We start from the raw sequence: 135,560 nt of genomic DNA, 5'->3' as shown, positions 1-135,560 counted from the left end.
CAATCGAAATCTTTATTTCAGGGGGGGGGAGTATTTGACTTCATTTTTTAATATTTTACGAGGGTTGTCCCGTAAAATCGTGGACAAGTTGTCTAGTTTGAAAAATAACCATCACTGCGTTCTGAAACTTTCACTACTCTTTAGTACATATGTTATGAATAAACAGAGCAAATTTCAGATAGATACATGCATTAATAAACAAATTATTAGATTTTATGTTATGTATTGTATCGCCCTACTGCGCACGGATGATAACGTCAAAGTGTCCAAAACAAGCGTTACGTTTCATCTTTGCTTAAAATAAAGTTGGATAAGTCCCACTTAAATTTAGAAATGCCATTGATTCACATACGTGAGTGTCTATAACTAGTTAAGGTACTAATCTGGCACATACATGCAATCTTCTAATGATTTATTATGAAGTTACGGACAGTATTCTCACCCCTCAGTCAACCAACAGACAATCTCATATCCACGGTCGACAGTGACAGCGTCTTTTGCTATTACAATAGCAGTTTGTCCGTATATTTTGTACTACCTGGGGACTCAATCAAAAAGACTTTGCTAAGAAAACTTATATACTAAAGATCTGGTGATATTTGTCATATTTCCTTTCTTCTGTATTCATTTAAAGTCTCTTAAAGTGTCATTACAACATCCTAATCTAACGGAACAGTACTGCTCTCCGGTGCGCCGTAATGTCATCAATAATCGCTATTTTCCGTGTGTTGTGTTTACTTCTTTCCCATTTCGAATGCTCGGGAAACTGCCAAAAATTAACCAAATGCCTTGAAATTTTAATAGAGACGACAAAATTGATTAAGGAATCGAATTATGATAATTTTCATTTCAATCTTATGTATTGAAAACTTTAATTACGAATTAATTCTTGTGTATTCTATAATATAACCTTGCTATTTTTACCGTGCGCCGTAGGACCGTACCCTGTGCACATTTAAGCATAATAAAATCTTTATTTTTGTCTATATATTATCAAAAACATAATGATGCACTTAAATATGATGAATAAACATTTACTGAAAATTTCAGCTTTGTGCGCCCATTACCTTTCAAGAAAAACGCTTTGGACAACCCTCGTATGTTTATAAGGAAAATGACATTAAGTTTTTATATAAGTTTACTCCGCTTTATTTTTTCAATAGTTAAATTGCCAGTCTTGCTGACATTGGGAAAGTCTTCCCCATTTATATCCCAACAGAAATTGATCATTACTATTTACTGTTTGCGAATATATTCTAGCCCCCTTTTATTAAATTTTTATATTGTATAGCTTAAAATAAAAAAGAAAAAAACTTGAAATTTTATGAATATACTATTTATTTCCGTGAAGTTCTTCAGTCAGCTTTGTAAGAGATTATTTATTGCACAAGGAACAAAACTTTGTTCTAAACAAGATACTAGCAGATATAAAAAAAAAATTCACTCAAACACCTCTGTTTCACAAACAACATGCCTACCATATATCACTCACAAAATATTTACTACAAATCTCCAGACATGTAAAAGAAAGTACAAAAGTCAAACTCAATGAACTTGTACATGTATATCGAAAAAAAGAATCAAATATACCGTATAAGTGGAAATTTTAGCGAGACACAAATTTAGGGATTTGTCCTTAAAAACTGGTAATTTATTTTTAGCGAGATGTTATTTTAGCGATTTTAAAATGCACATTAAAGAAGCTATTACAAATAAAACGCAATTAATTTTTAGCGATATTCAATTTTAGCGATCTCAGCACCATTGCTAATAATGCCAAAATTAAATCCTCGCTAAAAATTCTACTTATAAGGTATCTGAAACTTGTAAAAATGTTCATAGTGGCTAACTATTTTTTAAAAATGCACATGTATAATAATGATCTGTTCATATTATTTTTTCTGAATATTTAAAAAAACTATCTTTGAAGAAGATATGACCAGAAAGCAAAGTATAATGATTCAGTAACCTGGAACGAAAAATTGATATCACATCCTCAACAAAGAATAAGGTACTGTGAAATCACTAATTTTCGTGAGGGTTTAATTTCAGTGGTTTTTGAGGTATGAAGAGACCCATGAATTTATGTCCACCATGAAATGCAAAATATTATCACTCAACAATTTTTCATCCACCAAAAAAAAATTCCCATGAACCCCTAATTCTTTCTCAAACCCTGAAAATTTGAACCCACAAAAATATGTGATTTTACAGTATTCAATCCAAAAATGTCAAGGTCAAGACCAAGGTCAACATTAGAATTATTTATAACATCTCTGGTTTACGTACTAGTGAACTTGCAAGATTATACTTTGAAAAAAAAAGACAATGACATCAGAATCATGAAGTTAATGATGTGGAAAGATGGTCAAACAAACATGATCAATCTTTTTATCAGATACATATATTGCTTGCAAACTGACTAACAATTACGTAATAACACAAAATCATGACAATATTCTTTGTCACAAAAAATTATAAACATATGTAAAAACAGCACTCTCTTCTTCCATTTTTACAATAAGAAAACTATTCAAAGCACTCTTACTAAGAAAATATTTTGCATCCGACTTTCAAAGAAGTCCATAAACATCTTTATACACATGTAACTGTCTTGGACAAAAACTACAACTACACATGACTTTACTTTCCTCATACACAATTAATTATCTTCATTATCAAGGTGGGAATGTACAAACACACAATTTCAAAAAAAAAAAATAGCAAATTGAGATCACCTTTTTTCTTAGTCTAGACTACAGTGTACTATACACCAGAACATCAGCCAGTTAGGTAACATAAGGAAAGAAAATAAACCAAACATCCAGCTGCCGAAGAAATATTTGTCGATGATTGTGAGAAATATGTTGGTCTTCATGAAACTCCAGGAATTGCCCAGGAAGTCTAGGAAGTCTTTGTGTTTTTCTCCATAACTTGTTATCACTGAGGCTATAAATAGTAACACAGCTGGGAACACTAAGAAAAGCAAAGCTTTCTGCAGCCAACGCAGTAGACTGTAAATACATTAAAAAATGAACAAACGTAAAAATCTTCATATTTTCGGAATATCCCCAAAAAAAAAAAAAGAATTAAGACTCGTTTGAAATGTACTTTGTCAAAGTATTTTTTCCTATGAAACTACACTAAAACATGGAACATGCATATTCATATATTAAATTTTATCAAAATAGAATTTTCTTTAGTAATTTCCATAATTAATAAGACCTAGCCAAAAAGAGAAGCACGTTTTTCAGTATGACATGTACTCCTACAAGCATGAGTCTCATTTAAAGTCCTTATATATATAAATATATGGCGTTAAGTCAAAATTATCTCGCATGAACCTCTCGTCTAGCATGCTGGATTATATGAATATTTTACCTGCTTTTTGTTGGCTGAGCTATAACTGTGATGGGAACAAGGACAACAGCTAGAAAGAAGGCCAGGGAAATGTTCATCAAAGAAATAGAGAACAGAACCAGTGATTGGAAGAGCAGAGTGACACACTTCAGTAACCTCCAATCAAAAATCAGCTTCTTACTGGCTCCTGGCTGCTTCCTGTAAAAAAAAACAATGCTTAAAATGAAATTATTTCAAGAATATCGTATATTAACAAAGATACTTTCCAAGTTTAAGATTTTGAAATACACATCATGTGGCTAGAAATCTTGATGCACAAACCTGCTTATAAGTCTAGGGACCATCAGAGAAGCTGTGTACAGAGCCATAAGTCCAAAGCTGATGTTGTCCTCCATTTTGATTCTGAAGGGTGGGGCTGACATGGTGATAAGGTCGGGTCCAGTGTAAGAGAACACCCCCATCATCACACTGATCAATATTACAGGCATGATAGAGATCAACCCCTCAGATGAGGCCTCCTGAAATGATAAAAAATATTCTTTTAATTTCAGCTATTAAAGCTACAGTTTATCAAAGATAAACAAAATCCAATTTTATATCCCTTTTGAATGAATAATTCTTCGTTAAAATTGCCTTTAGAAAACCTAATGTCAAGGAAATCCAGTTTGGAGCATTCTCTATCCAGAGTTATCGTTCCCGCTTCGCTCCCACATTCACCTCTGTCAACGCTTGTTAATACAATGTACAAGATTCTTGGAAAAATTGTATTTGTAAATGATTAAAAGTTGCATTAATATTAAATCTTTGTTAATTAAATTTCTTATCGGAAAAAATTGTTTATTTTAATAAAAAATAACACCTTATAGGGACTTTTTAATTATGATTTTAATTTTTACTCCACAAAATAGTTCCTTAAAAACTTTGAAAATAAGTCGTTTTGAGGGGTTATAGATTTAAAATGAATAATAAGTTATCATCTTTATCGATAATTACAATAACTAATTATTATTAAAATTTTGAATCTTCAACATTTAAAATTTGTACAAGAATCTTGTACAACGAGCGTTGACAGAGGTGTTGTGAGCGTAGCGGAAGATAACTCTGGATAGAGAATGCAATTTGGAGTTGTATTCTACTTTTTTAAGGGAAGGTAACTTCTTCAAACACTGTTCGTCATCACATATGGAGACTAAAAATTGCCTTTTGGCTAATTTGGTTAAAATTTGTTCTGGAGTTCTGGAGTAGAGGAATTGCCAAGGAAGCACAAAAGACAAGGGACATAACTCTCTGTTTTGATCATGTGACTTCCTACCTCCTCTACAGCCTCATCCATCACTGTCTTCCTCAGTTCCTCCACCTCCTTCTCCAGGGCCTTCGCCTCTCTCTCTGCCTGGTCACTCTCTTCTTCCTCTTCCTCCTTCTTCTCTTCCTCAGACTTCTTTTCTTCTTCTTCAGATTCCTTATCCTTCTTTAGTGTCACCCAAATAGCAATGGCTTGAATGCGTTAAGAATCATAATTTTTTTTTCCAGTCAAAAAACTTAGTACTTCATATTCTTGTTTATTGCAAAAATATTTTAAGCCTAAATCTTAAAGCTAAATTAGACAAATGTTATATTACATGAATGGAGAATATACCACAAAAATAAAACCCATGAGTAAGGATATTTTGATGAGACCTGCTGCACATATCAAACCAAATAGTGGCATGTACATTCCAATAGAGACATAGTTTCTGGTGCCAGGGAGAATGTAGAAGAAGAATGATTGGTGAAATCTTTCTAAAAGATTGTTTAAACTTCTAAATATTCCCTCCAGAATTCTGAAAGAAACATGAAATACATTTAATTATAATATCAAGTGGGTATATTATACAATTATGGACTTCACAGGGTTCGACACTAACGGTGGACCGGCGGCCCGAGTCCACCAAAAAATTGGAAGGTCCACCAAACGTTCAGGGCTAGGTGGACCATCGGTCCACTTAAAATTCGAACACCGTATTTAAAAAAAATTGAAATTCCAGGGTTATTTTTTCCTTTAAATCTAAATTTAGTCCTAACTCAAATTATTAATTCCTCCGTACCTGTATTTTACAAGGAATAAATATACATGTAATAATGTATTAGGTAATCAGGGGGACCTAGCAACTCGATATATTTTACATGAAAAACTGATAATTCCAATAGTAAAAATAATATTGAGACGCAAGAACATTCAACACGGACCTTGAATAAGAAGCATGAAAAATCCGTGCTAAATTACCACTGTTTACGTAATACACAGAAAGGTGTGAAAATTATGCTGGGTAACAGGAAATCGCTTCACGCCTGAACGCACAAAGTCGAGATAATTAGAATTGATTGACAGCTGCATTTATGCATCTTTTTTTTGTTGGTGTTTTTTAGATGTTCAAACAGGCGTAATTTACATTTAATGAACTATTATCTGCAGTTTCATTTTTTCTCTTGATATACATTATATCACTTCTTATTTGAATAAATAATAAATTCAGAAAATAATTAATCAATACACATACATGTACCTATGTCAGTTTTGCATCTTAGTAAAAAATGATCTAGCCATAGAATAGATACATGAAAAACTCACTTATTTGATATTTGAACAAATTGATTAATAATAAAATTGGAAATTAGCAATTTTAAATTTAATCTACCTTTGGAAGCGAAATAAATGCAGGTTTTCAACATTGTAACTTAATGATAATTAAAATATTTGTTTGGTTTGTAGGTTAATACGTTTTTTAATAAGTTTTACAATATTTCTGAAAAAAAATCTGACTAGTCCCTAATAGATTTGATTCTGTTGACTGGGTTATATTTGTGCTTTATTAACCTGACTGGGATCGGTATATATAAAAGTTAGTTTTAATTAATGCCTTGTGTAATGATTCATTCATTAATTCAAACATTTATTAAGGTCCACCAGATATTGAGAAGGTCCACCAATAATTTTTGACAAGTGGACCCGCGGTCCACCAAGGTAAAAAAGTTAGTGTCGAACCCTGCTTCAGTGTAGGTCAATATGTGGTTATAAGGACTCATGGCAATTGATACTGACCGAAGACACAGGAAGTGATAGTGATCGAGCCTGCGAGGTCCCTATCATTTTCTGTGTCTGAGGCCAATATCAATATTGCCATGAGTCCTTATAACCACATATCGACTGTTTGCTGAAGTCCATAATAGTTATATTATATAATCATTCAGACTGAATGACTGACACAGTCCTAACTGAACAGACTCAGCTGTCATTACGTCACAATGGTTAAAACACGCTTCTTATATTATGACCTTACGTTCTACGTAACTTTGGTGCAACCGAACGGTGTGTCATGTGATATTATTTTCAGCGGATGTACTTTCGCGTCAACATCACAAAAGGAGGAATATCACGAGACGTTCTTTCAGCCAATGAAAATTACGAAAATAATCTTCTTATATAATATAATGTATTAAAGTGTACATTCATGCAAATATTGAGAAATTACGGCAAGATTTTGAATATACTGTTATTGTAGACATTTCTCAAAAGTAGGTTTCCACAAACAGAATTTAATATCTGTCAATAAAGAATGTTTTACAGAACTCTGTTAATCCATGTTATAAATCTCATTTATAATGTACTAGTATTCAAAAGCATCTATTGACAGTCATTATAAAACTCAGAATGCTATTTTTTTCTTCAGAAAATTTCACTACAAACCTTCCTGTTCTCTCCAGGGGATAAGCAAAGTTACTGTTCTTCCTCCTGATTCCTTGCAAGGTCACAGCCTCTATGTGGTATTTATGGAAGAGTCCATGATTGCCTGAGGGGGTGCCAGCTGCCTGGGACCACATCATCTCCAGCATGGTCTTCACACTCTGCATGTAACCTTCTAGAGTCTGTGGATCCATTGGGTCATTCTATTAATAAAGAAAAATTGATTCATGTTTTATTATTTTTATGATGCACAATAACAGATCCTTTTTAATAATTTTCGGGTATGGTTCTAAAACTGACTGAATATAATCAAATGATGTCATTGATGTCAAATATTTTCCCTGTACTTTAAATCCCCCTTTGAACTCTTCATTTTCTAAAAGCTTTTCTTGGAAATACTACATTGTATATGTATTGATAATGTCCTACATGAACTTACATTTCTGTGAAATGTAACATCTACTCCTTCCTGGTTGCAGATTCTTACAACAAGATTAAACAGATCAAGATTTGGTAGCTGACCATTCATGCCCTCAATCTTGACATCAAAATAGCGGATATTCCCATCTGGAATTTCCAGGTTAATGGCAGCTTGGATAGCTCCACTCCTCCCCATCACATCACTTGGTACTATATCTGTAAAGACACAGGAATAAAAGGCTAGTCATACTACATCAGCATATGGGAAATCATAGGACATCAGAATGAGACTTTGTTTTTAATGTGTTTTTAAAGATTTTTTTCATACATACAATCAGCCTTAATGTCATGATAGCCATCCAGCCAAGCCTGCAATCCTATCTGCTCATGGTCAGATACCAGGAAAATGATGTCCTTGGACCAGTATGTTTGTCCTAACATAAATATACAATATTTGCTATGTAGTGCACATGTTTTTATCTGCAATGTTTAACCTTCAGTTGAAATTACATTGTCCTTTTTTTTAATGTTTATAAAAAACAAGAGGCCCATGGGCCTTATAGGTCACCTGAGCATTATGCAAAAGCTTTCCAGTGACTGAATTTGATTCATGTTTTAAGCCAGATTCTATAGCATTCACAATTTTGAAAGAGGAACCATTGATCATTATAACAATACATTTAGCAGTTGCTTAGTTTGGTTACTTAATACCCAAAGGCAGGGTAGGGGAGCAAAAAATGCATGTCAACTAATCAGTGTATAAGTGCCCCTTTCACACATGAACCCCTGACCCTTAGGCCTAAATCCACACATTGCACAATTTTTAAAAAGGCATCCTTGCTTTTCAAAAATATTTGTTTAATACAAAGGAGCAGATTTCAAACAATTCATTCATTTTCACTATATAAGTAACACCCCCCCCCCCCCCGTCTATGGTACCCCTGACCCAGGGGCCTTGAAATTCACAATTCTGGAAGATTAGAACCCTTGTTCATCATAACTATATAGGTATGTTCACCTGCATAATACCTAGGAGCAGAAAGGAAAATTTTCAAAGAATTCATGTATTTTCACTATAATATCAATAGAGCCCCGCCCAAACACCAGAAACCCGACCCTGGGGCCATAAAATTCACAATTTTGGAAGAGGCATTCTTGTTCATCATTACTATATACTTAGTTAGTTTATTTAATACCTAGGAGCAGAGAAAAAAATTAAAGAATCCATGTATTTTCACTATATAATCAATAGAGCCCCAGCCTAACACCAGAACCCCTGACCCTGGGGCCATAAAATTCACAAATTTTGTAAAGGCACTCTTGCTCATCATAACTATGCACTTACTTAGTTTATTTAATTAATACGTAGGAGCAGAGAAGAATATTTTCAAAGAATTCATGTATTTTCACTATATAATCTATAGAGCCCCGCCCTAACACCAGAACCCCTGACTCTGGGGCCATAAAATTCACAATTTTGGTAGAGGCACCCTTGCTCATAATAACTATGCACTTAGTTTATTTATTTAATACCTAGGAACAGAGAAGAAGATTTTCAAAGAATTTATGTATTTTCACTATATAATCTATAGAGCCCCGCCCTAACACCAGAACCCCTGACTCTGGGGCCATAAAATTCACAATTTTGGTAGAGGCACCCTTGCTCATAATAACTATGCACTTAGTTTATTTATTTAATACCTAGGAACAGAGAAGAAGATTTTCAAAGAATTTATGTATTTTCAGTATTTTCACTATATAATCTATAGAGCCCCACCCTAACACCAGAACCCCTGACCCTGGGGCCATAAAATTCACAATTTTTGTAGAGGCACTCTTGCTCATTATAACTATGCACTTACTTAGTTTATTAAATACCTAGGAACAGAGAAGAAGATTTTTAAAGAAATAATGCATTTTCACTATATAATCAATAGAGCCCCACCCTAACACCAGAACCCCTGACCCTGGGACCATAAAATTCACAATTTTTGTAGAGGCACTCTTGCTCATCATAACTATGCACTTACTTAGTTTATTAAATACCTAGGAACAGAGAAGAAGATTTTCAAAGAATTCATGTATTTTCACTATATAATCTATAGAGCCCCGCCCTAACACCAGAACCCCTGACCCTGGGGCCATAAAATTCACAATTTTGGTAGAGGCACCCTTGCTCATAATAACTATACACTTAGTTTATTTATTTAATACCTAGGAACAGAGAAGAAGATTTTCAAAGAATTCATGTATTTTCACTATATAATCTATAGAGCCCCACCCTAACACCAGAACCCCTGACCCTGGGGCCATAAAATTCACAATTTTTGTAGAGGCACTCTTGCTCATCATAACTATGCACTTACTTAGTTTATTTAATACCTAGGAACAGAGGAGAAGATTTTCAAAGAATTCATGTATTTTCACTATATAATCTATAGAGCCCCACCCTAACACCAGAACCCCTGACACTGGGGCCATTAAATTCCCAATTTTGGTAGAGGCACTCTTGCTCATTATAACTATGCACTTAGTTGGGTTATTTAATACCCAGGAGCAGAGAAGAAGATTTTCAAAGAAATAATGCATTTTTACTATATACTTATTTAGCACCGCCCTAGCACTAGAACCCTTGACCCCAGGGCCATGAATTTCACAATTTTGGTAGAGGACTCAATGCTGATTACAATTATGCTAACAGTTTGACTGCTTGATGTCCAGGGAGTAAAGAAGAAGATTTTCAAAGATTGCACTAATTTTAGTGGTTTTGGCCCCACCCCTCAGGCCCCAGGGGGGCAGGGATCATGAAATTCACAATTTTTGTCCCCCTTCACCCATAGATACTTTGTGCCAAATTTGGTTGAAATTGGTTCACTGGTTGCAGAGAAGAAGCTGAAAATGTTCAAATGTTAACGGACGATGCACGACGCACAGACGCACGACGACGGACGAAAACAGATAGCAATAGGTCACCTGAGTTTACTCAGGTGACCTAAAAAAAAACCCAACCATACAACATATCAATCCTCAGATTTTACCAGGATAATAATAAACACTTACTTCTGAAGTACTGAGCCATGGCCATCATCAGTACAATCCCTCCCGTGGTGGAGGAGAGGTCGGAATCTTTGGGACGCATTGGGGTAGACATGACAATGGCTTCTGTGCTGGCCGCTCGCTTAGCTCGCAAGATTCCATATACATTCTGTCCTGGAATGTTCTAAAGTTAAAGGGTATAGAAATATATTTCAATGCAATATTCAGATACCATTAACTTTTTTTCTGTATTGTGAGTTCATCTGAAATGTTTCAAATGTTTCTGATCAGCTTCTCTCCATACTTCTTTATGGGAAAAGTAAACCAGAGACACTTGACTAGCAAAGATATATTTTCATTAATGCATGTATTTGAGTCTTGACAAATTTGAAACTAGAAATATGTCCATAGGACATGAATGTCCCGCCGAGGGTTTATTAGTAATGCAACATGAAAATTTGTATTAGTGTATGAAATTTGATCAGAATATCTTGAATAGCGATGCAGTTGAATTGCTTACATCAGTGTGTATCAGCATATGAAGTTTGACCCTATATTCATTAAAATGAGGTCAAGGTCAAAGGAAATGCCAAAGTCAAAAACTGTTGATGCAGTTGAAAAGCTCTCATCAGTATTTTTTAGCATATGAAGTTGAAAAAAAATTAAAACATTTTGATAAAAGTGAGGTCAAGGTCAAATGAAAGGTCAAGTTCAAAATTGTTGATGCAGTTGAATTGCTTACATCAGTATGTATCAGCATATGAAGTTTGACACTGATTTAGGAAAAGTGAGATCAAGGTCAAATGAAAAGTCAAGGTCAAAATTGTTGATGCAGTTGAATTGCTTACATCAGTATGTATCCGCACACAGGAGTTCGCGTACCTATCAATTTTGCCGAAATTTTCGGTATAAAATAAAGAAGATACGTAATACCTATAATAAAAACACAAGGAGTGCAACCGTTGTCCGCGACGCCATGACGTGACGTCACGGGCGGTCCATTTACCAAAAAGGAACAAAAAAACCAATCATACACAATTAACTAGAGATAACGATATTACGTTTAGATACGAGTACAAGTACTTGTACCTCCCCGTTTTAAATTTTCTTGAATGTCTACTAACTTGTCTCTGGTTTCTTTTCGCACATGACCTCAATCATCTAGATTAGCATTTCAGGCAGTTTTGTTCCTTTTTGGGTATATGGACGCGCCCGTGACGTCATGTCATGGCGTCGCAGACAACGGATATTTGAGCAAAGTTGTGGAGAAATGTCATCGCTGCTGCTGTAAAACATGCGTTTGAAATCATGTGCATTAAGAGCCATAAAGAATGGTCCCTTCCAAAATGATTGGTTTGTGTTTTATAATTTTCGATTGAAGATTAATTGTGTGACAGCCTTGATATTAAGCGAGGGGTTCCCAGGTGACCTAAAATGCGTTGCACTCCTTGTGTTATTATTATACGTATTACGTATTTGTTTATTTAATGAAAATTTCGGTATAATTGATAGGTACGCGAACTCTTGTGATCAGCATATGAAGTTTGACACTGATTTAGGAAAAGTGAGGTCAAGGTCAAAGGAAAGGTCAAGGTCAAAAATGTTGATGCAGTTGCATATCTCTCATCAATATGTATCAACATATGAAGTTCAATAAAAATATCTAGAAATGATGTCTTTAATTAAAATTGGCTTAACCTTCAATTTGATAGTGAGGTTGAGATCAAATAAAAGGTCAAGGTCAAAATTGTTGATGCAGTTGAATTGCTTACATCAGTATGTATCAGCATATGAAGTTTGACACTGATTTAGGAAAAGTGAGGTCAAGGTCAAAGGAAAGGTCAAGGTCAAAAATGTTGATGCAGTTGCATATCTCTCATCAATATGTATCAACTAGGGATGTCAAATCGGTCAATTTTTAATACTCGGTTACTCGGACGTTTTTCCGATCGAGTACCCGGGTACTCCGTAAAAATATAAATAAATAAGAACAAGTACTGTAACATTGATAAAACATTGTAAACTCTTGTAGAAATAAAACCACATGCTCCGAGGTTTACCCGTAAATCTGATGAAATAATTATGAACACTTCATGCCGGATGAAATTTAATATAACATTTTATTTTAAGTTCAATTTATCATCAGATAAGCATAAGGAATAAAAGTATAAATGGTTCACAGTTTATTTTTTTTTAAATAATCTGATCAGTCGTCAGAACTACAGTATCAACTTGATCAAGTTCTCCTATAATAGAGCGGATTAACGATCTTCGTACATTTTTCGATCCTATATTTTACAGTATTACGGGACAGTATGTTGTAGTTTGATGCAACGATGGACATCAGTTTTTTAAAGCCTTTGCCTCCAACCATTTGAAGTAATTGGCATGTAATCAAACACAACCATATCAACAATCACATGTAATATCATCTGTCTCTTTTCTCGAAAATTTATGGCTTCTTGGAGAATTGACAAAATTGTCTAATTTATTTAAACATGATAGACCTTAAACGATATTCAGTGAAAACAAATCATTAAAGCAAACAAAAAATAAGGGTAGAAGACAGTCGAAGGTGAGAAAAGCCGGGTACCAGGCGCTTGGTCACGATAATTACTGTATAAACACTGCCACGGGCGACAACGGTCATCATTTAGAGGAAAACCATAATTACTGTATGTACACATGCAATGAACATTTTACGTTTTAAAACCGATGTTTTAATGCATTAATAAATGAGTTTAGAAACATTCAAAAATATACGTCCGAGTAACTGAGTACCGATTTTAGTATTCGATACTCGGACGTTCGATCGAGTACCCGGTTAACTTGATACTCACTGACATCTTTAGTATCAACATATGAAGTTCGATAAAAATATCTAGAATTGAAGTCACACTGATTTAGGAAAAGTGCGGTCAAGGTCAAAGAAAAGGTCAAGGTCTAAACTGTTGATGCAGTTGAATTGCTCTCATCAATGTGTAGCAGCATATGAAGTTTGATAAAAATATCTTGAATGGTATCTTTAAAACTGGGCAAAACACTAATTAAAGATAAGTGAGGTCATGGTCAAAGGAAAGGTCAAGGTCAAAAATGTTGATGCAGTTGAATAGCTCTCATCAGTATGTATCAACATGTGAAGTTTGATAACACCATCTTGAATGGTATGTTTAAAACTGAGCTAAACACTAATTTAAGAAAAGTGATGTCAAGGACAAAGGAAAGGTGAAGGTCAAAAAATGTTGATGCAGTTGCATAGCTCTCATCAATATCTATCAGCATATGAAGTTTGATGAAAATATCTTGGATAGTTTCTTTGAAACTTAGCTTTGAACAGAGCTAAACACAAAGTGTGACGGAAGGACAGACGGAAGGACAGAAGGACGGAAGACGGACATAACAAACACTATATGCCCCGGCCATATTCATGGCGAGGCATAAAAATAATTCTTTTAAAATTTGTTCATTCATGAAATGTTCTATAGACTGCAGGGCTTAGTAATCAAACGTTAAAAATAGAGACTAATGTTTACCTGTCCTTTTGCAATGTCCAGTGGATATTTTATAGAGTAATTCTGTATATAAGTGTCTAATCCTATTTCTCTGAAGTGATTGTAAATCCATTCTCTGGGAACTTTCCTATAATGAAGCAATTGTTATTTTCTTTTGAATTTCTAAATATTAAAGAACTATTTATCTTAATAATTGCACAAAGAAATCTAACAAAATGCTAATTGAAACTCATTATTTAAACACTATATTTTTTTGAATTCCTATTAATCTTAAGGTAGGATTCTTCTCTGGTTTCTGACTAGATGGAATATTCAAAGTACATTTGTTGATATGTCTTATATATTTAGATGTAAGAGATTTAAAAGACCATATTTTTCTTTCCTCATCACAATTATACAACTTTGAATAGAAGTGGTAAACTGCCTATGAAAATTAGCAGGGACTATATTTTTGGCGTAATGGTGGCGTATGAAAATATCTTCTTTTCTGCCTCTCAAAATTATTATAGAACATTGAATTTACTTATAATTTTTACGCAATCAAAGACTAGAGGAAATTTTCAAATGTAAGTTAAATTAATAATAAGGGACTAAAGTTTCCAAACATATCAAATAAATAAGATTTTTCACACATGCTAGAACTATGTTGGCTTTTAAATGCTTCAAATCTAAGCACAGATTTGAGCCAAAAATCCGTAAAAAGTGTTATTTCTCTCTTAGTAAACGATCAAAACTTTTAGTTTTTGTATCATTTTGTACCTTTATGTGACAACTTTACTATATGTGAAAATTGGAAAAAGTTAAATATAGGAAGCATATAAAAATAACTAATAAATCCAAGAAATTTTAGAAAAGTAGAGGAAATTCGGATTAGCAAATATCCATTTTATTTAAATTATCCATGTCAATTTGGTAATATCATCTTATAGGCCCTATATGGTAGTATCTTTTTATGCAAAAAAGGAAAACATTCAATCTTTTGAATTACAAGTAGGGATCGCGTAATTGGAAACAACAATTTTTTATTCTTAATGTCCAGGAAAAAGGTAATGACCTTGACCTGACCTTGCCTCTAATATTAAACAGTCAAATTTTATTTCACTGATACCATCACTTAGTGATATTGTCCTCTTGATTCTGTGAAAATTTCATTAATTTTTAAATACAAGAAAATGTGAGAAGAATCCTACCTTCAAGGTGAAATAAATCAAATCATACAAGATAGTGTGATGAGTATTACCATCTCCTAAATCAGACTTACCTCTTGTCCTTGTTAAACTCTTCTTTAAGCTCAGATGCTAGAGCATTCAAGTTCATCTCTGCATAGAATTCAGTTGTAACCAATCCTAAATTATAGAATAAAGTTTTATTGGTATTCTGAATTCAGTAGTAAACATGTCCTCAAGAATTCCTATTCTGATTTTCATCATATTTGTTACTTAATAATAAGTAGAAAAAAATATAAGATAAGTACCATCTTGCAATATTTGTTTTATTGTATTCAATTTTACACTTATTATGAGTAAACAAAATAAAAATAAATCGTTGGATTGGGTAAAATGCATGTAATAAAGCCTACACATAATAGAATTCACATGTAAATTGTAGCATCTATATAGAAATGTATTCTACAGTATTTCAGTGACTTACCAGGTAACAAAGCATTTTCAGAGAAGTATGTGGCTCCATTGAATGGCTGGTAAGCCAATGCCAGAAAGCCAGTAACTCCAGCAACATAGCACAGCACACACAGTATGTTGTTGTACTTGGAAATAACATCCACAATCTTCTTCTGACGTTTAGGGTCAGTCAGCAAACCCATGATGTTCTTCTGAGAAAAAAATATAAATTAGTGTTTTATGCAATTTATGTGAGTGATCAGTATATGTTTATGTGAGTGATCAATACTGGTATGTTTATTTTACAGTCCATTCCATTCCTCACACTTAACTCTTTACAACTTACTAAAATGTGACGCAACATACACTTAATGTTCATGTCATACAAATATGACTTACCTTTTCCCCGCAAGCACCTTATAGCCCGGTACAAGTTTCTCTAAAATTTAGCATAAATAATTGAGATGTAATATTTTCATAAGATTATAATTTTTTTATTTTATGAGATTTTAGCAAGTATAAAATGAAAAGGCATTAAATTGAAAATTAAATTTATTTTTTAAAGTGCGTGAAAAATGTGTGATTGAGGGGAAATGGTATATGTGTGATTTTGCGTTAGAAATGGGAAAATGGTATATGCGTTAAAGTGCGTGACTGCAGGGAAGGGGGGTTAACAAACTTCGTTACCCCCCCCTCCCATAATTAGTGACACAACTGTAGCTCTCTGAAATAAAAATTCTGACATCCATAGCTGAAATCTGAATGATCACAATAAAGCTGGGCTAATTAAAAAAAAACATCTGACTTATACATACTCCCCCCCCCAAAAAAAAAAGATTTGTTAAATTTAAAGAGGCACATGGCCCATAACACTCTTGTCATAATTATTATCCAGCATAAATGCATCCCATTTGGCATGCTACAAACTTGAAAATCATAAGCAAAAGTAACCCTCAGAATTCTACATAGAAAATAGAATGATCTACCGTGAAACACTATTTTCTTATTGTAGAAACTTTTTGTGGGTAAATCAAACACCATGTCTGATAAGAATGATTATTCAAAAGATCTGAGATGGTAAGTGGACAAAAGAAATGGAAATAGTTAAATTAAAAGTTGAAGCAAAGGAAGAGTACAATTGCATCCTCCCCTGTGTCCTATTGGGGGTTTACACATATGTATTTTTTAATAGCGGGTGCAGCGAGCAGCACGAAGCGCTGCTCACCCTGCAAGCTCTAAATCTAATGAAAAGGCCTGGGTGAATAACAAAAAAAGTTCAGCAAATCAACAAGAGGCCCATGGGCCACATCGCTCACCTGAGCACTAAGGGTAGGAAAAAGTAGAAAATGGCTTTTTATCGTAAAGTTTAAATCCAAAAGTAGTCCCATGACCAATCATGGATTTGCTATTTTTTAGAAAATGATTTTTAAAGAATTTTCCTATATATATCTTTAAAAACTTTGGTCGGCCATTTTGGCCCCGCCCTACACCTGGGGGTCATGATTTGAACAAATTTGAATCTACACTACTTGAGCATGCTTCCATATAAATATGATGAATTATGGCTTTGTCATTCTTGAGAAGATGTTTAAAGAATTTTCCTATATATTTCTATGTACCGGGTAAAACTTTGGTCGGCCATTTTGGCCCCGCCCTATCCCCGGGGGTCATGGTTTGAACAAACTTGAATCTACACTACCTGAGCATGCTTCCATATAAATATGATTAATTATGGCTTTGTCATTCTTGAGCAGAAGATTTTTAAAGAATTTTCCTATATATTTCTATGTAAAACTTTGGTCGGCCATTTTGACCCCGCCCTATCCCCGGGGGTCATGATTTGAACAAACTTGAATCTACACTACCTGAGCATGCTTCCATATAAATATGATGAATTATGGCTTTGTCATTCTTGAGAAGAAGATTTTTAAAGAATTTTCCTATATATTTCTATGTAAAACTTTGGTCGGCCATTTTGGCCCCGCCCTACCCCCGGGGGTAATGATTTGAACAAATTTAAATCTACACTACCTGACGATGTTTCCTCATCAGTTTCATCTTTCCTGGGACTGTGGTCCTTGAGAAGAAGATTTTTAAAATCTGCCACCAAATTTTCATTAATTCCCAATTATCTCCCCTTGAGTAAGGGTGTGGCCCTTCATTTGAACAAACTTGAATCCCCTTCACCCAAGGATACTTTGTGGCAAGTTTGGTTGAAATTGGCCCAGCGGTTCTTGAGAAGAAGTCGAAAATGTGAAAAGTTTACAGACAGACGGACAGCTAGACAGACAGACGGACGCCGGACAAAATGTGATCAGAAAAGCTCACTTGAGCTTTCAGCTCAGGTGAGCTAAAAAGTCGCTTTGATTTAATGGATACATTGCAGATGAATATTAAACAAGAGGCCCAGGGGCCACATCACTCACCTGAGCAACTGGCTAGGTAAAAGCAAATGTAAAAACTTGATCACCCATTGTGGCCACACCCTTGCCCAAGGGTTTATGATTTGAACAAAATTGCATTTTCCCTTTCAGAAAATGCTTCTGCATGAGTTTCATCTTTCATGGCCAGGGAATCTTGAGAAGATTTTTCCCATTATTCCTATGTTAAACTTTGATACCCCACTGTGGCCCCACCCTACCCCCCGGGTCATGATTTGAACAAACTTGAATCTTTGAAACCTGAGGATGATTCCACATGAGTTTCATCTTTTCTGGCCCAGTGGTCCTGGAGAAGAAGATTTTTAAAGATTTCCCCCATGTATTCCTATGTTAAACTTTGATACCCCATTGTGGCCCCACCCTACCTCAGGGGTCATGATTTGAACAAACTTGAATCTTCGCAACCTGAGGATGATTCCACATGAGTTTCATCTTTCCTGGCCCAGTGGTTCTGGAGAAGAAGATTTTAAAAGATTTTCCCCATGTATTCCTATGTTGAATTTTGACACCCCATTGTGGCCCCACCCTACCCTAGGGGTCATGATTTGAACAAACTTGAATCTACACTACCTGAGGATGATTCCACATGAGTTTCATCTTTCCTGGCCCAGTGGTTCTGGAGTGGAGAAGAAGATTTTTAAAGATTTTTCCTATATATTCCTATGTAACCCTTTGATCAGCCATTGTGGCCCCACCCTACCCCTGTGAGTCATGATTTGAAATTTTGAACAAACTTGAATCTGCACTACCTGAGGATGCTTCCAAATGAGTTTCATCTTTCCTAGCCCAATGGTTCTGGAGAAGAAGATTTTTAAGAAATACCATAAATTTTTCATAAATTCATAATTATCTCCCCTTGGAAGAGGGCTTGGCCCTTCATTTGAACAAACTTGAATCCCCTTCACCCAAGGATACTTTGTGGCAAGTTTGGTTGAAATTGGCCCAGTGGTTCCCGAGAAGAAGATGAAAATGTGAAAAGTTTACGACGACGACATCGGCAGATAACGAAATCATTTAATTTCTATAAAATACTTAATTCTGATTGGATAAAAAATTCTTTTGATAACTGCATCAATAAAATCTAGAGTTCGCTTGCACTAAGCAGCCGGAACTACTTTGGCAGTCTTTACATGTACATTCCCGCTTCCAGATTACTTTTGGAAGGAATAATTTAAATACTTTTACTTTAATAAATATTTTCCTGAATTTCGGAACCTGTCCGTTACGTTCCTGACTTATTTTCTACTTTCGTTTCATTTTGAATTATCCCCCTTTGCTAAACAAATCAAATCGTCTGCATGACGACAATACAGTTATGGGAAAGAAGGGAAGAAATCGTTTAATCGGCATATTCTTCTTAAATGTTTGACTTTGAAATATCTGGTATGAAACAATAGAACTCTGAAAAAATGTTTTATTATGCTACCAAAGCGGGGGAAACCGTAAATCTGTTAAATCGTGGGAAACGAATGATCGAGAAAAACGACACTGAATTCTTTTAATCTTGAACGGTCGGCAGCAGAATCTTTCAGGTTTTACAGCATTGACAGGTTGTGATTCTTACTTACAATTTTACATATTCGGTTTGAAATTCAGATGGAAAGATGCGCAAATGAAATCCAAAATTTCTGTGACCGAGAACTGTTAGGATATTTGAGTAGCTTCCTGTTATATTTACGAACTAAGATAACTTACCGGGAAAAATATACCCAGAGGGATAACACAACAGGTAAGTTTCTGTGTTTAAGAACTGTAAATTATTTCGGAGAATGTTGGTTATCACACGACAATATTTGAGAACGTTTTTTTTGTTAGCATGGTTAGAGCCATTTTGAATTTTAAGCAACGTTAACGTTATGGTGATGTATTCGTGCGCATTGTTTTTGATGCGTAAATTTAATAGAAAAGTGAAAGAAACTTTCATTTTATTAATTTAAAATCATAATTAAATGATAAGAAATGAATGTAATATTTTTTTCTTTGATCGATGTATCAAAGAAAAAATTTGGACGGAAAACTTTTTTCCGTCCAAATTTTTTCTTTGATACATCGATCAAAGAAAAAAATATTACATTCATTTCTTAACAAATTTTGATCAGAAAAGCTCACTTGAGCCTTAGGCTCAGGTGAGCTAATAAAATCATTCCTCATTTATAAGTAAACATTGTTCAGGCTACGATTTGGTAATGCAACTAACACACGACATCATATGTGAACAGGTTGGGAACACATCCCCTTTAACGAGATCATCTCGCTAAAGCGCGATTATCCCTCTCTAGCGGGAGAAAATACATCTCGGAAAATCGAGATTTGTACTCCGATTCAAACTGTAATCGTGTTAACTTCTGAAAAAGGAAAATCCGAAAGCAAGTCAACCCATTCGATAAATATTTATTGTCTCATCTCAATAAATTTGCTTCAAAATATTGCCTCTACTGCTGCAAATCATGGAAATCAGAATAACTTTGTGAACAATAGCGTAGCCTTCCTACGGAGGCCCACATGTGATAATTATCAGTACAAATAAACTTACTCCGGTTATATGGTTATTGTAATTGTACGTTTACCTTATTATTTTTTTTAGTACGCCTGCTTGAAAAGCGGGATTGTATACAGAATGATATAGTGATGGGGTCCGTCACTTTGGACTTTCCGTAGGGCATGGCGATCTCGACACGAAGTCTGTTTGGTGAACATAGATTCTCAAATCGCCTGATTGACTGATATTAAGCCCCACCTTATTACTATAAGAAGCGCCCTCATTGGTTCTTCGCTACATTCGTCAGTTTCCAGGATCTTCTAACAGATTATATTAATGCTTCTGTATAGTTTACCCGTGAAATAAAAAAAAAGATAAAAAGTTCAATGTCTGTTTTGAATTCTTGTCCTACATAAATTAATCAACTCTAAAAATTATTTTACCCTATACTATTGCACTGTCTCAGACTTTGCAAGTTATATTAGAAACGTGATATTTTAGACGGCTAGAAATGGTACATGTAGATGGACGGTCAGGTGGGGGGGGGGGGGGGGGGGGGTACTAGGAAAAAATACTGTAGCTAGATTTCTTTAAATGTATAATATACCAAGATTTTAATCAGGCGTGGTAAAAGCTATCGACGTTTAACCATTTTCAAATAACAACCATTTTAACTGAAAGAGTCTTATCGGTGATCAATTAAAGAAGCTTCTAAATATAATAAGGAAGCTATTCATAAATCGCTTGTATAAAAAGGTGACAATAGCATCTCTTATTAACTCAAAAAAACAATTACAAGGCATAATAAAATGTAAAATTCGAAGTATTCCATGCAGTGTTCGTAGATATTCTTTCAAAATAAAGCATACCTATAGCAGTATGCATCCCCGCCAAAATACGGCTGAAATTTTGCCGACTCCGCATTTAACAATAAACAATCTACACTTTTAGCTTTTTTTTATTTTATTGAAATTTTTGGGGCAAATTTTTCAGAAGCCCCCCCCCCTTTAAAATAAAAAATGCCACCTGGTCTGTGTTCTTTCATGTAGCCTTTGTTTTGGAAAGTATCTGATTCCCTATTAAAATTTACACATCAACATATGCAGGATCCCAACATATGTTTCCAACGCAATTAAAGGGTCCTCAAATGAGAAACTGTTCATCGTCACCGGTAAATTAAACATAAGAATTTATTTCATTAAAGTACGAATACCTAAGGCATACTTCTTTAAATTATAACAACATGTTAAAAGCAGTAATTTCAACAATGCAATTTCGCATTTTTGTGTTCTCTAATTTCGTATAGTTATGAAAAGTAATTCAAGGTAACATGTTTTTCACTTTCCACAGGTACATTTCAGTATTAATGAAAAGAAGGGTAAGTGGTAAATGAAAAACAGTCAATGGTCAAATTATCCTCTTTTTTGTCAAGTTTTTTTTTCAAGTTGATTTTTTTATCTTTGAATTAGCCCCCCCCCCTTTTACCAATTTGCTTCCGACGCTGTTGAATCGATTTCCTGAATTTACGTTTACCATGTATCAACATTTAAACTATACGTCAATATCGGTTATAAAGACTCAATATATTTATATTGAGTCTATATAACCGATATTGACGTAGTATATTTGAAATATTTGATCTTTACCTTTTTTTTTTATTAATTTGCTTTTCAATATTCTATTAAATTAATGGTTTTTCACTATTCTGTACATATCTCAATTTATACTTTTTTTAAAAAAAAAAAATCATTACTTTTCCACAAACTTTACAACTCTCTTCTGCTACCGTACTTCTTAGCATCAACCAAAGATCAAATATTTAAGCAAATATCATGGGTTTCCGAAGAGCGTTATTTTTAATTTTTTTACGAGAATGGAAAACTAAGACCCTAACGAATATAATTTAGATATCTATACATATTTCAAATGTTTTAAAAACATATATGGCTGTAAATCTTGAAACCTTTGCTAAAAAAGGCACGATTTTCACGTGAATTTCAGCCTCTTATAATCACACGCAGCAGTGATTGTCTTAAATTTCTAGCCAATAATGTCAGTTTTTTGTAGTAAAATCTCGCTTCAATGCAGCTTTCTCCCGGATTTTCAATACGCACGAGATTTTTGATTATTTTATAACGAAAACAACAAAATTACCATATAAGGTAATGTTTTTTCTTCCGCTAAAGAGGAATAATCGCGCTTTAGCGAGATAATCTCGCTAAAGGGGATGTGTTCCCAACCTGGTGAAGTCAGATTCCACACGTACCAAATGTCACGTGCTGTTGGGACATGCATCCAATCTAAATTAAAACTGAATAAGTGTCTGCGCTCGACTCAACGGTCGTATCGTCAACATATTAGATAATTTTCTATACTTTAGGGCAAGCCCCAAGTGCCGGGTGTAAGCACTTTCGAAATTGAAAAAAAGTAAGCTACACACTTAAAAATACTTGTGTAAAGATTCTAAAAATATCCCAATTAAAAAAAAAATGTTTGTTATACTACCCAAATCCAAAGAAGCGGCTTACTTTTGAAGCTTTTGATGGATAAGAGACAAAAACTGTTTCTCGATCGATAGTGAAGTGTAATATAATCAATGTCAAACAGGCGCTTGAGTTTCGAAGATGGCTAGTCTAAATAACGAAATAGTTGGAGGAACATGTATTTAACCAAAATTCAACTTTTAAAATTATTTATTTCAATGGAGAAGGTTTTCAAAATATTCTCTTAAGAATATTCCATTTAAATACATACTATACATGAGCACCTTTAATGCAGTTCCACTAGCGTAGATTTAAAAATGGTGTTTTTTGACTGTTCAAAACCAACGAAATGGGGTGTAGATTATGAACAGTGATCGTGATAAAAATATGTACACAATGTTTTGTGAAGATGGCATAAACACGGACTCCTGATAAATTCCAGAGATTGAATCGGGTAATACAAAATGCTCTAATATAAACGAGAGAGTTAAAATCCTTGAAACCTCAACTTATCTGTCAGTAGCATGTCTCAGTTTAAAAACTGGTCGTTCTTGGAGCATGGTCTTAAGTATGGAATGTATGTTGGAAGACTTAAACACCTTATGCAGGTGATAGCGGGATATTACTACAAATGTAATTTAAAATCATTTCTACACACAGTGCAAGTAAAATTAGTGAAAAATATAAACAGTAGTAATGATCATTGTTGGTTTTATCACAGGGGCTTGTCACGAAATCTTCTTTAAATATAGTTACCCCTACTATAAAATATTTTTATGGTAGGGGTAAGGGGACGACCATTTGATTCTGAGGTGGGGGCCTGGCAGATTTTGGAAATAAATAATCTGTCCCTGAAAATGTTGAAAATAAATAATCTGTCCTCCACTACAGAGAAAATAAATAATCTGACCTTGACTTCTGATATTTAAATATTGTAAAAATACCTTTTTTATTTACATGTAATTTAATCTCAAAAGTCTTCAATTCAAAATTTTTTTTGGCTTGCTTCGCTCGCCATTTTAGAACCATATAATATTTAAAATCAGATTACCAGACTGGATACTTTATCAACATGACAATGTGCACTTAGTAGGTGTGATGAATAACTTTAAATACAAACCAATTCTTATACACCACAAAAGATAAATTTTCTTGTCGAATAATTATACTTTCCAGATTAATTAATACAAAATATACACTGGTGGATTTATGGGGCGTACATGTGTACGACCCCAGGCCCTCCCTTAAAATTTCAAAGTATGATACGAATAATAATAATAATGCCATACTTTGGGACAATACCAATATTTTAGTGCCTAGTTTTACTCTTAAAATACACAAAAACCCAAGAGCTTCAGGGGGCTTCGCCCCCTGGGCCCTTTTCATTCAAAGTACATGTATGATATGACTTAATAACGTCATACTTTGGTACATATATAACCAATTCCTACAAAAGTTTTACTCTTATGCATATTGAAAAACCCAAGAGCTTTATAGTTGATTTTGCTCCCTGAACTTACTTCATTCAAAGTACGGTATGACCAGTATTAATTATGTCATACTTTGGTTCATAATAACCAATACCACTACAAAATGCCTGGTTTTACTCTTAAAATACACGAAACCCCAAGAGCTTCGGGGGTGGGGGTGGGGGGTGTACTCCCTTGGCCTCCACCAGGGCTTCGCCCAGGACCCACTGGGGCCCTTACGGCGGCCCCAGACCTCTTGCCTAAACAAAGTTATACCTGTCCCCTCCCCAAATCCTGTATCCGAATATGGTATATAAATGATTAGTCTTTAGAATCAATTGATCAAGGTACTGTAAGACATAGAAGAAAATAAATAATCTGTCCTTGATAATCTTGAAAATAAATAATCTGTCCTCGACAGGCATGAAAATAAATAATCCGTCTCAAAAAAATTTGCCAGCCCCCCCCCCCTTCAGGATCAAATGGTCGTCCCCTAACTATATTTGATTAAGTTTGATTAAATAAATCTGAAAAATATATTATCAATTTTTTTTCAAGGGGCGGGGAGGGGGGGGGGGGGGATTTGCAAATCATTACATGAATTTGTTCAGGGACCTACATACTATTAGTACATGTATATTGGTTTATGATTAGTTTTGAAGATTTTTTGCTATTTATTTATTTATTTTTTTTTTTTTTGCTCTTTTAAAGATGAGAATGATCATAATGATATTTTTATGGTCATAACAATATAATTTAAATGAATCCATAATGAAAATAGACTAGAATAAAATAAAATACCCCCCCTCCCCCCGCCCGCTTTTAATTTTGGTTCAGTCTGAATTTAGGCAAACCTTTATTCAAACGTAGAAGAGATTAAGAATTTTTCACCAATTATACAAATATACGAAAAAAAATCTTTATTTAATTTTTCTCAAAAATTCATTTTATTTATTTTATCAAAGACAAAATGGATAAAACCTACACCATAATTTGAAATACAGTAAATATGAGTTGTATAACATAATTGTGTAACCATTAGTGGAAAGTGCCCTTCGGGTAACAGGTGCCACAGAAATGGCAACAGTGGCGAACCGTGTGGCACGTCAAGCCTTTTTAAAGGCTAAAACTGTGCAAAATTCAACTCAGGTAATATATTTATGAGAGGCAGACATCGTATTGATTGTAAACATGCATATTTTAATCGATTATTTACGTCGGATGTTGCTATTTATTGTAGTGGCAGTGCTGAATTTCAAGGACAAACTCCTTTTATTTTTCTTTACAGTTGAATTACATAACATTTATTTGTTATGGTTTTGTAAGATGTATTTAAAGAAATAATTTTGTCTGAAAACTAAATTATTCAAGATTTTTAGAAATCTTTCCCATCCCCTAATGGCAAGTAACTGTAAATGTGTATGGGAGAAAATCCTTTAGAGGAAATTCGAAATAAATCTCTTATTCTTCTAGATAGCCATGAGTAAATGACACGAATTTTTTGTTTGTAGTGTTTTGTATTTCATTGAAATTGCAATGAGGGGACAGTTTATATTTCTGCTTTAAAGTACTTATGTGGTGTTGTGAAAACACTGAAATGAGGTCTCCTTGTACATTGCAGAACAGTAGCATAACAGTTTTTTCTATTCTTTGATCATGATGCTACAGATCCTCATTTCTGTATTGTAAATATCGGCCTGCCTAATTGAAGACCTACAGGTAATTGAAGACCTACAGAAGACCTACGGAAGACCTACAAAAATGGGGGAAATATACAGCAAAACTGATATTTTATTCTGATTTAGCATGTCCTAAATATGTAAAATACACAAAAAAATTTTATAAAAAGAAGTTTTAAAGTGTATTCTTTAAGCTCGGTAAGGGGAACTATTTCTTCTCTTAGACGACCTACGGCAAGAACGATAACTCTGGATGACTTGTCTTGTAAACAACAACACGCTCATTTATATTGTGAAGTTTATAGGAAGAATATGTATATAACAAAATAAAAAAAAATTGCAAATGATTTTGTTGAGTTTTTTAATTATGAATTATGATAAAGAAATCAGCTGATCTCCATGATGAATTTTGATGAAGTTAAAAATATAAATAATTATCATGATTATTTCATTTATCAAATTAATATTCTACTTGAAATCTATAGTTAATATTTAATAAATATTGTAATTCTTTTAATATGTCTTATGGGATAAATATTAAATATTCAAGTTCAAATTATGGATATGTATGCTGTGGATTTGTCTCAATTAACCAATATTACTCTGTACTAAGGGCTTCGATCTTCACTAATTTGTTGTATATACAGTCACCCTGAGGATAATTAATATTCTACTTGAAATCTATAGTTAATATTTAATAAATATTGTAATTCTTTTAATATGTCTTATGGGATAAATATTAAATATTCAAGTTCAAATTATGGATATGTATGCTGTGGATTTGTCTCAATTAACCAATATTACTCTGTACTAAGGGCTTCGATCTTCACTAATTTGTTGTATATACAGTCACCCTGAGGATATATCCGTGTTTTGAATGCAATTATCAACACACCCCACTTGCTCTGATGAATGTTAATTTGCAGTCAACAGAGAAAAGATATAAAAAAAAAATTATTCTATATCTTAAAAATGCTAGCAAGAATAAACAAATAAAATTATTGTGCATTTATTCAGAATATAACTTAATAAAATGAATTACGTTTTGATTTATTTTTTTTAATATTCAAAATGGTCATCTTTTTTCAATATAACACATTTATATGACATTCACGAGGAATATTTAATAACTTAATTAAATGTATATTTCCAGATAACATGCTGTAAGCCAAGAAATAGGCACTATAATATGAAACATAAGGTTTTATTTCTTTTACATTTTGAGCTAAAATATACATGTACATTATATCAATCTTGAAGATACCAGGTATATCATTCAATAATTAAATTAAAAGAAAATACACACTTTTAAAAATTGAATCAAATAATAAACATGCATGTTATCACACAAATGCATGCATATTTTTAAAAAAAAATATGATGCTTCGACTCAGGGGAAATAAGATTTTGAAAGTGATTATGTCTGTATTCTTCTTGAAAAATTACTTCAAATTCTTTTAACTGCAATTTTAAAAATTTCATTCTCTACATAAATGCAAATCTTATAAACACATATAAAATACTAAATATAACGTATATACAAGTGTATGTATTTATAATGATTTTATGATTGACATATGATGGTATTATAATTTATGTACAGTGCATGGTTACAATTTTAATGATTTTAATAACTAATTATTTTTTTTAACAAAATAGAATTGTATCTGATGAATATTGCATTTTATTTTTTTTTATCTTTGATTTATGTATATAAAGTATCTCAAATGATTTTTTTTCGTCCTTTAATATTATTTTTTAATTACATTTTTCTGATAATCACATTTTCTTGATATGTTTTGGTGAACAGCTGATTTGTTATTTAGGCGAGTTATCGTTCTTGCTGTAGGTCTTCTGAGAGAAGAAATAGTTCCCCTTACCGAGCTTAAAAAATACACTTTAAAACTTCTTTTTATAAAACTTTTTTGTGTATTTTATATATTTAGGACATGCTTAATCAGAATATAATATCAGTTTTGCTGTATATATCCCCCATTTTTGTAGGTCTTCCGTAGGTCTTCTGTAGGTCTTCAATTACCTGTAGGTCTTCAATTAGGCATTCCCGTAAATATGGTGCAATTTAAGGGACAACATTTTCTGCACACTGATGGGGATGAATTTCTCCACGTTCCAGCATTGGACAATCAACTACTTCTGATTCCCTACACAGGTACAGTCCAAAGACTATTTCTACCTATACGTAGGTATTAATAGCTACGTGGGTATTTAAACCTACCCAAAGTAGCTATTTTTACCTACTTTTTGTATTATGTACATTTTGTGGCCCAAAGACTGAAACGGCGCAACATGGAGAATACCATATGTTTTTTATATAGTCTCAATAATGATGAATACCACCAAACTTTGGCCAAAAAATGATTACTTCCTGAATTGGCAATTTTACATTAGTTTCTTTGCAAAATTTATAATATACGAAGTAATCATTTCTCAGTGTTTTCCTTAAGAACCGGCTACCGGCCAAATCGACCGTTTCATTTGACAAAAATGGCGCTTTGAAAGAAGAATTTGTTGTTAGGTCCACAGAGATTTTGTTTATAAACCTCAGCCCCTAGCTGTTACAACTTATCTCTAACCCTTTACTTTGAAATAAAGGGAAAACACTGATTTCTTGGTCAAATTTTTGTCATATCCATCATCAGTGTGATTGTATCAAGAAATTCAGTGCTCAACATGTTGCGCTGTTCCTGCGTTTGGCCACAAAAGTCAGAAAAAGCAGAAAGTAGGTAAAAATAGCTACTTTGTGTAGGTTTAAATATAGGGCTGCCACGAATCAGAAAATTTTCGAATCGATTCGGTTCAAACAAAAACCTCGATTTTCGAATAATTTCGATTCGATTATAAGAAATAGAACTTTTTCTCTTTTTTGTTTAAAATCTGTAATGTTTTATCATCATGATCTTAAGACATTCTAATAAATAATAAATAGTTATAAATAATTCATACTTTTATAGGATTTATTAAGATAAATTGGAATGTAAAGCCAAGAAAACAAAGAAAATACTTAATGTTCTAATTACAAAGTATGACCCAAGAATCAAATGTCCGAAATACAAATTATTAAAAATACTGGTCATTGGTTTTAAAAGATGAAACATGCAAACAAATCTTTCAAACAAAACCAATGATTGCATATTATGCTCAACATAAAAGTATTGGTGTTTTGCATACAAGGGCTATTTGCCACAATAGGAACGGTTAGATCTCTGCTGTGATTTATTTTTTTTTTATTCACCAATACGATACCAAACCATTTAAACACATTACTGTCATAACAAGAATGTCAATAATTAATTTCACTTTCAAAACGATGTCAATATTAAAAAGAAATAAGGACATTCGCAGCACGGTGTCGGTTCCTCTAAATTCAGAATTATGTGGCAGATGGGTGTTGCCTTTTAGTGAATCCACTTATCCTCTGTGCTGTCTTTCTGTCGAAAATGCAACTTGGGAGTACTATGAGTAGTCCTCCGCCGACTTCTTCGCCGCCATTTTCGTGTTTTTGTTTACTTTATAATGATTTGCCATCATTTCTTCAGATTAACCAATCAGAATGCGCTTAACAACAGCAGATGTTAGTATGAAAAAATCAAACCTGAATCGAATCGAAATCCTGGAAAAACGAACCGAATCGAAAGATTGTGAATCGCGGTTAACCGATATTTCGGTTAATCGTGGCAGCCCTATTTAAATACCTACTTAGCTATTAATACCTACATAGGTAGAAATAGTCTTTGGACTGGACCTGCTACATATTCTTTAACCAACTTGTATATTTTGTCCATTCCTTACCCTTTATCGTAGTCTCTACAGACCAATAATTGTTTTGAAAATTCTGTGATCAGAAAAAAAAAACAAATTAAGAGTTCATTGTTCTCTAGTGATAACTATAAAGGGTTATACGATAGGTAGTGGATAAAACAAACAGGGCTGGCAAAAGAATTTATCCTGCAACTACACCTTGCATATTCTTAAATAAAGGTAACCTAATAAACCAAAGCCTTATTTGGTCTATGCCCTAATAAAGTCTCTTGCGTGTATTCTGACGTTTTAAAAGCATTGTGACGTTATAATACAGGGGCAGGTCTGTCACTAAAAAAAACTCTTAAAACATGAATTGATTGCTCTAAACAGCTGATAAAGTTATGTTAAAAACAACAGATTAAGTTCACTTAGGTTTTAAACTAACACAATTTTATTCTTCTTTATACTTACAATGTACAGTTTGTGATATTGGGAATTTCTAGATAAGTAAAATGGGAATTATGGGTGTTTTTACCAATTGAAAAGTGTCTGTTTATCTGACCCAAATTAGAGAGATTGACGGCCCTGTAATATATTGCAGTTTCAGCCACTTAAATTGGATTGAAAATAGCTTATTTTTGAAGTAGCAGGAAAAATATGTTAAACAAAAAAAAAAAAACAAAAAAAAAACATAGATACTGCTGAACAAACCTTGTCCAAGGCAATCTCATTCAAAATTATAGCTCTTTTGTCCCAAAGAAAATACTGTATACAGGGTTATTTTCGCCCCGTTTAATTTTCGCCCTTTCACACTTGCAAACAATTTTGCCCCGTTTTAAATTCGCCCAATCATAGTTTTATTAAAGAAATTATATTGTATTATTTCATTTCGCCCCGTTTTAAATTCGCCCAAATGAGGGAAGGGCGAAAGGGGCGAAAATAAAACGGGGGCGAAAATTTCCCTGTATACAGTAATTAAAATCATGTAACATGAAGTTATGATTATGAATGTATTATGTATTAACAGTTCATTTACAGCTATTTTTCTGTTCATCATGTTCATTGAATTGCTTTTCACTCTGTAATTTCAGGCTAATTTTGGCAGTTTTAATAATCCTACACCAAAAGGAGCTAAGATTGTAAGTTGAAAATAAAAATATATCAGACTTTCAAATGAGTCATTGTGCCAGAGACTTCCTTTCTTTATAAACCATTGTTGTTGACAAGAGAAATAAATTCTTACATTGTGTTTGATAGGTTGGTTTAATAGCTGGTGCCACAGCAGCAGTAGGGGCTGTAGGATTGTATGTAAGCATCAAAGGAGCTGTCCATGCCTCAACAGAACTTCACCTGCACCCTCCCAAATATCCCTGGTATCACTCAGGATTTTTCACAGAGCTTGACAAGAAAAGGTATGGACCCCCTTCTTTCCTTTAAAGACATCATGTAGAGATTTCCTGCTTTAGCAAATGGCTATGTGCATCAAAACTTGCTTGTTCCTTTATTTTTTAATGAGAACAAAGAACCAAGGATAGTCTGCACTAATGTTTAATAATTTCTCAAATTCTGTGTAATAAGGTATATGGAAAGGGTTTCCTCTTAAACATAGTTTGTCATTCTGACGTTTTATTTTCACAGGAATTATAAAACTAGCTTCTTTGGAAGCCTAGCATGCCAATCATTTTATAATAACAAGGTCAATGAGCAAAGACAGTCAAGGATCAAATTAGAATTTGCCATTGTTAAAGACATTTTGTCCACTTGATATAATGAATATAGGCCTATAATACATCAGTCAGTGTAGGTACTGTGTAATGAAATGATAATTTTCTTTTATTATATATTAACCTGGATTAACCTTGGATTTTTTTTTTATTTCAGTGTAAGGAGGGGCTACCAGGTGTACAAACAGGTGTGCTCAGCATGCCACAGTGTGGAACAGGTACGATTCAGGGAGATGGTGGGGGTCATCTTCAGTGAAGAGGAGGCCAAGGCAGAAGCTGCTGATGTAAGGAAAACCTTGAATTATATTTAGATTTAGTTATATATAAAGAAAGAGCAGATTTAAATGCCATCATTTATCAATTTTGTTCACATTTGAGGCACAGGGTTAGAAAAAGTGTTTTTGTATGACTCTTATATACCTGAGTTGAGATTTTCAACTTCTCATCTTCATTTTCCATTATAAAGGGGAATAACTGTTAGGAGGAAATACACTTTATTTATAGTTTATGAGATCAGTCAAAGGTTAAGGTTAAAATGTTTTGCCTTGTTTACACTTTGAATGATTTAAAAAATGGTCGTATATTGACTTACATAGCAGATTTATACTTAGTATTCAGTTAGTAGATACATGTGTACTTACAGGGTTCTCATTAAGTTAAAGAGTAGGTCAGTATATGTATTGAGGTCAGGGTCAAAAGATTATTAAAACATTCATATTTAACTGATTCATTCATTTTATATCTACAGTTCCAAGTCATTGATGGGTATGACGAGAACTGCATGCCAATTAAACGTCCAGGGAAACTGTACGACTCAATCCCAAGTCCATACGACAACCAGCTTCAGGCTGAGAATGCTAACAATGGAGTGGCCCCACCAGATCTATCTTATGTTGTCTTGGGACGAGAGGGTGGAGAGGTATGGAGGCCTAGTCAGGCCATTGTTATTCTGATGAAACTTTATATGTATGTCATATTCTGAATTATGTATTATGCAGTTGTCATTGAAAAATTGGAAAATTTAACCCAAGAAGAACATATTCGAAATTATGTATTTTGAAATGGACATTTTTGATCAATGTGGCTTTGGTATACACATTTCTAAGTTTGATTTTATAATACATGATATATATTAATGTGATAGGTTTACATCTCAGTTATAAATTATTGTTGTAGGACTATATTTTCTCACTATTGGTTATATATTGATGTTGTAGGACTATATTTTCTCACTTTTGGTTATAAATTAATATTGTAGGACTATATTTTCTCCCTCCTGACTGGCTACTGTGATCCTCCGGCAGGAGTTAATGTTCCTGAAGGCGTCCACTACAATCCATATTTCCCAGGAGGATTAATCGCCATGGCACAAGCTCTCTATAATGAAATTATTGAATATGATGATGGTAAGACACAAGTTCCAGAGTTCATGACTCTGATTTTTTCAGTACCTCATAGTGACAAGCTCAAGTCTTTGCATTGTTACTTATATATAGTAGTGTATAGTTCAATCAATCAGTTGTAGTGAAAAAAAATCAAATTTGGCAAAAAATCTCTTGAAGAATTTTATGTTTTTATATCCATAAGCTGTAAAATATATTTTTAAAACAAAACCATCATTTTCCATCTTTGTCTCAGTTATCTCACTAGGAAAAAAAAAGTGAAGTTGATCACTGACATCATTTTTCAGGTACCCCTGCCACACAGAGCCAGCTGGCTAAGGATGTAGTCACTTTCCTCACATGGGCTGGAGAGCCATTCTGGGATGCTAGGAAAAGTCTAGAACTTAAGGTGAGATAGTGAATTTAAAGAAATTTTCATTCAAAAAAAAATTTTATGTTATTTTTATTCACTGTTCAGTGTTGGGTTGATTATTCTCAACCAAAATATGTAGAGAGAGAGAGCATGAGAGAGGAGAGAGAGAAGGGGTGGTCTTATTATGTTGATAACCACATGTGCTTGTAGGATTTCCTGTCTAGTATGTACATGTAGTTAAAAAATGATCCATGCTGCAATCACAAATTTAACTATTCTAACAAAAAAAAAAAACATCTCCAATGGGATATACTGTGAAACAGCAGTTGTGTTCCTTTGGTTCATGAAAGCTGCATGTAATACATGTTCTTGAGAATACACCAGTGAAAGGTGCTTAAAGCCAAATACCAGAGATACATGTATATAATTTTGATTCATTAACAATACTTCTTTTTATCCTTTAAGTGGGATGACAAGTCTAAAAACTAAAAGGAATTAAAATTGCTTTACTGTAACGCTTGTAAGCATGAATTCAGATTCTCTATAAGTATATTCATTATAATGTTTTACTGTACTTAACTTCTGATATACTGTATACAGGGAAAATTTTGCCCCCGTTTTATTTTTGCCCCTTTTGCCCTAACCTCAGTTGGGCGAATTTAAAAAGGGGCGAATTCAGAGAATACAGTATGTTTTGAATTTAAAATGTGGCAAAATTGTTTGCAAGTGTGAAAGGGTGAAGAGAAATCAGGGCGAAAATAACCCTTATACAGTAATAGGCATGAAAAAAGAATCACTAAACCTATTGTGTTTATTTTCAGTTCTATACATTAATGGTAATTCTGGGAATAGGATCATACTACTACAAGAGAAGGATCTGGTCATCACTGAAACATAAAATCGTCGTCCCCAATTACAGTAAACCCAGCAAAACTGTACTCAGGGCCCTCAAACCTGGTGGTCCAAAGGGCAGTCCAAAACCCTAAAGAGGCGCAGTTAGGAATATTTATTAGTGACCAAATGAGAGTGACACTGGATTACCAAGAGAGAAAAAACAGACTTGAAGGAAAATTTTATTTCATGGATAGAAAATATAAGTACTACTGTGAAGACTTTTCTGTTACAACTGATTTATTTCCAAGTATGTTTTGTGAGGAAGAAATAAATTTTTAAATGTTGATCCAGTTTCTGTTTATTCATATTTTTATATAGATGTGTACAAAATTATGGAATATCAAAATTAAGTTTAAGCAGAAGACTCTGAGCCAATTTTATTGTCACTCAAGCAGTGTGCATCGACTTTCTGGAATGTGTCTCATAGCTGCCAAATTTAATCAAAATTTTCTCAGGGTAACCATAGGTCAAGGTCTTTATTATACCTCTGAAAGAAGAGGAAATAGAAGATAGTGATGAGTGACCATCTTTACATCCATCCGTTATATGTCCATCTGTTCATTAAACTGCCATTATACTTGTAATGGGAGTGGGTATGGGTACTGTTTTGTGAGCTAACTGTTCACAGAACCTCTTTATTTATGCTGTATGGCCCTTAACAAGAGGAATTATTGGGGAAAAAAGAGCTAAAAAATACTGGGCACATTATCAACTAACATGTACAAGGATGATGGTTCACTTCAGCAGGTCACAGTGGAAGAGTTGTACAACTTATCAGAATATTGATCCTTGAACTGCCTCATTTCATTATACAGTCTGGCCATTTTATTAAGTCCAGCAGTTGGCTGGTTTGGAGGAGTTTTACTGTACGTCTACATATAATATGTAAAGTACATCAAGAGATAATGTGCTGATTAATCTGACAGAAAATTAATACTTCATTACCAACACAGCCTGTTTGTTTGGCATCTTACATCTTCACTAGCCAAGGATTTTTGGTCCATTCGAGTGAAAGTTGACTGAAAATGCATAGATAGTGAAGATGGACATCTTGTGAAATCATAATTTTAGTACTCAAGTAGAAAGAAAAATAGCATTTTTTTTTTTCAACAGCTTTAAATTGATTTTAGTATAAATAATAAATACATATACAATGTATATAGATATTGAAATGGAATAATCGGTAAAATGAAAAAGTACATGCATTGCAGTCAATCCTTCAAATCAATATCAGTAACCATTTAAAAATGATAACAATCCAACAATAGATAAATCATTAATTTTAAATAGACACTAAAACTTAATTTATTCTTCAACTCATTACTTTCTGTGTCTCTATGCTAAGCACCAAATGACAGCCCACTGTATATTTGTGTCACCTTCTGTCATATGGCAGTAACCTTCAGATCAAATTGTACATAAAACTGTTAATTGAAGAACTATATTATGTCTTTGTTTCCATGTTTTAAAATCTGAAGGTCACATGTGAGCCTTGATGAAGTTGATAAGTCCATTTGTAGAACCATCATGACTTGAAACCTTATCTTTTCCTCTCAGTTCTGGCTGAATTACTTTTGCTAGCTGTTTTCCTAATTCAACACTACAGTGACAGAAAAAGTATCTCAATTTTATACAAAATTTTGCAATACGTACACAAATCTATAATGGGTATTTATATTTCAAGATTTCATGCTTTTTATAATTTAAATTGTTTTCAGGAAAGTGTTTAGAATATGAAAATAAAGTTAACTTACCCCCACTGATCATAAGAGTTGATATCCCAGATGGTTCCCTGGACAAAGATCTTGTGTTCATACATTGCTAAAGGAAAGAAAAAAGTATGAAACCTTTTTAAAAATATACATAGAACTAGGTTAGATAAAGGACTACAGTAACTATTCTGTCCATCCTACATATTGGTTCATGATAAAAAAAAAATAATTTCCACAATGTGTTGAAGCTTTCACATAAGTTTCAACACTTCTGAACATTGGTCCTGAGGAAAGATTTGTACTGTATTTATCATTTGATACATGTATATGCAAAATTTTGAGCACTTATTGAGGCTTGACCCTAACCCAAGGGATATAATTTGAACAAACTTGAAACAATACCTAAGGATGCTTTGACTTAAGGTCAGATGAGACGTTCCTCAAAATCTGTTTTGTATATCTTCGTAATGTATGAAAAATATTAAAAATTTTAATTACATTCTGATTTCTAAACCAGTTTCTAAATGCCTTTAAAGAATCCAAACACTTAAACATTTGAAATTGGAAAATTATTTTTCCTCCCAAAAGGATTATGTAAGAAAAACTACCCCTGGTATCTTGCAGAAATGCCTGGTAAGATACATGTACCTCAAATTTTGGTGAGTAAACATGTTAAAGTAGCAATACTTCAATGACAAAATCTTGGAAAATTTTATCTATTATTAAGGAACATCTCGTCTGTCCTTAAGTTTCATTTTTTCATGACTTACCTATGAGAAGACCTAGTGTGAATGGTGTAAGCTTTTGGAACAGAATGGAGTTACTTGGTCTGTTACCCTCAAATACCTGGAAAGATTATATTTTGTTTTACTTTTTCAAATTGACCATACATATATGCATTTAGAAAAGTTTTAATAAATATGATCTGATATCATATCTAATAGAGGTATCTCAGATTTAATAAAGAGATTATCATAATTTTTTTTAAAATTTTCACTTGACCTATTTATTTGCAGACCTTTTAAACTTGACCTATTTATTTGATAACCTAGTTTTACATGACCTATTTATTTACTGACCTTGTGAGGAAGAATATGATCAATGTCAGCCTGTGACATTCCTGACTTCACGAGTTCATCTCTGGCTTCATCCACTGTCTTCCCCTTCATCAGAGCCTCTGTCTGGGCCAGGAAGTTTGCTGTCAGAATCTGAAAACAAAACATTAAGATCCAGGTGAGTTTGATCGTTAAAGTTCACAGTTTTTAAATCTGCCTCTTATTCCTAAGATTCTTTATACCTATATCAGGAACATATTGAAAAGGAAAACAAAAAGGAAGATATTTACCTCATGATGTAGTCCATTTTGAATTGGATTTTGGGTTTTCACAGGCATTAAAAAGTCACATGGAATTAACCTTGTTCCTGCAAGAGAAAACAGTATAACAAACAAAAATAAAGAATTTTGATTCAATGTTGGAAAAACAAGCATGACCATTCGAATCATGATTAACCTCTGACCTTGATGGATAAGCTGGTAGAATGCATGCTGTCCATTGGTTCCTGGCTCTCCCCAGATGATGGGTCCTGTTTTATAATTACATTTCTGTCCACTCCTTGTGATGTACTTCCCATTACTCTCCATATCCCCCTGCTGGAAGTAGGCTGCAAATCGGTGCATATACTGTAAGAGATGTTGTAAGGTATCAGGAATGTCCTATGACATACATTTACAGTGTATAAAGCATTTAAAAATTTTCAGCCAAATATTTTTGTTTAAAGAGGCGCCATTTAATAGATTTTTAAAATCTTTTTTAACTTCCAGACATTGATACATAATCAAATAATTCAAAGCTTACTCTAACAAATATTACCAACAAGTAATGTAATGCTTTATACCAAATAACATTACAGTAAGATCCAGCAGTTTACATGAAAGTTCAATATTCCTCATAACAGACCTTGACTTTATATTGGCGAGCTTAAAAAGTATTCCTCTTGTCAAATTTATATACATGTACATGTATTTGGCTTACTTGATCATATGGTAGCAATGTTTGAGTTTCTGCTCCAAAGAAATTGTTGTACCAAACCCCAAGCAGAGCTAGAATCACAGGTATCTAAGAAATAATAAATGTAAATGTAACACATTACAAATATCACACAGATCCTGAAATTACACATTACATAACTTAATTAGGAGCTTACATTTGATTCTAAAGGAGCATTGACAAAGTGGTTGTCCATGAAATGTCCTCCTGCCTGCAAATCCTCAAAGTTGTCCATTCCTAAGTGTAGTGAGAAAAAAAAATTGTATTCAAATTCAGGATTAAAAAGTTACACAAGAGGAAACCAAAATTTATTACTGTATATCGAGTTATTTTTGCCCCATGTTATTTTTGTGCTTTTACACTTGAAACCTATTTTGCCCAATTCAATTCACTTACTTGGAAATTGTATTTCAGAAAATTTTTTAAATTCACCCAATTCCAATTTCAAATTTGCTCACATTCAAGTGACAAGAACAAGAGGGTCAAAAATAAAATAGGGGTGAAATTTTCCCTGTATACAATAAAAATCCTAATAAAAATCATTTCAACATGACATGTGACTTACCAACGTAGAGCGCAATGGACAATCCAATAGCTGACCAGAGGGAATATCGGCCTCCTACCCACTGTTAAATAGTTGCAACATTTTAGTTTTTACATGTAATTTTTCTTTTTGTCATTTTTATCACACAGATTAAATCTTATATTCATAAATTCAGAAAGAAAGAACAATTTAAGTAAACAGTTGGTACTTACATCCCAAAATCCAAACATATTTTTCTCATCGATACCAAATTCTTTAACTTTTGTCTGCAAAATAATGGTACATAAAACACATATGTACAAATCCATCTAATAATAAATACTAGCATCCAATTTTTATCCTTATTATGCATATTTAATATTTTCTATTATTTTGGTAAATATGTACTTTATTCAAATTATAAGCAATTACATATTATGTAACACCAAGAAAAGTCAAAGAGCAACCACTTACTGCATTTGTAGAAAGAGCAACAAAATGCTTGGCAATGGCACTGTCCTGTAAATATATAAAACATACTTGACTACCTGCTTCACAATTTTATATGTACTCAAAGTAAAACAACATCTCACAAGAATGCTCCCAAATCAGACTATGTGGAATAACTATTTTAACCACAATCAGACTATGCGGAATAACCAATTAAACCACTATCAGTTTCCAGGGCCATAAACCTTAGACTATCTCACTTTTGATCTCAGTCTCACTTTTTTTAAAAAGAATAAATAAGAGAAAAGTGAGACTGAGATCAAAAGTGAGTGAGACTTGATCAAAAGTGAGAGTGAGACTGGATCAAAAGTGAGCCCATCTAAGTTTTACGGCCTCGGAGCCAGATTATGTGGAATGACTAGAATTCACTATGTGTGTACCCTAAATTTACCTGTTTTGCTGCCTCCAATAACCAGGCTTTGGCAGACTGGGCATTAGTTATGGTTTCTTGTGTCGTGAATGTCTGTAAACAAAATACAATATAAAGTACAAAGTCATGTTTGTTGAGACACAAATTTTGTAAATATCTGTGTAGACACAAGCATAAAAATAACCATGCAGTTAATAATGGATAAACATTTGTAGTACCGTCATGTAATGTAGAGAATATCATATCTTAATTGCAAATCAATACATTATCCTGAACTAAATAAGACCTCATGTGAACACTGGAACTGTTTTTTTTTTACCTTGGAAGCAATGATGAATAATGTAGTTTCGGGATTCAGCTTTTTCAGGGTTTCGGCCATGTGTGTGCCATCTATATTGGAGACAAAATGGACATTTGGGCCTGTCTTGTATGGCTTTAATGCTTCTGTCACCATGAGGGGTCCCTGTCATTCAAAATAATATACATAAAGTTATATTCTGTATGAGACATATTGAAATTTCTTTCTATACTACAGTGTTATTACAGATTTATCTCCCTTTCTGACACAATTTTCTTTTGTAACAGGGAGGTTTCCAAACAGACAAAAATTTGAACTATGACCCCTTGAACTCTAGACAGGCCAGTGCTCTACAAACTGACCAATCTGCTCTAAGCAATCAAAGTAGCTTAACCATCACACTTTAATAAAATTACTGACATTGTAAAATGTACTTACCAGGTCTGATCCTCCTATACCGATATTGACCACATCAGTAATGGCCTTCCCTGTGTATCCTTTCCAATTACCACTCTGTACAGAATCAGTGAATTCCCTCATGTGTTTTAGTACTGCATTTACATCAGGCATGACCTGCAAACAAACAATCCATAGGTTATTGTAAGTCGTTTTAATTCCACGGTGGTAAAATTTCATGATTTCTTAAAAAGTACCAATCACAATGGTTTTATTTTCACGCTGCAAGAACTTGATTTAAATTTCATATACGCATTTAAACATTTTTTAAAAACAAATGAGAGCATTCACGATTTTTGCGGAAAAATGACAAATCGCGAACATAGTGAAATTAAAACCATCGTGAATATTTGCCAATCTACATTATTCAATATTTCAAGATTCCTTGAATCTTATGCAATTTCCAAATTTTATACAATTGAACTTCGGTATCTGAAACACTGATATCTCAAATACCATGGATATATCAAAATGATCTAGAAGTCCAAACCACTAATTCTTTAAGAATTTTACCTCAAATCCTTGGATATCTCATTGTTTTCTTAGCCCCACTGGGTTCATGATCAAGAGATTTGAATGTAGGTAGTTTTATTGCATAAATAAAATCTTTTACTTTTCCTTTCCATTTTGTAAAATGATGGGTAGTATATATACTTACATCCTTTCCATCCACCATTGTAGGGGTGTTGGATTTATTTCTAAGAGCCACATGTAAAACAGCTCTGTTTTCTGTGAAGTTGATCTTTTCACCTGCAAACATTGCTGCCCTCATTTCTTCCACTTTCCTCTCTTTAGCCTGCAAACCATCATAAAACAGAAAATTCTCAATGTCTTTTTTCCCCTTTTATAACGAAAGTAAATTAGGGAATAACTATCTTCTAATTTGGTATTTGCGACCGTTAATGCTGATTTAACGGTCGCAAACGGAGTTTTACCAGCGACGCGTAAGCGGAGCCGGTAAAACGGATGTTTGCGACTGTTAAATCAGCATTAACGGTCGCAAATACCAAATTAGAAGATCAGTTATTCCCATTCTAATGCAATTCATGCATTTTGTTTGTTGTTTACGTCTTATTTTGATGAATTTTGGTACATGAAATACGTCACGGAGCATTGTGTTTTTGCGTTGCACTATTATGACGTCACAATGAAAAGCTTTCACGCTCGTTAATGCTCGTTTTACTGCTTCAAACATCAGTGTTTTAGCCAATCAAACTGTATTTAACAAAAACAATTGCATTAGAATACATGTATTACAGGTCTTTAAGTCATTTACATTAACTTGTAAAATCACCAGTTTATTAGGAAATCTTACTCCCCTTGACTCAAGAACATTTATTTAAGGATGCTGACAAGTATTGACCTCCAAAAATAAAAATATTCCGCAGTATTACAATTCAAAGTAAAAAAAAAAAAACCTATGAATAGGCAAAGAATTCCACTTGTCCAAAAAAATCCATTTGTCCACTTACCAGCTTAAACAAAAGCCCCATAGTTGTGCTGTCCACCAAGTTCTTGGAATAGTCCAGAAGGAAATCTCCATCTTTTGTCTCTAACTTTTGGCTATTTCATGTAAATAGAGAGGGATTAAAGTCAAACATTTTCTTATTTGGATGTAACCCTTAGTACCTGGTATATATTACATCACGAATTCTCAGAGTAGATGTGATATTGAGAAAATAGGGTAAAAAACAGGCACAGAAAAACACCCCTGCATCTGACATTAAGTGTCTTTATGAAATTTCTCAGACACTAGTGGACATTTCAAACTTACTGAATAATTTACATGCTTTGACAAACATGGATTACGGGGTGTAGGTTTCAATGGTGATTTCCATAAGACAAGATTTATCTGATAAGTCAAACACAAATCCCAGAAAACTTTAATGGACAGCAGAATATAATTTGGTCGATTGGAGATTTTTATTTGTCATGTAGACACTCATAGGGGTAATACAGGAATATTTAGGGTTCTTGACAAAATGCATATTGAGTAAAGCATATTTGCATCTACTAAAAAAAATTATCATGTTGGAGATTTTTAACAACGTTCACTTTCTCTAAGCAAAACATCCTGTGACCATTTGTTCACACTGTGATGTCGTTTGATGCTTATGTGAAATTAAGCTATTAGGCTCCTTAATGTGTTCAAATTAAAACAACACACCGAGCATGGCATGTGCATATTAATGCTATGTGGGTAATTAAGGCACTGCATAACATGGTAAAATAAAGTATTCTCATCAACCAATAAATTTTCAAGATTTTATCAGAGGCACAGGATAAGAAGGAACCTATGATGTCTACATCATCTTTTATAATTTATCATCATCCTGTATTTATATTCAAATACATGTAAACAATGAAGTACAAGCGTATCATCTACAAGCACTGTTGTCATTTTCAAGTACTCTGACATGACTATTGCTTATTACTCATACCTGAACGTGTCAAATCTAGATGCATCCTCTTTAAACATTTGCAGCATGTTTAACTTGGATCCCTTTGAATCGTAATAACTCTGCAGCTCTTTCCAGGCTGCCTCCGAAGTTAATGGCGCTCGTTTGATGTCTGCCATCTTCTTCAATAAATGCTAATGATCAAAGTGAAAGTTGACACTGTATTCTGCTGTTTTCTTCCTTCTTGCTACTTGAAGTACTTGTCCTGCTTCAGCTGTTTCTTTCCTGTCACCGGCTTCCTCTCAAATCACCTTGAGTCATTCGGAAGTTAACTCGGGAGGTTTTGGATGTTTACCTAAGGCCGCGTACTACAATCGAAGGAGGATCTAAAGGGGTGCAGTTAATTTGGATCCGTTTGTCAGTTCCTTTATTAAAACCGAAAGACAATATAACATAACTCCAAACGACTCAAAGAAAACCAATACTGGCAATAGGCCTATTAATTCTGAGATCTAAAGGTGAAAGGTCAAGGGGAGGAGGGGGGGGGGGGGTTCTACCGTCTTTTTTAAATGAAAGATGAAAGACACTGAGATAACGAACAGTATGTATTATTCAAACTCTGGGAAAGCTAGCCCATTAAATTAAATTATAAAAATCAGGAGCAGAGCAAACACGTACCTCCAAAATATCAGAGATTGGATCGGGTGCCATGGACACGTGATCATCCCCTCCAGTGGTCATAAGTACCCAATGTGTACTCCTTTATAGAGGCTTGTCATGACTGGGAAAATGGGAAAACCCGTAGGCATTTCAGTGTGTAAAATTAATAATGGACTAACAATGAGCATGAAAAACGTCATTTATCATAAATTTAGACTCAGTGATAGGTTGTATTTGTTGACCACAATTACTGGGGGGGGGGGGGGGGTAGGTCTTAAGGACTTAGGTCATTGTATCCGCTGCCGTTCAAAAATCCTGCGAAATGATTAGGCCATAGGACCCACCTCAATTGAGACTGGTGATATCCTTGTTTCATCAATTTGTTTGTCAATACCTTACCTCTTTTTAAGAAGTGTTCATATGTAGATCGAGCATGCTCTTACGAATCATATCAATTGATAGGCTGATAGATCCAGTTTACAGGTGATAAGGGTATATTGCTACATAAGTAAGGGAAGCTGACTTTTGAAAAGTTGAAGTCATCAGTTCACGTTTATCATAAAGCTCGTCGGTTTGTTAGGTTACCATTAACGTCTTTTTCTTGTAAAATATCCAAAATTTGAAACAGCTGTGCCAGAATCTATCTAATATTCTATTTCAAGCTCACTTGGATAATTCAAGTCGACTATAAATTCCTTGAATTTATATGTGTTTTAGGGGGATGGGGTTTACCATGTCTTAATTATTTCCTTCTTCATCGAAAGCTCTCAATATTACTTTCCAAGATTCATGGATCGTGTACGACTCTTAATTTCTATCAGCTTAAAGACGTATGCATTTTCTATGGAATCCTAGCAACTTTATTTTTTTTTCAATTTACTCCACTGCGTAGACCTACATTAAACAATTCCACAAATTCCAAGGATGTTAATACAATGAAGCGCATTGAAGTGGTAAAATTTTCCGTTCGAATGGAACGTTTTGAGCTATATTTAGAGTGTTTATTGTCATCTTTTGACACGCCCATTTCTTTAGAAATTGATAAAACGGTCAAGTTGTTTCTTCAAATACCTGTAGAACAGGTTTTCCATAAATATAATAGCCAATGAAATTGAGGATCTAATAAACACCGAGTAAACACGTGTTCGACCAAAACATGTGTTGTGGTAACTTCAATAGACATGGATAAGTTAAAAAATATGCATATATTCGTTGCAATTTGTGTTTAACAGAAGCGGGGAGTATCTAACTCCCTCTTCTATTTTTTTAAAGCTCCATTTCAGTGTAACTCATGATGCTTGTGGCGAAGAATGGGATGTCCTAAAACTACGCCGAATATTACTTTCTCGTTTCTAAAAATATGGGCGTGTCATTATGTTATAATTGACCTTCAAAACATGACTCAGAACTTTTCATCCAAACGGAGAATTTTACCACTTCAATGCGCTTCATTGTAACAGGATTCCCTATAGACCCATTAGATCCAAACATGTATGATCCACTATCTCGGCTACACGCGAAACCAAGGAAAAAATCATATACGTTGTACATGTATCTGTAAAGGAAAGCGGAATGTTCACCCCTCATAAAAATTCTTTCTAGCTGACTTTTTAGCTCACCTGAGCCAAAGGCTCAAGTGAGCTTTTCTGATCAAAATTTGTCCGTTGTCTGTCGTTGTCGTCGTCGTCGTTGTCGTTGTTGTAAACTTTTCACATTTTCATCTTCTTCTCAAGAACCACTGGGCCAATTTCAACCAAACTTGCTACAAAGTATCCTTGGGTAAAGGGGATTCAAGTTTGTTCAAATGAAGGGCCACACACTTTTCCAAGGGGAGATAATTATGAATTAGAGAAAAATTAATAGCATTTAAAAAAAATCTTCTTCTCAAGAACCACTGGGCCAGGAAGGAAGAAACTCATGTGGAATCATCCTCAGGTAGTGTAGATTCAAGTTTGTTCAAATCATGACCCCCAGGGGTAGGGTGGGGCCAAAATGGCCGATCAAAGTTTTACATAGGAATATATAGGAAAAATCTTTAAAAATCTTCTTCTCAAGAACCACTGGGCCAGGAAAGATGAAACTCATGTGGAATCATTCTCAGATAGTGTAGATTCAAGTTTGTTCAAATCATGACCCCCTGAGGGTAGGGTGGGGCCAAAATGACCGATCAAAGTTTTACATAGGAATATATAGGAAAAATCTTTAAAAGTCTTCTTCTCAAGAACCACTGGGCCAGGAAAGATTAAACTCATGTGGAATCATCCTCAGGTAGTGTAGATTCAAATTTGTTCAAATCATGACCCCCGGGGGTAGGGTGGGGCCAAAATGGCCGATCAGAGTTTTACATAGGAATATGTATGAAAGCCTTTTAAAATCTTCTTTTCAAGTATTCAAAGCCATGCTTAGTGATATTTATAGGGAATCATCCTTAGGTAATGTAGATTCAAGTTTGTTCAAATCATGACCCCCATGGGGGGGGGGGGGGGTTTAAAATTCAAGCTCCCTCCCACCCCCCTCAGTAAACTTTCAGTTCTGATCTGATATATGCTTTTTCCTAGCCAATTGCTCAGGTGAGCGATGTGGCCCCTGGGCCTCTTGTTTTCTTTTCCTTTGCTTGTCAATAAAATTTTTGAGTCTGTTTATTAGAGGAGTGAGTATGAACCCCTTCCCATTGTACTTTTAGGCAATTTCACGCAATTATACTTAGAATTAACTGTCTTTTCAATATCAGTTCAGGATAGAGTCCATGCAAGCAAAAGTTTTGGTGTCCGTGAAATCGGGGTTTCACTGTATTTCTATTCCTGTCGCACGTGAAACTTCTTTTAAAACAAATTTCTTATTTCAAGGGAAGGAATATATCTCTGAATTGTTTTTATTTTAAAAATTCAAACAGGACCATTGCAAAATGGAATTATAAATGAAACTGAATAATTTGTAAATGCTTACTTTAAAAGAAAAATAAGAACGAAATATTTCATGTACAGATTAACCAAACAAAGGGGATGATACAACTTCCGGTGCAGAAAACATTTTTGCTTCTTGACAGTCTTGAACTGTCTTGGGATGTTGATGATCAAGTTATGTTAAATTTATTCATAAGAGTGTCATTTGATAGATACAGATAGGATCCAAGGAATATAGTCCTCCATCCAGCAGCCTAACAACCCACCCAAGGGCTTTTGAACTGCTAACAGTAAGTTCAATTTTGCTTATTTTGAGAACCAATTTATTTTGCCAAATATCAAGAAAATTAGTCAGCATGAACAAACGGAGAAAAGTGGAGCATGTGGAGTGGGCAAACCTTTCAAAAAGTCACTGTCATTATGAAATTCTTTGTATTTTACGTAGAAATTCACACCTTGATTTAATCATATACTATGACGTTTGAAGACATAAACTAAAGTTTAACATTTATCAGATTGGGCACAGCCCACCAAATGTCATTTATAAATTATCCCCCATTTGGTAGTCAATTTCCTAATATGTTGATGATGCGACCGTTAGGGCGAGCGCAGATACTCATTCAGTTTTCATTTAAATCTGGCTTGTCAAACTGCACGTGACATTCAGTGCATCTAGGACTCTCACATGACGTTGTATGCATGTTGCTTTACCGAACTGAAGCCTGAACAGGGCTGATTTTACTGAAGAACTGTTTTATTGACAATTTCTCTGCAATAAATTCATTAAATCAAGGCAAGATTATTATTTAAGCTTTTAGCTCACCTGAGCCGTAGGCTCATTGTGAGCTTTTCTGATCAAAATTTGTCCGTCGTCTGTCGTCGTTGTTGTCGTCGTTGTTGTTGTCGTCGTTGTAAACTTTTTGCATTTTCATCTTCTCCTCAAAAACCACTGGGTCAATTTCAACCAAACTTGGCACAGAGTATCCTTGGGTGAAGGGGATTCAAGTTTGTTCAAATGAAGGGCCACGCCCTTTTCCAAGGGGAGATAATCATGAATTTGTTAAAAATTAATGGCATTTTAAAAAAATCTTCTTCTCCAGAACCGCTGGGCCAGGAAAGATGAAACTCATGTGGAATCATCCTCAGGTAGTGTAGATTCAAGTTTGTTAAAAAAATGACCCCCGGGGGAAGGGTGGGGCCAAAATGGCCGACCCAAGTTTTACATAGGAATATATAGGAAAAATCTTTAAAAATCTTCTTCTCCAGAACCACTGGGCCAGGAAAGATGAAACTCATGTGGAATCATCCTCAGGTAGTGTAGATTCAAGTTTGTTCAAATCATGACCCCCGGGGCAAGGGTGGGGCCAAAATGGCCGACCCTTGTTTTACATAGGAATGTATAGGAAAAATCTTTAAAAATCTTCTTCTCCAGAACCACTGGGCCAGGAAAGATGAACCTCATGTGGAAGCATTCTCAGGTAGTGTAGATTCAAATTTGTTCAAATCATGACCCCCGGGGCAAGGGTGGGGCCAAAATGGCCGACCCTTGTTTTACATAGGAATATATTAGGAAAATATTTAAAAATCTTCTTCTCAAGAACCACTGGGCCAGGCAAGATGAAACTCATGTGGAATCATCCTCAGGTAGTGTAGATTCAAGTTTGTTCAAATCATGACCCCCGGGGCTAGGGTGGGGCCAAAATGGCCAACCCAAGTTTTACATAGGGATATATAGGGAAACCTTTTAAAATCTTCTTTTCAAGTACTTCAAAGGTATGATTAGTGATATTTATATGGAATCATCCTCAGGTAGTGTAGATTCTAATTTGTTCAAATGATGAACGCCTGGAGGGGGGGGGGGATAAATTCAAGCCCGATGTGCTCAGGTGAGCGCTGTGGCCCCTGGGCCTCTTGTTTGTTGTTATTATCGCGAGAACATTGCTTTAGCTTTTGGGTACGAAATGATGCATTGTGGGTCCAAATTACTGCAGAAAAAAATCTACTGAATGAATGTGCAGTAGTTCAAATTTTCTCTTCGCCCAGGCGTTGCTTTAAGAGCTCGTAGTGACGAGCGTCGCTTTGACGCTCACTGCGCTGGCTAAGTCTAATCTTTAGCTGTTTAGTGTAACATAAACTTATTTTAATTTCTTTTAGATTTGTTCTCTTGCTTGCAGTGCTTATTTGCTTATAAATGTCTTTTTAATTTAAAATCAGTTTAAAACCACTGCAGTATCACACACTTATGGATGAGTCCAGCCATATTTTAAGCTTCAAAGAAAATGAGGTTAAGGAATTTCTTCATGCATTTTTCTGCAAAATATCCTAAAGATGGAGAGCCATAAGAGAAATGTTAGAAATGGAAGGAGTTTTTCTGCAGACAGCCAATCCAAATTACTGATTCAAAATCCAATGAAATCCTTCCAAGAGACTCTGCAAAATTGCTATGAAGGTACTGCATTATCCTGAATTTGTCTGATTTCATACATTTAATTATAATTTTATATTACAATATACTAGCTAATTTGATGAAAAGTAAAAGCTAGAACAGTAGGGTTGAAGAAAAGATTTTTTTAAGAGTTTGGTGTTATTAAAGCCTAATTTAGAGGCCCTAGACAGAAAAAGAGAAAGATTGTAAACCAGGGGCCAGTATACAATAGGATAAAGTAAATTTGACATATTGTCACAATGATACTATTACACATTTCACTATTAAAGCATAATAAAAATGAATAATTAAATAATATGCTTTATTTCTAGGGGTTGTTGAGTATATGGATGTATGGAAGAAGTTTGATGGGGCTGGTACCCATCTAGTGGACTCCTTCTGTAACAGTCTGTGTGAATCTGACTACCATTATCTGGGGCTGGAGACCAGTCAAGCTTTTAGCTTCATTTACACTAGCAGCAATGGAATTGATCCTTCTGGAAAACTGAGAGAGATAGAGAAGCTTTTGATTGGCCTTAGGAGTCATCTAGAGTCACTGGAAAGTGTGGAGAAAACCAAGTCTCATTTACAGGTAAGGAATCTGCTCCAGTATTACTTATTAGGATCATTAATGGCTGTCCACTGAAATATGTAAGTTTTATCAAGTTGGCCGAAGGTTATCTTTGCTAGCCAAGGGTTTCTGATCTGAAATATAGTCTACAACCTTTGGCATTAGGGTAAATTTTTGTATCTGAAACCCCTGGCTAGCGAAGATGGTGGAAGGTCAGGAGAAGCTTAGCCCTCCATGAACTTGAACAACCCAACATATTTATATGGACAGTAACATAAAACCAGCAGATTATATTCCCACATAAAGTCATCTACATTTCGATTCAATTCGTTTATTGACCAATTATGGGCTGTCATGGGGCAAGAAGAAAGTACATTGTTAAAATGTTTATAATGATTATGATCATACACATGAAATACAATATACATATACATAAGAGGGAAAGGGTCTACAATAAACATAAATTTGTATATGTATATTTAAGTGCATCATGAATAAGCACTCAACAGACTGTCAGCATGAGATGAGTATTATTAGAAATATTCATACAGATTTACATTTCTATTATTCTTTTTACAGGTGCTATGTCAGTGTGTTCTATTGTTCCTCAAGGTGCAGTCTGACTACCATCAGCTGTGTTCTGTCACCATATCATCACTGCTTGACAAACTAGTCCAAAAATACAAAACCACAGATACCAAAGATGTTCTTCAACAAATGACTGACCTTGACCTTGTGGCAAGGGATTCCCCAAGTCATAGTTTTTCTTCCTCCAAAAAGAAGAGTCCATCTGCCTCTCCAAAGCTTCCAGTCAAACAAAATTTAAAATCTTCATTTTTTTCCTTATTTGAGAGGAAAAATGTGGAGAGTGATGGTAATAGTGCCTTTTACGTAGATTTAGAGAAACCAAGTACAGAAACTTTACAGGGGCAAAGTCAGGTGCTGAACAAACCAGAAATTTTGGTGCAAATTGGACTTGATCCTGTTCAAGAAAATACGAAACCAAACATTGTACCAGCATCTATAGATGATGGTATTCTGTTGCCAGAAATCACAACACAAGACTTGGAAGAGAAAAACCCTCTTGCCACTGAAGAAGAGCTGGACTCTGTTGTGAATTTACTCTCAGGGATTGTTGCACCGAGTACTCAGATGCAGACGATCCATGAAAATCACCTGACTGTGCCTTCTCTTTACCCGTCTCGGAATTCCTCCCCTGGACTCGGCTTCTCTTCCAGGTTTTCTTCCAGGACACCCTCACCTGGTGGAAGTGATGACAGCTCGAGAGCAGGTCAGGTCAAAGGTCAGAGAAGGTCAGAGGGGTCGATAGATTTTACAGGTGTGGCTCGAGGAAACACCTGGCCTCATCGCTCAAGTCTTCCATCAAGTCATCTGGCGAGTTCTCCTGATGGCGGACATCACAGTGCCACCATCCCAAGACGATACTCAAAGGATCCTTATTTAGGCGGAAGACATCTCATGAATATGCCTAGCACTGGTCATCCATCAGCAGGATTTCCATGGGGATATCCTGAACCTAAATATAGACCCTGGGTAACCAAAAGCTTGCCTTCATCTCAAGGGTGAGTTACATCAGTGAAGTGGTAGTGTGTGTTGAAATCTAATGAACGAAAATATTTGCATTAACTTTTGACAGCATTATTTAATGAAAGAAATTTTAAAATTAACAGTGTTTGAGATCTTATGTTTATATGAATTGATATTCTGAGTTATTCCCCTTGACTTGCTAGAACTGAAATGTTGATATTTTTTTTTAAATATTCATTTTTGGAGATTTGATGTGAAGTTGCTCTGATAAATGTCATTTGTGATTGACAATAATTTCTTTATCTTGACAGTTCTGACATTTTACACAGCAGCTGGTCTGCCCTCCAGGATTCTGACGACCTGTCTGACGACTCCTCCAGTGGGGAGCCATTCTTTGCCATGGGGCTGGACCTTGTGAATGCATTAGAAGCAAAGTATGTTTATTTTCTTTTCTACCCAAATTACTCTGACTATATTATTGTCATCTTTAGGCGGGAAGATTTTCACGAAAACTAAATTTGATAAATTATATGTCATTTAATAGCATGGAAATGCCAATACATATATCTCTAAGCATTATTGACATGCCCATGCTGACTTGTCTTGATGTTTTTAATAATTCTAAGAAGAAAATCCAGGAATTTTTTTGTCTTACTAATAGCATTTAAAAGTTATCTGTAGATTTGTATCTCACTGAAATTACCTCTTGTTATCCATCCCAAAATTTTCAGAAATGTGATCAACAGATCTGCAGCTGTTTAAAAGTATGCTAAAATGAAAAATTAAACATACCCTTTAAATGAACTGGAACACATAAATTAAATGGATCATATTTGTATGTAAGTCAATTTTGCGTGACACAACAAAAAAAGTAACCCCAGCATTTTTTTCCAGTCCGTGTGGAAGCAGTGATGAGGATGCAGACAATCAGAAAGTTTTGGGGCAGCATGACAAACACTCAACCAACACCTGGCCCCCCAAACAATCCTGGTCACAAACTATTCAGGGAGGGACTCCAAATCAGAAGCAGCCAGAGAAGGTACCAGTTCACCGTCCAGTGTCCATGCAGTGGAGTGATCCCCTGGCTAATCGTACACCTTGGCCAGGTATTTATATCACCTTATTTAGTTTTATTAGCCAGGTATTTATTCCACTTGATGAAAAATTTAGTCATAATAGTAACAAAAATTTATGTTTGAATTTTTATTGCACAAAATTTTAAATCTTGTGACTTGTATTTCATATTTAGTCTCCTCATATCATAATTTTTGCAACAAAAAAAAAAAAAGAAAAATCTTGGGGGCTATCCCGGTAGGCTAATAGTGAACATCTGCTAGACACAATCATTTTGTCTAGCGCTACATGACTGTCTACATATGCAAGAATGTTTTTCATTTCCAGGTTTAGGTGCCTCTCAGAGTATGCATGGATTCAGTTCAACCAAATGAGAAATGGAGATCAAACAGAGGAAAATGCTTAAAGAATAACCTAGACAGAAGATTTATTTTGATACCATTGCTGAAGTTTTGCCCACCATCCACCTAGCAAGCTTACCCCAATCCAACATGAAACACTCGACATAGATACCACAATCTCACAAGAACCACTTAGCAATGATGCTTCAATCTCACATTAACCTTTATTCAAAACCTTGATATTCAGTATTAATTTGATTGTAGCAGGTTGAAATGCAATATAAATGTATGTCTACATTCTTCTGTTGAATTGCTGATATTATTTTTATCCCTATGATATTCAGGGCATTTTTATTATGTAATACATGTGTGCTTTTTTTTTTTTTTTTTTTTATACATATGACCATCTTTTGATGGGTTGTATTATGGTTTTGGACTTAACCTATTTGTTCATAAATTTGTCATTCTGTCTGTTAGTTTTTTCAAGTGTATGTCAATTTTCTTTTTACTTTTTGAGGCATAAGACCAGGTTTAGACAACCAATTTTTTAAGTGGATTTCTTGCCAGAAATTGATATGTTATAATGTCCACAAAGTTTCCAACAAGGTGGTCATGATATGGACCTTTTACTTACTTGTATGAAGTCGTTAGAAAACACCATGCTACTACAATGAAGTGTGTCTGAGTCTGGTACATGTGATATAATTGATGTCTGGTTTAAATTCTGTATTAACATTATATGTTATCTACCACAGACATTACAAAATAAAATGTCTAATCAAATGTATGGAAAGTAGTAAGCTCAAACATTCATGATACCTATGTTTACATTGGAGTGAACACTTCTGCATAATTTCCATGTTTTGACACCTCTACCAAGAGCAATTGAAAATGTTTTTATCAAGCATGAAATCTTTAATGTTAATTCATCTTTGAAAAAAAAATTTAGTAGTGAGTGTTTTTCTTAGTGCTAGTCATGCCTTCATATTAAGATACCATTTATCATCATTCAAACATTGTCAGTGGACTTATGTTCAGTCTTGGTGCACCTGAAGTACTTAAGGATAACCCATATTTTTGATGGGCATATTATGTGCTATTGCTTAGCAATGCTTGCACACCTTTTTTTGGCCATAAATTTAAACCTGGACAGGAGACAAACGTAAACCTCTTGCCATTTGTATTATTGTGTTCAATTCTGTAAAAATCAGAATGCTTGAAATTTTAAACTGTTCATTGCTCATTATTTTTAAAACTTTTCAGTATTTAATTTTTGTCTGCTAAGATCGAATATTAGGGGTAAATTGAACCTGGTCTTTGAGTATTTTCTGAACAACTATTCATAATTTTAACTTTTTTTTGCAAAACTCTTGATCTATATGAAATACTTTATTAGCAATTTGTTCAATGAAAGGTCAAAGTTATACAATTCAAAAGTAAATCTGATAGCTTCTATAAGAATTTGCTAATATAACAAGGGATGTTGAATTTCACAAACATGCTGTCTTGTTAAAAAGTTTTTGAATAATGTTTTAAGTTAAACACTGCTGTGTGTTGTGTTTTTACACAGCTTTAAAAGGTACATGTAATAAAATGTCGAACTCATGCATATACATCTTTACATATTCCCATATGTAGGAAGTATAAATATTCAAACACATTCTATATAAAACAAAAAAAAACTAACTTTTGATGCCGTGTGACATTACTTTCATATTTGATATAGATGCCTTTCAGTTTCAGCAATATTCCTAGATCAAGATCAAGCCAAAATTTCATTACCGGGTATTTTTGAATTCTTAATTTTTAAAACTTTTTTCAGCTTTCATATTATATTTGGTTCTCATACATGTATTATTACTGCAATACTTCTCTGCAGCATGACATCTCCTTTCTCAGACTGATGTATGCATGGTGAAATTAAACATTCTCCTCTGCCAAAAAGCTTTGATTTACAATTTTGTTCTCTTGTTGCTAAGTTTTTGATTTTTACTTAATTAAGGGAAACTTGTTCCCATTTTCACTTTGACATTTCTAGTAAAATGCTCATTTACAAATACTTACGATGTACTGTTATAGATCTATGAGAAATATGCTATTTGTGATTGTATTATATCATGCTGTTTGTGACAACAGGTTGTGATGATAATTCTTATATGCTGGCCAAATGGAATTTCAAAGTCAGGTGAACATATTCATATAGTCTTTTATTTATAATCATTTAAACTCAAATTCAATCTGGGGAGATGTAATAGAAACATCTTCCTTTTCATATGTATAGAGATATATGTACATGTATTAAACATGTATGTGTAAACTGTAGATGGTACAATTTACTTTTCTGTTAAATGTCTCTCTGTAAACTCTCCACCTTCTGTCATAATAACCTTTCCCCCTTCCCCCTGAACAATAATAGGTTTGGATTTGACTTGAGTGGTTTTTGAGAAATAAGGGTTTTCATTTAGGGGATCGAGGCGGGAGGTGATGTTCAACCAATTCAGTAGTCAGAATTTGTTTCATAATTGGCAATTAAACTATTGGAAATATTATTTTAAAACGGCCTCTTCAAATTGGCATACAGTGGACCTTCAGATATCCGGACCCCAGATATCCGGATGCTGAAGCAGTATCCAGACAATTTTTTGTTGGTACAGAATTTTTAAATGTTATTTTGTCTTGTTTAACTGATGATTCAGGTATACGGACGCTTCACATATCCGGACAAATTGACTAGAAACCAAAGTGTCTGGATAAATGAGGCTCCACTGTATATCCCTCCCACCTTTTTCTGTAGAAAAAAAATGTAGTCTTCATTTGATTCCTAATTGTCCCTAAAGAGATGAGACATCTTAAGTATACATATAATTCACTGAATAGGAGTTGTAAACTTAGGGAGCGTGAATGCAATGTCAATAAAATAAATTGAGCTCATAAATTCTTTTTAAGGAAACTAAAAATTTTTTATGCAGATCACTAAGTGCTATTTATTAATACACTTTAGCAATAAATAAATTCCAGAATGTATTTGTGCTATTTAAAAATGCATAGCATTTTGTTCCCTTGCTGTAGAAATCGAGTTCTTTAAATTTTTCTGGTGACTGCTATTTAAAGAGACATGAAAATGAGAAATGCAATTTTCATTGTAATAATGTATTTTTGTATTAACCTTGATTTAAAAAAAAAAAATCTATTTATATCCCGTTAGTTGGAGGTGTGTGATTTATAGATATTAAGTTCATGGGGTTTTTTCGCATTCGATGTGTCAGGGTATAAAAATAATACTGTGGATCTTTTAATGCTGTTAAGTAACTTTACATTTTATTTCCTTTTACGTTTGATCTTGTTCATTTTGCATTCAGGATTATAACTTTTACTTATCAATCATCATTGAAATGAATTACAACTGTTACATGGTGCTTACAAAGGTAATCTGTCTCAAGGTTTTGTACGGGGAAACTTTTCATCTTTGATAAGTTCATAATGAATGCAAATCAGGGTGCTTTGCATATTTTTTTTTATTACATTAAGGGTGCTTTTACAGTTCAACGTATCACCCGATCACTAGATATTATTATTATTATTTTTAATACCTGTAAAATGTGTAACTTTTTTAAGTTTGAGGGTGAAAAAAAGGTTGATATATTTTTCAAATGAATTACATGTAGTAGCAAAGTAGTTTTATTATAAATAAATTCTATATTAAAAGTAGAGATAACCTTGACCTGGCTTTGGTTCAAGGAACATACCAGGGTAGTTATATTGTAAACACACATAAAATAGGTCATTCAAAAATATCTTCCCCAATATCTTATTATCTAAATTAGGGGGATTGGAGCCAAGCTTCTTGATATATATGTATTAGTTGGAATCCTATACAATAAAACATGCTAAAAGTGAACATGTTTAAAATGAATTGACACATATAGTGAAGTGATTTTTCCCCCTTGAATTTTAAATTTATTGTGAAGCTAGCAATGGTACTTCATTATACATGTAAGCATATTTTACTGTATTAGTGTGTGACTGAAATAGAAGACAAAAAAAGGATGATTAAAAAAAATGGTTACTGCTAAATATGATGACAGTCACTGTGTGATATTTGAGTTTTATCTATATAAGTGAATGATATAGGAGATATTCACGTTGTACAGGCAGATAATGAGCAGGATTTAACTGTAATTGGGAGATACCTGTAGATTGTATGTCTGTCAAGTTACAGTTGTAAAAGGTGTAAAGCAAATGAATGATTACTAACAATGTCTTGAAATATGCTTCTGATCAATGTAATATTGCTAAAATTTTGATAGTTGGGTGGATCCTGCTAGTTTTTTTTTCTGTTCATTGTCATTCATTACACTTTGTAGAATGCAATTAAGACTGATATTAATTCACTGAAAATTCACATAAACAGAAAAAACATATATATGTAGTTCAAAACAAAAAGAGACAATTTAGTGTAATTTTTGCTATATTGCAAAGATTTTAGAATGTATGAGATTAAAAGTAAGTTTATTGAATAATTAATAAGCTGCACATTTGTCACAGTCAAAATTCGTTTTAAATATTTATTGCAATTATTGTTTTCTTAGTAGTGTCATTTCAATATTACTTTTCTACGAGTCAGATTTAAGTATTAGATGATTTCAAGGTCAAAAGCAATTATTTTGTACAAGTTGTCAAAATTCATAACACCTGTCAAAACCAAATCATTTTGACCTATGTGCTAAAGAATGTATATGTTTCAATAATAATTTGATTGGAACATTATTTTTGCATATTTTATGCTTATCCAATTTATTTTACTCCATTGTTTGATTTTTGTTTATGTTTATACACAAATAATAGTATTATATGCAGGTCATACAGTTTACAATAATATGGAGAGTTAGATAAACATGAATTCAATAATAATAAAGTTGCAGTGCAAAGTTGTGTATTTTCATTTATCATTCAAAAGATCCTGGACTAATTTGTCGATACTATATGAAGTATTTTGCCTTATCGGATGTAATTTGCATGTCTGTTCATTAAACAACTACTTTAAAAGGTTTGAATGTTTTTGAATTGGCAAACATGGTTGATCCAAGTAAGAAGGAGGTCATCCTAAGCTTGTAAGTAAAAGGTCAGCTTAAGCTTTGAAGTAGAAAAGTCAACTTGGATTACTAGTTATTTGGATATATCAGGTGGGAAAGAATGTACACTAGACTATGATTTGAACACAGGACCTCTCGATAACTGTGCAGGTGCTCTACCTTTGAACTGCAGTTATACTCTCCCCCCTTTAAGCTTTTTAGCTCAACTGAGCCGAAGGCTCAAGTGAGCTTTTCTGATCAAAATTTGTCTGTTGTCTGTCGTCGTTGTTGTTAACTTTTCACATTTTTGACTTCTTCTCAAGAACCACTGGGCCAATTTTAACCAAACTTGGCACAAAGTATTCTTAGGTAAATGGGATTCAAGTTTGTTCAAATGAAGGGCCACACCCTTATTTTAGGGGAGATAATTCAGAAATAGTGAAAATTTGGTGGTATGTTTTAAAAATCTTCTCAAGAACCACTGTGCCAGGAAAGATGAAACTTATAGGGAAGCATCATCTGGTTGTGTAGATTCAAGTTTGTTCAAATCATGACCCTGAGGTAAGGTCGGGGCCACAATGGCTGATCAAAGTTTTACATAGAAATATATAGGAAAATTCTTTAAAATTCTTCTTCTCAAGAACCACTGTGCTAGGAAAGATAAACTTATAGGGAAGCATCCTCAGGTAGTGTAGATTCAAGTTTGTTCAAATCAAGACCCCCAGGGATAGGACGGGACCACAATGGCCGAACAAGGTTTTACATAGAAACATGTATAAGAAAATTCTTTAAAAACCTTCTTCTCAAGAACCACTGTGCCAGAAAAAATGAAACTTATATGGAAGCATCCTCAGGCAGTGTAAATTCAAAATGACCCCCAGGGGTAGGGCGGGTCCACAATGGCCAATGAAAACTATACATACTAGAAATACATAGGGAAATTCTTTAAAAATCTTCTCAAGAATAGCAAAGGCATGGATGATCATAATTATTTGGAAGCATTCGCAGGTAGTGGAGATTCAAGTTTGTTAATTTCATGACCCCTGGGGGTGGGGGGCTTCTATGGCTGATCAAAATTTTACATAGAAATATATAGAATTTTTGTTTAAAAAAATCTTCTCAAGAATAGCAAAGCCATGATAAGTCATATTTATATGGAAGCATCCTCAGGTGGTGTAAATTCAAGTCTGTTCAACTCATGACCCCTTGGGGTAGGGCGGGGCCACAACATGGAATCAAAGTTTTACATAGAAACATGTAGAAAAAAAATCTTTAAAAGTCTTCTTTTCAAGAGTCAGGAAAAGCCATGATTAGTCATATTCATATGGAAGCATTCTCAGGTAGTGTAGATTCAAGTTTGTTCAAGTGATGACCCCTGGGGGTAGGGCGGGCCCACAATGTAAGTTCAAATATAAAGGGCAATAAAGCCACAGGTAGTCAAAGAATTATGCAAGCATCCCTAGTTAGCGTAGATTCAAGTTTATTCAAATCATACCCTCTCCCCTTTAAGGACTGGTTGGGACCACTTTTGGGTTTCAACTTGTCAATAATAAACTGATTACTGCTTTTTTCCTCACCACATTGCTCAGGTGAGCGATGTGGCCCATGGGCCTCTTGTTCTTGAAGATTTTCCATCCTGAGTCTACGAAACAAATTATAGGTTTTGTTGTTAGGTGCAAAACACAACATGTGGCACAGGGGCATCTTATCCACTCTGTTCTCTACTTTACATATACATGTGAAGTAGAGAACAGAGTGGATAAGATGCCCCTGTGCATGTGGGGGAGAATATTTGCAAAGACTGGGTCTCCAACCCAGGATCACCTACTAACTGTGTGGGTGCTTCAGACTTAACCAAATCCCCATTACATGGACCTCAACTACAGCTCAGTCTCCTGATTGGTCAAATCCTCTCTTTTCTTTTCGACAGTTGTTCTGCCTCATGCACAACTGTACCAACAAGCTCAAATCAAATACAAAGGAAGACTGCTATACAGTGTTATTGCAATTTTATTTGGTCTTTGGTCCAAAAGAAGCACTAATATTAAAGTACAATGGGAGAGAGCTTGACATCTGGAAAGTCATATATGATCAATGAAGAACATGCACAGAAAATATCAACAGTGACCAAGATGTCAAGTATTTACAAAATGCTCTCAAGTCAAAATCAATATAACAGTACCATAAAAACAGCTTTTGGTGGCCATTAATAAATACCATAAATGAAAAGTGTCAATGCAATATCAACTAGGACGTATTAAATGTACAAAACGAATGTAACATTTTAAGACATACTAAAAAGATTCTTTGAAAAAAATGTTTGATAAATTAATACATTTGGCTTTGGTGTGTAAACTTGTATTTTATCATTAAATTAGTGGCAAAATAAGTGATCAATAACAAATCCTTATATAAAAGTGTAAATTCATACCAAACATTGTCTTGTATTTAAAAAAAATTTCTTTCCCCCAAATTTCTGTGAAAACACATTGCACTCTTGCACGCTATAAGGAGAATATTGCGACATCTGGTTCTTCTCGCTCATTTAAAACCAGATCTATGAAAATTCTCTCCACTTTGAAGAGAAGATATTTTTATAAGCCATTATTACACGATTTAAGTGTTATCTAAATGAAAAGGGGCCATAATCCACAATGCTCACCTGAGTTGACTCAGACTTACAAATGTTACCTTGTTGTCCTGGCAGAAGTTCACAGATTTCTGAGAAAAGCTCAATACCCTCATATTTGTATCCCATCCTTACCCCTGAAATCAGGATTTGAACAAACCTGAATTCAAACTTCATTAGGATCCTGGCATTTTAAACTAATTAATGAATTTGGACTTCGTTCTTATTAAAGACATAACTGTTTTGTCATGTAAATATTCCCACATGAAATCTTGTTGAATATGGCTCCTTTTAGTCCCAGAAAGGTAATTTAAACAAATGTTTTCTTATTTTTCAGGCCCCTTATTTTTTACATGAAGATATTTAACGGCCCCACACTATTCCTTTAATTTTATCCTGCAACTACCCCTTGCATTGACCTAATAAAGGTAACCTAATAAACCAAAGCTTTATCCGGTCACTGCCCTAATAAAGCCTCGTGCATGTATTCCGACGTTCTAAAAGCATTATGACGTCACGTATATTGCAATGTTTACGCCATGGCGTCATAGTTTCAACTGCAAAGATGTTCCTAAATCTGTCGAAAATAGCTCATTTTTGACGTTCAAATGTAAAGAATATGTTGCAGGATAAACAAAATACATGATAACTGTCTTGAAATATAAGCGATATTTGGGCTCGGGTTGAAAACGTAAGAGGGCTCGGCAAGCCTCACCCTCTTTCAAGTTTTCTTACCCTTGCCCAAATATCGCTTATATTTCAAGACAGTAACCATGTATTTTATATATCTTACCATGAAATTAATTGTGGCATTTTATTTGAAAAAATAAAAATAAAGACCTCTTCACCCAAAGATGCCTTGCAGCAAGTTTGGTTGGAATTGATTTCTCAGTTTGTTCTGGAGGATGAAACAGGACATACCAGATGGCTACATAGATTTAGAACTCTCTTCAACTCTTTGATCAGAAAAACTAACTGAGCCTTTGGTCAATGACTCAGGTTAGCTAAAAATAATGATGTAAGGTGGTTTGAAGTGTTCTGGTAAAAGTACAAGTAACTAAAAAAAACATATATAGGTAATTCAATAAAATGTAATAAATAAACCAGCTACATAATTAAATATATAAAAAAAATGAAATTTTGTGTACAGGAACTTTGTACCTTAGATCAAAGCTACAAATACTGGAATACAGTACATGTTTTTACTATAAGGGTGTCTAATAAGAAACCCTGAAAAGAACCACAAAACACTGGGACAATACTGAACTCCTCACTAAATACTGACAGAGGACATTTACAAACAAGATAAATTAACAGAAATTAACTGTACACAGAATTCATTCGGACAAATTCTGAAAAATCACTGTCTTCAATTCAGAAATTTAAACATAATATTCTCAACAACACAAGAAAACATTTCAAAAGACATATATACTTACTTCATAAGTAACAAATATGCAGATCCACTTTAACAGATCATTAATGATTGATGTATTGCTAAAACTATATGAATTCTTATCTACATGTTGTTTATATATTTAACCTATCACAAACACCAGGTGTTAGCCCACAGTTTTCAGTTCATTAATTCCAATGTCCTCTTCCAAATCATCGTCCTCGTCATCGAATTCCTCATCGATCTCCTCCTCCTCCTCCTCTACCACAGAATTCTCCACCAGTTTGTTCACTTCTTCTTGTAACTGATTTTCTGTCTCTTCATCTTGTGGAGGACATTGAAGACATTTTGGACTGAAAAAAAGTTTATGCAGTGTAGAACTTTAAAATAATCGGATGGTATACATTTGAGCAAATAGAATACTGCGCTGATTCAATTTATTATCTGCATAAATTAATCCCATGCAGATTTAATATAGAACTCCTCATAGCTGATACTAAATTAGGTCGTGGGTAACATTCTTTTAATAAATTTTAAAGAAAATAATAACAAATTTCTGGGTCAGATACAAAAAAAAATTAAATGTATCATTGCATGTTAACATTTTTCAGATTTTGTTATCATGCATATGGTAAATGATTTTTCATGCTGTATTCTTTAAGATTACTTGAATCAATCCCTAAGGCAAAGCTATTATTAATCCAAGCATAATTCTTTTATACATATGTGGTACCATTCTCATGGATAAACACTGTGATTACTGTCAACATTGACTTCTAAATGTCTTATATTCTTAATAAATACTCCCCTGTAATAGTTCTGGCTTAAAACAAGGAAGACATTTTTCAGTAAGAATTATGAGAGTATTAACTTTTGACAGCATTAACAGGTTATCAATCTCAGGCCAAAGGAATCCAAAAACATTGATATAAAATATCTGTTTTTTACATGTTGCAAAGTGAACCCTTTTGTTAAGAGTTTAAAAATCAAATCTGCTATTTAGTTTTCCATTACGAAAGCATACACTATGCTTTAGCCAATACTATAGATAACTAAATTTTCGCGACACCTTATTATCTCGAGATTGGCACAGATTCTTGATAAGCGAGACAAAATCTTAATGAATTGTGGTTATTGCTCTAAATAATCCTAATGAATACAAAAGTACTATTATACACGAAAAATTAAATTTTCGCAAGCACACTGTCTCACGTAGTTGCGCGAAAATAATGTTCTCATGAATAAAAAGTGATTTACAGTATTGGGTAATCATGCTATTTCAAATTAATTTTGAATGAATTACCTATTTAACCCATAGCTGATACAGTTGTTCCCTATACACTGACAGCAGCCTTGGTCGTGGAACCAGCGATATCGAGCGGCTCCCATTGACTTACAGGACTCCTTACACTTCCTTAGAGAGTAACACTGGGACATGAAGGCCACTGTACAGTTCAGCTCGGATCCATAGTTATCCTTTGTAGCTTCTTGTCGTATGTCTAAATAATAATTAAAACAGACTATATGTGAATACTGATCACCTCTTGTAACAGCTGATGTAATCTCTTGTATCAGCTGATGTTATAATTATTACAGTTCAAATAATGTAACAGCTAGTGTAATTACATATCACCTCATTTTACATCTAATATAATAAATATTACAGAACAACTAATGTAACATCCAGTGGAATTACATATCACCTCATGTAACAGCTGATGTAATAATGATTACAGATCAGTTTGTGTAACAGCTTGTGGAGTTACATATCACCTCATTTTACAGCTGGCATAATTACAGATCTCCTCATATAACAGCTAGTGGATTTACAGAATTTTTCAAATTTCAGGTCACCTCATGTAATGGCAAGTGTAATTACAGATAAACTCTGGTAATAGCTAGTGTAATTAGAGATCAACTCATGTAACCTTACTAGTGTACATGTAATTATATATCACCTCAAGAAAGCAGTTAGTGTAATTAAAGATCACCTCATGTACTAGCTAGTGTTTACAGTTATTATATAAATATTGCATGTAGTTGAGTGTAACATTGAAAATTTTCACCCCAAGAAAACCATTGTCAACCGAGGCTGCGCCTGTAATTTTTCACAGATAAATTTTCTAAAATTACACTCAACTACATGTACATGCTATATTTATTATATTATACTGAATGTTTTATATAAACACATAATACAGTGAACCGTGCGCGCATAAATTCTGCGCAGTCGCTATTTTTTTGAATACCACCCGTCGTTAAGCAATGTTGACTGTTGCTACGCTGGAGGGCGTGGCTTCATTATTAAGCAGGTAGTAGTGTATTTTAACTACAAATGTTTCTCGACCAATCAGATTCAACTAATTTACATGAAAGTATAATATTACACATTACCTCATGTTACAACTAGTGTAATTTCAGATCATTTTATGTTACAATAAGTGTTATTACATATCGTAATTTTAGATCACCCTAAATGTAACACTAGTGTAATGACAGATCACCTCAAATAACAGCTAGTCTAGTGTAATTACAGATCACCTCATGTAATAGCTAGTGTAATTACAGATCACCTCATGTAATAGCTAGGGTAATTACATTTCACCTCATGTAACAACACAGTTAGAGGGTGGGATACCTTCTCTTAAACAGAATCAACTTCAAAAACTTTGGGTATGTAATAATGTTACTGCGCATAAAGCACAAACTGTACTGTAACTTGCTGTTACACGATTTTTGGTTGCTGTATAGCATGAAAGCAGGAAAACCCTTGAGAAATTCGCATATTAAACAGTCATCATTTTGACACTTATAAACACCTGTGTAAAATTGCACCACCTTAAATTTTATGTAATAAATAAAAAATGAACCTACAATTGCTTCCTTGTTGAGAAGGTCAAGTAAGAAATTCAATTCACAAATCTGTCATTTCATAATGCAGTTTTCCTACAGTTCCATGCTTTTGACAATTAAATTTTAAAAATTGATTTTCTTCATTTTAAAAGTGTCTCAAAGAACACCAGTCTAGACTCTGTGTATTTGAAGTGACAGTTTATGATGTATGGATAACCTTCTGAATTTAGCCACAAAGTATAAATTACAAGTGTCTTCAACTTGGAATGATAATTAGTCTTACTGATGGGCACCTCCCAAAGACTTAAACATTTCATAGTGTCACAGGCGATGTTTTGGAAAATCTGAAGTCAAAAATGCCATGTTTACAAAAACACTTTATTTACATAACTCTTACTTTTTCCATATATAAAAACTTCTTCAAGTAGTTAAATATAATGCAGAAAAACTTGCACATTATCATAATTATGTTAATTATAATATACAATAAGTCATTCCTGGGACCAGTATGTACTTTTTGCTATTTTTATACTGTAACAGTACCATGTTAAACAAACAATTTTCAAGGGCTAAAATTTTTATACATGTATTTATGGAGAGTTTAATTACTTTTAATATTTTACCTTTACTAAAAATACAGTTAAATGTTCCTGACCGAGTGACAATTAACTTGTTAAAGTAAATTAAATTGAAATTAGGGCCTGTCTTGTAACATTTAGAATTCATATAAACATTAGTTTTTTAACATCTTCCTGTAGAACAATTAAAAAGAGAGATAGACCGTGTAACCCCATCATCCTATATCTTATTTTTTGAGTAGGACTCCTGTGAACTCAAGTTCTTTTATATCAGTGCCATCTTTTCTCATAACCCTGTGGCAAAAATGCACTAAGAAATATGCATCCTGTACTAGCTGTAGCACCCTATGTATGTATTTTATTTGAATCTTGAAATAAAAAAAATCAGATTAAAAAAACTGCCAAAATAATAAAACCTAACTCATTTTTAATGACCAACACTCCTTTGATTAATTCCCTATCTTTACAGGCACAAGGCCAAATTACTTTTACATATGCCTTCCCTCTTTTTTCACAGATATCAGTAAACTACGTAGCCCTGCAATGAAAAGAGCTAACGATCGTCATACAATGCAGAGGAATTCCTTTCTGCTATCATGTTTAGATGAGTCAATCACTCCACTTCAAGATAAAACCAGAAGACTCAACAAAAGTCCTATAAAAAAATCAACAAAATCGCTGTCGAACACCTGTGAGTCTTCTTTTCTGGTATAAGCTTTAAGTAAATGCCCCCTAGCACACCTGCACGATCTTTAAATCTCAAGATCTTTATCCACCTTTGAAAAGCAATGTTTGACAGAACTACAAACATGAACGGCTACCATTTCCTACAGTTAGAACCTTCATACACACAAGTGTTGGTGTTTACATGGTCTTTTTCTAACAGTATAACGCCACAAGCATTTTTAGCAACCCTGGCCAAATGCACAATTATATACATCATTATCATACATAAGAAAAATCTCAGAGAAAATCTTTCTAAATACCACAGTTATTTTTGTCCCATTAAGGACTTGCACTTATACAATTATGTGCCAAAAACAGATAAACTAACACAAGAAGTTAATCCAATCTTGCCCCAAACCCTACATAACCTTTCCAGCAACATTTTACTTAGTAATTCTAAATGTACAACATAGTGAATGAAAAAATTTCCTCCTCTGCATTTGACTTAATACATGTAAATAAATAAATCAGCTGCAAATAGAATTGTAGGAATATAATTTTTTTCCATTATGTCTTGAAAATCCTTCTTGTGTGTCATAAACAACAAAGTTCAAGGGATGAAACAAAAAATAACTCTTGATCTATAAGTCTGAGTTCCTAAAATTGCCAGAAACCTACTCCCCCTTCCCTAATGCTTTTTGATGGAATAAAAGTTGTTTCATGTAGGAAATGTTTGGCAAATTAAGATCTGCCTTGTTGAGTTATTTACAATTAATCCTGTGCACTTGGTCCTGAACGTTATTTCAACCATGTGCTGCCAGGAGATGGAAAAAAGTATGATGGAATGAATCCAGGGAACTACTCACCGTACAATTAGCTACAAGATTACAAGAAACATCAAAACCAATGGCTTAATCAGGTGTACTACCCCCTCTCTCATTAAACACAAATATAAATCTTCAACAGGGTCTTCATGGTTCATACAAATGAAAGAAAATCATGATTTGCATTGATTCTTCAACATATTTAGTATAACTTGCATCTAGCACTGATAGCAGTGCCAGCTGGTGTATATATATGAAGATTTGGAATGTGGTAGGATGGATGGTGATGTACGTGGTCAGTATATATTCTTGAACTAGAAGTCTTGCAATTTATATTTTCTGAATAAAAGTGGATTCATGAGCCTTGAATAATAGTTTAATTTTCAACATTTATGTTTAAAGAGGCAGAGGGAAAACAAGCATTTTTTTTAAAGATGGCTCAAATTAATTTAACATAAATGTTAAAATTTTCTAATTTCTTCTGATATTGCTTGTAAAAATTTTGAAAAATGGAATGACAAAAAATGTAGAAATCTTAGATAAAGAACATAAATGGCTATGGATGTTATTAAAATTAGCAGACAGATTGATAATAAAATATATGTAAATTCAAACATAAAAAGTTAGCCCTATTCAATGAATGTCAGACAGAGAAATCAGGAGGGACAAATAAAACTGACAATAATAGTAATGAAAAAATAACAAACCGTGTCTCCCTACACAAGGAAGACACCACAAAACCATGATAAATATCTAGGACCCACCAAACTGCGGCCCTCATATATTTTGTTTATCTGGGAACAAATTAGCTTTGTATGATTCATCTGTCAATCCTTAATAGTGGACCGAACAATTCATTCAGACTTTTTACATTGTATCATATTTATCTTTAACCACAAAGACAACTTGATAAAAATGTTTCTCTGTTTAAAGGCTGACTGAGCCATACAGTTAAAACAGGTTTTTGATGATGATATTATGAGTAAAATGAAGAAAATTAAATGTGTGTCATATAAAAATATATAATGCTACAGGTACCCCCTCCCAAAATGATAAATAATTAAAAAATAATAATTTTTAAAAGTCTAATTAGCAACATATTAACATACTCATGGTTATTAAATTAAAGGAACAAGATACTTTTAAGAAAAACTGATAATTATATGCACAAAATTTCTTGACATGGAAAAAAGACCTCTCCAAACTGTAATATCAAAGGAAATTATCCAAGTACTTTGGCAAAAAGTTTGTGGATAAAAAATATTGTACTCTTTCATTTTTGCATGGAAATTCTGTATTTCCCTGAATGACTGAGTAGACTATATTGGGGGGGGGGGGGTGTCGTAAATAAGTCCAGCAAAATCCTGAAGTTTAATTATACATTTGAACATTTTTTTTTTACGAGTGCCATCACCACAATTGAGACGTTTCCTGGTCTTCTTTGACAGGAGAGCAGATTGAGATGTACATTGAACAGTGTTGGATTTGTAGAGGAAGTGTCACTCCTAAACCTCTGTGGACCACAACAACATGCTTTACCTTGTAATTTATTGTGCCGTGTGGTTTAATTTGACAGGTACATAAAGTTTCAATAAAAAAGGATAAAATTTTTGTTGAATCACACTTTTTGAAAAATGCTTTTACATATATTTTTTCTGCATTCTGACTCATTCACATTGGTTCCAAAATTTATCACAATTGTGTGGAATGTATGAATAACAGTAGATATTTTTTATTGCTTTAACAGGTTGCCTAGATTTAAAGTTTTCTTTGTTTTTGTAAAAAAAATCACATGTTTTTTACTCTATATATCTACATTTTACACCATCACCAAAATAAACCTCTCCTTCTTAAATTAAAAAAAAACATGAAAAGATTGCCAGTCAACAGTCAATTGAATATGTAATTATAGTATTCATACAACACTTAAATAGAATAATACATCCATTGTTTTGAGATTCCCATTTATATACCCCCCCCCCCCCTTGTAGCTTCAAGGAGCACTACAACTTTCATTCCCTGGTATAAAGTAGTTCCTTATATTCAATGGGTGAGTGGGAAAACATTAAAGAACTGTGATGACCTCTCAATCATTTGTTTGTCACTGGCAGCTTTTAACTCATCTAGAATGTCTCCGTAATTTGTCTCTCTTAAGATATCGTTTTTCCGAGTTTGACATGCCTTTCAGTGCTAATGATTGTTTGAAACTGTGCAGATCAAGACACTCTGCCTTGCGATACAATGTAAGTATTGGAGATAAGAAATTAGTTAAAAGCCCGTATTCATTGTGCTTGCTTCCAAACCCCAAAACCACAGCTGTCTTATTGTCACTCAGATCTGTCAAAAATCTCAATTTTTTTTAGTTTTAACTTTTGTGTTTTATTTCCTACTTTGTGTCCACAAATATGTTATTATACATTATTAATCTATCAGTGCATTTAAAAGTGCAACTCCTTTCACCATATTTCTGGACTTAAATCTTTTATACACTGGGGACATAATAATATGACAAAGGAAATTCAAAAATCACACCAGTGTTTGTTTTTTCATGAATATCTGAGAACTCAAACTATTATTTTCTACTAAGACTTTGAACTAAATGAGGATGAAATACAACAGCCTGAAAACCTACACATTCAATTGACCATAAAATACATGAAAAATTTCGCCCACATCCAAAATTCACAAAAACACCATTAAATTTCTGATATCCTGATTCGTCTCTTGCCTTTGGTGAAAAAATGGAATTTCAACTGATTCCCATCCCCTCATTTACACCTTCAAAAGAAATGCTATTTGGGAGTGCGACAATGATTATCCCATAATAATAAATAATTCTAGGTAACGATGAATAGCTTAAAGTCCATTGGGCCAGTCACTTATAAACTGCACTATATTTGGCGACATGAGAACTTCCAGTGTGTCGCCAGAGGAACAATATTGTTGCATTTACAAAGGCATCGCACCAATCAACTTTGGATATGCTACCATTGGGTGATATCTGCTATTCCGAATATAACATCAGTTCATATAATTATACAAATTTAAATAATTTGTCTGGTATGAAATTTTTCCTTGACAATGCATCATGAAATTATATTCTATTTAAGTCATTTAATAGAACCATGAATTTGCACTTCAAGTATATGCTAAATGATAGTTAGTTTTGTATGAGGTAAACTATTTGGAAAGAATTCTTTCATACTTCTTCATGCTTGAAAGAGGTGAAATGATCCAACAATTTGTAAACAGCCTAAGTTTCCTTTCATTAATTCAATGAAAATGAATTATTACTTTAAACAGGTGTTTTAACACAAGGTAGATATATGCCCATGACAGTAATTTAATATTTTATCTTGTCAGGTGTTGTGTAAGTCGTGATACATGGAGTTTATATCACAAGTAAACCATAAGTTAAATGTGTCAAATGACTGGAGAAATTAATACGACACATGTAAATGAGATGAAAATCAAAGAGATGTGGACGATATTGTTTACGTCCTATGTAAGATTAATTGTTCAAATGTAAAATGTCAAGTTAATATTGAAAAAAATTGATTTTATAGCTATCCTTATTTTAATCCAGTAAGGAAAACTTTTTTTAGTTTTGATGTGTAAATTTTTAGTTTCTCAACATTGCAATTATATTATTCAGATTCTAAAAGTTTAACTTTAAACATGCTGAAAGAGATTAATTCCTTTTCCATGATTTATTAATCATGACACTTATAATTAAACTTTCTTGAAATATGATCCATTGAGTAATAACTTACAGGGATCTTTCTGAAATTACAAAGGACTCTGACATCAAAAGCTAATGTCAACACTTAATAAATTGATTACTTCACATGTTTTATTATTTTTGGAGTTATAAAATTATATCCATCTAATTTTGCCTTTCATCTCCAATGGGCAAAAATTTCACAGATGTATTCCATGCACATTCAAATGCACAAAAATTGAATTTCTAAAAATTACTCTGAACCATTCCCAACTTTATCTAACATCTATCTGAAAATCAAGCCTGTCAATTTTGTCAAAGCGACTGATTCTACAATAAAATGAATCTCCACCAAAAAAAAAAAAAAATACACAACCGTCTCCTTGAACTTCCCTTGGTTCACATTTCACGGATACCTGGGTATGCAAACCTTCGACAAGATATTGGACCGTGATTCTTTGAGCTTTGTTTATAAATCACCCTTATCTCACATTTGTGAGGGATTGCTATTATTTGGCACACCATACCTTTGGAGAGATCAAGAATTCCATGATTCGGTTTATACAACAGGGCATCAAAGTGCACAGGATGAGAAAATGTAGTCCATCTCTTCTCAATGTCAGGTTGTTCTGTTAACACATTAAAAAGTTCTGGTATAGGATCATGTAAATCCTCTATTGTGCTGCCATCTTGTAAATCATCATCAGGATCTGGCTTTGGACACAAACCTGTAATTTATACAAAATAATGTTCAATATACGATACAAATAAATGCATAAATATATGTACTTCCTTTTTTCAAACATGGATTGCAAGTTCATTTAAGTCTGATATTTAGTGTAAATAATAAGATACCAAGAAAGACATTCGAACTGACATGAAACATGATAAAAGACCATTCCATGATGTAACATTGACTAAGTGTAACATCTTCATGTTACAAAAATATTTCATGTGCAATATTCACATAATAGATCAGGATCACTCTTTAGGAACCTTGCTTACATGTCCATGACCTTTATACATGTACTTTAATAATTACAAAGGTCAAATGCAACAGCTTTAAAGCTTATAATTTCTGGCAACCAAAACTGTTCTGCTGGTTATGTAATATAAATAAGATCAAAGGCAATAACATGTCAATTTTCCTTGAAAGAATGCTTTCATGTGCAGAACAACAGATATTTAATCTCGTTGTACATGTATACAGTAATAATTCCCCCCAAAACTCAATCCTTTGTTTTATTATACTTCTATAATGGATGAATGTGATTGTATTTATATCATGCATATGGGCAATTAATCATTTAAGGCACCTCAGTTCAGTTTTCTGCTATTTTCGTTTGCAGAGAAGACAGTCAAATTTTTTTCTCTCAAAATATGAGAATTCAGAATTATAGTATTCACCTTGATAGGCATTCCAATTGATTAAACAAAATGCATCCTCTAGTGTTCAAGCCCTATATTTGTCCTTACCAAAGGACCCTGACCTTGAATGATACTTTGACCTTGACCTTCAATTCAACATGTATGAACAGTCTTTCTTGTTTGCTTCCATGTTATGGTAAAGATTAATATTGCAGATGTAAAACAGAAAGACAAACAAATTAATAAAAGTAATTTAGGTCCAATAGGCTTTATCTTGCATGCTTGCGAATGCTGAAAAATGGAATTAAAGAAGCAGTAATTGGGAAATGTCAAAATAAATAGATATGATACTAACCAACACAGGAACAACATTCTGTGTACAACTTGGACAAGCACAACTGACAGTCTTTACAACACGTACAGTTCTTCAAACTGGTCATATCGCAGTCACATGATTTAATTAATAAACACTTGCTAACGATACTAACACAGACACCTTCATCACAACACAGGGCCAAAGTAGCACAAAACACGAGCACTAAGGCACAGGCCAAGTAAAGTTTGTTCCTCATTGTGATCTGAAATAGAGACATAAAAAGTTATAATCACCTAATTATTGCATGCAGCAAAACTGTATCTAAAATATTCATACTTTTGGAAATAAGTCTGCAGACAACACACGAAAGTAACTTGCATGGATTATGGATTCGATAGTTTAAAAGATAATTTTCCTTTTTTAAATATTATTTGAATTTTAATATATGTAAAGTTCTGAAAGTGAAAAATTTCTTCTTCACAGTTAAAAACTTAATATAATGAATGGATATTGTAGGATTGATGAATCAATATTGTAATATTGTATTCTATAAAATTAAACCTTAATGTAAGCATGTTAACTTTAATGGGAAAAGATTATCCTATAAATATATGATAAATTAAAATTTTTAACAATTATTTGTTAATGAAATTATACAAAGTCTAAGATTGAAAATTACTGCAAGTATAATAAGTTATTTATATTAATCAAACTTGAAACTAGTTCATTAAAAAAAAACATTTATTAGATGATTTTTTTAACGTCTTCAAGCTTTTCACAGATTTTCCATAGTATAAAGTAAAAGCTCGCAACCTAAATGCATTATGTTGTGCATGCTTTACTGTTTGTAAACATCGAGAGAAAAAAAATGTGCACTTGATGATATAAAGTTAAAAAAGAAATTATGTATTGTAACAGATTTACTGTTCACATAAAGAATCAATTATAAGGCCTTCGTTGACATGACCAAAACAGCACACCCTAACTCTTTTTGTATCAAGTCACGACAACAATCAAAAAGTTTACCATCAAGTTCTTTTTCTCTTCACACACGTTACTCGTTATAGCTTATTTCTTTAACCCCGCGTTCATCATAATTATTACTGCCAATACTGGTATTTACTATGCCAAAATAATGTATTATGAAGCCATAATTACATACCTGTGCTGTTAAAAATCTACATCACACTTGCGTGTAAAACATATCCCTCCCCGAAGCTCCACTAACAACAAATGGAGCACCTGTATCTTTCTACTTCCGATAGGCGCACGCAGTTACCTCCCCGAGAACGCTAAAAGACTTTCCCACCTGTGGCTTGCGAGCGAGAAAATTATACTTCTCTTATCAGCTTTGTCATTACTTGTTCTAATCCTTGTTTATTGTCAGTGGAGAGATTTTTAATAGATTACATCTGTATTTCTGACAAAAGAGCGGAAGGAATTAAAACGACTAAATAATTAAGATTTTATACTTAGATAAGTTAATTTATACTTGGATAAGTTATCACGATTTTCAAGACACCTTGTAAACTGTTAAAACAAATTCGGCACATGAATCAGACCTCAAAAGGTCGGAAATTTACTCATAAAACATGGAGAATTTCAAGAGCCCCACGTGTCACAACGCTCACCTGAGTCACCATGCAATGACCCTTTCACTGAGCTCCTGCGGCCTGCATGCATGGAAGCGAACCCTTTATCCATGGAATGAATATTAATTTTATTACCATTTATGTTATAAAGCTAATTAATTGTTTTTTTTTTTAATTTGAAGCTAGATCTCCAGGATGAGATATTTTCAATTGTGTCGTGTGAAATTAACTCAGTTTTAGCCCTTCTCCGAGAGTCCAACTTTTTTTCAATACCAATTTCTTTCAGTCCCTATTTTTTTGCATACAATACTATATTACCCTTATTTCAATTTACTGCAGCAAAAAGTGGGGGAGGGGGCAACCAGCCTCTCAATGTACATTTTCAATGGTAAAATTAGCTTCTGAAATTTACACAGCTTCCCCCCCCCCCCCCCACACGTTCACTGTTGAAATATACATATGATAGAAATGCGGCCGAATGTCAACTGGTGTAGTAAATAGCCAATTAAAAGTTCTCTTAACAGAGGTGGGGCATAAAAATTCAATCTTTTCAACAACAATTTTAAGTTCCTATGTTATTAATTTCGTAACCAATGAGAATCTACTAGTATTCTCCATTACCCCACCTCTGTTGATTTTTTTCGTGAAATCCTGGCTTACGATTGGTTAAAGTCTGTCACGTGAAGACGGTGGATAATATCTCATTATTAAGGTCAGTTGCAAATCCAATTACCCGGTCAGTTGTAATAACTATACCCGTTATTACGATGTATTACGTCACAAACACAAACGTGACGTCATAATAGGCACAGTAAAAGCGAGATGAAGCATTTAGCAGAGAAAACCATTTATAACCCACAGATAAAACGTAAATGTTTCATCGGTAATTACGGTAAATTCGTAATAACGATAAAAGATCTTTATTAGAGACAGGTATAACGGATGATACCTGGTTAGTAAATTTCATACCTTATAACGGAAAATCCGTAATTACGCCAGGTATAAATATATATTTATGCCATTATCAATTTTACCCAATACCCTGTTTTCACTAATTAGACTATGTATAACGAATATTAACTCGTAATTACGAGATAATTAACTTGTAATACTGAAAGTCCAAAGATAGGGTAAAATACTCCTATTTCAATTTACTGCAGCAAAAAGTGGGGGAGGGGGCAACCAGCCTCTCAATGTACATTTTCAATGCTAAAATGTGGGGCCGGGGAAGCCCCCCCCCCCACGTTACTACGTGACTGTTTAATGATTAATTTAGTTAAGGGACTCCGATCCTCAGCCAGGAAGGGCAACTCTTTATAATTTAATTCAAAAAGTCTCAAAATGAAGCTTAAAAATTAAATTTCTTCATGCAACAATTTTCATTATATACAATGTACCTTTCAATGGTTTCAGGGTTCTTTGAAGTTCTCAAAAAGGTCTAATTAAAAGTCGAAATTTTTACCCCGTAAAAGCATTTTAAAATTATATATATATCAAGAAATTGATGTTCATTTAAATCTAACCATAGATACCAATGTTTATTAACATGATATGAAATTAGAAGAGATTTGTGGATCTTTGCAAGGAAAAGAGAATCTTTAAACACTTTGTTTTGTAAAATGATCGAAGTAAATAAAAGAAATTAAAGAACATTATATGTATAAAAATGTGGAATTTCTTCAAAAGCCTGGATACCTATGATTTTTATTTTTGAAATGTGTTAATTGATCAAATTTGAATTGGAAAATGCATCGCAGGTGTTTTCATTCGCAATTCCTGAAAATATATTAGAGATTTACTAATTTTCTTTACATAATATGATTAACTTGAAAGATAAAGTTTGAAGAATTATTATGAGTTAAAACACGTTGCTTTGAAAATTCGGAGACATTTTTGTGAGCATTTTCAATTAGTCAATGCTTGATTTTTCAGAACCTGAGGATCGGAGTACCTTAATAACTGACTACTTTCGGTATTTGAACCGAGACAGGCATTGACAAATAAGTTGATGGTACAGATATTTTATCGACTTTGCAAAACCCACACAGCATTTATTGACGCCCGCGCGGCGCAGTGGTATGAGCGTCATCTATAGAGTCGCGCGGAGTAAGGACTTGATCCTTACGTCGTGCGTTCAAATCCAGTGGGACGTGGACACCGGTCCTTCGGATGAGACCGTATAATCAAACTTGCACGATAAAGGTTCAATGGCCCTTATGAAAATTGTGCACTCTTGTTTTCATATATGTGTGTGAAAAATTTGGTCGTTATGATCACCTTGTTTTCAAATACAACCTGATCATCTGTGCGTATTTTGACTGACACATTTCACACCACTTGTTGAGCCTCTGCTTTTATACGAAGTTGCCTACGGAATACTCCATCAACCTTAGCACGTATATAAACTCACGACATGTGTATCCGGTCGACAGGGGAATTCTTATTGATCCCTCCTATGGAGTTTTACAGGGGTCCGTGTTTTTGCCCTGTTGATGTCTACAGAGTTGTTTCCCTGTGGATCCTAGTATTTTCTTCTACCGATCGCGAGGCCTTAACTTCTGCATGTCTTTCCCTTTTCATCCCATGCTATTTTGCTCACTAACCCCCTCCCCCGGTCCCTACTCCTGCCCCACTTTCCTCTCCCGCCATTCTTTTGTCATATCGATCCTCTTTCTCAAACACAACTTTCCTAATTCTGTCACGTTCCTAGCTCCTGTCCTCTCTGTAGCTCCACCCTAGTTCTGCAAATTAAAACCATTTTGGGTATATTATTTTTTTTCTGTTTATGTAAGATATACTAATACTTTCAAATACAGTGCTACCTTGGGAGAACTTCTGTAAATTTAATCAATGTTGAGAGAGAGAGAGAGAGAGAGAGAGAGAGAGAGAGAGAGAGAGAGAGAGAGAGAGAGAGAGAGAGAGAGAGCATGCATAAATGTCTAAGGCTCAAATGTTTATACTGAACATAGATTTGTGATTTTGTGGATGGTGATGATGAAGATTTTCGGTTGAATTCGAGCCGATTTTTAATGCATTTAAATTAATATTATTATAATTTGTAAATTTTGCTCAAATTTAAAATACACTACATGACGTACATGTATATGCTACTCACATGTTTTTTTTAAATTAATTAGGTAAATGTAAATGCAAAATCATCTACCTAAACGTTACTACTAAAATTCTATTTGGGGTGAGGGGGTGGGGTGGGGTGGGGGCTCTAAATTAACAGTGTATTCAGTCATTAAAGTAGAAGACGATATTATACACGCAGTAAGGCTAAATTTTAGGGATGGCAATTTGTAACCGATTAATTACTCGGTCGGAACGATGGAAATCGGTTAGAAATTTTTGTAATCAGTTAGTCGGAAAAAATAAAATTGAACATAATTTTCTTTGAATTTATTTTCAAAAAAGAAATCGCTGCACATATGGTTGAAAATTTAGCGCCCGGTTTATTATTATACCTCTACTGATTTTTCCCTATATAAAAATTAAGTGATTAGATCTGAACAATTCCCTAGAAATCGCTGCATGTGAATTGGCTAATCCCCGTGCGTTAGTTTTTTTTTTTTTTGAGCTAATCCCTTGGTCGAAAGCTAGTCATGCTAATTCGCGGTTATAGATTTTCATTGTGACGTCATAATAAAGGTTTTGAATTTCAAATGTCAAACTCAAGGTCAAGGTCAAAAAGTAAAAATTGTTGGTACACAAGAAAAATTCTTGTCACAAGAGATCACTCTAAAGCAATTTCTTGTCTTTTTCCATTTACAAGGCCCTTACAGCTACAGTATGTTAAAACAAAATCTTGTCAACAGGTGCAGGCTAGCAACATAACATTAATTTAAAGCTGAACACTACTCGTAAATAGGCATAGTCCGCCATATTTCTCGTTCTTCAACGCTCTCCCTACAACTCGTATATAAGGAGCAGATCGCTAGTCAGTTCAATGTATTTTACTATACCGAGAGTGCAGACGTACATCTTACAAAGCGTGCTACTCAATATCGATGAAATTATCAAATTTTACGTATTTTTTCCAAAACAGGACAAAAGTATCATGAAAAATACAGGTCAATACATTATTTACAAACGGAAAATGCACATAAAAACAAGAAATAAACGCAAAAAATCTAAGACCACGATAGGAGTACGACATGACAGCCACGAGTTTCGATTGTGCAATCGGGTGTAACGAAAGCGAACGGTTTATATACCCGTCTGACAGTGCCTATTTATGAGAAGTGTTCAGCTTTAAGGAGAAGAAGAACCGTGTTCTGAAGGGGTCATCATTTAGTCAAAAAGTGTTAAACATGATATTGAACTTGATTAAAATAAACAAACAGCAAAGACTCTCTTGATCTATTATAAAAGATAGACTGGCCTGCCTGTCTGATATCCGATATACAGCGTACGGTAAAGACAGGCAATACCAGTCTATATCATAAAAGTTCAACTGTATAAATATCGAATTTTACAATGTACTACTTGTCTAAATTCCTCACTTCCGGATTTATACGCGCCATCTAGGATTAGATCCAAAATTGTTCTGAAAGTTTCGGTAGAGAAATTAGTGCTTTCAGCACAACTTATTACACAATGAATCCAAATTTTCAAGATATAGGAACAGCTTTTGTGACCGCCTACTACCAGGCTTTTGACAGTTGTGGAAATAGTGAGGAAAGGGCCGCTAAACTGTCACAGTTTTATCATGTGAGCAAGCAGTTTGAGTCGTGCTAGTGAAAGTCTTATTATCTTAAACCAGTACTTTAATAAGCACTGAAGGCATACAGATCATATCATGCTGTGTTTCTTTAGTCATTTTAAAAGCAGTCTTTAGTTTATATTTATTAGGAAAAATTTTACATTGAAACTTTAAAAAACAGTTGGGAAAACACAGGTACTTGGGTCTTGGTTTACAAATATGTATGCACCTTATTGATATGTAAAAAAAAAGTAAAGGTATGCATGCTCTGTAAAGGTGTCTGCTCCACTCAGTTGTTTTCATGGCTTGTTCTTTGAAAATAAAGCTGCACGTACCGATCTTTATGCACCAGACGTCTCGGAACATCGATTATTTTTTGTAAAAACCCTCACATCTTGCAAATAAATCCTAATTTAAAGAAGAAAGGGCATATTGCTTTGCTGCTGTCTTTCGGTCTGTCTGTCTACCATCAGTTTCAGTTCATTTTCTTTGCAAATTAGGTTGCACTTAGGTTGCACATATTGAAATGAAATTCAATATACAGATTCATCATAAAAATATCTCGGTCAATTTGGCCTTAGAAAAACTGCAGTTATTTGCAGTTTTGGACTTTCCGTTCATTTTCTTTGCAGAGATTGCACATATTGAAATGAAATTCAGTATGCATATTTAACATAAAAATATTTGGGTATGAACAAGGCCATTTTTGACACTGTCCAATAATTTCATTTTTAAAAAAAAACATCTCTTGTTTAAGATACATGTATTCCAAGAGTATTTAGTTTACTAAAAGTTCATAGGTGTATTAATATATATTTTCTTCTTTATCCTTTTAACATGTGTTAGTTGTTGTGTTTTAAATGCTTATTTTATTTAATTTCAGCCTGAAGCTTTAATGATATTTGAAGATGATCAAAAACAAGGCAAAGAAGCAATTTGTGAAAAAATTAAGGTAATGACAGGTTATCCAAGGTAGTTAAATGCTATAATAGTAACTGCCTGTTTATTGATATGTTTTTACGAAAACTAAACTATAATTAAAGCTATAAAATGGGGAATGAAAATCGCTTTGCTATAATCGTCAATTCATCTTGAGTGTGTTTGCCATAACAGTGTTTTACTGTATGCATGAATATTAAGGTCAAGATCTAGTAAATGAAAGGTGTCTACAGATTTATCAAACTTGAGAAATAAATTCCTTTATTGATGCTTTACAACTTTAGCTTGGTCAAATAAGGTGTTTCGGGGCATAATTTGTAAGTAAACAAGATGAAAAACTGTATTTCAAACTGTCATTTTCAATGAAAAATTAAGAAAACCAGTCATGAATATGGGAGTTTTTTTCATATTCAGCAAAGGAAATGTATCAAGATTGCCTACAGTATCTCAGAAAACGGTAATTAGTTTGTTCATGGCCTTTTCTTTAAATCAATATCAAATTTAATATAGGTATCTTTACTTTTCATATGATTTCAGTGTGTTTTTTCTACATAATTCTGCTAAAGCCATAACAGAAAGTGAAATTGATTATGACGTCATATGGATCTAGCACCAAAAAATTAGAATTTTTTTTATTACCTTATAAATATTTTCTATTTTTCCTTTTTTCCAGAGCTTACCTTTCCAACAAGTACAACATGTGATAACCAAAACAGACTGTCAACCAACTTTGGATGGAGGAGTTTTAATTATGATCTTAGGCCAATTACAGGTAGGTTGGGTAAAAATTAATTGGAATATGAAGACAATATATGTGTACAAGGTTCATAGAGAAGTTTATGAAGCATATATCATTTCAATATAAAAATTCTGAGAAGCACATATTAATATAATTGTAATGTTATCTTTCAATATCTTAACCAGTTTGATGTAAATTACAATCTGCATTCAAGTATGGATAGCTTTATTCCAAGTCCTTAGGCTATAGGAAAAATACAGTTCTTAAAGAATATTGACACAAACCTAATGGTAATTGTATATTTAAAGAAAAATACAAAACATTTAAAACAGCTGCAATGCATATCTTTTCAATTTGATTGTGCAGAATTTACCAGTAAGATTCTTTTAATATCAGCAAACAATATATGAAATTTCAATGCATAACTTGTCTAGGGCCTCAAAAAAACTAGAGTGCACAGCTACTTTTTCCTATGAGTAAACAAAACAATTGTCAAATTCTGTAATTGGTTTATCTGTAGATATATTATCTTTTACAGGCAGATCAAGACAAACCATTAGGATTTTCTCATGTCTTTCAACTTCGTCCTGAGGCTGGGGGAGCGTTTTTCATTATGCATGAAATCTTCAGGCTAGCAGTCTACAATTTTGCAACGTAAAAAATTCTAAATAGATATGAATGAAGATTCCCAAGGCATGTGTAAAAAAGTATAAATGAAATTGCAAGAAGTATGTATTTTTTTCTGTCAGTGGCCATTGTTGTTAACAGGTGTGTTTATGCTGCCTTCTATTCACCTGCATTTATTAATGGAAGAGCTCCACTTTTATGTGGATCTTTTTTTGTTTTTGAGTGTATATTCTTTTTTAATGCTTTTTTTTGCCTGAAAAAATAAAATAACTCACAGTTAAAATGAATCAGATGATTGTATTAAAAAATGAAGTGAAGTATGTTACATGTACATAATTTGCTAATTACTGTTCTATCTCTGCATTTGATTATTATTTAATATTAAAATGAGACAATGCAAAACAAAAGTAAATGATCTACTTGTATCTAAACAATTTTGTAAGGAAACTTTTACACACAAATGTTTCTCAACCCTAATCATTATTAAACTTTCAATGAATTGAAATTGTTTTGTTTTGAAGGATTTTTGTGTGGAATTTTTACCTACTTTAGAGATTGATGTTATGAACTTTTCTATGTAAGAGCTACCAGTTACAATGATCAAACATTAATGGTTGTTCTTCCGTGAATTAGTGCTCCAGGTGCAAGAAATTTGGTGCAGTTTGAAACATTTAGATGGTGCAAATACAATGCCATTTTAAGTATAGAATATTTTCAATATTTTATAAATACATGTGTACTGTTCAGTGTTAAAGTAAGCCATAAGACCAAGAGCATGTAAAATGTAGTTGAACTTCAATATCTCAAACATTGATTTAGAAGGATTTTATTTAAGGTAGAGATAACAGATTGATAGGTTGTCAACAAATAAAACTTCCTACCCATTGAATATTTTCTGAATTTTTTTTATATGTGTTGAGTCCTTGTTCCAAATCATATCAAAAATTCAAGATAGGTCGTTTTCTTTTTGTATTTTAACCTCTTTATATTGAACCTTCCAATTTTTGGTTCCACTGAGGTTTGACTGTATTGGAAGAGAAGGTAATGCTTATTAGATTCGCCTTTTACTTGTACATGTACATGTAGCATGTTTTGTTGAAATTGAAGGAAGAACCAACTTTACAACTCGATGACTTACTAGGAGCATAATGCATAACTTTCTTTTGAGCCAAAAAATCTGATGTTTTATTTACCAGTATGTAAATTTTTCAGAAAATTGATAGGACACTATTATAAAAATGAAATAATAATGAACTGTTATTCAGGTGGATTAGTGTATCAATTGATTATTTTAGTGTTGTCAATACAATGTATAAAAGCAGGTAAACTCATTACGATAATTCAAGATGAGGTAGTTGGTTTTTTTCTTTGATTATGCACTCAGTAAGTTAGCTTGGAAAATTTTAGGTTAAGAATTCAAGAAGTTGGTAAAACAAAATGGGTTGTATACTTACTTGGTATGTATGTTTGATGATTCTGTAATCTATTCACCATAAACACAATAAATGGGTTGATTTTAATGTTTTGAACATTTTAATCCAATGGATGTTGACATGAATTCTTCAGTTAAACTCAGCTATTTTTATAGTAATTTGGTTGTGTAAGGAAATCTTTTAAGCTCTTGAGATGAACTTGAAAAATTATAGGTTAATTTTTTTGTTTAAGTATTCTTTTGCTTCATATAACTGACATATAAAAACATAATGTATAAAATGCTTTCAAAATTTATAAAAATACATGTATTTGTTTGTGTAGAATATGTAGGCTTTCAGTTTGTAAACACAATATTGTTGAAATCCTGTACTCGTATGTCCTTACTGCACCACTGAAATCAATAAAATTCCTAATAAAATCACTTCTGTTATTCTTTAAGAAGGAAAATGAGTGATCCTGGGATAAATGTAAATTGATTGTTAGCATTTAAAGTATATACTGTAAACCTGCTATTATGAAATTCACGTCATCTTTTATGCGCTATTTGTCTGGTTGAAATCTATCCGCGACGATTAATTTTTGCAACAGAGGAACATTGTTTACAAATACTAAGCAAAATTATTTGTTCATGGTGATTAATATTCACGATTAATATTCGTGAGTTTAAGTCTGTCGCGAAACTCACGAATATTTCTCGCACATGAATAAAAGTTGGTTTACAGTAATACTTATCAATCCCAAGGGAAATGTATCTTATTTTAATTTAGAGGCAGTTATCAATCTATGTTCCAAGGAAAAGATGACCATGGGTCACAACACTCTCCGAGTTACAAATACCTGAAGATGATGAAAATAGAAACCTTTTATTATAGCCATCAATCAGAAATCCATGGCTTCAATGATTTTAATTTTAGAATATTTAAGCTTGAGTTTTAGTTTGGAAACTTGGCTTTGTTGTCCTTGCAGAAGGTTATTTAACGGCTTTGTTACTTTGGCTCACCTAGGACCCTGAGACTTTGATTTGAATTAATACAGAACATATAAATTCTTACAGTAGATTGTCTTATGAAATGAATATCGTATAAACCCTATTAACTGCCCCGGGCGCTTAGAGAATTGCAAAAAGGGGGGGGTGTATTGGTATATAGAAATAAATTTAAAGAATCTCTAAAATAATGTCTAACGAGATACCACATTTTTGAGATATATTTTTCATTTGATTTAAAGTAAAGATAATTCACCTAAAGTATGCTAAATAAATCATTTTCCACCAAGAAATTGGATAATAAACAAGTTTCATTTTCAATTCCTTCAAATTTTTGCAGACTTTTGATATGATCCTAGTCTTTCTAGATAATTTTAATCAATGTACAGGGGGCCCTTATTTCCTTACAATTGAAAAAGACCTAATGGGGCGCTTATAGGGGCAGGGGCGGTTAATAGGGATTATACGGTACCAAGTTTTTGTAATCTAGGTCTTGAGAAAATTTTGACTCTTGTTGGACAACGTAATGATTACTCTCCTGATGACTTAATTCCTGTTGTATAAATTGAATCTAGGGTGATGATGCTTGCATGTGAAAGATTGACCCCTCTTCTAAAAAAAAAACAAAACAAATTATCTTCCTTTAGACTCCAATGTAAAATCGACTATATTGTAATTCCAAGATTGCTCAAGGGCTATTATTTGAACAAACTATGCTTTTGTTTTTTCTTTACTGACTTGCTGGTTATTGAAAAGATATTTATTCTATTCCACTAATTTTCAGTTTTCAAAAGGTAGACTCTTGATGTAGGAGGTCAGAGGTCAAATTCTGTCAACCGATCAAATCGTCGCCTGCAAAATCATTGTGTATTGTTGAAGTGAATAAATTTAGAGCTGTTCCGAAATTGACCTCTGACGTGACCCTCAATGGGATGTTGTTAGATGTTAGTGCAGCGAGTATGCGAGCAGATCTAACATCTAATTCTAATTAGATTGGATGTATTATTCATGGAAGTGAACTTAATGAAGCAAGGTATATACTAGATTGACCTCACCTGTCTGTGACATAAACACTTCTGGATTTGTATGTTTGTCGTTTAATGTCCCCCTTGAAAATTGTTCACTACATGGAGGCACCACCACTTGTCGATGGCGAGCTGCAAATTTTTTTCTTATTCTCGACACTTAAGCAATTGGACAGTGAGGGATCTATTCATGCCAGCACCTACTGTGACATGGGGACCACTGTTTATACAGTCTAATCAGAGAGACCAGTCTCCACATCTCACATTGGGATTCGAACCCATGATTCTGTGACCCTAGAAAAGACCACCACTGGGCCACAGAAGCAACCAGAAGGATTGATTTTATCAGCAGTGAACCAACAAAAAAGATTTGAAACAGCTAATGCTTTCTGAAAGTTTATTTTCTATACATAAAACTTAAAGACATATCAGTTTTTACATAAAAGATTGTTCAGTGAAGAATTATGCCACAGTAGTGTTAACATAATTGAGATTCTAAACTTCTTTCTTGCTTTTCTTTCATATACATGTAGTATAATTTCAGATTAAACAAATACAAACATTTACGAAAAAAAAAATTACCTTTCTGAATAATAAATCTTATTTCTTATAAAAGACTTAAATTAAATTTGCTTCAAAATACACAAGTCAGAAGTACATAAGAGTAATATGGTTAATAATGTGTGTACAGTAATATTTAAGAAAGTTCTATGTGTATATGGTACATGTATTTTTTAATTCCCTATGTCCTCCCAACAGGTCAGATAATCCATTTTTCCAGAAAAACTTTTGCATAAAATTTGTATATACAAGAAAAAAAAAAATCATACATACATACTGAAATAGATCAAGGTCTTTATATTAATATAATAATAATTAATACATAATTTATAGATGCATGGTGAAAACTACAACAACTTCATTATGCATCCATCTACAATGCTCAACTGAATAACTTTGGCCCTGCTATTTTTCTTCATTTTTTTAAAAAGATCACATTATTTACTACTACTTGAATTATGAAATTCCATTCCACATTCCCAATGGATCATGCATTGTCGTCACTTTAAGTCAATTCTTCTAAATTCACACGAAGAAAATTGTCCAATAGCAGAAATTTACTGGTAGGTAACAATCAATCTTCTAGTATCGAGCTACTAATACAAGCATAATTTGTTGAACAATATATTTCTATAAGTAATAGATTATACTATAAATACATTTGAACTATTGAAACCTTAAGTCTATGCAAATAAGAAGATTAATTCATAACAGTTGTCAATAAAATGTACAAGGTAATCAAAATGAATATAAAAATTGATTTGATTTTTGCTGGAAAATCTATCATGTCACAGAGATTGAAAAATGAGGCTTGGCAGTGCTTTCTGACTTATTTACATGTATCTGTACCATTTCCTTCCATATAATGTACATACAAGGAAAATTTTACCCTTCGTCCTTCAACAGAGACAGAGTTATCTCTCTTTCACGCAATTGTTTGCATGCAAAAATAACATTACATGGGCAAAAATAATCTTGTATACAGTATATAACATATAAGTGTTGAGCCATTTTTATCTTCAAGGGAAACGGCATACACGTACTAAAAATAAATATGTTTGATAAATTAGTCATTTAGTGCACTATAATTTGTAGATATATATATGCTATTAAAATGTGCATTTAAATATATGTAATAATGAAAATTGACAAAAATATGCATTCAAAAAAAAATTGTGTATCACATTGCTTGACTAGACAACACAATATCATATGTGTACATGTATGGACTGAGGATAAATTGTGCCATTTATAAGACCAGTATATATTTCACAACAAAATATACAAAAGCTGCTTTGTAAGAGTAATTATTATCTTGAAAAAAAAATGCTGCATTACATCTCCAGTGATTATTACATGAATTATGATTGTACGTTTAAGCAAGGTGCTATATTCAAGGAAACACATTACAGATAATGCTACCTTTAAGTCCATTAATATGTGTATTATGAGTATCTAAATATCAGATCAGGTAATATATAATGATGCCTTTAATATTTACAACTAACTTTTAAATTGACAAGAAAATGTTTATAAGATAAAATCAATTTTTCACAGAAATTTCACTTAGAGGGGTCCTTACAGGAAATTTTAAAAATATGATGGGGTAGGAATTTAAAGGGGGGTTTAATTATCATAGCAAATTTTTCAGATAAAATTAATTTCACAGTCAGAGAGTTAATACATGGAAATACTTACAAGGAAGTTACAATATAAAATGTGACAAATTCAAAGATATTGGGGGTGGTGGGGAGGTAACTATTAAAGCATACCGTATAATCCCCCGGGCGCTTAGAAAATTTCGAAAAGGGGGCGGTTATTTTGGTATTCTCTTTATATTATTTAATGTCATTCTTATACTTAAAATTTTTTAAAGAACTACTAAAAATAATGTCGAACTTTACTTTAGGTGAAGATAATCCACCCAATTTATGCGATATGATTCATTTTCCACTGAGAAATTGGATTATAGACAAGTTACATTTTCATTTTGTTCAAATTTTGGCAGACTTTTGATACGATTCTAGATGATTTTAATCACTGTACAGGGGGCCTTAATCACTGTACAGGGGGCCCTTATTTTCTGATAATTGAAAAAAGATCTAGGGGGCGCTTATAGGAGCAGGGGCGGTTAATAGGAATTATACGGTATATTTCATCAATGGCTATCTGTAGCTACCAGTAAAATCTGATTCAACAGTAACACTGAGTAAAGGTAGACTGAACAGCCAATCAGCCATTTTTGCTCTCTATATCCAATCTGTTAACTCTGATTACAAAATCCCATAACCATTGATAATATATATACTTATAGATACATAATGTAAAATAATTCACTAAAGTGAAGTATGTTAAATTTAGTTTCAATATCATTATACCTCACTATTTATAATAAAATATGACCTAGTTAAAATAACATTCAAATTAATTTTTTGTACACCTAATATTCTTTTATGATAAGAATTAATGCATTGAGATCATTCATTTCCATTTTTTCCCCCAATTTCTTCATTTCTGTGGGTATAACCAACCCACAAATTCAAATCCTCCTTGAAATTTAAAACTACAGTATAATAATTATTCTTCAACTCAAAACAAATCCTCACAAATCGATATTTTTTCTTTGAACAAAACTTTGACCCTACACAAATAAGGAATTTAATAGTATTTTGATGTAATATTAACCTTCCAGACTTGTTTCTATAGGTTAATTAACTTAAAAGTAATAAAATCATTAATAATCTTATCATATAAAAAAATTATGATCTCATTCTTTTGCAATCTGGTGATATGACATGTTGTTATGAATTATGATTGCTTTTGACTCATTATGTTATTAACTGCCTTGTATTAAAGCTACATATTAACCCTGAGCTATATATTTAATTTTTTTGTGTAGTAAATTGGTATTAAACCCTTGCTCACTGGACTGAGTAAGCACTGCGTCTCATTGAAGGGGACATAAACGAGTTTGGATCAGGTTCCTCTTGTAAAACCTCGACCTTGACCCATTGCTTAGTTTTACTGGACTTGCGAATGGCTTCCACAACAGACTGTACGTACAGGGCATCCTCAAAATTTGCTGCTGGTCTTACAGGGTCTATGCAGTAGCTCTGTCTCTCTTCTTCTTTGTCAAATGCTTCTTTAACAGCTTCAATAAACTGTATGATGCCCTTTAGATATGGAGTGGGGATGAGAGTGCGAGTTTTTTCAGATACTCCATGTCTCTCCTCTTCTTTGAAGTTGATGGGGTCAAAGTGCAGCAATGATTCTTTTGACTGGTCATTTTTCTGACCATACAGATCTGCTCCTTTAGCTATAAGTCTACCTTTGTTTCCTAATATCATAATTTCTTGTTGAAAAGGTCCTGGAATATGTCCATTGATTGTGGCAGTCACACAGGACCCCTGATCAAGTTCTATCTGAAAAGTACAAAAATCATCACTTGTTATCTCCCGAATGCCCTTAATTTTCTCAGTTTGCTTAGTGAAAGTTTTAAGCATGCCATGTGCTTTTGTTGCCCTTTGACCTGTGAGATAACCAATCACATCAATGATGTCACTGCCAATCTCATTCAAAAGACCACCTCCCATAGTGCCATCACACATCCAGTCAAACTGATCCCTCTTAGCTTTTTCAAAGTGAACTTTGACTTCACAGACATTTATGTCTCCTACATAGCCATCCAAAATCAGCTGCTTCATTTTGTCGATAGCTGGAAGAAACCGCAATCCATAAATAGTAAGGGACATCAAACGAGGGTAATATTTTGCAGCGTTTACCATGCGTAAGGAGTCTACTTGGTTTGGTCCTGCAGGGGCACCACAAATAACATGTTTTCCAATTCCTGGTAAAAAAAAACAATTACAGATTTATTATCTACCATAGATCCTTGAAATAACTAGTTACCTTTGTAAAGAAACTTAAGTGATGATGCTCCAATAACATGTTTAACTTAAATGGGTTGTATCGGGGTAATCACTCAGACTAAACACATAACTGAAATGTATACATGCATACTCCATTTGTAGCTTTTGCTGATTGAAGTTATACATTAAACATAAAACACAATGTCAAACATATTTGGGATCATATTGTTCAAAGAAAAGACATTTCTTTTAGCTGTCATCAAAAATGATGTAGAAGCACTCATCTTTAGGAACAGAAAACCTCCATGTGTATTAATTAACTAGTACTGTCAAAACGGGACAAAATACCGCCCGCTGGGTTTTTCAGAAGTGCTAAATCATGAATATTATATGGATCTAAGAGAAGAGAGAAATGCTAAAACATTTTTAGTGCAAATGTAATTGCTCATTATATTTTTTATAAATGAAATGAAGGTGCAGCCTAATAAAAAAAAGACTAAATAGACTAAATATACGGAGACACGAATTATGAACTTTTCTGTCAGTGACCTTGAACTTGCATAAATGACCTTGGTTCAAAGTCATGACACAACCTCAGGTCATAAGCAATGTTTGTGTGAAGTAGTAGATTCAAGTTTTTCCATAATAAAGAAAGATATGGACCGGACACAAATTATAAAAATTTTCTTCCAGTGACTTTGAACTTCCCCAAATGACCTTGATCCGAGGTCATGACACATCCTTAGGTCATGAGCAATCTTTATGTGAAATGAGAACTTACCAAGTTTATCCATAAGAAAGATAGGGACCGGACAGGAATTATGAAATTTTTCTTCCAGTGACCTTGAACTTCCCCAAATGACCTTAGGTCAAGGTCATGACACATCCTTAGGTCATAAGCAATCTGTGTGAAATTAGAACCTACCAAGTTTATCCATAAGAAAGATATGGACCGGACAGGAATTATGAAATTTTTCTTCCAGTGACCTTAAACTTCCCCAAATGACCTTGGGTCAAGGTCATGACATACCCGTAGGTCATGTGCAATTTTTGTGTGGAGTAGTAGATTGTAATGTTCCTCCGTAAGAAAGATATGGACCGGACACATTTGCACAGACAGACGGACCGACGGACAAGGTGATTCCTATATATCCCCCAAACCTCGTTTTCAGGGGGTATAATTAACGTACCAAGAGCCTTGACAGCTATTGGGGCTTGCATGTGAGGAGCACATGTTACTGCAATGATGTCCACATCCTTGTTCAATAAAACCTGACAATAAAAATGTCTTCAGTGAAAAATATCTACAAATGTTGGTTACCATAGTTACAGTTCTGATAAATATCAAAAAACAATGACAAGTTGTCTGGTTATTAAAAAAATGGAAAGTACAGTATATTGCAGAAAACTATGTATACCAACCTCATCAACATTACTAGAATGAAAGGGAATGTTGAGTTCTGCTGCAACTTTTGCAGCATCTTCTTTCGTTCTCCCCCATAACGCCACAACTCTGAAGCCGTATGATTTCAAAAGTGGGACATATGCCCTGACCGAGTTCGGGGTTCCCACGACTCCGAATCCAGGTAGCATTTTCCGCATGTCTGCTGCTTACGCAGTGACGTTTAAATTTCCCAAATAGACAAATCCATCAAAGAGACCTCTCTGCAACTTTGAAATCCATAATTTGAGGAAGTCTTTTTTTCACGGTCGATGTGATTCGCATGCTTGAAAATGATTGAAGAGTCTTCATCGTTTAAAGCGTTTGCACGATTCCGACTAAATTTCGGAAGATACTAAAGACCTGATATACTAAAGACCTGATATTGACCTGATGAAATAAAAATTAATATAATTTATTTGTTTTCTGTGTTTAACATTATGTTTTGGTTTTGATTATATTTCTGGGGTATAAGACAGATATTCTGGCATAATTATTTGTAAAAATATTGGTATAATTATGCGCAACGAGCCACAAACTACGGAAATGGCTTGACCTGATATTTTTTTAATGGAAATAAAGACTTATGAATTCTCCGTGTTTTTTGGTTTTTATCGTTATGTTTTGGTTATTTTTATATTTCTAGGGTATAAGACAGATATTTAGGCATACTTATTTGTAAAAATATTGGTATAATTATGCGTAACGAGCCACAAAATACGGAAATGGCTTGACCTGATATTTTTTATTGACCTGATATTGACCTGATGGAAATAAAAACTTATAAAATCTCCGTGTTTTCTGAGTTTATCATTAAATTTTGGTTATTCTTATATTTCTAGGGTATAGGACAGATACATTAGGTATGTTTGGGTTAAAAATATCGGTATAATTATGAGTAACGAGCTGTAAAGCAAGAAAGTGTATTGACCTGATATTTTCTATTGGCCTGATCATGCTGATAGAAATAAATTCTCCGAGTTTTCTGTGTTTATCGTTATGTTTTGGTTATTTTTATATTTTGGGGGTATAGGACAGATATTTTAAGCATAATTATGTTTAAAAATGTTGGTATAATTATGTGTAACGAGACATAAACTAGGAAAATCGTTTGACCTGATTTTTCCATTGACCTGATAGAAATAAAAACATATAAATTCTCCATGTTTTTCTGTGTTTGTTTTTCTCTTATTCTTATTTTTTTATTTCTTTCTGTACAGAAAATATAGTCCGTCATTTGACAAAATTTTTGAAACTCAAAATATGGATTTTATTATCGTAAAAGATTAATACTGATAAAGATATCTTTTTATGTCTTGTTCAGAATTTGTTAAATATACTTACTTTGGTAGTAAAAATTTAATACTATCTTGACAGTCTACCTATTCCCACTTTTTTGAAAATCATGTAGAAAAAGGTAAGATTTAATGTGGGAATAGGTGGAATTTTGGGTAAACAAATAATTAACTATGTTCTTAAATCTAGGTATTAAGTTGCTTTTTCTTGTAATATCTTTTTATTATTTTAAAATTCTGAAATAAATCATATTTTCTCATAGATGTATTCATTATTTTCTGTCTTAAAATGTACAAAATACAGGTAAATCTAAACATCTATTCTTATTTGCAAGTGGGAATAGGTGGAATTGAGATTTTTAAAAAGTAGGAATAGCTAGAAGACACCATCTTGACGAGAGTGTCAAAGGGTTTTTCTCCTGTTGTTGTAGTCTGGTCCCCTTCCCACAATTCCGTTCGCGCACTCTCTACATTGAGGTCAGGCATCGGTTGATTCACTGTTAGACGTTGCGCAATTTCAAAATGGAGGACAAAGTAAGTAACCATCTCGAGAAATAATTGCTCATATCTATTTGTTTTACATCATGACAACTTATTTCATCAATGCTTACTGTTAACCAAAGTTGTTTTCTATTTATTTTTTTACTCATTTGATTTATTTTGCGTAAATTTACACTGTTATCACTGGTTTAAAAAATGTTTACATTTTAAGAACGTGGAGGTAGTCAAAATTGACCCCCAATATTTCCTTTGTCGTGGACCGACATCAAAATTTTGTTGTCTAGTCTAATGTATATATGAATGATCTATGTTAGGATATACAATGTTTTATATGTCGCTCCTTATTTAATATAGTAAAAGCACCCCAGATTTTTTATCATAATTCTATCAACAATTAGCATGTGCTCTGGCCTACTATTGCATATATTTGACATAAAACAAAGGTTTAATGTTTCTATATTGTTTGTATTTTGCTTTTTACACACATCACAACAATTCTCACTCACAGTCTCAAACTGTTATCCAAAGTATCCAGTCAGAAACTGTCTTCTGAAGGTGTTACACCTAACAAATTTTTTCATGTTATAATCTTGAGTTAGATTTTTAGCAAAGAAAATTTTTTCCAAATATTTTACTAATTATTGACGATTCCCTAATACACATACATTTATATTTGTCTTAGATATTTTTATATCTTTTTTTTTTAAATTGTATAATGCTGTGGAATTATTTTGATGTGACTGTGGAGGTCAGTTTTTGTGGACAGACATAAATATATAATTTTGTTTTGTGGACAGGACATAATTTATAAAGGTTAACCAAACAATAATTAAATGAATCTGTGGACTTATAAAATATCCAAATAAGCATTTGTGGAAATAAAAATGTAGCTGATTCACTTGATGTTCAATCCAAAAATGTTAGTCCTCCTTCCTCAAACAATGATGATTCCATAGAAGAATTATGAATAGCTGCAGAACTGTAACTCTCTAAAAATATATTTTGACAGACCTGAGAGCTACAGTACCACCCACTGAAAGAACTGTATATTTATTGTGGACAAAATTTGTGCTTGCTTCTGTATTAATTCTTCCCTACTTCTCTTAGTATCAAGTACTCTCGTAGTTTACAACTGCATGAAGCATTGCAAGACCGAAATATTTTGCAAACCAAAGTGGTAGTATAAACGCAAGTGAGTTAAGGCTAAATATGGATATTTTTATGCAAATAAGCTTATGAAAATTCATAATTTGTATATTTTAGGTACAGAGAAGGTTCAAATTGATTTTCTTATACATACTTAGTACCCACAGTTTATAATTGCAAGTGCACATTATGACGTCATATTATGACGTCATTGTTCTCTCCAATTCAAGGTATTAAATCATATAAACAAAATCAAGTCGGCGCAAGGGCCTATCCTATCTAATTTAAAAAAAACAATGTATAATATTAAGGTGAATATTCTTAAAATTAATAAAATTGCTGCACAAATCCTATGCACTTTCTCAATTGATAAAAATTTTATGAAACTTACCCTGGACAGTGAATTTTTACCCTGTTAAAACTTAAAACTGCACGAATAGTAAGTAACCAATTGCACTGCTGACATTTGTGCAGCAATATCTTAAATCCTTGGAATATCCTGCGTCTTTTGATACTTTGTTTCTGTAAAACAAAGTAAGGTATGCCCTTGCGCCGAAGCGATTTTGTTGATGTTTCTTTTAAACTTGTGTAGTACAGGTCGATGACGTCATAGTATGACGTCATAATGTGTACTAGCTACTGCATGTCTTGGGTACCACGAATGTATTTGAAAACAAGTCTTAGCATTTTCTGTACGGTATGTAGAGCAATTATGGAATTTAATTAGATATTTCATATAGAAATTTCCATTTGTAGCCTTAACTCACATGCGAATAGACGAAATTTTCAATGATCTCAATTTCAGGTCCAAGAGGGCTACTAACATCAATTATAAGGAATGTTTTGTTGTGAAAACAGTGAAAGAATATGTTAGGAACACATGGTTAGTAATATTTTGAGATGACGGTTTAAAAACATGGAGAAATAAATCAGGAAACATTTCTTGTGCGCTATATACAGTTTTTTTTCAATAGGTGGCACTGTAGCTCTCAGGTTTGCCCCCAATATTTTTTTCAGAGAGCTACAGTTCTGCAGCTAATAGAAAAATAGAGTTCTACCTGTTTAAAATAGACAGACAAAGTAAATCCTCATTATTTTTCCATGAATTAAGACTTCTGCTATGCAAAGGAAAATAATACTGTGCTTATTGCTATCATGATTTTATTACAGCTTGTTTAATAACAGATTTTAAATAAGTCTCAGAATCAATTACTTTGAACATAAAACACTTTGACACTACAGGATAACTGATGCTGCATGGTGTCCATGTTATGAAAAAGAAGATATGAAACAAAAGCCCGTGAGAAAATGTCAACATCAATCATTTATGAATGAAGATGGAGTCTCTAGCCTAAAATTTCTTGAGATAATCAGTGTTGTCTGGTTCATCCAATCAGAATGATCACTCCATTTGCAGACTATCAGGTATTCTTTGGTTCTGTCAATACTTTGGACCTGAGAAAAAATATTGATTCAACATATTTTAATCCGACATACAGATTTCAGTGTATGAAAATACTTTAAGAAGGTCTGTCAGTATGTAAAGTAAAATTTCAAGGTATAATAAAAATTCAGATCATGCTTATCATATTACAAGTACAAGTAACATGAACCGTTTACCTATTTAAAAAATGCATTTACATGGTCATTTCTCATTTTCAGGTTCCAATCTGAAGTATACAAGGGAAGAGTAAAATCTTTTTCATTCCTATTTACAAACACTTACTAGATCCAGAAGAATATCCTGATTGTTTTGTGCACCATAAGATGAATTTCAATCTGACACATAATTCTGAAAAATTGAGTGGAACACCATGATCACTGGATGGTCTTCTTCAAGCTGGCATGTCTTTGTCACAATATCTTGACTCTGCATTGCCATCAAAACTTTGCATTCCTTAAAATACAAAGACAATTTTTATAAACTAAAACAACAGACTTGATAAAAAGGCTAATATTAAAAAAAACGTGTCATTATTTACCCCATTTTTTTCCTTTTTAATTATTTTATGAAATTAAAACCCTTGCAAAAATTAGAACCTGCGACTTACTGTCAAGCAGAGGTGTCCGGAAATAAGATAAACAGCTCCTTTAAGTTGAAGAATGCCGAGAATATCTGAATGCTATGGATTCATGGTGTCATCATACTGTATATATCCACCACTGAAGCCTAAGATATAAATGTTCGAAAGTAATTATAGTGATCATATTTCTGGTACAGTGACAGCAAATTTTAAGTATTTTGTGAATAAAAAAATTGAATCCACAGCTTTTGATTTAATTTGATTGTTTGTTTACATTTGCTTGAAAATTAAATTAAATTAGAAATAGTGGTAAATCTATTTCTGCATTATTTACCGATAGGACAAACCCCTCCTTGGCGGTAGATACAATATTTTCCTGCAGGCCAGCTTGGCGAAATTCTATTTTCTTCCGTTTTCTTCTAAGCAAAAAATTTTTAAAATGTAGAGGTGGGCTTGATGTCAGCATTAAATGTGGAACTTGTGTGGTCCATCCTGGTGTCTTTAATATGATGTGTAAAACTGCCTTCATAAAAACCCACTGGGACAGCCAGTTACATGTATCCAGGTACTTAATCTGGTAAAGGTGTCAGACGGCCATTTTGTTGAAATCATTCGATCTGAAGAAATAAATATTAGGTACCAAAAGCTTTTCTGAAATTAATTCATCTTATTCTTTAATCTATATAAGATATACATGTATTTGTTACATTTGCCTCTGTTTTGCTAGGTTGAAGTAAGGACTTATTTGACCTTGACCTGAGTTGACCGTGCCTTGGAGAAATAACATAAAAAAGTCATGATGGAGCTAGTCTTTTGGCACTCCAAACTTTTATGCGGAGTATGCAGATTCAATTTGATGTAAAATACAATCTAATTAAAATTAGATGTTAGATCTGCTCGCATACTCGCTACACTAACATCTAACAACATCCCATTGAGGGTCACGTCAGAGGTCATATTCTGCCAACCAATCAAATCGTCGCTGGCAAAATCATCGTATATTGTTAAAGCGAATAAGTCAAGAGCCTTTCCGAAATTGACCTCTGACGTGACCCTCAATGGGATGTTGTTAGATGTTAGTGTAGCGAGTATGCGAGCGGATCTAACATCTAATTTTAATTAGATTGATGTAAAATAATGAAGGAATTTTTGAAAATAAAAGAACATTTTTAAATTTTTTGTACAATTTTCTATCATTACCGGACTTTCAGAAAAGTGTGGCATTCTCGACACTACATGTAGTTAAAGTATCCCAAATGGCAAATAGATTCTCATTTGTTAAGAAATTAATAACATCAGAACTTAAAATTTTTGTTGACGACAATGAAATGACCTAAGTCATACCTCTTTGCCGTGCGAGATGCTGTTATTGAGTATTTGTTACACTCGTTGACATTCTCCCAAATTTTTTCCCCTATATATTTCAACAGAGAATGAAAGCTTTGTAAATTTCAGATGCTTAATATGTAACATCTAGAACACCACACCTTATTGAAAGCCAAAGGAAAACAGAGCATTGTATATGTACTAAGTTAAATACCCCCCATCAAAATGAGTCGGACATCCGGTAGAGAGATCCAGACCCTCCGGACAGCGACAAGTACATGTGTCCTTGTCAAAGGCGGGGTTACCAGAGTTGGCACAGGTCAAAGAGAAACTGGTACACTGGTACACTTCAGACCTATAAACAGAATATAGTGAACTGAACATAAAGCGAAGAGCATTACCTAATACAGTAAAACTCGGTTTTACAGAAATTACATCCTATATCCTTTTAAAATTCCTTACATCCATTTTATTCATTATATATAAGGAATTTGCTTAATTTATATTGCTGAGAATACAAGATAACTTCTCTATTCTGTGAATTCACAATATCCATCATGGCATATTTGTATTTAACAAGTTTAACTGTATGAACTTTGACTTGCTTTTTGAGTCCTGATATACACCATATTAATTTGCATATTATTCCTTTTGTAAATTTGTAAAATAATTTATAATTAATTTGACTTACTCTCCTCATAGCTCATATCATTTGAACTGATAAATCTGTTTCACGGTTTTATCTGCATTGTTGTCTGTTCATTGAATTGTACTTGCAATAAGATTGCAACCATGCAATGACTTGGAGAAAAGGACAAACATTTTAAGGAGTGCAAGATTAATTTAAACAAATTACTCTGCAAGTTTAAACTGTACCACCTTATAAATGGGCTGTTGAGGGGTTGTTCCTGTTGGGCTTCCATGCTCTCATATGGCTGACCATCATGTCTTTAATACAGGGAATTTGTTTTCGGTATCCTGGTAAATTTTATGAAATTTATGCAATGAACGATGGAAAAGCCTAAAAAAGAAACATACAAAATAGAGATATTTATGATTATCTGAAAGCTATAATGAACCTGTTACAACATAAAAAGGATTGGTACATTTTTCAAAATGTATTGCCTTGACAAGTTGGCATTACAGTTCAATGTATGAAAAATTATTATGTATGCAAGGATATTAATAGATTGTGGTGACCTACCAAAGTAGCACCACCTCTAACTGCTAAACATCTGTATAGTGGTGGGATTCACTTCCACAAGCCTTCATGAAAATTACATATTACTATTAGACTCACGCTATCATGTAAATATTATGCTGGGTAAAGTGGAAGGAAATTAAGGTACCAGCTAGGGGAATCATAATAAAACAAAATAAATACACAGGGGTTTTAATCCCTTCCCCTTTTCAGCTTTTATGATGATTGCATGGACAGCAAAATACAAACAGTATAGAAACATTAAACCTTTGTTTTATGTCAAATATATGCAATAGTAGGCCAGAGCACATGCTAATTGTTGATAGAATTATGATAAAAAATCTGGGGTGCTTTTACTATATTAAATAAGGAGCGACATATAAAACATTGTATATCCTAACATAGATCATTCATATATACATTAGACTAGACAATAAAATTTTGATGTCGGTCCACGACAAAGGAAATATTGGGGGTCAATTTTGACTACCTCCACGTTCTTAAAATGTAAACATTTTTTAAACCAGTGATAACAGTGTAAATTTACGCAAAATAAATCAAATGAATAAAAAAATAAATAGAAAACAACTTTGGTTAACAGTAAGCATTGATGAAATAAGTTGTCATGATGTAAAACAAATAGATATGAGCAATTATTTCTCGAGATGGTTACTTACTTTGTCCTCCATTTTGAAATTGCGCAACGTCTAACAGTGAATCAACCGATGCCTGACCTCAATGTAGAGAGTGCGCGAACGGAATTGTGGGAAGGGGACCAGACTACTGTTGTTGTGTATACACACTGCCTAATCGGTAGACAGACTACTCGGCCCAACGACACCTCGGCCCGTGCTGGTTGACACCTCGGCCCTGACAGGTCGGCTCAAAATCATTGACACCTCGGCCCATACCGAAGACTGCTCGGCCCGTTAGGAATAAAATTAAAATTAGTTTGTTTAAATTAGTTTAATTTTTTTTTACTTTCTATGCCACGGTAATGTAATGTACTATGTATATTTAATCACTATACGTATACTATAAATATACGATAATTTCAATATTTCAGTATTTTCTAACAAACCACAGCACAACATCAAATTACAATCTGTTGATTGGGAGGTACATGTATTAGGTCTACACAGAAGTTTATGTCCTGGTTTTCAAGATTTATTGATTTAAATTGTTTATTATATATATATATTTTACTGTTTCATTTTAAAAACTCATAGGCCTATTTTTTTCAAATCAATTTAATAAAATATTAACAAGGGTTTCTTAAAGAAATTTTTCATTAACATGAGTAAGTCTCCCAATTATGGCTTCTCGTAATTAACTCCTCATAGTCACCACCCCATATGACACGCGCTCGAGACTCCAAAAGGATGCACCGTGTCTTCTTGTTTGTTTAATGATTAGCACTTATGATCAAGTTACTAATGGATTATCTTTCTTTAATTACCGTCAATTTGCCGTCTAGTACGCGTCTTGGAAGATTGCAAATGTATCAAATTAACTTTCTTTTGCATTTCATAGATATATAGCAGCATCAAAAATTAATATATTTAACTAAAATATTATATTTGATTTTCTGTTTGGGCCGAGGTGTCTTTTATGTGAGCCGAGGTGTCTGCAAATTTGGGCCGAGCCGTTGGAGCCGAGGTGTCAATGGGCCGAGGTATCGTTGGGCCGAGGTGTCGTTGGGCCGAGCAGTCTGACATTCGCCTAATCGATAGGGTTTGTATATACAGTGATCAGATATACACACCTGTGTTCTGACAATTAACAATGCCCCCACATGTTTTGATAAGCACCGGAATGTATAATCAATTGAAAATTTATTAAGAGATTAAACAATGTTTCTCTCTAATTAAGAAAAAAAAATTGATTCCATAAACACTGATAGTAAAAATTCTTTGTGATCATTAAAATATTTGTGAAGTTTTCTATATATTTCTTTGATTTTTATAAAATCTTAATAATTATCGACAGATTATCCTCGATTATCAGGCCATTCATTAAAAATATCAGGTCATGCCGTAAAAAACATCTAATTTGTGATAATCGGCATATATTTGATAATAATTAGATATGTCTTAATTCTAGGAGAAAAAAATAAATTAAATATACCAGGCATTTTAAAATCATCAGGTCGTCCAATAATATAAGTGCATTGGAATTATCAGGTCTTTAGTAATAATGATCAAGTCATATAAAAATAATGTCATTTTCTTGATTTGCATCTAATATTTATATGATTTAAAATAACATACTTATATTATAGTAAAACTATGCAGTTGAACTATATATTGTCAATCATAACATAAATTTAACCATATTTATCAGGTTAATAAAAATAATCAGGTCAATTGATCAGGTCAACGTTTTCTGCGAATATTTCATAAAATTGTATCAAATATTTATATGATTTAATATAAAACACTTATATTAGAGTAAAACTATGCAGTTGGACTATATATATGGTTAATTATAACATAAATTTAACCATATTTATCAGGTTAATAAAAATAATCAGGTCATTCAAAATATGTCAGGTCGACGTTTTCAGCGAATATTTCATAAAACTGCACCAAATGTTTATATGATTTGAAATAAAACACTTATATCATAGTAAAACAATGTAATTAAAATATATATGGTCAATTATAACATAAATTCAAGCATATTTATGAAGTTAATACAAATTATCAGGTAATTCAAAAATTATCAGGTCAATTGAAAATTATCAGGTCAACGTTTCAGCGAATATTTCATAAAATTGCATCAATATTTTATATAATTTGAAATAAAACACTTATATTAAAGTAAAACAATGTAATTAAAATAAATATGGTCAATTATAACATAAATTCAAGCATATTTATGAAGTTAATACAAATTATCAGGTCATTCAAAAATTATCAGGTCAATTGAAATTTATCAGGTCAACGTTTTCAGCGAATATTTCATAAAATTATGCATGTTTTATTAAATAAAGTATATTTTATCATTGAATTATGGTTAATAATCAATTATTAGTTTTGAAAAATCATAAACAACTCATAATTTTCTAATATTATTAAAAAAAAATTCCATCAGGTCAATATCAGGTCTTTAGTATATCAGGTCTTTAGTATGTCCCCTAAATTTCGTACAGGTTCCGAATGTACTTTCGTTTTATCTTGTTACAAAACATTCCTCACAAAACAGCTCAATTTGTTTTGCTTAAAATTGACAGTGACAGTTAAAAAGGTAAGCATTTCAGCACAGATAAAGATGATATTAAACTCCGTCGACGTGAAGAAACCGTTTTTTAATCCAATGGTAGAAACAAGTCAATGAAGTGAAATTGTAGATAAATGCTGGCATCCGTTTGAACCATGATGATCTCAGACATGCATCATATAACATCCATATATAATGTTAGATATGTATCCCGTTCGAAAGTATTGTTTATTTTAAAAGACCCTGTAATATAGTTTATGATCTCTGTCTGTTAAATCTTCTAATATGCTAAAAAATTACCCTTGCCCATAAACTTTGAATGATCAGGTCCAGTCCAAAGACTATTTCTACCTACGTAGCTATTAATAGCTACCTAGGTATTTAAAGCTACCCAAAGTAGCTATTTTTACCTACTTTTTATGATTTCTGCATTTTGCGGCACAAAGACCAAACGGCGCAACATGGTGAATATCATATCTTTTGATAGAGTCACACTAATGATGAAAACGACAAAATTTTGGCCAAAAAATGATTACTTCCTGAATCGGCAATTTTACATTAGTTTCTATGCAAAATTGATAATACACGAAGTAATCATTTTTTGGCTAAATTTCTGTCATATCCATCATCAGTGTGACTGTATTAAGAAATTTTGTGCTCACCATGTTGCGCCGTTCCTGCATTTGGCCACAAAATGCAAGTAAAGCAGAAAGTAGGTAAAAATAGCTACTTTGGGTAGCTTTAAATACCTAGGTAGCTATTAATAGCTACGTAGGTAGAAATAGTCTTTGGACTGGACCAGATGATTGGTGCTACCAGGGCTTTCATATTTCACTTGTGTTTCCTTGTCACAAGACCTCTCTTGGTACCAGATATTTGACCTCTTGACCATGACCCCATTCTTAAAAAAGTAAGTCAGACTCTAATGTCAAGGGCAAATGATCAAGATTAATGGTACCTAGACGGTAGTGTGGGGCCATAATAGGTATTACAATGGAGAAAATCTGGTAGTGAACAGCATGGCAAAAGTTACTCCGGTGAGATGGCCCATGGACCTCTGTTCTCTGTTCAGCATCCACCTATCTATCAGATACCTACCTAGTACCTACCTATTTGGGAAAAAAAGACAGATGAAAAAATAAAACACAAAACTTTATAGGACTCATAAAAATGATGCCATTTCAAGGATTTGATTTTGCTAATCTATCTTTCTTCTAGATTCAAATTCCTTTGCAAAATCAAAGTATTAAATGCTTATAATTCACTGTGTATGACATATTCTAGAAAAATATGTAGAAAATTGACAGAATTCAAAGATTTCAATCAGAATAAGTTTTAGGACTTTTGGTTGTTTGTTTTTCTATCATGGAGTGTAAAAAAAAAATGAAAAAGTTGCTAAACATAGAAAATAACGTGGAATTGCCTTACTATATCTCACATGTGTATTCCTTGTGACAAGACCTTTTTTTGGGAACAACATTTTTGAATGCATGACCTTGGAGTTTGACATACATTTAAAAATCTTTTACCTTGGCTTTTAACTGCCATATGGGCATCAGTGTTTCACAAACACATCTGTTTTAATCTACTTTCAAATACTACTGGATCCATGAATCTTTCTTAGTCATTATTTTTTTTCTTTTTTTATTCTGCCTTCCCTGTTTAGCACCCACCCCTAATCAAATTTATGTAAACCTATTCAACATTTGATATCTTTTTAATATTAATAGTAACATTTAATTTTGTATCCTTGATAATGTAGATTGAAAGAAGGTATAATTATGCCTGGATCAGAAGTTGGGAGACTTTCACGGGCAACTTTTGCCCTCAGCTGATTTTGGTTTCCAGAGGCCCAGTTTGGGGTGGTCCCTGGTGTCATTAGAACTAGAGTGGGGTTCACTGGAGGGTCATCTCCAAATCCTACCTACCGCACCATGTATGTAATTTCTTTTTGTTTAATATTTAAGGTTCTTTGACTTTTTGATAAGAGAGATAACTCTGTACTCCTACTCTCTTTGAGATTTCTTTATAAAATTTTCAATTGCAAATAAATTGGCTATTCTTTCACATTTAGATAGATATTACATTTAATATGTTTTAGTATATTAAAAAAATATTATCTCATTGTGACCTGGCAAAGTCATAGTATGGTTTAATACTAGGAGAGTTGCATTGTACATGTAATATGTGTGCATGTGTGTTTGTGCATTTTATTCTTAAATGAATTGACACCTCATAGTGAGTGTGATTTTATGACATCTCTGTGTGACTTTACCATAGGGGAGATCACACAGAAACTGTGGACCTGGAATTTGACCCTGATGTTGTTTCCTATGAAGAACTTTTAAATAAGTTTTGGAAATGGCACAATCCTTGCTCTCAGCGTGGAACCCAGTATATGTCTGCCATCTTTTATCACAGCACCAAGCAGAAAATGTTAGCCGAGCAGACTAGAGATGAACAGCAGAAAGACCATGTGTCCCCTATTGTAACAAAAATTGCTAAAGCTGGACCTTTCTATAATGCAGAAAAGTAAGCATTTTCTCTGATCTCATGTTTTTTTGACTTGTGACTAGAAGATATATTTCTTGACCTTAAATATGGGTAATTTTGGCAAGATCAAGGTCACAGGTTTCAGAAGGTTGAAAATCCTTGTCATGCCTCTTGGCCTTAACTGTTAAGTGCATGGAGAAGCATTAGATTTTAATTCACGTAATTGTGACCAGAGGTCTATCTAGATCTTGAACTAAAATGTTCATTGCAATGTCAAAGCAATAAAATATTATGAATGAGAGAATATCTTTGTTAAATGTCCAATATGTTACTCAAAAGTAAAAAAAAAAATTCCTAAGGAATATAAAGAAGATGTGGTACACACTTGTTCTGTCTTGTTCACAGCTACCACCAGAAGTACATTCTAAGACAGCATAGAGACATTTTAGATAGCCTGCACTTGACAGATGAAGAACTGATTCTGTCTCCCCTAGCCTGCAAATTTAATGGGTACCTTGGTGGTTATGGAAACTTTGAAGACTTCCTAAAGGTAAATTTTGAGCAAACAATAACTCATTTTCTGAAAATATTTTCAAAAATTTTTAATAAAATTTTTGTTTGAAGTGACTATCAGAGGACTGTATCTGGAAGGGGATTTGATACTCTGGTTTCACAGACCAGTTAATATACACTAGTCTCTCAATAGCTAATTTGGTTAGACAGCCAGTCAGTGTACATGAGAACGCTTATGTTCAAATCTCATTTGAGACATTGGATTTAGCATTGATACCAGTACAGTAAAGCTGGGTTATAAAGAGAACACTTATGATAAGGGTACTTTTATGAATCCCATCGAAAGTATTGACTATGTTCCTTACATAAGGAATCTTGGTTATAAGGAGGCAATATTCCAGTCCAGTTGGCTTCCATACTGCACTTGTTCTACTGTGCAGTGCTAATCAGATGATCTTAACTGACAGGTTTAATTAATTTATATACATTTGTAGGACACAGAGGGTGTGAAGCTGACCAGAAAACAACTGGACTATGTAGAACAACAACTGGAAAAGGTGTCCAGGTTCTAAACTGCAATACCAAACAAGTGCCCATGCAAAGACCACAGGCCCTTACCCAGCCTTGGCATTTACTACTTACTTATAGTCCTCTTCCTGCTGTTCAGCAAAATAATAAGGCCATCACAAGAGACTTCAGTGCTGGTCTGTCTTGTGTCCATCTCTGGACCTGTCACAATGACCAGTCGTTCTCCTTTATTTCTTTCTCCACTGATCTTCTTCAGACCTCTTTTGGTATAAGCATTTACTACCTCACTTTCAAAACTGACAAAGGGTATGATTTGTGATTTATAATTAGTCCTCTGTAACTTTTTAACTCTCATTTTATGATTAATCGGTTTAGTTTTTATAAGAAAATTTCCTTATGAATTCCATTTTGTGATATGTTCCTGTGAAAATCTCATTGATAGAATCTAAATTTCCCTGTGTTTGAGTTAAAAAAAGTCTTTATATCTTTTTAATGATAATTCTTGATTCAAGTTATTTTTAACTTTCAAGAAATTGATGATGTAAAGATATGAGTGTTTTTTTCTTTAACATAGACACAATGCATTGTTTATAGTGTAGAATACTCTGTTTTGTTCATCATGCTTGTAATAAAGAAATTCATCTCTTTCCAATGATATGCTCTTGATAAAAAAGATATTTAAACTTTCAAGAGATTGACACTTTGAAGAAATGAATTCCTTCATACAAACATGACAAATTTATATAATTGCTTACTGTGAATTGTTATGTTTTTTGTTTTATGAAATAAATTTGTTACACTTTACCTGGACAATTTTTTTTCTGTTCATGCTGCCATGAAGTTGATTCAGAGTATCTCAATACAAATATATATGCTCCAGTACCAATGGTGAATTTTTCCTGAAATTTTATGGATTTTACACAATTTTCTTAAAAAATACCAGGTATGAATTTGTTCCGAGTACATCTTATTAAATACAGCAAAACTCAGGGTTAGGGTTAGGGATCCAAGATATATCCATGAATTTGCAATATCCATGCATATTAAATGAGTTTTACTGTAATATGATCAGTTGGTAGGGGATTCTTACTTCTCCTTGGCACCTGATCCCACTTTTGATGTCTGCGCTTCAGATTTGTATTATTTCAATGGATTTGTGAGCTTAGAATACAAATACATGTACCTTGTCAGCAAATACAGTCTATCTGTAAGTTGAATGCTGACATTAACACTATTCTCATACTTAAGAACAGATTTTTCCCCAATTGCCCCATCATGACAAGGCGAACATGGTGGATGTGACCTTTCAAGTTTCAACAGAGGATATTTACTCCTGCATGACATCTTATCTCACTTCTGATGTTTGTAGAGGCATATTTCATGAAATAAGCTAACATGAAGCATCATAGTTCTTGTTCTCCTGAATGCACAACAAGAGGCCCATGGGCCACATCGCTCATCTGAGCACTGTGGCTAGGAAAAAGTAGAAATTGGTTTATTATCGAATAGTTTAAATCCAAAAGTAGTCCCTAGACCAATCATGGCTTTTCTATTCTTGAGAAGATGATTTTCAAAGAATTTTCCTATATATTTCTATGTAAAACTTTGGTGGGTCATTGTGGCCCTGCCCTACCCCCGGGGTCATGATTTGTACAAACTTGAATCTACACTACCTGAGAAAGCTTCCATATAAATATGATCAATTAAGGCTTTGTTATTCTTGAGGAGAAGATTTTTAAAGAATTTTCTTATATATTTCTATGTAAAACTTTGGTGGGCCATTGTGGCCCCGCCCTTGCCCCGGGGGTCATGATTTGAACAAACTTGAATCTACACTACCTGAGGATGCTTTCATATAAATATGATCAATTAAGGCTATGTTATTCTTGAGAAGATGATTTCTAAAGAATTTTCCTATATATTTCTATGTGAAACTTTGGTCGGCCATTGTGGCCCCGCCCTAGCCCTGGGGGTCATGATTTGAACAAACTTGAATCTACATTACATGAGGATGCTTCCATATAAATATGATCAATTATGGCTTTGTTATTCTTGAGAAGATGATTTTTAAACAATTTTCCTATATATTTCTTTGTAAAACTTTGGTCGGCCATTGTGGCCTCGCCCTACCTCCGGGTGTCATGATTTGAACAAACTTAAATCAATACAACCTGAGGATGCTTCCAAATAAATATGATCAATTATGGCTTTGTTATTCTTGAGAAGAAGATTTTTAAACAATTTTCCTATATATTTCTATGTAAAATTTTGGTACCACCCTAACCTGGGGGATTTTCAAACTTGAATCTACACTACCTGAGGATGCTTCCATATACATATGATCAACTAAGGCTATGTTATTCTTGAGAAGATGATTTTTAAAGAATTTTCCTATATATTTCTATGTAAAACTTTGAATTGTGGCCCCTTCAGCCCTGGGATGCTTTGTGGCTACACTACCTGAGGATGTTTCTCCATAAGTTTCATCATTCCTGGCACAGTGGTTCTTGAGAAGAAGATTTTTAAAACATACCACCAGATTTTCATTAATTCCCAATTATCTCCCCTTTAATGAGGGCGTGGCCCTTCATTTGAACAAACCTGAATCCCCTTCACCCAAGGATGCTTTGTGGCAAGTTTGGTTGAAATTGGCCCAGCGGTTCTTGAGAAAAAGTCGAAAATGTGGAAAGTTTACAGACAGACAGACGGACGGACGACGGACAAAATGTGATCAGAAAAGCTCACTTGAGCCTTCGGCTCAGGTGAGCTAAAAACTAAATTCATTTATTACATGAATTTTGTTAACTTGAATGGCTGGCACACTGAGCAGTGGTTTCTGTAAAATCAATATTTTCATATGGGTTTAATTTTCGTTATATCTGAGGTATATAGAGACCTTTGATTTCATGTCAACTGATCCGAAATGTAAATTTCATATGCATTATTACTCAACACTTGTCCAACCTTGAAATCAAATCCCCACCAACCAAGATTTCTTTCTCAAACCTTGAAAATTTGATACATAGAAAATATGTGATTTTACAGTAAGTTATGCATTGTTCACTTGACAATTAACATCAACACCTTCTTCATAATAATAGTTCCAGGTAAAACATGTAAAAACAAAATGTTTAAGAAAACAAGATTAGAGTTTTATTAACTGTATAAATCAGGGTTTCTATATAAACCTGAGTAACAAAGAGAAACAATTAAGACAAGAATTTCTTATTAGAATGATAATCAGACACATTGATATACATGTAGTTTACATTTATAAATGTTACCATTGAATTCACGTATTTAATGTTCAAGTACATGTATGTTAAATAAATTTACCGCTAAAAATTAAACAGTATTGAAAGAAACATTTTTTACAGACTTTGAGTCCAGAATAATATATTCTTTTAATGATTACCAAGGTAACAAATTCAGCTTAGTTTTGTGCATTTTTTTAAAGACAGAACTTGGTAAAATCAATAACCCTTTTAAATCAAGACCAGTCAAGCTACAAATGGCACTCTCTATTTATTTAGCAGCACTAGGTATCTACAGCACCTGGCAAAAAATATGTCAGTAGTAACTTTAATTTGGCCTCCTTTAATATGGAAAAATGAAATAGAGAATACATGTACTGGGTATTTTAACTCTAAGCTTATTAGTATATCAAAATGGTCCTCAGCAACTTTAACTAGGTTTGGCATATGGAATGTAACTCTAAAATGTTATGCAAATTAGATCAAATTACTGAACATGCATGTCATATCTTATGTTATTGATGTAATCTTATGTTATTCATGTAATTTTCGATCTAGTCACTTGAGCATTGATCAGAATACCGGTATATTATTTATTACAATCAATCAGTAATAAAATTTCAGCTTACTAATATGTATCTTTCAATAAAAATTTGTACTGTTATTTTTGACATCTAAATAGCTGCAATTGATCAAATTTGTATTAAATGGTACATACATGTCTATGTAACTATGACGTTAAATTTTGAACCACAAGTATATATACTAAATATCTGCAAAAAAGGACACTAATCATACTATCTATTTTTGTCTCTATTACTAGAAAAAAAAATTCTACTGGATATCCTATCAAGTTTAAAACTCATATGATAAATCTACCAAAAATGCATAAAACTTTTTGCCCTCAGTATTTAAAAATACTTATGAGAATCGCTGTCCTCCAATTAATTCATATTTACCAGAAATATTAATGCTTATCATGCTTATAATGAAAACAAATGATTTTATAATAATACTTTCCCCATGCAGAAGCAGAGATTCCCATGAAAAAAAAAATCAAACAATCATTATAAACCTAAAATATTGAGACAGTCACATCAATAAAATTTTAAAGATACATTGAATATACTACATGAACACAGAATTCTAGCTAGATCCCAAAATCTGGAATTATCACCATACTTGTAAAGATAAATGTATTCCTCCTTGATTCTCAAAAGTAAAAATTATGCTACATGTACGTACATGTACATATTATTTTGTAAATCAATGCATTGATCTTATTGTGAAAATCTGCCATTGACTGAAAAGTGACTGAAAGTTTACTGAAATGTAACTGAATGGCAGATCTCTCCATTCAGTCGCCTTTCTGTACCTTGCAGTGACCACTCAGTAGACTTTATTGGCAGAGTTTCATCCTTTGAATGTCCCTGTATTATCTAGGCATGTAGACATTGAGGAGGTACAATATAACACAAGACATGAGACCTCAAAATAGTCACAACCTTCTCTGATTTCTAGAAAATTACAAAGAACAGATTCAAATTCACAACCATAGAAAATATAATGCTGAGTTATATACATAGAGTTGACACAAATTAAGAGGAAATTATGTATATATAAATCAAAACAATTCCACAACCAGTGTGAAAAAAAGATTATACATTACTTAAAAAAATAATGAAGTTTGTGTAAAAAAAAATCGCAAATATATAATTTTAATGATTGACGTTTAAAAGAATTTTGAACCTAGATCCTAATTTTATTTCTCAAATGTTTTATCCAGATTGTCACCCAGTGATGTAAATTAATACATCACTGAAAACCCACTATTACATGTAATCACAATATGCTGTGTTTCCAATGAAAATTCAAGTTGAAAGTAACATGCTGTGTTCAAATGAAAACATAAAAGTTACTGTAATAATAAACAGGAATTGGTCCCCCCAACCCCAACAACAACCACAGAACACAGCATAATCAACTAATGTAGCTGCATATCCATAGCTCATTGATCTGGAAAAAAAAAGTTGGGATGTCAAACTTTTTTTTGGTCCACCTCAATTTTTCAGACCACACCTGCAGTTATATAATTTATCAACCAAGGGTTTCCAATGGTGCAATAAAAGCAAGGAATTCAATTGATTTAACTAAAAACAAACAAATTGAATATTATAATATAGCCTACATATATAAACATAATAATAATTGTATTCATCATCCACAATGCAATGTGACTTCTTTACTTGTGTTCAACACAAAGAGTATGAATTTATATCATCACATCAACCATGGCACTTGGATTTCGTTATTTTTGAACACTTGATAAATTTCAGTGTACATACTACTAAACTATTCTCATAGTGTGAAACTTAACATTTGCAAAAAGTTACAAAAATTCTAACAATGTTGTAAAAAAGTAACAAAATGTTAACTTTGATAACTGTAAAGCAACAAGACAAGCAAAATCTATACATTTTTTTCTGTAAAAAAACAATAAATTTAGAACTGAACCAAGGGACTTATACCCTTGCATTAAGCAATAAAGAAAGGTTCACTTTAAACAAGCTTAAAAAGGAACTCTTCCATCTAAGTGTAGTGATTTGATAAGAGTACCAGTTGTGTTGGTTATGGATATTCATCATCCAGCATCAAAATGTACATTAACTTCTAAGTCAGCTGACCTTGGTTTTAAGTACACATCTCTATGGCATAGGATCACGAGATACATGTAGATACCTTTTCTGTCATAATCATGTACCTGTATGCCAAGTATCACCTAGTGTTCTCCAATAAAATACTTTGTTTGTAGAATTTCATATTTGCAAGATATTTCTCATACTTTATGTTGTCTTAATAACATTTTGTAATTATCAAAATCCTATCCTACACAAAAATTTTACAAATCAAACTTGGTGACCTTAATTTTGTTTTAATGATCATGTTACAGGGTTGTTAAACACAATAAATTCATGGTCAAAGCAGGAACTTTGTTTCCCAAACTATGGCCTTGACCTTGTTCAAATATTCCTTGAGACACAGACAATCTTAATCTCTTAAGTAAAAGCTTCCACTGTTTTTTTTTCAATTTCAAAGTTGTTGCTAGAACAATATATGTAATGCAGAAGCTCTGGTAGTTTATCTATACCTACAGACAGACAGACATGGTGATTCCAGTATAACCCAACAACTCCATTTGCAGGGGTTATAACAACTAAAAATAGTTCAAAGTTGTAAAGTAATCCTCTCTGAAAGAGGCTGATGGAGTCTTCGTCTAATATGTCACATAAGTCTGAGCTCTATATATAAGCTTTGAGAGACAAACCACTTTGTTATATCACACAGCAGTAAGGATTTCATCTGTTAGACCATTAGCTTCTGCTATCCTGTCTAAATGTTTCCTGTAAGTTGTCATGTCCTCCATGAAGAACGGAATCTGGGTGTCATGTAACTCAGCATAAGGTCTCAGTATATCAATATCCTGCCAGGCGACTTTCCCCATCCGGATCAGCATCTCAAAGTCTATGTGTCTCCTGTGCTTCAATATCTGAAGTGCACCATCAAGGTAGACTTGGTCCTTGCAGAAAGCTCCTGAAATTAATCCATAATAACTTAATATTTTTATTAATGTGGCAATCTTGATTTACTCTAAATATTGATTAAGTCTCTCTTTGGATTGTTCCTCTTTAGTCTAAAATATATTTATGATATGCTCTTTCTCTATTTCTGGTGATGGTAAAGAGGTTGAGGGATATGTTACATGTTTGTCATCCCCACCCATTAATTTCACACCTTTACAATTTTAAACAATTTTGATCCAATTTAAATTTGCCCAAGGACAGTAGTGTTAAAGAAATAATGCTGTCTTCCTTAAATTCATCTTGTTTCAAATTTTGCAATCTTGCGCCACGAGTGAAAAAGGCAAAATTAAAGTAAATTTGAAAAAGATATTTTCAGAACTGTAATATTTTGTTGTTCAAAATCAAATACCTGGTCTTGATGTATCAGTCTGTCCTCTTTTGGCCCTGATGCAGTAATCCCAGCGAACATTTGGATCTTGAACATACTGACCCAGGTCTTTGAACAATTCCTTTAGAGACATTTGCGAGGCCTTAAACACTGTATAATACAACACAGCAGCCCGCCACAGACTGGGGTCTTTGCGGTAGAGAACACTGTGTAGGGAGGCTAGCCCCTCCTCTGTGGGGTTCATTGATCGCAGACCCATATCCTTCCGAACTTTGAAGTTACTCCAGGGCTGGTATCTATTGTTAACGCTCCTTAGATGGTGAGTACCTGTATAATAAACAATTAAATTTAATTTGAATTTATGAATTTACATTTAATATACTTAAGATTCAAGCTTTGTATTCAATATACAGACAACATGCTTGTAGTGAATATGCCTATAATGAACTGATGCTTATAGCAAAGTGATTTTCACAACTCGTAGGTTTTAAATATATTATGAAGCTAACAGATATATATAAGAATGGCAGTTCAGTATAACCATGTTTTACAGTATACATGTGGGTAGATATTGACAATTTTCTTCTTCATGAAAAACATACATATAAGATGACATCGAAGGAGACTAGATCTATTTAAACTAATTTGCGACCCTTGAGAGATAGCATACACATACCTAAGAAGTAAGTTTATACATCAGAAACACAAGTGAGCACCTGACTTACCTATTTCATGTCGCAATAAACCCTCTACCCACATTTCTCTCAAGTTCACAGTCCTAACATTGAGTTGGGGCTTTCCTTTGTTCCGCGTCATGGATCCTCGAGACAGCAGTTCGTCCGTTAAGTTTAGGAGGATGTCGTCCTCTAGCTCCTCTCGTTTTAAGTATCGCTTGATGATAGCTAAGATCTGAGATCTTCCTATAACCTGTCCTCCTGTCTGAGCTTCAAATTCTTCATAAGTGCCATATTTTTCAAGTGAATTTTCCATGATATATATAGCCTGTAATAATAACCTGCATTTGAATTATAAATTATCGTACCAAAGAGGACTATTATGTTATATTACTCGTACTTCACAAACTTGATAAGCAAATGTGACTTCATGTACCATATTACTTAAAGAAAGGATATTAATAGAAAATGTTTTTAGCAAATTTACTGACTGTTCTTCAAGATTTCAACAAAATCAATATTTACAATCATTAGAAAATTTACATTTGGCAAGTTTACCCCTTTTTGCATCATATCTACTGATTCAAAAATGTGCATCTTATAATTGCAATCACCTGCACACAGAATGAAAATGCTGAACACTCATACACACCTCATTTATAAAACGATCTGATGGCTGACTACACTTTTCCAATACTTCAGGTTCAGCAGGAAATCTATACATAAAATACGGGTTATACAGAAAGTTGGCACGCATGAATCTTTCTTTCTCAGCTTTCTCATTGTCTGGTTTAATGGCAGCTAAAAGTGGTAACTTCTTCCTTCGTTCACATGCAGTGGGCACATTGTTCATTGACAAAACAGGGGGAGTTCTATTTAAGGGGGTCAAAAGTCTAGGACTGGGCGGGGACCTACTGTATATAGAGGGGAGTTTTGTGGAGTTAAGACTGTCACTTGTGTTGGTTCTGCAGAATGATCTTTCTGATTTGAATCCAAAGTCAGATTTTGGCCGATCAAATGATTTGATGGTGACTGTAACTTGCTGTGCTCGATTTTTGGCATTCTTCTTTCTTTTCTTCTTTCTGCCCTTGTCATACTGGTTATTTACAGGAGCAAAGAATGAAGCATAGGAATTTGAAGATGCAATTTCCTTGACCAGTTTGGTAGGCATTATGAAAATATAGACATTTATTTCAAGGTGTCCTTAAATTTCTTCTCTATATCAATAGGCAGTTTTCAATGTGGCTGCTCCTAAAACATAACAAATATAAAGATATTAAAACAGATTTTTTTCTGTATACAACAAAACAAACTTCATATCATATGGTTTTCAATTTTACCATGCCTTAATTAAAAGTTGATTGATTAAAAATTGATTGTTGATTTCACAGTAATACATATCTGAAAATTTCTACTTAAAAAGTTCTTTTAGCAGGAAGAGATAATTTCCAAATTTTGCAGTTAGAAATAGTTTTAGGAGAATATTATATTGGATATATGCTCACCATCCCCTTTTTGTAAAAAAAAACTTGATAGATACCAATGCACTGACATTTTGTCTTTATACATTTAAGTATTACGTCTTGTTAATTTTCTATCTATTCTGAAAACCATTCAGGTAAATCTTAAAAAAAAAAAATGATTTAAGATAATTTATTCAAATTCTGTCCTCAATTGCAAATAAAGCTACCCGTAAAAAGTCCTTGCTCCTCTATCAATTACTTTTGTAGTTTACATTTCCCTACAGCTCGTATATAAGGAGCAGATCGCTAGTCAAACCAAAATGTATTTTACAATAGAGATCCGAAATTTTCATGATCTCAATTTAACAAAGCGTGCTATTAAAATCAATTATCGATGAAATCAGTCAAATTTTAGGAACACACGGTTATTTTTGAAATCCAAAACACGACAAAAGTATCATGGAAAATACAGGTCAATTTTTATTTACAATACAGAAAATGCACATGAAAACAAGAAATAAACGCAAAAAATCTAAGACCACGATAGGAATGCACTGACATTTTGTCCATACATTTAGTTTCGAGTGTGCAATTTTCTATCTGTATTCTGAAAACCATTCAGGGTTTATATAAAAAAAAGATTTGACAGTGCCTATTTATGAGAAGTGTTCAGCTTTAAATAGCTAAAGATCTAAACAGCTGATGATCTAAGATAATTCAAATTTTAAACATATGCAAACTGCTTTCCCAGAGAGAAAATGTTCTTTTACGTGTTTCCATCGAAAAGTAATCTATTGATTTTGCAATATTTATGCTGATTGTTAAACCGGCTATATCAGCCTATTTCATTTAGCACATTGAAAAGTGAAGGTTATGTCCAAAATAGGGAAACCACAATCGATACCTTTTTCGTAATCAACAATTTTGTCAATCTATGCATATTTTTTCTCTTTTTACCCATGTGCTTCATTTCAAAATAATCTGTGATATGACAAGCAATGAAAACAAGACCATTTACCTTCCAATTTATCACAAATCTGAATACCATCCCCCATGACGCTTAACCCTGGCAATAACCCGGAAGTGCATTGATTATTGGTCAAACTGGTTATGATCCATCGAATTTTTCAAAAAAATTACATTGAAAAAAATGTAAATAATTATTATATATTATCTACAAATTATTTGTAATAAAAGGAATCTATATGAAGTTGTAAAAAAAAATCATTTATTTTTAAAATTGTATAATGAAAACTCGGATTAGTAAACCATTAATGTTTGAGTATTATGGTATTTCAAGATGGCAGCCCCCATTGAGCTGGTAGTTTCTATATTTCAGATTTCAGCAGTTTTTTGCTTTTCCGTGAAATAATTTAACGATCAAGTAAATCCCATTGTAAAATAAGCTTTGATAGGTGTTTTGAAGGATTCCAAATACCATTGGTAATACTTTATTCGTGAAATCTTTATTTTTATTGTTAACAGCTGTTAATCATGTTAATGTTTTATAAAGTTAGAACTTTTCTTCTTTTATCCGTTTATGCAGGGACCTGTATACTTAGTATATAGGTCCCTAGTTTATGTTATGAAAGAATTGGAAGAGGGAAATACATATACTCTACAAGATTATAGTCAGCCTTATGATTTGGTACAGTCATTTAGGGTATTCTTTTACATTTTGACTGCAGATGATTTTATTAAAAACTTTTCACATGGTTGTTTGGTATCAAAGGAAAGCCAATTTAGTGAAAAATCAGATCTACTTTATAGAACGAGTCTAAATACAGCGACCTTGACCGGGGTTATATTTGGATCACCTTTTTAGTGTATTGCCTTCCGGGTATTGTAAATCACCAGGTAAATGGGTTGAAAACGGTCAGATAACATCATCATAATTGATGAACTAGTTAGTATTGTTTATAAAAAGCTCCAAGAATAAAAAGAATTAAAATTTTCTTGATTGTTCTTGTTTATTTGAAAGTTATCAACACCCCCCTCTTTATTCGCACTATAAAACAGCTTTACAGGCGGCGGATCCAGAAAAGCAATTATTATAGGGGTTTAGAAATTACATGACTGTAAATTGTTGTCCTGTAAATATAATAATTTTTTTTGCCATGTGATTTTTTTTTTCCACTGCAAAACAATTAACAGAATCGGCTACCAAAAAAAAAAAAAAGATGTGATAATGATAAAAGAAATGTGTGAAAAGGAGTAAAGACTCTCTTGTTTAGATATACGTTCACAATTATTAAATGTGACATAAATCACTCATTATGTATGTGTAATGCTTGCAGTATGATAAAAGGATCAACACTGGTCAAGCTTTTAACTCTTCACAGCTTTTCCATTTCATAATTTTCATAGGTCCCTTGCATGTAAAGAAAACCGATGTTATCAAAATATCGGGCATATAACAGGTATGCAGCGTGTGCAATTTCTTCAGTTGCGGTCCTGCACATACATGATAAATACCCCAAATTGTAGTATGCGGTTGTAACATATACATTTATGAGATGTAATAAAAAATTATTAATGCTCATGAAAGCTCATAAAATTGCCGTTCTGTCAATGTTATGCCAAAGAATTGGTTTAAGAGGCAAGTTAAAATGAATTAATTATTTTTTTAATTAACGCATTATTTACCTCTACATGAACCATGTTGGATTTTAGTTGTCACACGTGTGCATGTCCTTATTACCGAGTGTTGCGAAATGATTTGGTAATTTTTCAGCAAGGCAAAAAAGAAAATATTTACAGCTGCTGTGTTTTTATACTACATCACAGTACATGTATAACTGTAAGCCAACCATCAAATTAATTTGAATGCCATTAAACAGAAAAACGTGCGCTAAAGCGACATCACAATAAGACAACAGAAATGGTAAATGTAACAAAACAGTGCAGGGAGAAATTTAAACATTGAGTATATATATATTTGGTGCTTTTAAACATAAAAAATGTAAAGATAAGGAATGTTTTTAAGTTTAGTGTTACTTATTGGTTGTGTAAATTACACATGCTGGCACACATCATGTACCTACCAGTAACTCATGTACAACATTTTATAAATGTGGATATAGCAAGGCCAATGAACTATGGTTTACTTATATGAGACATTGAGCTAGTCATACACATTATATTACAATTATACATGACTTAGGATTTAGGTAGATATTAAATTTGTATCTGTGTATAATTATACAAGTTTTGATCCATTTGTTAGATCAGACACAATCTTTTGATTTAGTTTGAACTAGAATTAGCTATAGAAGATGTACAGAGTAAGTATTGAATATAAGCCTACAGTCTCATTTATATACATGTATTAATCTTAATATATGTAATTCACAAATTATTCCAAAATTTGCTCCCTTTTATCTTAAAATTCACAATAGAAAGCAAAGGATACAAAACCCTGAACCAAAAAGGTCAATCAAACCCTGATCTTACAAGGTTTGACATTAATTAAAACAGGAAATAAATTTAAGCTAATACTTATAGATTGTAACTATATTGTTTGCATGCCTAAAAAAACTAATTTTTACAAATTTCATTTATTCCAGACATATCACCAGAGTTTGGAGTGAAAAATGATTCTTACAGATCTTCTTGACAAATATGTTCCATGACAACTACAGCAATATTTAGATGTCTTCTTCACACACTAGAAACCATGCGTTGGTTAATAATCCAGCTACCTGGGATGTTCTGTTTCTATTTGCGTACAAGAAGACTAGTTCGCTTTTTCTTCTTGGTAATTTGCTTGTTGCTGTACTGTGAGTTTTTTCATTACTACGTAGTGTTATTATTCTGCAAGTGGCCAGTTTTAAGTACGGACATTGCACAGCTACCAGTCAGATCTAGACCTCTAAAAGTGATGATTTTAGCAGACACTCATATTCTTGGATGGAAGGAAGGGCACTGGTTTGACAAACTTAGAAGGTAAGGTTTTTTAATTTTTGGTATTAAAGCACTTATAACCTTATATCAAAAGTTTTCTATAATATTTCTATATCAAAAGGGGTGTGAAATATAGATATTCTTTTGAAAGAGTATTGCTATCACACCAAAAAATGTCTTGCCGTTAAGGCAAAATATAAACACTTATATGGCTTTGAAATATGCTGGTAATCCTGGTATATGTATAGATTCCCAATTATACGTGAGGGATTTATTTCCGCGTAATTTCGCGAGAAGCATCACTTGCGAAAAAATATTACACGCTTCTATTTTTATGGTGCTGAAATCTAATATGGAAATTTTCGCGATTTGACGTTAAAGATCCAGTTCGCGATAAAAAGTACTCGCGAAAAAGAAGGATTCTACAGTATTAATATTGTTATAAAATGTTTATGATATTTTTGAAACTTAAAGTTTGACGAACTTTTTTTCAGGGAGTGGCAGATGGAAAGATCTTTTCAAAGTAGCATGACAATTCACAATCCAGATGTAGTATTTATATTAGGTATTACATTAAAAGAAAGACGACAGCTGAATTTCCATACTGTATACAGGGTTATTTTTGCCCCGCTTCATTTTCGCCCTTTTAGTCTTGCAAACAAGTTTGCCCTGTCTTAAATTCACCCAGTTACACTTTTGTATAAGAAATTATACTGTATTCTTTGAATTCGCCCTGTTTTGAATTCGCCCAAGCAAGGTAAGTGCCAAAGGGGGGAAAATAAAATGGGGGCAAAGATTTCCCTGTATACAGTATCTTTAACACTAATATTTTGAAAACCTTGGGTATATCAATGTTCAGCATAGTTTGACTGTATCTATGCTTTTCTCTCTTTTTTTGACAGTAATTTTGTAGATATCATTTACTTTAATCATCATCATCATGTAATCCTATAATTTTCCCATTAATATTTGCAAGATAAGTTACATTTTCGATATCTGATAATAATAAATATTAAATTGCATGAATTATTTTTCTTGAATTGATAAACCTTTATTAAAATAAACTTTATTAAAATTCACAGGGGATCTCTTAGATGAAGGAAAGTGGTGTAGTAAAGCAGAGTTTAATTATCATGTGAAGCGTTTTAAAAAGATGTTTACCACACCTTCGGGTGTCGAGACTTATGTTGTCACCGGAAATCATGATATAGGTTTTCATTATATGTAAGTACTTCTACATTTTACAGGGCCTTCAAAAATCAGCATACATTGAAAGTATAAAAATTGTCAAGATCTCACAATTTTACAACTTTTTTGGGTACTGTCTGTGATCTATGATTTCTGGATTAATAAACAGATTTTTGAGTTTTTGGAGTGAGGATTCCTTTCTTAGGGAAAGGTTACAAAATGTTAAAAATTACATGGAAGCATGCACATCTAAATAAAAATTTCAATACAGCCATCCTCATATAGCTGTATAGAATTTTATTAATTAAGCCATTCTGCAGGGGAAAAAATGAACACAGAGGGAGTGTAAAGTAGTGAAAATTCAAATTATTAAGACTTAAGTTTTTCAAAGGAGGAGATAAACATAAAAGTCAGATGAAGTGTCTCATAAATTTTATCTATGATATATAGGATACAGTGTATATGATATGATATGATTGTTGAGACTCACAAGCCTCTTTTATGAAGGATATGGAGATAACAAACAGTATTCAATATTAAAGTCCATAAAACAATACAAAATAGGAGCAGAGCAAACATGGACCTCAAAAACATCAGAGGTGGGATCAGGTGCCATGGAGGAGTGAGCATCCCCTGCCTACCAGTCACACTCGCCTTGTGCTCCTTGTCATGATCGGATAAATCCGTCATCAATTCTGTGTATAAATATCAGCCAGCATTTGACTCAGTGATAAATTGTATTTGCTGACAAGGTGATGGTATCGACCATAGAACTTACGAAATGATGACTGTAAACGAGACTGCTGATAGTCTTGTTTCATCTACTTGTTTGTCAATAATTTACCTTGTTATTTCAACCATAAATAAAGAATATCTCTACCAAATGCCTAAATGGAATTGAGCACCATAGACTATCAAACCCTTTATTCTACCTTTCACTGTTTAGGATGACAGAGCAAAAACACCGGAGGTTTGAGGAGGCCTTTTCTGCCCCGTCTGTCCAGATGGTGGAGATTCAGGGGAAGATTTTTGTCCTGATGAACAGTATGGCCATGGAGGGAGACGGGTGTAGCCTCTGCTCAGAGGCCGAAGAAAAGATGGAAAAAATTTCACTTCAGCTGAAGTGTTCTCAGGTATAATAGATAGTATTTCATTTCTATCCTAGTCTACTGATAGAACAAAAATTAATCTTTGTGTATATTTGTTTTCTTAAATTGATCATGTTAATAGTATCTAATTGTTACATATTTAGTATTTAAAAAAAAAATGCAGAAAGTAATCAGTGTCTTTTCTCATAAATTGCAGTGTTGAAAAGTATATTTATCATTCACAAGGGAATAAAGCTGAAAAAAAATTACTCTAATAAAATCAGGCAATGTTGAGATGCAGGATTCTTTTATATGATCTTGTTTTAACAGGAAGGATTTTCAAAGAAGAAAATACCAACTGCTTGTAAGAAGATGAAGAAGTTACCAAATACTCAACCCATTCTCATGCAGGTATTTATGTTTCGAATATTTATTATACAATCATACCTTGAAATCTGGACTGTTAAATAACTTTGATTTCAAGGTTGAAATTGGTACATATTTATAATGTTTTGTCCATCATCTCACCTTTATATTTACTGATTTTCATGTGAAAGTTCAGTACAGGTAGTACATTCTAAATCACATAATCATTTTTGCTTTGAAATTCAATTTTAAACTGACATAAGGTACTCATACAGATATACACATCTAAACTTTAGATTTTCACTAAAATGAATATCATTTTCACTTTGGCTGACCTGAGTTCAAAATTGTGAACACTATATCCTCAATCTTCATTGTAACAGTTGTTCACTGTTTTTATTTTGCCAGCATTTTCCGATGTATCGACCATCAGATCACAATTGCTCAACTCCTGATGCTGCACCCCCAGCAGAAAAAGACATTCCATTTCGTCCAAAGTATGACTGCTTGTCAGAGGAAGCATCAAAACAGGTACATAAGAGGCACATAGCAACAATTTTCAAAGCACGGAAGGTGGGGGAACTAGGAAAAGAATCTTATTTTGAAAAACATCCTGATAACACCATTACGAAAAAGGGAGGTAAATGGGCCTTAAAATAATTATCAGGACAAGACGCCTGCGAGGAAAGGGAGGAGGCATCATATGCTGGAGTTATAAAAGAAAATCTAAGAGTAAGAAATTATAAATGAAAGATATGTTTTTGTTTTTAGATTAATTGTTTTTTTAGGTCACCTGAGTCACTCAGGTGACCTATTGCTGTCTGTTTTCGTCCGTCGTCGTCCGTCGTACGTCGTTCGTCGTACGTCGTCAAGTAAACTTTTCAATTTCAGCTTATTAACCACTGAACCAATTTCAACCAAATTTGGCACAAAGCATCTATGGGTGAAGGGGAACAAAAATTGTGAATTTCATGATCCAAACTTAGGGCCTGGTGGTGGGGCCAAAACCACTAAAATTAATGCAATCTTTAAAAATCTTCTTCTGTTACACCTGGACATCAAGCAGTCAAACTGTATGCATGATTGTAAAAGTTTTGTAGTTTTACCAAAATTGTGAAATTCATGGCCCTGGGGTACAGGGGCATAACTTTTAGTGCTAGGGTTGAATTAGGCAATAAACAGATAATGAATATAGTGAAAATGCATTATTTCTTTAAAAATCTTTTCTCTGCTCCTGGGTATTAAATAAACTAACTAAGTACATAGTTATGATGAGCAAGAGTGCCTCTACCAAAATTGTGAATTTTATGGCCCCAGGGTTTCCTTGGGGTTCTGGTGTTAGGGCGGGGCTTTTGATTATATAGTGAAAATACATTATTTCTTTGAAAATCCATTTCTCTGCTTCTGGGTATTAAATAAATAACTTTTTAAATTTATATAAGGTCAAATTGTGTGTCTACCAAAATTGTGAATTTTATGGCCCCAGGGTCATTTGGATTCTGGTGTTATATAAGGTCTGTATTGATTATTACATGTATAGTGAAAAAACATTAAATCTTTGAATATTTTGTTCTTTGCTCCTATGATTTTAAGCAGATGAACTACCTATATATTTATGTACAAGGGATTAAAGTTAAATCAAGAATTGTAAATTTCAAGGCCCCAGGGTCAGTTGTACCATAGAGCCTAGGGGGGGGTGTACTTATATACTGAAAATGAATGAATTGTTTGAAATTTGCTCCTTAATATTAATCAAATTTTTTTTGAAAAAAGGATACCTTTCCAAAAATTGTGCAATGTGTGGATCAAAGCCTATATACTCAAGGATTCATGTGTGGTACGGCACTACTGATTATTGCTGAATATTACTGATTTGTTGAAATGCATTTTTTGTTCCCTTCAAAACTGCCTATTTGTATTTACAAGAACCAAATAAGGAACTGCTAAGTGTATAGTTATGATTACCAAATTGTAAATGCTATAGCATCTGGCTTAAAACATGGATCAAATTCAATCACTGGAAAGTTGTTGAATAATGCTCAGGTGACCTATAAGGCCCATGGGCCTCTTGTTTAAATGTGTAGAACAATGAAAATTTGACTGTTAAAAAAAAATACCTGGTAATCATTTGAATCATATCCTTCTCTTTTCCTTTATTTAATGTGTGAAACTTGTTCACAGGTATTTAAATGGACGAATCCAAGACTTATTGTGAGTGCTCATACCCATCATGGCTGCCACCGTATCCATGACAACGGGGTACCAGAATGGACAGTGGCATCCTTTAGTTGGCGAAACAAGAAAGGACCAAGTTTTCTATTGGCAAGTTTTTTTTATTGAACCATTATTTCCATTTTTTGAAGGTTCAGATAGAAACTAATTTTCCTTTGAAAAACATTTGTATCCAAATACATGTACAGTATATCAATATGTTTTTTTCCCCACCACACAAACAGGCTAACAAAAAGGCGCACCAAAAATAAAGATATTGATTGGTTTAAAAAATCCATAACTATCTTACGGTGCAAAATTTTACAGATTTCTCATAGCGGCATAAATTGAATTTTCTGTGATAATATTGTTTTATGTGTCTTTTAGATTAATCTGGATTCTTTTCATGCAATTTCCTTTTTTTTCTTCGCCAGGCTGTGATATCGGATACAGACTTTAACATAAATCAGTGCTTCCTTCCCAATGAAAACACAGTGTTTTCTATTTATGTTACTGGCATGATTCTTATTCTGTTGTCCATGCTGTTACCAAGGAAACACCATCATGTGACGACTTGTGTGGATTTGTCTGACAAATCAAGTTGACCCAATTTACTGAACAATAAGAGCATCAAAAATAGCCATAGAATGGCCTACCACCCACCACAGAGAATGGATATGTTTGTATTTATTTTCCAACTGATAAATTTATTTTTCTATATTCATACATGTCACATGATCGGTATGTCCAAATTAGCATTGCTTGTTATTTAGATGGTAAATAGGTGTCAGAGTATTATACAGAATGTAGCAAAAAAAAAAAGGAATGTCATGCATTATGTACTTCAATGTATCATACTGCGGGAAAGTTGTATCCTTAAAGCCCTAATATACATATTTTTTTGCATTTACATTTAATTTTTATAATTTGTTGATTTTAATTTAAGGTTGAATGTAGATAGATAAGATATTTTATCCTAAATGTCTGAAACTTTGTGAAATAGCCTTTGTGGTCTTGAAAGGTCAAGATCATACTAAATTAGGGAGAGGGCTAAAATAGGCTGAGCCTGCTGTCCAATCCCATTCACATTAACATCAGTGAATAAAATATTGTGTAAGGTCATACGCATTGTAGTTTGAACTTTATTGGGTTCTTCCCTAGAGTTGAAGAGTTTCACTAAATGAAGGACCTGTGTGCAATACTTTTAATGTCTATATAAGGATTTGTACACCTTTTCTAAATCAAATTTTGATGGGAGGAATTTATGTTTCGTATTTTTTGTACATTTCTTTGAATAATGCAACAATTTTCATAATTTGATATCTTTTAAAAACCCTGGTAACGCAGGCTGATTTTTTGTCTAAGAACATGTAATGTTACTATAAGTTTAAATTCAAAATATATTGAAAAATTATTAGTAGGTAAGGTACCTTGCGTATGTCCTTAAATTAAATCATACTAAAATACGCAAGCAGTGATGCAAAGGAAAATGTCTCTGTTGAGAAAATCTTTGTCATTGATGTTTTACTGCTTACTAGTCACATTGAAAAGTTTTCAAATGTACATGTAGTTGTTAACATTAGTTCAGTACCTACTAAAGGAATATATACTTAGGTAATTGAAATATTGACACAGCTGCTCAAATCTTTAGATTGTTAAATTGTCTGTATGTAGAGTGAACTATCTTTTACTCATCACAGGAAGTACAGTATCAGATTGTTAAGTATGGTTGTTTTTACAAATGGATGTATGAATATGTACCCCTTGTCTTTCCAGGAAAGTCAGATTTACTCTACTCAAGTAAATAAATCAAAATGTAATTTTTTTGTGCAATTCATTGTTTATTGTAATCATAATGAATCATTGTTTGACGTTTGATGTAATGATGTCCATTTAATAAATGATTAATTATTTCATGTGATAATTGTACCAGAGTCAGTGATTTATCAGCTTAATGGATAATTTTAGAATAGTTAAATGTAAAGAGACAACCTTTTGACTCTGAAAAAGGGGGTGGGGTGGTGTTGATTGGAAGTAATCTGTCCTCAAAAGGGTTGAAAAAAATATTCCTCATCTGTCATAAAATAATCATTTGTCCTTGTCTGCTGCTTCTACCCCAGTGTGGGAATAAGGGTAGTGTCTTCTTCCTTTTTTTGCCCTTAAATTTTTTTTATGAAAGAAGAAAATAAATAATCTGTCCTTCACTTACATAGCATTATATATTTCCACTCTTTTCAGATTCAAATGTTTATCTACCTTTCTTAATCCAAATTATAACAAAGTACATGTACTGACATAGGATGAACATGTTTGCAATACCAGGAGTTGAATGAACGCATAATATTTTATTATATCAAGAGGCAACATGGCATACTTTAATTTTTTATTCCATAGTTAATGCATCCCTCATATAAAATAAGTCCCCTCCTGATGAAACCAGAGGGGACTATGGTTTCCTTCTTGTCTTTCCCTCTGTCATTCTGTCCCACTTGGTTTTTCCAACTTTTTGCTAAATGCTGAAAAAATAGCTGATTTTTTTTTGGTATGTGAATTTATCTTGATGGGTTATAGATCATGTTTGCATTTTGTTCAGCTTCAATGATATTTTGAAGGAATTATAATAATAGCATTTTCAATTTTAATGGGAATCAAATAACACTTGCCCGTAAGTGACTATAAATTGATATATACAATACTTTCAGAATGTTTTTTTTTTGTCATACAACTTGTATACTAGGCCTGTAACCTAGAATATTGGTCTTCATGTTAACTTTCCATATTTTATTTCCTGTTTTTATTATAAAACAAATGTCTGTTATTAAAATTTCTAAGTACATTTCCTGTGTATTTTGTATGTTGAAAAAGATTATATTGCTGTTTCTTCTTTCTCATGCACTAAGGCTCAGAGTATATGTGTTACATGATATCATAAATATTGACAAATCCAAAACATCAATGAATGGCCATATTAAACACTGAATCACTTGTGTAAGCCTGATAAATGTATTTACGTTTAAGTATCCATCATTCAAATTTTGGTATAGAAATCAATAAAAGTATTTAATGTGTAAAGATCATATATATGCTTAACATACACATGATTAATAAATGGGGGTATTTTTCTTTTCATGGTACCTGGATCATTTTGAAAGTTATATCAATTATAAATCAGCTACCATAGGAACATTTCCAATATCGCTACACCCCACCCACCCATTTAAAAAGGTAGATTTTATAATATATCCTACCTTTATTATTTATACTCGAAAAAGAGAAAGTAAAATAAAGTTTTAAAAACGAAAATAAAAACATCATTATATATACCCGACCTCATAAAAAGTCTTTTCAAGAAAGTATAAAGAAAGTGAAACAAGTTTTCTGAAATTCGCACAATGCTTCTATTTTCAAAACGAAACAAGCACATTGATTTCCAATGACATCATCACCTGTATTTCAACAGTTACTTGCTATCTGTCGGATAATATATATGGACTTCTGATAGACAAAAAGACAATTTAGGGTATGTGCATTGCTTTTATTTGACAAATAAGCTTTAAAAATTAAAATCAATAATCATCAAGTATAGATATTGAAATGACAGTCTATTCGTCATTTATCTTTAGCAATTGACGTCTTAAAACTTTTGAATATCTACAAAATTATACCACACATTTACAGTAGAAAATCAAGATGGGATTTATTAATTATTTAGCTCCTTTATATTCTCTGTTACATTTTGACCCGGTAAAATTTAATTTATGGTATACCAGTATGTTATATCGATAATCCATATGTATAAGGAGTATATTTTGTAACGTTCTAAAATCACATCGAGTTGAAAAATAGGCTAACATTCTGATTTTATTATAACTAGGGATGTCAACGAATATTCGAATATTCGAATATTCATTCGATGAGTTGATATTCGAATATAAATTTATGATTCGAATATTCGTTTTTAAGTATACAAGCATTAAAAAGAGAGAAAAACCTGGAAAGTTTTATTAGAAATTCAAGTTTGTACAAATTTAAAAAAAACACTTCTCTTGGATTACCTCAAAGGTGTGAAGTGTGTATTTAAGAGTAGTTTATTTATTTGTTCACTTGATTAGTGGTATAATAGTGTCCAGTACTAACAATCAACTTTCATTGTTGTAAGGACCCAGTTTTACAGTATTCTTGTTTATCTAAATATCATTAAAAATCATTATGTTATAATTAGCAAAAGGTAATTGCTATATTTTGTTCTGCTTGGTATATATTTGTAAGAGTTATCAGTGCAGGCTTTAGTGAGACGATCAATTAATTTGGAACATACTAAAGAATCTTTTGAATTTTCAAAAAAAAACAAACAATCATTACATTTTATATGTTGAAAAATAGTAGTGCATTTTTTGAACATTTTTTATTCTGATTTTATTATAACAATATTTATTTTATCGTATATTCAATTATTGACAATTTTGACATCCCTAATTATAACAATGTATATTGTCGAAATTTTATTGTTCAGTATAAAGAGTAAATAAAAAAAATCTACTATTTTCTTTATAAATACCTGAAATCAGCTGTATATTTATGACATTTTAAAAATAGCAATCTCAATTTTCCAGGGTTTATTTAAAGAATCTATATCAAATTATAAATAGAACTGGAAACTGTAAATCCAAAAATAAATGAACACCTAACCTATTTGATGACTTAAACAATACTGCATGTTTAAATAAAATTCAACAGAAGTTCCAAGTAACAAAAGGTATTTCACTAGGAATTACTTTGTCAGATAAAATAAGTTTTTAAGGACATATGCAACGTAGTTTGAATTTTATTGTCTTTTTCACTTGAGTTGAAGAGTTCCAATACTTAAAGGAACAGTGTACTAGATTTTAATGTATATGAATGCTGTTGTACACTTATTCTAAAACAATTTCGGATAAACAAAACACATAGAATATATGTTCAATATCTTTTATATATTTTTCTTTGAATTATACAATAATTTTCAATTGATATCTTTTCAAAACGTCTGGTGTTGCATGCTGACTTTTTTTTGCCTATGAACATCTGATGGCACTACAATGTATAATCATAAATCAAGAATATCTTAAAAATTATCAGTAAATAAGGTACATGGATACTTTGCGTATGTCCTTAAACTTTTTTAAAATACTGAACAATTCTTTGAAATTATAGATACACAACGATGGATGGAAGACGTTCCGGTGGTAACAGAGGGAGAGGAAATCAGAGGCGAGGTGGTGGCGGGCGCAGAAATTACAGAGATCAGAGACCGAGAGACACAAAGGATCAACCTCCTCAGGGGGAGTCGAGAGACACACCAACACCAACACCCAAACATGTCAAAAACAAGGAACAGCCGTCAGAAATGCTGCACAAGAAAAGTGAAAGATTACTAACTGAACCAGGGCCGACATACAATCTCATTGTTTACCACCCATTCAAAGAAGAAAAAACTTTCTTGGAACACTTAAAAAAGAGAGAGTTGCCATCAGGTATCGAATTTAACATTGAATTTTTCACAACAAATCCTAATGGATTATCTGCTTCCATCTGGATTCATTTCCCAAGCAACAATGCCTATAAACAGTTTCAGCTGTGGATGCGACAAACTAGAAGTCTAGGTTTTTGCTGCCGTTTTTTAAGAGAGGAAGTTGCAAAAGTGAGTAAAGAATTTATTGATAAAAATCTACAGAATGTTGAGGAACGTAGTATCCATATAATGGGAATGCATCAAGAAAAAATTACGAAAACCAAACAAGAATTATCAGATTTTCTTGGAACAAAGAAAACCAAGAAAAAGACAAATTATATTCCCGTTCCTGAATTCCAAATGCAGACAAAGAGAGAAATGCAGACAAAAACACTTGAAAGTAAAATTTTGGAACTTAAAAATCAACTTTTCGAGTTTGAAAGTTCTGTAGAAGATATCAAAAGACGATTAAATGAGTTTGAAGGAATTTCTGTAAGACAAGACTACATAGATCAACTGCTCAGGGAATTTGACATAGAGTTTTCAAGGCTAGAGCAAGCACTGCCTATTTATGCTAAGCGCTCAGAGATAGTCAATTCTGTTTTACAAAATCAAGTATGCATCCTTCTTGGCGAAACAGGATCTGGGAAAAGCACACAATTAACACAATATCTTTTGCAGTCTAAACTGCCTTCCAATGGCCGTATTGTTTGCACACAGCCTAGAAAAGTTGCAGCTGCAAGTCTTGCACAGCGGGTCGCCAGTGAAATGAAGTCTACTGTTGCAGATATAGTGGGCTATCAATGTGGAATTCAGAAGAAAGTTTCTGACCAGACAAAAGTAGTGTACATGACTGACCATACACTGTTAAATGAATGCATCAAAGATCCTTTGTTAAATGATTACTCCTGCATTATTATTGATGAGGCACATGAGCGAAGCATATACACGGACCTTTTGCTTGGCATGATAAAGAAGTGTTTACCTCGGAGATATGACATGCGTGTCATTGTGACGTCTGCAACAATTGATCCAGAACTTTTTGTTCGATATTTTAAAGACTGTCCAGTGATTAAAGTACCTGGCAGAATGTATCCCGTCGATATAGAATGGGAGACATGTTCTGAAGATGAAGACTTGGAAGAATATGAAAGAAAAGCAGTTGAAAAGACGTTAGAAATCCATGATAAAGAACCCCCTGGTGATATTCTACTTTTTCTCACAGGTCAGTTGGAAATTGAAAAGTGTATAGAAAGACTGCAGTGGGAACTTGAGGGTAGAACTGATCACTGGATATTGCCACTTCATGGTAAACTTCAAACAGAGGAACAAAACAAAATTTTCAAAGAAACGCCACTGGGTAAAAGAAAAATTGTAATTAGCACTAATGTGGCAGAAACTTCTGTAACAATTCCTGGAGTGAAATATGTGATTGACACTGGGCTTGCAAAAGAAATGAAATATGACCCCGACAAAAAAGTGAACTCTTTAAGAGTTATTAAAATAACAAAAAGTTCCGCAGATCAAAGGAAAGGAAGAGCGGGGAGAACGGCCCCAGGGAAATGCTACCGATTTTATTCCGAAGAAGTTTATGACAACATGGCAGCCTGTTCTATTCCAGAAATTTTGAGAATTCATATCGGTCATGCCATTCTGAAATTGATGCAACTGAATGTGAACCCTCTTGATTTCGATTTTGTCGAGGCACCACCAAATAATTCAATGGAAACAGCCTTTCAGCAATTGGTCGATCTTGCAGCAGTTAAAAATGGGAAAATTACAGATCTAGGGCGCTGGATTGCTCAACTACCCTTGGACCCAAATTTGGGAGTTTTTGTTCATGATGCAATTGAGATGAAGGTTGGTTTAGATGCTATCATAATTGCGGCATCATGCACAGTGAGTGGGAACTTGTTTTACAGAGCTGGAACTAAAGAACAGAAAGATAGATGTGACAAATTAAAAATTCCTTTCTGTCATAGCAAAGGTGACCATTTCACATTTTTAAGTGTCTTTAAGACATGGCATTACATTCCCGAGAAGGAGAAAGGTCAATGGTGCTTGGATAACTCCATCAATGGAAGGGCCATGAGAAGTATTCGAGACACTGTAAACGAGATCAGATTCATCTTGAAAAATCAAATGAATATAACAATAAAGTTTGAATTAAAAGATGTAGGCAGGAATGAGAGGAATTTACAAAAGCTTATCTTCAAGGCTTTTCGTAGCAACCTTTCTTACTTCCTTGGGCATGAAAAGGCTGGGTATTATTCCATTGACAAAGACCAGCAAATGACTGTTCATCCGTCTGCATCTTTCCAGTCTCTTGCATTATATCCAAAATGGGTTATAATTGAAAAAGTTTTGAACACATCTCGAGAGTTTGCCGTTAATGTAACAGAAGTAAATGAAGACGACGTACATGAAGCCTTAAAAAGAAATGAAATAAAGTTTGACATAACAGGAATTGAAAGGAAAAGAATTGAACCAATTTATACAGAATACATTGGATCACATACTCTGTACAAATTTGTGGGTAAAGGGTGGAAACATGCAAAGGATCTCGAAACTAAGCTAAAAAATGAAAATACAGATTCAGTCTTTGTAATTGATGCAGACAGAAATAAGGGCGAACTTACTATTTATGCACCTGCAGATAAGGATGAAGTGGCAACAGAAACGCTGAAAATGGAACTTGATCAGATTAGAGAAAATGTAAGAAAGGAGAAGATTATCATTCCTATCTATCCTAGGTGTTATAATGTCAAACTATCCATTGGACCAGGTGGATTAATACAAGATTTGTTGTGTGAAGATGATTATAACAATGTTTATGTATACTGCTCAGCAGATGAATTTGAATCTGACGGAGAATTAGTGGAATGGATGAAACAGTTTGGCGAAATTCGAAAGTTTCAAAAGAAATCTCCAGCAAATACTACTCAAAGATACCGTGGTGAAGTAGTGTTTGAGAATAGCGAATCTGCGAAGAAAGCAGTTACGTATACTGTATCAGGTCACAGTGCTTCTAAAGTTCACATTAAACCCCCAGGTTGGAAAACAGAGGATTCTGATGCTTTTAAAGCCAAAATAATGTGGTGTCGCAGACAATCTCGAGGATTTGGGTTCGTGCAAATTATGCATTCGGAAACACTGGAAACCGTTTTGACTTTAAGTACGATGATACAAGTCTCAGTTGGTAGATCAAATGTTAAAATTAGTCGAAGTAGAGAGAACGCTGACCAATTGTACGTTCAAGGTTTCGATCATCTTGTCAATGAAGGCATTTTGAGAGAAGGAATTGTGGAGGCCTTCAAGATACCCGAAAATCAAATTGGAAAAATCTTTGTACCACGCGAGAGGGTAATTACAACAAGGGAAATAATGGACACACATAAGAGAAGAATTGAACGGCATATTTCACAAATCGTGAATCCAAACAGATTCAATGTACATATAAGAGAACCCAGACCGCAAGACTATAACTTCAGCGGTTTTATAACCTTTACTGACGCAGAACAAGGTGATGAGGTCTGCGCTAAATTGCAAAGCGAAAACCAGTTGTTCATCACTGGCAATGTCGTTACTGTTATTCCAGAAATTCGCACTCGTTTATATGTACTGGAACGGGTATTCAAACGGGTTAGTAAAGATATCAAAGATTTTTGTGTTAAAGCTAAGAAAGATCAAGTAACTGTTGATATAAAGCAGAACACAACGGGTAACTATATTCTGAATATAGAAGCTGAAAGCGTAGACAATATGATAAGGACAAGATACAAAATCTTCTTCAAGGTCAAATCTTAAAAATGGAAGATAATCCAAGTATAAGATATATGTTCACAAGGGACGGACGGAGCAAAGCTGAGAAAATAATGGAGAAAACCCACACTCTTGTAATTTTGAACGACAGAAATACGACTATTTCCGTTCATGGCAAAGAGAATGATCGGGCTTCAGCAATTTCAAAAATCCAAAAATATATTAAAAAACTGGCCTCCTCAAAGATTAGGTGGATTGATTTGAAGGGCGAAACCAAGCCTCCTGGATTGATGAAACGAATTATACAGATGCATGGTGTAGACCTTCAAGGATTGAAAGTGGAATCACATTTGTCCAGCGTAGAACTTGACCATAGAAGACATAAGATTAAAATGTTAGGCTCCGATGGAGCAATACAGTTGGCAATTAATGACATTGACGCACTTACGAAAGTGTTGATGGAAGACAATCAACACCAAATACCATCCACCGATCCAGAATGTGGAATTTGTTTCTGCTCCATATCCGAATGTGATCTCTACCGACTAGAATCTTGTGGTCACGCATACTGCAGGGATTGTGTGAGGTTGCATTTGGATTCTGCTATAAGCACAAAAGAGTTTCCCCTACGTTGCTGTTATGAAGGTTGTGATATGCTCTGGGCTTGGAGTGATTTTAATAACATGAAGGAATTCGGATTCTGTACGACTCAAACGTTGATAGATGTTTCGGTTTCCTGCTACGCCGCCCAGAATACAGATAAAGCTAGGTACTGCATCACACCTGATTGTCAGATGGTGTACAAGGTCAGTCAGGGAGGAGGCAGGTTTGTGTGCTTCCTCTGCCACACAGCACTGTGTAGCAAGTGCCACGTCGAATACCACACGGGCAAATCCTGTGCAGTGTTTCAGAAAGAAAAGCAGCTAGACGAGACTGGGCTTGGTGAATGGATGCGTCGTGATACTTTGAATAGAGATCTTTGTCCAAAATGCTATACAGGTATAGAAAAATATGATGGCTGTAATCATATGACATGTTCTCAGTGTAAATGTCATATTTGTTGGTTTTGCAAAGCTTATTTCAAAACAAGTACCGATTGTTATAGCCATATGGCCCAAACTCATTACACATACGGTTAGAAAAATGTTTTTGTTGAAGATCCTGGGGAAAACAGTGTTACTAGCTTTTTGATAGTATATATTCAAACAATTTATTAGTTGGCTTTTATCTATAACAATTATAATAGGAAATCTTGATTTTATCTGTGCGCTTTAATGCGATTATTTAAGTAGCGGTGTTGTTATTTACAATTTTTTTTTCTTGACAATTGCAAGATGTCATATTAAAGTAGCTTTAAATGTGTATAACTTGATCATCAATGTAAAATAACTCAATGGTTACATGTAATATATGACACTTGTAATGGGAAATCTTAAGACAATGATTTATAAAATGTGTGCTTTAATGGGAATATTTAAGTAGTGGTGTTCTTATTGATTTTGTTTCTTGACAATTGCAAGATGTCTTATTAAAATGACTTTTAAAGATTTTATACATGTATATAACCTGATTATCATTGTAAAATAACTCAATAGTTACTTGTAATCTTACAACACATCTTTACCACACATTTCACTCATTTTTCTCAGAGGTCTCCAGAAAGTAGATTTATAGATTATCTGCATTATTTTTTTCATAAATCAACAATACGTTGCTTTAAAATCTTTTGATAATCCTACTACATGTACATGGTAGCTGGGTTCCATTTATAAGTATTTTGACACTGGTTAGTTTATATGTTCATATTTGATAAATTTATTGTTGAATGTTTTAACAACAGAATTTTCTATTTAGTGATTTAGGTTTTCAATAGGTTGATATAGAACTACAGTATGAGCATTTTTCAAATATTAAGTTAGGTCTAATACAACTTGTATTATGGCTTCTTTTATTCATTGCTATTGTAATATAAAAATGCTTTTAAAAACCTAATAATTGTGATAATTGTGATAAAACTGAACGTATATTTACAAATATTATCATGTTATTAATTTGTAATATATTGCTTTTCTGATTGCATTTTAATCCAATAAAATTGGTTTAGCTGAATAAAACTACAGTTGCAATTTTTGAGTATTGCTTCCATATTTCTGCAATGTCTATAGACCGTTCTATAATATATATCATTACACCCCCGCTTGAAAAGGTCTGTCCATCCGTCTCTCTGTACGTTCGTCCGCCTGTTATGCTTTGGGGTACCCATCTCTTATCCGCAACTCCTCTCATAAGACTTTCCCAGAATCTTTATTACATATAATTGCCATTGTGACTGGCTATTTTACTCTTTGATCTGACACATATTTTGGGTTTCCCCAAAGCAAAACTTGGACACTGCGGGAGATGGACATGAAGGAGGCAGGGGTATCATTCTGTAAGCGCATTGCTCACAGTACCTTTAGTTTTTACCTGGACCCATGACCATAAACTGAGAGTTAACTTCGAGTCGAAATTTCAAATCAATATAACTTTTGGAAAAAAAAATTATAATGAAACTAAATTTGCATCATTTGTTGGAATCTGAATATACATGTAATACGCAGTATTTTAAAAACATATGTTGAATAAAATCTAAGTTATTCAGAATCAAAATTTTGTCTATTTTTTAGTTTATGGGGCCTTGTATAGGGGCCATAAAACTTAGAAAACGAGCTTACTTTTGATCTCAGTCTCTCTTTTACCAAAGGAATATATAGGCCTGGGGACCATAAAACTTAGACGACGAGCTTACTTATGATCTCAGTCTCACTTTTCCACTATATAATCCTTTGGAAAAAGTGAAATTGAGATCAAAAGTGAGCTCTTCGTCTAAGCTTTATGGCCCCCAGGCCTGGCCACAGGATCATGAAACAAACTGACTTAAGTCATTTTTTTTTTATATTTTTAATCGCCAAGAAAAATATTTATTAAGGATAGAATTTAGTTCTAAATTTGCACATAACACCTCAGTGGAACAATATTGAAAAATATTTTAATTTTGGTCTGCTCCACTTGTACAACATATTATTATAAAATAAAGATTTTGAAGGAAGCATAAAATGTATGGTCCTGGGGCCTGGACTCACAATAGACAAAAAGTTGAAAGTCTAATAAGTATGGGTTATGAAATAACACAATTTAAGAATAATCACAGTGATATTGTAAAAATATCGCGTATTTTAATTTCAATCAAATAAATGAAAATGATAGTAGAGCTCTAACACATAATCCCTAGAACTTGGAATATATCTCTAGAAAATAAATGTATGAGGCATCAATTTTTAGCTCACATGAGCCGAAGGCTCAAGTGAGCTTTTCTGATCACATTTTGTCCGTCGTCCGTCCGTCTGCTTGCCTGTCTGTCTGTCCGTCCGTCTGTTAACTTTCCACATTTTTGTCTTCTTCTCAAGAACCACTGGGCCAATTTTGACCAAACTTGGTACAAAGCATCTGGGCCAGAAAAGCTGAAACTTATGTGGAAGCATCTTGGGGTAGTGTAGATTCTAAATTGTTCAAATCATGATGCCCGGGGGTAGGGCGGAGCCACAATGGGGAATCAAAGTTTTACGTAGAAAAACATAGGAAAAATCTTTGAAAATCTCCTTCTCAAGAACCACTGGGCCAGAAAAGCTGAAAATTATGTGGAAGCATCCTGGGGGTAGTGTAGATTTTTTTAAATTATCTTAATTATGATCAGTTGGGTAGGGTGGGGTCACAATATGTATTATCAGGGGAAATCTGGTGAAGAGCAGAATGGTCAAAGGTTGTCAGGTGAGCGATGTGGCCCATGGGCCTCTTGTTTTTAAATTATAGCTGAGTACAATTTAGGTTCAAATGGACGTAAAGTCAACTTTAAAGAAAAACAAATATTTTCACGTGTTAAAGGGGGGTTGGGGCATTTTTAGACTAAATTGATCTCCTTAAGAAGAGGAAATCTGTATATAAACTATACAAAAATGATAATTTTCTTGAAACAAAAATACATGAATTTTTTTTCTTTGCAAAATGATAGTTGACAAATTACCTGTTTTATATATATTAGAAGGAAATTTAATAATTATTGGATTTTTGCAGCAAGATATACTTCAATTTATATTATAGCTTCTTAAATATTAAATAGATTACATGTATCAGGAGTATATATACTTTTGTATTATCTTCTACACTTATTTTTTTTTTGTATTTCCGCGCATAGGAAAACCACAGGTACTTGTGGATAAGATATTTTTTTTAACGATATCTAAAAATTAAGTTATAAATGATGGTTAATAAGTTAAAATGTTGACACACAGTTGAGCGATTATTCTGGGTTTTTACGATTTTTTTGGCCACACGATGAATAAGTGTATTTGATCCTTTTAATATATATATATA

The 135,560-nt window shown here is 33.3% G+C and overlaps 10 protein-coding genes and 2 long non-coding RNA genes across 19 annotated transcripts; 7 read left to right on the top strand and 5 right to left on the bottom strand.

Moving 5' to 3' along the window:
- Positions 1 to 1,314: 1,314 nt before the first annotated feature.
- LOC134282675 (glycosylphosphatidylinositol anchor attachment 1 protein-like) lies at positions 1,315 to 23,101 on the bottom strand. The gene is made up of 13 exons (XM_062765077.1): positions 23,091 to 23,101; positions 15,700 to 15,880; positions 15,311 to 15,395; positions 14,071 to 14,176; positions 10,562 to 10,721; positions 7,834 to 7,935; positions 7,521 to 7,717; positions 7,085 to 7,284; positions 5,011 to 5,180; positions 4,673 to 4,854; positions 3,682 to 3,878; positions 3,382 to 3,558; positions 1,315 to 3,014 (listed from the first exon to the last, which is right to left on the bottom strand). Exons 2-13 carry the CDS (start codon positions 15,869 to 15,871, stop codon positions 2,747 to 2,749), a joined length of 2,016 nt encoding a protein of 671 aa, XP_062621061.1. The 5' UTR covers positions 15,872 to 15,880; positions 23,091 to 23,101; the 3' UTR covers positions 1,315 to 2,746.
- Positions 23,102 to 25,548: 2,447 nt separating this feature from the next.
- LOC134282674 (cytochrome c1, heme protein, mitochondrial-like) lies at positions 25,549 to 34,638 on the top strand. Its single transcript, XM_062765076.1, has 8 exons — positions 25,549 to 25,689; positions 31,073 to 31,120; positions 31,239 to 31,393; positions 31,863 to 31,989; positions 32,454 to 32,624; positions 32,964 to 33,111; positions 33,396 to 33,496; positions 34,282 to 34,638. Exons 1-8 carry the CDS (start codon positions 25,618 to 25,620, stop codon positions 34,444 to 34,446), a joined length of 987 nt encoding a protein of 328 aa, XP_062621060.1. The 5' UTR covers positions 25,549 to 25,617; the 3' UTR covers positions 34,447 to 34,638.
- Positions 34,639 to 35,505: 867 nt separating this feature from the next.
- On the bottom strand, positions 35,506 to 43,000 carry LOC134282672 (glucose-6-phosphate isomerase-like). The gene is made up of 17 exons (XM_062765075.1): positions 42,713 to 43,000; positions 41,744 to 41,834; positions 40,930 to 41,067; positions 40,254 to 40,388; positions 39,837 to 39,980; positions 39,539 to 39,610; positions 39,112 to 39,156; positions 38,871 to 38,924; positions 38,680 to 38,740; positions 38,272 to 38,351; positions 38,100 to 38,183; positions 37,585 to 37,747; positions 37,412 to 37,488; positions 37,146 to 37,274; positions 36,837 to 36,912; positions 36,109 to 36,175; positions 35,506 to 35,954 (listed from the first exon to the last, which is right to left on the bottom strand). Exons 1-17 carry the CDS (start codon positions 42,847 to 42,849, stop codon positions 35,834 to 35,836), a joined length of 1,674 nt encoding a protein of 557 aa, XP_062621059.1. The 5' UTR covers positions 42,850 to 43,000; the 3' UTR covers positions 35,506 to 35,833.
- Positions 43,001 to 46,390: 3,390 nt separating this feature from the next.
- Positions 46,391 to 57,114, top strand: LOC134282671 (uncharacterized). 2 transcript variants are annotated; one of them, XM_062765074.1, is made up of 7 exons: positions 46,391 to 46,523; positions 48,448 to 48,682; positions 48,991 to 49,250; positions 49,809 to 50,812; positions 51,089 to 51,211; positions 51,672 to 51,816; positions 52,179 to 57,114. In XM_062765074.1, the coding sequence occupies exons 2-7, from the start codon at positions 48,562 to 48,564 to the stop codon at positions 52,182 to 52,184; spliced, it is 1,659 nt and encodes a 552-aa protein (XP_062621058.1). In that variant the 5' UTR covers positions 46,391 to 46,523; positions 48,448 to 48,561; the 3' UTR covers positions 52,185 to 57,114. The 2 variants fall into 2 exon arrangements, with proteins under 2 accessions (XP_062621058.1, XP_062621057.1); XM_062765073.1 differs by having other exon boundaries at positions 51,672 to 51,883.
- Positions 57,115 to 59,259: 2,145 nt separating this feature from the next.
- LOC134282670 (glucose-fructose oxidoreductase domain-containing protein 1-like) lies at positions 59,260 to 89,797 on the bottom strand. The gene is made up of 8 exons (XM_062765072.1): positions 89,514 to 89,797; positions 89,282 to 89,363; positions 87,318 to 88,069; positions 75,143 to 75,166; positions 71,655 to 71,877; positions 70,459 to 70,659; positions 62,593 to 62,788; positions 59,260 to 61,642 (listed from the first exon to the last, which is right to left on the bottom strand). Exons 1-8 carry the CDS (start codon positions 89,691 to 89,693, stop codon positions 61,456 to 61,458), a joined length of 1,845 nt encoding a protein of 614 aa, XP_062621056.1. The 5' UTR covers positions 89,694 to 89,797; the 3' UTR covers positions 59,260 to 61,455.
- LOC134282669 (uncharacterized) lies at positions 77,716 to 82,072 on the top strand. The gene is made up of 4 exons (XM_062765071.1): positions 77,716 to 77,920; positions 78,796 to 78,864; positions 79,525 to 79,623; positions 80,129 to 82,072. Exons 1-4 carry the CDS (start codon positions 77,807 to 77,809, stop codon positions 80,246 to 80,248), a joined length of 402 nt encoding a protein of 133 aa, XP_062621055.1. The 5' UTR covers positions 77,716 to 77,806; the 3' UTR covers positions 80,249 to 82,072.
- A 1,451-nt stretch (positions 89,798 to 91,248) lies between the features above and the next one.
- Positions 91,249 to 94,742, top strand: LOC134282667 (uncharacterized). Of its 2 annotated transcripts, XR_009995331.1 has the most exons (4): positions 91,250 to 91,361; positions 93,280 to 93,357; positions 93,717 to 93,899; positions 94,137 to 94,742. It is a non-coding gene; the product is annotated as an uncharacterized LOC134282667 (long non-coding RNA). The 2 variants fall into 2 exon arrangements; XR_009995332.1 differs by lacking the exon at positions 93,280 to 93,357 and having other exon boundaries at positions 91,249 to 91,361.
- On the bottom strand, positions 93,619 to 97,816 carry LOC134282668 (uncharacterized). Of its 4 annotated transcripts, none has more exons than XR_009995334.1 (7): positions 97,703 to 97,816; positions 96,704 to 96,845; positions 96,039 to 96,179; positions 94,833 to 95,115; positions 94,526 to 94,644; positions 94,201 to 94,371; positions 93,619 to 93,929 (listed from the first exon to the last, which is right to left on the bottom strand). It is a non-coding gene; the product is annotated as an uncharacterized LOC134282668 (long non-coding RNA). The 4 variants fall into 4 exon arrangements; XR_009995336.1 differs by lacking the exon at positions 97,703 to 97,816 and adding an exon at positions 97,029 to 97,093 and having other exon boundaries at positions 96,027 to 96,179; XR_009995333.1 differs by lacking the exon at positions 97,703 to 97,816 and adding an exon at positions 97,029 to 97,093.
- Positions 97,817 to 100,192: 2,376 nt separating this feature from the next.
- On the top strand, positions 100,193 to 104,585 carry LOC134282628 (peptide methionine sulfoxide reductase-like). Its single transcript, XM_062765025.1, has 5 exons — positions 100,193 to 100,274; positions 102,010 to 102,183; positions 102,528 to 102,779; positions 103,146 to 103,290; positions 103,748 to 104,585. Coding segments are annotated over exons 2-5 (477 nt in total). The 5' UTR covers positions 100,193 to 100,274; positions 102,010 to 102,181; the 3' UTR covers positions 103,826 to 104,585.
- A 2,336-nt stretch (positions 104,586 to 106,921) lies between these two features.
- Positions 106,922 to 112,937, bottom strand: LOC134282660 (putative tyrosine carboxypeptidase MATCAP2). Its single transcript, XM_062765063.1, has 4 exons — positions 112,331 to 112,937; positions 111,730 to 112,006; positions 111,026 to 111,331; positions 106,922 to 110,626 (listed from the first exon to the last, which is right to left on the bottom strand). The coding sequence occupies exons 1-4, from the start codon at positions 112,847 to 112,849 to the stop codon at positions 110,373 to 110,375; spliced, it is 1,356 nt and encodes a 451-aa protein (XP_062621047.1). The 5' UTR covers positions 112,850 to 112,937; the 3' UTR covers positions 106,922 to 110,372.
- A 1,500-nt stretch (positions 112,938 to 114,437) lies between these two features.
- Positions 114,438 to 124,731, top strand: LOC134282659 (metallophosphoesterase 1-like). Of its 3 annotated transcripts, none has more exons than XM_062765062.1 (9): positions 114,438 to 114,556; positions 116,722 to 117,086; positions 117,539 to 117,609; positions 118,127 to 118,268; positions 119,179 to 119,365; positions 119,651 to 119,731; positions 120,095 to 120,217; positions 121,868 to 122,008; positions 122,332 to 124,731. In XM_062765062.1, the coding sequence occupies exons 2-9, from the start codon at positions 116,770 to 116,772 to the stop codon at positions 122,500 to 122,502; spliced, it is 1,233 nt and encodes a 410-aa protein (XP_062621046.1). In that variant the 5' UTR covers positions 114,438 to 114,556; positions 116,722 to 116,769; the 3' UTR covers positions 122,503 to 124,731. The 3 variants fall into 3 exon arrangements, with proteins under 3 accessions (XP_062621046.1, XP_062621044.1, XP_062621045.1); XM_062765060.1 differs by having other exon boundaries at positions 114,460 to 114,584; positions 116,708 to 117,086; XM_062765061.1 differs by having other exon boundaries at positions 114,476 to 114,537; positions 116,708 to 117,086.
- A 571-nt stretch (positions 124,732 to 125,302) lies between these two features.
- LOC134282657 (uncharacterized) lies at positions 125,303 to 132,425 on the top strand. Its single transcript, XM_062765059.1, is given in 3 exon segments — positions 125,303 to 125,417; positions 127,091 to 131,166; positions 131,169 to 132,425. Coding segments are annotated over 2 exon segments (5,187 nt in total). The 5' UTR covers positions 125,303 to 125,417; positions 127,091 to 127,100; the 3' UTR covers positions 132,290 to 132,425.
- Positions 132,426 to 135,560: the final 3,135 nt, after the last annotated feature.

The sequence above is a fragment of the Saccostrea cucullata genome, unplaced genomic scaffold, assembly GCF_032062105.1.
Source record: "Saccostrea cucullata isolate Sc308-1 unplaced genomic scaffold, CSIRO_AGI_Scuc_v1 ctg183, whole genome shotgun sequence".
Lineage (NCBI taxonomy): Eukaryota > Metazoa > Mollusca > Bivalvia > Ostreida > Ostreidae > Saccostrea > Saccostrea cuccullata.
This window is presented reverse-complemented; position numbering and strand designations above follow the sequence as displayed.

What these genes read in the sequence shown, in the direction of transcription:
- LOC134282675 (XM_062765077.1), bottom strand. Translation starts at nt 15,871, where the DNA reads ATGGGTTTGCTGACTGACCCTAAACGTCAGAAGAAGATTGTGGATGTT. An exon ending in CAAAATATCCTTACTCATGG is followed by an intron (nt 4,855 to 5,010) that starts GTTTTATTTTTG and finishes AACGCATTCAAG; the next exon opens with CCATTGCTATTTGGGTGACA. An exon ending in TGGATGAGGCTGTAGAGGAG is followed by an intron (nt 3,879 to 4,672) that starts GTAGGAAGTCAC and finishes TTATCATTTCAG; the next exon opens with GAGGCCTCATCTGAGGGGTT.
- LOC134282669 (XM_062765071.1), top strand. Translation starts at nt 77,807, where the DNA reads ATGAATCCAAATTTTCAAGATATAGGAACAGCTTTTGTGACCGCCTAC. An exon ending in CAATTTGTGAAAAAATTAAG is followed by an intron (nt 78,865 to 79,524) that starts GTAATGACAGGT and finishes CCTTTTTTCCAG; the next exon opens with AGCTTACCTTTCCAACAAGT. An exon ending in TGATCTTAGGCCAATTACAG is followed by an intron (nt 79,624 to 80,128) that starts GTAGGTTGGGTA and finishes TATCTTTTACAG; the next exon opens with GCAGATCAAGACAAACCATT.
- LOC134282672 (XM_062765075.1), bottom strand. Translation starts at nt 42,849, where the DNA reads ATGGCAGACATCAAACGAGCGCCATTAACTTCGGAGGCAGCCTGGAAA. An exon ending in CAATGGTGGATGGAAAGGAT is followed by an intron (nt 40,389 to 40,929) that starts GTAAGTATATAT and finishes GTTTGTTTGCAG; the next exon opens with GTCATGCCTGATGTAAATGC. An exon ending in TATTGGAGGCAGCAAAACAG is followed by an intron (nt 39,157 to 39,538) that starts GTAAATTTAGGG and finishes ATATATTTACAG; the next exon opens with GACAGTGCCATTGCCAAGCA.
- LOC134282628 (XM_062765025.1), top strand. An exon ending in CCTTTCTATAATGCAGAAAA is followed by an intron (nt 102,780 to 103,145) that starts GTAAGCATTTTC and finishes TCTTGTTCACAG; the next exon opens with CTACCACCAGAAGTACATTC. An exon ending in ACTTTGAAGACTTCCTAAAG is followed by an intron (nt 103,291 to 103,747) that starts GTAAATTTTGAG and finishes ATACATTTGTAG; the next exon opens with GACACAGAGGGTGTGAAGCT.
- LOC134282674 (XM_062765076.1), top strand. Translation starts at nt 25,618, where the DNA reads ATGGCAACAGTGGCGAACCGTGTGGCACGTCAAGCCTTTTTAAAGGCT. An exon ending in CACCAAAAGGAGCTAAGATT is followed by an intron (nt 31,121 to 31,238) that starts GTAAGTTGAAAA and finishes TGTGTTTGATAG; the next exon opens with GTTGGTTTAATAGCTGGTGC. An exon ending in AATTATTGAATATGATGATG is followed by an intron (nt 33,112 to 33,395) that starts GTAAGACACAAG and finishes ATCATTTTTCAG; the next exon opens with GTACCCCTGCCACACAGAGC.
- LOC134282660 (XM_062765063.1), bottom strand. Translation starts at nt 112,849, where the DNA reads ATGCCTACCAAACTGGTCAAGGAAATTGCATCTTCAAATTCCTATGCT. An exon ending in CAGATCGTTTTATAAATGAG is followed by an intron (nt 112,007 to 112,330) that starts GTGTGTATGAGT and finishes TTATTATTACAG; the next exon opens with GCTATATATATCATGGAAAA. An exon ending in TTTATTGCGACATGAAATAG is followed by an intron (nt 111,332 to 111,729) that starts GTAAGTCAGGTG and finishes TTTATTATACAG; the next exon opens with GTACTCACCATCTAAGGAGC.
- LOC134282670 (XM_062765072.1), bottom strand. Translation starts at nt 89,693, where the DNA reads ATGCGGAAAATGCTACCTGGATTCGGAGTCGTGGGAACCCCGAACTCG. An exon ending in AATAGCTGTCAAGGCTCTTG is followed by an intron (nt 88,070 to 89,281) that starts GTACGTTAATTA and finishes TTTTTTTACCAG; the next exon opens with GAATTGGAAAACATGTTATT. An exon ending in AATTCTTGATCTCTCCAAAG is followed by an intron (nt 62,789 to 70,458) that starts GTATGGTGTGCC and finishes ATTATTATTTAG; the next exon opens with ACATACGACAAGAAGCTACA.
- LOC134282671 (XM_062765073.1), top strand. Translation starts at nt 48,562, where the DNA reads ATGGAGAGCCATAAGAGAAATGTTAGAAATGGAAGGAGTTTTTCTGCA. An exon ending in AGCTTGCCTTCATCTCAAGG is followed by an intron (nt 50,813 to 51,088) that starts GTGAGTTACATC and finishes TTATCTTGACAG; the next exon opens with TTCTGACATTTTACACAGCA. An exon ending in GTGAATGCATTAGAAGCAAA is followed by an intron (nt 51,212 to 51,671) that starts GTATGTTTATTT and finishes ATTTTTTTCCAG; the next exon opens with TCCGTGTGGAAGCAGTGATG.
- LOC134282659 (XM_062765062.1), top strand. Translation starts at nt 116,770, where the DNA reads ATGACAACTACAGCAATATTTAGATGTCTTCTTCACACACTAGAAACC. An exon ending in CTCAACCCATTCTCATGCAG is followed by an intron (nt 119,732 to 120,094) that starts GTATTTATGTTT and finishes TTATTTTGCCAG; the next exon opens with CATTTTCCGATGTATCGACC. An exon ending in CAGAGGAAGCATCAAAACAG is followed by an intron (nt 120,218 to 121,867) that starts GTACATAAGAGG and finishes ACTTGTTCACAG; the next exon opens with GTATTTAAATGGACGAATCC.